Here is a 144,179-nt window from a genome sequence, read left to right on the forward strand (position 1 = left end):
GAATGACACTTTAGTGGGACAGGAAAAATTCCAAACATAAGGTGGAGGTGAAAGAACATCATTCCTCGAACACATTACACCACTTAAAGATAAGGAAAGGGTTCTGCCCCCAGCTTGGCACACTATGTAGCCATGTCCTGCAGTAAATAAAATTGGGCAGATGATCTGGAGCAGGCAATTTGGCTTACTTACTGGGACTATTTCTGTGGGTAAATATGTAACATTTATGTTTGTTGCACTCATTATGTATTAGCACATGGTCTTTGACTTATTATGAAGAATTCAATGTCTCAATAATAAAATACACATTCAAGATATCTTTGCTATTGGTGTTCTTTTTCTTTCTTTCTTCGCTAGCCTTCTTAAAATTCAGGTTAAGTTCTTGTCTTGCAGTAGTAGATTTTTAGAAATAAAACGCTTGTCCCAAGAAGGAGCATGGAAAAGACATGAATTCTTTATATTGTGCAGCATTTGGGCTATGACTGTTCATCTCCTTCCTGGATCCAACTGGAGTGGTGAAGGATTTTTCTACTTCCAGCTGTTTGTTACTGGCCCTCTGCCAGAATCACTATCCCACAGCCGGGTGTGAGCAGAGAGTAATTTTGCAAACAGCAGCCAATATCCCCATCTAAAGCTATTACCTCGAGCCTGTGAATTGTTTTGCTGAGAACTTCCTCAACCGCTTCAGGCAGAATCCAGTCGATCACTTTAAAAGGGAAAGCCCATCAGTGAATGCTTACATGACCGCAGAGGTGAAAGGCAACCTCTTTTCCTTCTGAGTGGAAGGCCATAGCAAGCAGCTGGAGGCAAGATCGCCTTAAATCACCACAGAAGCTTGCTAAACAAACATCTATCAACTAGACATCTGGAAACTATGTAGTAACTGGGCAGTAGCCATCTGTGAAGTTTCCATGGTGGAAAGCAAATTAGCAGGTTTCACACACGAGAGAGGTGAGCCACTAGAGCTCAGTGGAGAAACAGCTCTGTAGACACACACCAAATGAGATGGGATTAAGGGTCTGTCCTCATGCATCCTGGTGAAGATACTGCTAAACAAGCTCACCTGTTTATGGGAGCAAATCTAGCTATGGCAACATAATCTGATTATGCTAAGAATATCCTACCACGGAATGTAGATCTTACCTTAGTTCCCCATCTCCAGTGCAATGCTACTTTGAGCTGCAATTTCAGTATTGCCTGGACTGTATTCTGCACAGTGTTTCTGTATCTTGGGAAATAATGCCTTTCTTGCAAAGAAAAATGCATTGTAAATAAAGCCTGCTTACCAAAGGCATGCATTGCATAGTACTCTTCAGACATTAGAACCTACTGGATGGTATTTGGCCATTTCAGTGTTGTTCTGCAAAACTGTTCCTGAGGGTTGCCCCAGTAAAGCTGTTTAAAGGACCACGCCAAGGTCACTTTTCAGGACATCTGGACATGCCTGAAACACTCCATGAATAGCTACGCTTTATGTCATGTCTACTCCTGTGTGCAATATCTATCCTAAAGCACCTGGAACATAGCTGTTATGGCCTTTTGGCATGTACCACCCATGCCAAGGCTTGCTAATGGCTGCTTTAGGACTCAGCATCTCAGCAGTAATATGGATGGATACTATTCCTATCATACTTGCAAACTGGTGGAATCATAAGCATCCTTCAGATGTGGGGTGACCAACAGCAGGCTTCTAATTTCTGGTTGTGAAAAGACATTTTTCATAGTCTCACATCAGGAGCTAGAACAAGCCATCAATAAAGACAAACTCATTTCCAAGACATAGCCTGCTTCAAGAGTGGGTGTAAGCTCAAGAAGGTGGCCACATACTGTCCCTACAGATCTGTAGGACTGTAGTTCAGTGAGGGAAATTCCTCTAAAGAAATTTGGCATCAGTGTTCTGGAGCTGGTTTAACTACCTGCATCCCCAAAATAACTGCTGCATTTCAGAGATAGAGCATACCTAATTGTGCTGATGCCACAAAAATTCCCATCAAAATACAACTTTTCATTTTAGAGGTCCCACAACGATTCATCCCCAAATCAGCAACAAGGCATCCATAGGATCACATCGTAAGTATTTGCTTAAATAACTCAAAACTCCATTAAGATTCAGAAAAGCGCCAATTTGGAGCATTCCAGTGGTTTTACTTGACAGTGGATACCTCCCCCAGTATGACTGTTCCAGGAAAAGCTAGTCTGCTGGCCCTTCGTCACAGCAGTACAGTCAGTAGCGTGGATGGATAGGTGCACCTTGCTGCTTGATGGAGGAGTCCTACAGCACAGACAATTTTGAACCATGCCTAGAAAGTGCAATTATCAGAGGCAAACTGTACACCAATATGTTGCTGCCACTAGATGGCAAAAAGCACACATGGAAAGCAGCAACACATTTCTGAAAGGACAACTCTTCACTCTCGGGAGTTCGTTCCTTCCTCTGGTGGCACAGGCAGGAAGGCAAGGGAGCAAAAAAGCCCTGTCCAAGCATGCACTGTGCCTTTGGAAAAGCTACATTGGGTCTCAATGCTGCCTAATTATCCATCTCCCCCTGCATTGTGTTGTAAAGCTAGCTACCAAAAAAAAAAAAAAAAAAAACTTAAAAAGACTGCAGCTGGACTCCCCACAAGGGGGCATGGGGGAGCTTTGAGGACAAGGTTCAATGGAGTTCAAGGGTCTGGCTGCAAGAGACTGAAGCACAAAAGAAGGGGGTGGGGGGAATCCTTAGCCATTCAGAAGGATTTACTCTGCAAGACTCCTTGTTGTCTTGTGGAGTGATTATGAGACACACCATGAGATGTGGACAGAGACTTAACTAACACAAAATCACCTCACCCACCCTAGGCCTGGGGGCAGACTGCACTTGAGGGGTCACCTGGGACAACACTGGCATCAAACAGTAACTACTGCAGCGATGGTGTTGTAAGATTTCCCAAAAATACTGGGGAGCAAATTCCCCAACCTATCTCCCCCATCTATATGGCACCATCTTCTCTGAACACTAGGCTGGGCAGTGATTCCTACTGCCATTGCATCCCTGAACAGAAAATGAGCTGTCCTTGGAGGCTGAATGACTGCAAGGCTCGCAAGTTACGTGGCAGTGTGGACTTGTGCTATACACCCCAGCAGGTGTGCTACAAAGGACCATGTTATCGGTAAGCTTAATTTCATCTGGCACAGTGCTACAGACAGAGCATATTTGTCCTTTTTTTGCACCTACTAACTTTCTTCACAATAAAATACCCTTTCCATACTTCTTACGTTTAACAGCCTTTGCAACACCTTGCAAAGCGCAATGAAACAAGAAAAAGCAGATTGAAGGGGCCCCGACTATCAGCTGCACTAGGGCCATGCTAGGGCAATTACAGGCACGTCAAAGGAAAGACAGCTTACATGAATCTAGTTGCTGATTAATACAGTTTTGTCCTCCACAGCACACAAGGGCTAAATGGCACTTTCCTTGTGCTGACACTTGTACCAACACAAAAGCTCAGTCCTCAGCTTCCCACTGTGTGGCTGAGAAGGAATTACTGGCACAGGAGCTGCTGGAGGTAGCAGCCCCTTATAGTATCCCTTCACAAACACCAGCTGAATCATAATCCTTTACTGTCAGTTAGGGAGCTGTTCTAGTCTCTCGCTATTTTCTCCACTCATAGCTGTACTCATCCACTTACAGTTAGACTCATTCAGCACGATGTAGATTCACATGCTGTTGCATTCTCATACTTTGGCGCCTTCTGTGTCCCACTGTGCATTTGAACACCTGGGAGTAGAGAGGATTGGTCATGTTCCAGGTCTGGCCAGGTAGCATTAGCAGCAGCCAACTGCCAAGGTCCACCTAAGCAGTCCCCATCTCTTCAAACAAAAGGAGATACATAAGCATTACAACTTTGACACATCTACTGAAGCACTCATTGAAAGAAGCATGTGAAAACAACACAGTGTCTTCTTCCCTTCTTCATGGGGAATGGTTTCAATTAAAGAAAACATTCTAAATGAGAGAAGAACGATCAGGAAGGCAAGAGAGATGAGAGAGACACTCTCCTCCCTCACGGCACAGGGGACTGGGAAAGCAACAAGCTGTCCTGGCTCTGCTCCCGCAACCTCATTCTCTGCAGATATGCCAGTTTCTCAAGGAAGAGATACTGCCAAGGGAAACCTGGACAGTATCAAAAGTGACTACAGAGCTCTGGGAGCTCTAGTCAAGGGCATGAGGGCCCAGGTGTTGTTCTCCTCAATCCTGCTGGTGAGGACAAGTCAATAACTGGCTGTGGAACCAGTATGGGCAACAGTGTGTTGGGTTCTGTGACTGTAGGACCCTGTTTGCAGATCAGCAACTGCTTGAGAGAGATTAGCTACACCTCACAAAGCAGGGCAAAGCTATTTTCACCAGTAAGATGGTCGACCTCATAAAGAAGGCTTTAAACTAAGAATGATGAGGGAGGGAGAGTGTAAATAGCAGTCCTGTGGGGGAGGGATGGACAGGATCACTAAGCAAAGGGCATGGGGTGATGTGACAGGAAGAGACTACAAAATTAACAAAATGGGGCTTAAGCAAGGACACCTCCAGCACTGGCATGTACGCAAGGAAGCACCTATAAGGCACTTACGTTATGGAGAAACCCCCTAAACCCTCTCAGGTACTCAACATGCTGCAGTGCCTCTCTGAAGTGCCTGCATGCTACTGCACACAGTCTGGGGGGAATAAACATGATGAGTTAGAGAAATGTGTGCTGTTTCAGGGCTATGATCTTGTTGGGATCACAGAGACATGGTGGTATGGCTCCCATGACTGGAGTGTTGCAATGGAGGGATGAAGGTTCTTTAGGAAGGACAGGATAAGTAAGCAAGGAGGGGAAGCTGCCCCTCACAAAGAGAAGAGCTGGAGTGCATGGCCCTTCATAAAGAGAAGAGTTGGAGTGCAAGGAGTGAGCAGCTGGAGTGCATGGCACTCTGCCCGGGGATGGATGAGGAGCCAACTGAGACCTTATGGATTAGGATTAAAGAGAGGACTGGTAAAGGTGACATTATAATGGCTGCCTACTATAGGCCACCTGACCAGGAAGAACAAGCGAATCACGCCCTCTACAGGCAGATAGGAGCAGCCTCATGTTCGCAGGCCCTGGTCCTCATGGGAGACTTCAAACACCCCAATATCTGTTGGAGGGACAACACAGCAAGACATAAGCAATCCAGGAGGTTCCTGGAGTGCACTAATGATAACTTCCTCCTCAAAGTGACAGAGCAGCCAACAAGGAGAGGTGCTCTGCTGGACCTCACACTCACTAACAACAAGGGGCTCATCGAGGTTGTGAAAATCAAAGGCAGCTTTCCCTGCATTGACCATGAGATGGGGGACTTCAGGATCTTGAGGGTACAGAGGAGACCAAAAAGCAAGCTCACAATCATGGACTTCAGGAGAGCATACTTTGGTCTCTTCAAAGAACTACCTCAAAGAGTTCCATGGGATAAAGACCTAGAGGGAAGAGGGGCCCAGGAAAGCTGGTTAATACTCAACAATCACTTCCACCAAGTTCAAGAGAGTTCCATCCCAACAAGCTGGAAGTCAGGCAAAAATGCCAGGAGGCTTGCTTGGATGGCTTGGACAAGCTCCTTGTTCAAACACAAAAAGGAAGCATCCAGAGGGTGGGAGGCAGGATGGGTAACCTGGGAGGAATACAGAAACATTGTCCGAGCATCCAGGAATTAAGTTAGGAAAGTTAAAGCCCAAATGGAATTGAATCAGGCCTGAAATGTCAAAGACAATAAGAACAACTTCTTTAGGCCCGTAGATGACAAAAGGAAGACCAGGGAAAATGTGGGCCCATTGCTCAACAAGATGGGGGACCTCGTTACACAGGTCATGGAAAAGACAGAAGTACTGAATGCCGCCTTTGCCTCCATCTTCACAAGCAAGGCCAGCCTTCAGGAATCCAAGGTCACAGAGACCAGGGGAAAATCTGGAGCAAGGAAGACGTATTCTTGGTGGAAGAGGATCAGGTCAGAGAATACTTAAGCAGACTGGACATACATAAGTCAATGGGCCCTGACAAGATGCATTCAGGAGTGCAGAGGGAGGTGGCTGATGTCCTTGTGAAGCCACTCTCGATAACCGTTGATCAATCATGGTGACTTGTAAAAGTACCCAAAGACTGGAGGAAAGAAAAGTTCACTTCTATCTTCAAGAAGGGCAAGAAGGAGGACCCAGGGAACTACAAGCCGATCAGCCTCATCTCCACCCCTGGGAATGTGATGGAGCAGGTAATCCTGGAAACCATTTCCAGGCACATGACAGACAACAAAATCATCAGGAGTAGCCAGAATGGCTTCAACAAGGGGACGACACATTTGACCAACTTGATAAACTTCTACAATGAAAAGACTGGCCTCATAAGCAAGGGAAGAGCAGTGGATATTGTCTACCTGGACTTCAGTAAGGCCTTTGACACTGTCACGAATAAGATCCCCATAGACAAGGCGTTCATGTGTACACAGGCTGGATGAGCAGACAGCAGGGTGGACTGAAAACTGGCTGAACAGCCAGACCCAGAGACTGTTGATCAGTGGTACAATGTCTAGCCAGAGGCCAGTGACTAGCGGTGTACCCCAGGGGTCAATACTGGGTCCAGTCCTGTTCAAAGTCTTCATTAATGATCTGCATGACAGGACAGAGTGTATCATCAAGTTTGCTGATGACACAGAACTGGGAAGAATGGCTGATACAGCAGAGGGTTGTGCTGCTATCCAGAGGGTCCTCGAGAATCTAGAGAAATGGGCTGACTGGAACATCACACAGTTCAACAAGGGACAGTACAATGTCCTACACCTGAGAAGGAACAAGCTCAGGCACCAGAAACTGGTGAGGGCTACCCACCTGGAAAGCAGCTTTGCATAAAAGGATCTAAGTGTCCTGCTGGACACAAAGTTGACTGAACCAGCAATGAGTCCTTGCAGCAAAGATGGAATATGGTATTCTGGGCCATAAAAGTATTGCCAGCAAGTCAACACCAGTGATACTTCCACTCTACTCAGCTCTGGTGAGGAAAGTATTGTATCCAGTTCTGGGCTTCTTAGTACAAGACAGACATAGACATAGTGGAAAAAGTCCAACAAAGGACCACTAAGTTGATTAAGGGACTAGAGGATGAAGTCCTCACATGAGGAAAACTGAGAAAGCTGGGACTGTTGAGCATGGAGAAAGCTCAGGGGGGATCTTATCAATGAATATAAATACCTGGGGGGATCTTATCAATGAATATAAATACCTGAAGGGAGGGTCCAAAGCTCTTTTCAGTGGTGTGCAGTGACAGAACAAGAAGGCACAATCTGAAACACAGGAGGCTCCCACTGAACATCAGGAAACATTTTTACTGTGACGGTGACAGAGCACTGGCACAGGTTGCCCGGGGACATTGTGGAGTCTCCATGCTTGGAGATATTCAAAGGCCAGCTCGACAGAGTCCTGCCTGGACAACCGGCCCTAGGGGAACCTGCTCAAGCAGACAACTTGGACCAGGTGACCTTAGCCATTCTGTGACTGTGCAGGCAGTAGCCACCAGCACAGCGAGATGGGGCCCTTCATTTTCGCCACACTGCAGGAAGTTCAGGCCACCTTTTTGTTGGAGGAACACACATCGTCCTGAAGCTCTGGCAGGGCTGGTTTGGGATGTTCAGTGGGCATCTATAAGAGAGCTCCCATGGCCCTTGACTGCCCAAGCTAGGCTCTGACACCACCTCTAGCCCCATTTCAGGAATGTATGTCCTGAGGCATCCTGGCCATATGCTGAGGGAAAAAACAGGACCAGGTGAGGGAAGACCTGCTTCAGCATCTGCTGGTGCCTTCAGCCAGGCAGGAGAAGCCCAGGCCCCTGCCTCAGGACAACCTGCCACGGGGGCAGAGCCCCCTCTCACGGGGGCCCCTGGGACCCCTCACAGGCCCTATGCCACACTCCTGGCCGCTCACGCCCTCCCGCCAGGCCTCTGCAGGCAGGCACCCGCCCCCGCACGGGCCGCACGGCGGCGTTATGCCGCCTTCTATGACGCCCCCGAGCTATGACGCCCACTTGTGACGCCACCGAGCGTGCTCGCCGCCGTTGCGCAGCATGGGGCTGGCGCGCCCTCTGCTGGCGGACGGAGCAGGCACTCGGTGCTGTCGCCGCCGGTATGGGAGCAGAAGCATCTCCGGGGCATGGAGCGTCCATGAGGCAATCTTGCTCCTCAACTTCAGAGCAGAAGCTCTTGTTCAGGCTCTGGGGTAGTATTGCAGCAATATCCTTTCTCTCCCTTTCTTCCTCCACTGGTGATAAACACATCTGGCCCTTTGGGGTGCTCCTCGCAAGCTGGAGGGGCAAGGCAGTGCGTTAGGAGCAAGCCTTCTGGGTGCTAGGTACAAACAGAGCAGTTCTCTCTCAAAACCCACCTCTGCTCTGAGGCACTGTTTTCCCCTTTAGGATATTGCACTCTTTCTTTATATTCTTCTGTTTGCATACAACAGATGTTCCTTATGTGTAGCTTGCTAAATATGTGTGAAGGTCATTGTTTTGGGTGCACAGTATGTGAAACAATGTGAACCTTCTTCATGTTTGAAGGAACTTTTAAAGAGTTGTCATGATTTGGGACTTTTTTAATAGTACAGGTGTCAGAACCGTGTGGATTGAACTAAGCAAGCAGCAGAGCTTGTCTGTAGGTGGGGTATTTACACTATATGTGCAACGCAGCATCTCAGTATCTTTCCCCACCCCCCCACCCCCACCCCCCTTCTTGGCCCAGCTGTAATTTGCCATCCTTAAGTGGCCTTCTAGCAAGTAACGCTACTTTCTGACGTGGGGACCACCTTTTGCAGTGTTCCTATGAAAACTGAATCATAGAATCTTTGGGCTGGAAGGGACCTTTTAAAGTCACCTAGTCCAACCCCCCTGCAGTGAGAAGGGACATCCGCAACTACATCAGGTTTCTCAGAGGCCCATCCAACCTGACCTTGAAAGTTTCCAGGGATGGGGCATCTACCACCTTTCCAGGCAACCTGTGCCAGAGTTTCACCATCCTCACTGTGAAACATTTCTTCCTTAGATCCAGTCTACATCTACCCTCTTTTAGTTTAAAACCATTAACCCTCATCCTATTGCAACAGGCCCTGCTAAAAAGTCTGTCCCCATCTTTCTTACAAGCCCCCTTTAAGTGCTGGAAAGCTGCAATAAGGTCTCCCCAGAGCCTTCTCTTCCCCAGGCTGAACAACCCCAACTCTCTCAGCCTGTCCTCAAAGAAGAGGTGTTCCTTCCCTCTGGTCATTTTGGTGGCCCTCCTCTGGACCCGCTCCAACAGGTCCATGTCTTTCCTGTGCTGAGGGTTCCAGAGCTGGACATAGTACTCTAGGTAAGGTCTCACTAGATCAGAGTAGAGGGACAGAATCATCTCCCTTGACCTGCTGGCCACACCTCTTCGGATGCAGCCCAGGATATGGTTGGCCTTCTGGGCTGCGAGCACACATTGCTGGCTCATGTCCAGCTTTTCATCCACCAGTACCCTCAAGTCCTTCTTGGCAGGGCTGCTCTCAAGCCCTTCATCCCCCAGCTGGTACTGATACTGGGGGTTGCCCCAACCCAGGTGCAGGACCCAGCACTCGGCCTTGTTGAACCTCATGAGGTTCACATGGGCCCATTCCTCAAGCTTGTCCAGGTCCCTCTGGATGGCATCCCATCCCTCAGGCGTGTCAGCTGCACCACTCAGCTTGGTGTCGTCTGGAGATTGCTGAGGTTGCCCTCAATCCCACTGTCTATGTCACTGATGAAGTATAGAGGCCTCGGAGTTCTGAAATAGAAATCATCTTAGATGTCATATCAGGGAGTTGTGAAGTCTTTACTTTAGGAGAAGGATGAACTTTTCAATTCATATTTTCAATGGAGGAACAAACAAGTGGACACTAAGAGTGTCATGAGTTGTTGAAAGGCTGGGAGGGGCAGTGTCAGTGCTTAGGACCATGCTCTAGGAAATCAGTGTAGGGATGGGAGAGGCCAGTATAAAAGATGATGAAGTAACACAGTTTGTGTTCATTTGCTAGTAGAAGTGAAGGTTTGAAGGTACTTGAAATCACAGAATCAGTTAGGTTGGAAAGGACCTCTCAGATCATCAAGTCCAACCATCAACACAACACCACCATGCCCACTAAACCATGTCCTGAAGTGCCACATCCACACGTTTTTTGAATACTTCCAGAGATGGTGACTCCACCACCTCCCTGGGCTGCCTGTTCCAATGCTTGACCACTCTCTCCGTAAAGAAATTTTCCCTAATATCCAATCTAAACCTCCCCTGGCACAACTTGAGGCCATTTCCTCTCGTTCTATCACTAGTTACTTGGGAGAAGAGACCAACACCCACCTCACCACAACCCCCTTTCAGGTAGCTGTAGAGAGAGATAAGGTCTTCCCTCAGCCTCCTCTTCTCCAAATTGTAAAACCCCAGTTCCCTCAGCTGCTCCTAGTAAGACTTGTCTCCAGACCACTCACCAGCTTTGTTGCCCTTCTTTGGACATGCTCCAGCACCTCCATGTCCTTCTTGTAGTGAGGGGCCCAACATGGAACACAGTATTCGAGATGCATCCTCACCAGTGCCTCTGTACAGAGGTACAATCACCTCCCTAGTCCTGCTGGCCACACTATTGCTGATACAGGCCAGGATGCTGTTGGCCTTCTTGGCCACCTGGGCATACCGCAGGCTCATATTCAGCCAGCTGTCAACCAGCACCCACAACGGGCAGCTCCCCAGCCACTCCTCCCCAAGTCTGTAGTGTTGCATAGGGTTGTTGTGACCGAAATGCAGGACCCAGCACTTGGTCTATCTCAGCCCATCAATCCAGCCTGTCCAGATCCCTCTGCAGAGCCTTCCTATCCTCCAGCAGACCAACGCTCCCACCCAACTTGGTGTCATCTGCAAACTTACTGAGGGAGCACTCGATCCTCTCATCCAGGTCATCAATAAAGATATTGAACAGGACCTGCCCCAGAACCGAGCCCCGGGGAACACCACTTGTGACCAGCCGCCAGCTGGATTTAATGCCATTCACGACGACTTTCTGAGCTCAGCCATCCAGCCAGTTATTTACCCAGCAAAGAGTAAACCTCTCTAAGCCAGGAGCCACCAGTTTCTCCAGGAAAATGCTGTGGGAGACGCTGTCAAAGCCTTTACTAAAGTCCAGATTAGACAACATCCACAGCCTTTCCCTCATCCACTAGGCGGGTCACCTGGTCATAGAAGGAGATCAGGTTGGTCAAGCAGGACCTGCCTTTCATGAACCTGTGCTGGCTGGGCCTGATCCCTTGGTTGTCCTGCACATGCCCTGTGAGCACCCTTAAGATGAATCGCTCCATGATCTTCCCCACTACCAAGGTCAGGCTGACAGGCCTGTAGTTCCCAGGATCCTCCTTCCGGCCTTTCTTGTAGATGGGCGTCACATTGGCAAGCCTCCAGCCATCTGGGACCTCCCCTGTTAACCAGGACTGCTGATAAATGATGGACAGTGGCTTGGCAAGCTCCTCCACCAGCTCTCTCAGTACTCTTGGATGGATCACATCAGGCCCCAATAGACTTGTGGGTATCCAGGTGACAGAGCAAGTTCTTAACATAGAAGGTTCTTAAGCCTTCTTGCTGGATTATGGGGAGTTTATTCTGGTCTCCATCCCTGTCTTCCAGCTCAGGCGGCTGAAAACCCTGAGAATACCTGGTCTGGCTATTAAAGACTGAGGCAAAGAAGGCATTAAGTACCTCAGCCTTTTCCTCATCCTTGGTGGCAATGTTCCCCCCATATCCAATAAGGGATGGAGATTCTCCTTTTCTCTCTTTTTGTTAATATATTTGTAGAAGCATTTTTGTTATCCTTTATGACCATGGCCAGATTGAGCTCTAGCTGGGCTTTTGCCTTTCTAATTTTGTCTCTGCTTGACCTAACAAGATCCTTGTACTCTTCTTGAGTTGCTTTCCCCTTCTTCCAAAGGTGATAAACTCTCCTTTTCTTCCCAAGTCCCAGCAAAATCTCCCTGTTCAGCAGGCCGGTCGTCTTCCCCACCAGCTCATCTTGCAGCACATGGGGACCGCCTGTTCCTGCACCTTTAAGATCTTCTTGAAGACTGTCCAGCCTTCCTGGACCCCTCTACCTTTCAGGACTGCCTCCGAACGGACTCTCAACCAGTGACCTGAACAGGCTGAAGTCTGCCCTCTGAAAGTCCATGGTAGCAGTTTTGCTGAACCCCCTCCTTATACTTCACCAAGAATCGAGAATTCTATCATGTAGTCACTAAGCCCAAGACGGCCTCCAACCACCACATCTCTCACCAGTCCTTCTCTGTTTGTAAACAGCAGTTTACAAACTAATTACAGTACTTTGAGTAGAGGATATGTGCACATATATGCAGTACTTGAATTCTTCAGCAACAGTTGACTCCTCTGTATAAAAGCTCACCTGACTACTGTGGACCCTTACTGTGATTTTACAGTTGCGGGAGTTGGAAGAATAGCATCTTCAGTCTGAGCATTGTGTTCATGACTTGAAGACTGCCTTGGATAATAAGGAAAGAGAAGTCAGAGCTTCTTCCCAAAAACTGCAGGTCCTCCTGTTGGCATCTTCTGGGACCAATACTACTATAAAACAACTGGAAGAACATGTGCAACGGTAAGAGAATAACACAGGGAAGCAAGGTGTCTGTCGCTTTCTGGGCTTGTGTGAAGAAACAGGATAGCCTTGTTGCATCACAGCAAGTTAATACACAATGTTGAAGGATGCTTTTGTTTTAGATTATGTTATTTCACACTGTTCTTTCAGAATTTGTGCTCTGGTGGATTTCCGTAATAAGACCTGTATTTCTTTTTAAGCCTTGAAATTGAAAATGCCAGATTGGAAGCCACAGTCCAGCAACAAAGCAATAGGACTGAAGCCCTTCAGAGAGACCTACAAGCCTCTGCCTCAGTAAGAAGCTGATCATAAACTTCCCTTTTTGTGAGCTCCTGAGCTGGGATGATTTAATTATTGCTGAACAGCACTTGCACAGTGTCAAGGCCTTTTCTGTTTCTCATAGTGCCCCACCAGCGAGTAGTCTGGAGGTGCACACAAAGCTGTCGTGGTGTGGCATAGCCAGGAGAGTCAAGTCCAAATGAACAAAGGGATACTCCATCCGTTATGATGTCATGCTCGGCAATAAAAGCTGCAGGGAAGGGAGGAACATTTCAAGATACGGCATTTGTCTTTCCAAGTAACCATTATACATGATGAAGCCCTGCTTTCCTGGAAATGGCTGAAAAACTGCCTGTCGATGTGAGGCAGTGAATGAATTCCATATTTTGCTTTGCTCGTGCATGCAGAATTAGCTTTACGTATGAAACTGTCTTTATCTCAATGCACAAGTTTTCTCACTCCTACCCTGCCGATGCTGTCCCCCACCCCACCGGCAGGGAGAGTGAGCAAGTGGCAGGAAGTAGCTACCTACTAGGGTTAAACCATGACAGATGGTGGATAGGATGGATGTTGTGGGCAGGAGGGAGATCTATGGTTGAAAGCTGAGAGAGGAGACTGGACTTGGGAGATCCAGGTCACCTTTACAGCTTTGTCACAACTTGCCCTTGAGACCATGTTAGCCTCCTTTCCCACCTATGAATAGGTGCTTGTTCTGTCCTGCCATGCAGGACTCTGAGGTAAAGAATAAATACGTGAGGTGATGCTGTACAGTAGCAGGCAGAGCACCTTCTTGCTCTCAGATGTACAGCTGTTACAGAAGCAGTGAGGGTAGGGTATTTTCTGTGGTGGGCACTAGAGGAATTGTTATGTTATAGAGTACATATCATTATGAACTCCGGAGGACCTATGGAAGAAAGTTGTAGGGTGATTTTGTGTGTGTGTGTCATCTTATGCCCCAAAGATGTAACGTCACCTTGTCACTTCTAGAGTGTTCATTCTTTCCACCAGCTTCAATTGCTCTTCTTGGTTGTTTCCTGAGGTGTGTTTTACATTCTGCATTAACCTTGACTGTAGATCTTGGATGGGGAGAGGAGACCTTAGACCTGTTTCCAGTTAAGTTACTGCTTTCTATTGCAGTTGTCTTTCCAGTCACCTTACTTTTTTCTTTTGCCACAGTTGCTTTCACAGCTGCAAAAGCAGAATGTGCTGGCTCTGATATCAAAGGACTCACACAGCATGTTGGAGGAGGTACTGAAATCAAGATCCCACCTTGAAGAGCGTGTTGCTCAGCTTGACAGGGAAAAGGCTGAACTCTCAGAACAGGTAAGCCCAGAAAATTCTCCAGACACCTCAGCCAATACCCAGGAGAACTGTGTTCACCTTTTTGTCGAGTTCTTATTCAGTTGGCTTTTTCTGTTAGCCCTGCTGTTCAGGCAGTGAGCATCTTGTCATTTGGGGGTCATGCAGGAAGTAACAGAGAGAGATGTACTGCAGCTTCTCTGTGGAGGATGCTACATGCATATACTGCACATAGATACTGTTCCTATGCTCTGTGTGTCATGTATCTTTTCTATTTAGAAAGAGCGACAGTAAAGGATGGCAAATGAAGAAGCTGTTAGAGGGGATATGCAGAGACAAAGTACACCTTTGTGAAGAACTGAGAATAAATTTTGAACTGCAGAAAGACTATGAGAGGTATGCCTTTTTAGTATGGCAAAGAGGTACCCCTGAGTAGACATCAAGCTTTATCGAACTTTAACATAAAAATAGGTGTACATAACTGTGAGAAAACTGCCTCATGTTAGTTCTTGCAAGGTGCTTCTGCACATGAGCCTATAGTTTTCAATACTTTCCAAAAGAACTGCAAATGCAGGTTGCCCTGTGGTTTTCCTGGTGTGAAGGAAGTCTCTTATTCCTCTTTTCAAGTGAAATTCAGACTCTCCAAGTGATTTGTGGCATGGGAATGCAGTTTTTTCTCAGTAATTCTTGGTGTGTCAAGCACATTAAAGACAAAGCAAGCCATGTCTGCACTGCTTACGTGATAGCATGTGAAAAAGGCCAGTTGTTCCTTTGTTTCATTGTTTTCTTGACTAATTTGCTGTGTAGGTTGAACAGGCTTCTGAGCAGAGCTATGAAGAAACTAAGGGTGTATGAGGAGAGCAAGACGGAGTCCCAGCATAGTTTACAGGGAGAAATGAAGAACAGGTATTCTGAAATGGTCAGTGAAGGTGGTAGATTAAGATCAAAGGTAAGCTCTGGTTTGTTTGGGGTTTTCTTGGTGATTTTCTTTTCGGGTTTTTTGTTTGTTTGTTTGTTTTCTTTTGATACCCATATTACCCTTTTCCTATACATTTTTTGTATCGTTAATTATCTTTTCTTGATGTTCCTTCTGTTGTTGTAGCAGTAGATGATGATAAACACTGATATAGTTGTCACCATGGGTAAAACTGAATGTACAGAGCAGTATCTGCAAAGGCACATCAAGGTTGAGCTGAGAGTCTCCACAAAGCTGGCAGGGTCCATGACATCACGGACCAGGGAGCAGTCTCACAGGCCCTCACCAAGAAGAGCAGAACAGGTCCGGTGACAGTAAATGGAGTCAGTCAAGAGTGCAGATCGCCACGCTAGGGATGGGCAGGTCTGCAGTCCTACGAGGACATCAAGTCCACAGTTGAGGGTCAGGGCTGAGAGCAGTGAGGCCCAGCACAGGCCTGGCTGCAGCTTGAGGCTGTGACAGCATCTTCTAGGTCTGACAGATTAATCCCTTCTCAGAAGAGAGGGAAGTAACACCGCCATAGCTCAGAACTGTATGAAATTAGCTTTGCCCAAGATCACCCCTTGAGCCCCATCTTAGGCACAAGTTGAGTATGAGGCAGTTCAGGTTTTGCTTTTCTTTTGCTTCCCAGGTCACGATTTGGTGAGGTGGTACAGAAAAGATTCTGTAACATTGCTCGCTAGTAGCTGTCTCAGCCCATCTTTCCCTCATCATGTACCCAAGAGTACAGTTCCTAGACGTGCTCTTGAGGTTGCTCTGGCTGTTCAGTAGCCTGTAACCTTTTATCTACTTCTCTGCTCATTACTCAGTTCTGTTGCTAAAGCAGCCATGCTTCAGAGCTATGTTCATTTTTAGAAGGTATTATTGTAGAGTGAGTCAACTGCCTTTCCCTATTTTCAGAGCTGATGAGACGATGTCATTACCGATCATAAGATGCTGGAGCAGAGAAGTCCCAATTCCAGAAAACAAGGAGTGGTTATGCTGAGATGAAACACTTGCCTTCCACCTACTAATTCAGGGACTGGAGTTGCCAGGCAGTGAATAAGAGCAGCCATGTTCACCACGTTGGCAGGAAGATGACAGTTTTGTGCTGCTAACAGCTTGCGTTTAATTCCAAGCATTTTGTTCCAACTTGGTATTTACCAAATTGTGTAATCTAGTATGTGTCTTTGTTTTCTTTTGTTCCCCCTGCTGGCTTTTCTTCTCCTCTCCCCTGTTCACATGGCTGTACCCTCCTATTCCCTCTGCTTGCCTCTGGTACAGTCAAGGACCTGTCTGATTGCTGCAAAATGGTGATGGCTGCTAGAACTGTCATGACATTTTAGAATTGCTGCATTTTGTCACAGAATTTGAGTTCTTTGGACCTAGCTGGCATGGATAAAGAGAGTCATATTTTTGAAGGCTTATTCAGGCTTTCTTCCTAGGCAGGCCATGAAGACTTCTCTCTCTGCCTTGGTCTGAGTGAAAATAAGTCATGCAGATGTCTCAGAGGGAGAGAGAGAAGCAAGGCCGTAAGACCAAACAAGAGCTCTCCTCTCCTCACTTCAGCTCTGTTCACAGCTGCATCTTCAATTTGTCCTTGAGGCCAGGCAAAACGCCAGCATGCATCTGTGTCCTCTTCTTCTGGACAGGCTTGAAGCACAATTGTGTCAAGATCGTGGACTAGAGTTGGGGTTCCCAAACTCTTCCTGTATTTTAGAGCAATCCTTCTTGTGGTCTGGGCAGAAGGTAGTGGGTGAGCTTCTGGTAGCCATGAAAGGCTGGCAAATCCCACAGGTTTTGATCCCATGGGGAGCTGACCAGTTCATAGCCCACAAAGGGCAATGGTGTTAAGAAATTTCTCTGTCCTGAACCAGAGCGAAGAGAAGTTCAGCTTTTGGTACTTTCTAGCATCTCTCTAGAGAGAAAGCAGGTCTTGGCCTTCACTTTGTGTTGTCATTGTGGTGATAAACTTGGACATGACCTGTTTTCAAGTTTGTTCCTAACTTGCTGTGTGCCACCTGTTGTCAGTGAGAGGGGAAAGTTCTTGGCTGATGGAGCAGCAGAATGGAAATTCAGAATTGGCATCTGGAGTCGAGGAGGAGAGGAGTTGATAGCATTTACAGTGGGATGGGGGGTGAGGAGGTAAAGCGAAGTCCAGTCAATTCCTTCATGTGAAAGTCTATCTCCAGTGTCACTGTGGGGCTACTCTTGATGATCTTGGAGTGGCCATGGTACTCAGAGGAGGCTTCTGAGGCCTGGAAGACAGGATATGTGCAGCACTGATGCAGGGATCTTCACAGCATAGAGCACTGTGCACATGAGACCTGCCCACACACAGCACCTCTTGTAACAGCAGAGCTGTGTCCAATGTACCACCCTAAGACTGGCCAGACAAATTTGGATAAAATCCTATTGTTAGCAACTTTTTTCTCTTACAGACAAAATAAAACAGGGGAAATGTCTCCAGTGATCCTAAACTTTCAAGCTGCAGGCTGATTTTATTCAGGTAGACCTCCCACCCAAAGTAATGAGCCTTTTGGCTGAGTCTGGCCTAATCTTAGCTTTAATTGTAGTCTTCATCTGAGTACATGCTACAAACAAATGACCTGCAAAATGTATTCAACATCTGCAAGCACAAAGGCACAAAGATGAGAACAACCTTCTTGGATACAAAGTCATGTTGTGAGGCATGATGCCACCACTGAAGAATGGCCACAGATTTAGCCAAGGAAATCTTGATTTCTAACTTCAAGTCATGAGGAAAGAGCCTTTTGGAACTTTCCACTTCTCCAACCACACCTCTTCATCTCATCTGTGCACCTTCTGAGCTGTTGAGATAGTGCCTCAGAAGCACTGGTCAGTGAGCAACCTCTGGGTGGCAGTGCCAAAGTATGTGTCTTCATGCTAATTCCCTTGCCACCATCAGTTTATGACTTCTCTGCTGTGGACCAGTACAGGTACCTGTGCTGCTACATGCCAAACCAGGACTGCTCCAGCAGAAAGATGTAAGTATCTCTCAGTCAAATCAGTTTTCCACCATGCTTTTGTCAGCCCAATGCAGAAGGCAGCATGAGGGAAGCAGAAAACAGCTAGGAGTGGCAATTTCTCAAACTACTGCCAAAAATCATGCCACAGCCACAGACAGAGTGGACCCCAATGGACACTGGATGCTCACCAAGCAACAGCAGCCACATTATAAACCTTGAGTGTCAATTAGGTGGAGTTGTTCTATTCTATCACAGTGTTTTCTGTTAACAGCTGCTGTGATCTGCTTTCAGTTAGATTCATTCAGCTTGCCACAATCTGACATGCAGATGCATTTTTATACTTTTTGGACTTCTGTTTTCTACAACGCTGTTTGAGACCTGGAAATAGAGAAGAACCACCACATTCCAGGCTTGGCTGGGAAGCAGTCACAGAACCACAGAATCACAGAATGGTAGGGGTTGGAAAGGACCTCTGAAGATCATCTGGTCCAACCCCCCTACCAAGGCAGGATCACCTAGGGCAGGTTGCACAGGAACGTGTCCAGTCGGGTTTTGAAGGTCTCCAGGGAAGGAGACTCCACAACCTCTCTGGGCAGCCTGTTCCAGTGCTCCGTTACCCTCACAGTAAAGAAGTTTTTCCTCACGTTGAGGTGGAACTTCCTGTGCTGCAGTTTATGCCCATTGCCCCTCGTCCTAAATGGAAGTCCTAATGTCAGCTAATGGAATTCCACCTAGCCAGTCCTCATCTCCTCAAATGCATGAAAATATGCATTACAACTTTGACAAATCACTGTTCACACGTACACCAAAGCACATGTGGCAAAACCACACTGAAATAATGTTCCACCACCTTTCCATGTTATCACCCTTCACAGTTATGTATATTAGCAAATGTCTCAGCTGTAAAAGCAAAATGGCCTTTGGAAGATAACAAATTTACTCAAACAATAAATTGCACCTGTTCTTCACATAACTGAGAATGACAGCTCTGCTAAGGAGCAACAGTATTGTAAACTCCCGAGGAAGGCAAATGACATAAGAAGCAGCAGTAAGCTCCATGACGACACGTAAGCTGATGAAATCTGGCTGCTTAGCAGTCTAGCAAAGACTATGCAATACCTGAGCAAATTGCTTGCATTTGTAATTTGATTTGGCATTGGTTTCTTTTTGTCTGATGCTGGTTTCATTTTAAACAAGTGTGCAAAATTATTTCAGGAAGTCTCAGCCTTTCAAGAAATGTAAGCTAGCTTGAACTTTAAAAAGAAAGCTAGCGATCAGTACGTGAGGCTCACAGAAAAACCATTAACTAGATGAAGTTTTCAGGGCACTTTACTGGGAACAGTCATGGTTCTCTCCCTCAATACCAATTGAAAATGATGTCTAAGCCTGTTCCAAACTCAAGCTACAGCGAATCACGTAGAAGGAAAGGTGTACTTTTAGGAGACTAACTTAAATACCAAGGCTTATGCAATGCTTAAGCTACATTTAATCCCTATTTGGAAATCTTCCTGTGGTACATGGGTCTTATGCAGGGTATCAGAACAGGAATTAAACATTTCATGTAGACAGGAATAGAAACAACAATAACTAGATGATACTAAGAGAAAGCTAGAGATAAGCTACATAGAACACATTGAAAGGATAAAGCAACACATTAGGAAATACCAACACCTTAGAAAAATCAACAAAACAAACAAAAAAAGGAACTATTAGAAAATTAAAAATAGGAATGGATTAAAACTAAACCCAAAAATTTCAGTATGTTCAACATCACCCATGGGCCAAAGAGATTAAAGAAATAGTATGAATAAAGATCAAAAAGCTGGCAAAAATCCATACAAACAGCTGATAATTGGTTTAGTGATAGATTCTAGCTATTCATTTTGCATCTTTTTTGGCTAATAATGAATGAACAGCTCCTGTTGTGCCCATATGACTATATCCACAGGCCCCATCAGCACCCCCTTATCTTCAAAGCATGAAACTAAATTTCATCACAACCAGCTACCAAAGTCCCTACGAACTAAAGCTGACTCTCTAATCGCAGGGTTTTTTATTGATACCATTCTGAAATGTTTGACATTTAACAGGGATTATAGGGTCTCCTGGTTTTGGTTTGGGAGTGACCTGTAAAAGCCAAAAGTTTTTGTGGCTGAGCATGTGTCCACTTGAAAAAGGACTTGAGAATAAATACTTCCTCCTGGAAAGAGCATAGAGATGGACGGTGTTTACTCTATATTGCCATCTTGTAAGTAAAATCCTGCCTTTCTCCTAAGATGACTGGAAGAAAACAAACATAATCAATGAAAATAATGCATTTTGCTCTCCATTTCTCCATTAAGTGGTCAGAGTGATTACAGAGATACTCTCAAAATGGCTACTCATAGCCAATTCCCAATACCCACAGAATTTAGGTTTTGCAGGCTGAATTTACTTAGCCGTGGTTTCAGCAAAAGGTTTTTTTCTGTCTTTTTTTAAATTATTATTATTTTAGCTCTTCCTTTTAGAGATCAGGTTTGAAACAACAGAACACTTCTAATACACTGAGAATCAACTAATGAAAGTGACTGTACATCAGCCACTTTGGTACAAGAGAACATTGCCAGAAGCAAACACATTTGATAAAGCTGTGAAGACTCAGTTCGGAAAGCGAAACAAAGGTTTTAATAGCTGTACTGTTATTAGTGATGAAGGAGAAGAAAATATTTCAAAGGGCTGAATCTCCCCCCTAGGAAGTGGCACTATATCCCTGTTCTTGTTGTAATAAATATTTTCATTGCTAATCATAGTGAAATGTGTCCCTCTGTTTTAATTAGGTTTTGTTTGCCATCTCTCCATTTTTCACAAATTGATATGCAAGAAGCAGTTCCTAATGATAGAAAAAAAAGCGTTCTGGCAAGGTGTTCCATTAGCCAAATAATCTAGGGTATACACTATACTATGACATTACCCCAAAAATCATATGGCATGTGTCCTGGTTTCAGCCAGGATAGAGCTGGTTTTCTTCACAGAAGCTAGTGTGAGACTCTGTTTTGGATTTGGCATGAGAAACTGTTGATAATGTGCTGATGTTTTGGGTTGTTGCTAAGTAGTCAAGGACAGTCCAGCTTCTCATGCTGGCCTGCTAGCAAGAAGGCTGGGGGTGCAACGGGAGCTGGGAGGGTACACAGCCAGGACAGCTGACCCAGGCTGGCCAAAGAGATATTCCCAACGTCATGCCCAGTACATAAACTGGAGTTGGCCGGGGTGGGGGGAAATCACTGCTCGGGGATGGGCTATCGATCACTGGGTGGTGAGCAATTGCTGTATTGGGCATCACTTGTTCTTGTACATTCCTTTGTTGGTGTTATCATTGTTGTCTCCCTCTGTCTTTCTGTCCTATTAGTTAAATTGTGTTTATCTCAACCCACGAGGTTTTTTTCCTAATTCTCTCCCCCGTCCCACTGCGGGAGGGGGAGTGAGTGAGCAGCTGCGTGGTGCTTAGTTGCCGGCTGGGGCTAAACCACAACATGTTACAGTGAGGTTTCACCACTCTGAACTACCTAGCAGCATCACTGTAGCAGGATAATATTGAGAATTATTCCCAGCTTATCTATGCCAAAGGTGTGACCTATCTTTTGATTCCTGTACCATGTCTCCATACAACCAGTGTGTATGCATGTTTGTATTCTTTTGTGGCAGTGCCAGCTCAGCCTTATTGGCTGGAGAGTAACTTTCTGACTCTGTCATGGGTAAAGCGTGTAACTAGATGATGTCTGAAGTCCCCCTCCATCATATTTTCTACTGTATCAACCCCTGCTGTTTGTTCCTTTGGCATCCATTCACCAAAGCCTGCTAATGGCACTCGAGCAGTACTGCTCAATAAACTCGGATATGAATTCTCCTGGAGAATTATTTTGTCGGTAATCCCTATGCGGGATTTTCTTGTTCTGCACTAAATGCGCTTTCCCAGTTTGCAACATTTGCTTTTAAAGCGACCTAGGCCCAGCCGCGCCGCTGCTGCCAGGTCCACCAACAACCCCACGAGCTTCACAGCAGCGCGCCCCGCACACTCTGCGCGGCGCACAACCCCCCGGCTCCCAACGCCAGGCCTCTCGCCGCCGCCGGGCCACACCAGGCCGCTCCCTGCCGCAGCCGCGCTCGGCAGAGCGCCAGCCAGGCGCCTCCATCCGCCGCACCCGTGGTCACAGCCTGGCGCCTGAAGGGGACGAAGCGACCTCGCCCACCCACTGACACACCTGATGAACACCTCACGCGGGCAAGCCAGGAACTGGCCTTAAAGATACGCGTGCCCTCAATCCCCTCAGTAGCTACGCGCCCCGCTAACAGCCCCGACCCTCACCAGGCCGCGCATGCGCGGACCCGCCCGCGCGCCCGCGGCGTGGGCGGAGCGGACGTTTACTCTCCCGTTGCCGTCTAACGGCGCCTGCGCGGGGCTTGTCGTTGTGTGGGAGGCGGTGGTCCTGGGGGCTGCTGCTGTTACGGGGGAGCGCGACCCTCCCCTCGGCTTCCCGAGGCGGTTCGCTCCGCAGCAGCCGTACCGGGCGGAGGCCGCTGCTGGGAGCACCACGCCCCTGCCCAGGGCCCGACACAGCCCGCCGGGTCCCTCCCGCCGTCGCTCCCCTTCAGGCGGGACCGTGGCCCGCGTCCTCGCTGCGGGATGAAGAGGATCTTCGGGTTCGGCAGGAAGAGGAAGGGGCAGCCGCCGTCCGGCAGCGCCTCCCTGCCCTGCCCCGCTGGTGCCTACGAGCTCCGGCAGAAGGACCTGGGCAAGCTGCACCGCGCGGCCGCCGGCGGCGACCTGGCCCAGGTGCGGCAGGGACTGAAGAAGTACGGCATCGACGGGCGAGACAAGGCGGAGCGGTAAGGGGGCGGCACGCCGGGCGGGCGCTGAGGCGCGGTGGGGGGATCCCGGCAGCGCCAGGAGCCCCGGGCCGCAGCTGCAGCCCCCGGCGGCTCAGCGGCGCTGGGGGCGAGCGGCCGCGTCGCTGGGATGAGCGGGAGGGCTGGCTCCGCAGCCGACCTCAGCCCTCGGCTGGGGGTGGGAATCGGGCTTGTGCTGCCAGAAACCCTTGAATTCGGCCTAGCATCAAACTGTCGCCTTTCCCTTTCTGCTCCGGCCGCCTCCGTGCCCTCATTCCCGGAGTCGTATTTCCTTGCCTAGGGGCGCAGGAGTGGAGGGGAGCTGGCAGAGGTGGGTTGCAGAAGAAGCCTCACGGCTCTTCTCCAGCCAGGCTTTAAGTCAGAGTGCAATCGCATGCATCTCTGTGCATCTTTGAGGGCTCAGCCTGCAGGTCTAGTACTTGAGCCGAGAAAGCTGCACTGCCTTAACAGGGAGTAACTTAAGGAGAGGTAAGCACTGCAGTTAGGAAGAGTTGCAGCACAGCCTAAACGTGTTGTATATTGATGCTGCATGCACAGTTACCTCATGTGCCTTTTGTGACTGCGATGTGGCAGCCAAAGCAACAGTCTGAGTTTAGGTGGCAGTTACTTGTTTGCTCTGTAGCTTTGGTACAGATGATCAGTACCTTGGATTGGAATAGCTGGGCAGACTTGCAAGAGAAGCTGCTGCTTCTGGCAGGTGTTATTGTGTGGGGTTTTTAATCAAGCACAGCAAGTACTTGGCAATTATATCTTAAGGAGAAGCCCTGGGCTGCAACATAGCTCCTAGTGATCCATCATAAGCATAAGAAAATCAGACTTCTTGGGTCTTGTATGTGTCAACCCTTTAGTGCCTTTTTGAAAAGACTAGGAGTCAAAACCTCCATGGTATTCTGTAGACATGCTGGTTTTATCAGAATAGCTCAGCTTTCTAGGCTGTCTATCCTGAAGACTGGACTTTCGCTAACCAGCTAGCTTATCGCCCTGAAAACACCTAAAACCACCTAGATTCATAGGAGAAGTAAGGAAGAGCACAATAAGCATGCACTTGAGTAATGTGGGTTGTGTGCCTGAGTGATTCAGTAAGTATTTGTTTATGCAGATGGAGATGGGGGATGCAGTTCAAGGTGGACTGAGTGTGTTTTGTGCATACTCCAGCTGCCTGAGTCAAGGTGACCAATGATGCTTATGGAAATAGCTGCTGAATGTTTCTCTTTTGTCTTCTTTTTACCTTATCTTTCACTGTAGCTGATTCAGTCATGACTGAACCTGGTATTAAGCATTAGCAGACCCTCATATGAAATTTGGCTAGTTTTTGCATTTTAAGTTCATCTTGTCTAGGAAGCTTTCTTTCTTCTGGAAAGCTTTCCTTCTGTGTGTCATGCTATTATCAGTGTTATAGCTGGGCAAATAAAGTAACACACTGGCGGGGTGGAGGGAAAGCCAAGAGACAAGGCAGTATATATATGATAGAGCACTGCGATGGTTTTGGCATGACAGTGCCCAGTGCTGAAAAGCTGCTGAAAAGCGTACCTGAGAGGAATTCAGTGGACACAGTTTCCTGCTTGCTGCAGCCCCTGTATACTATACCAGCCATGAGGGTTGCCAGCCCACCTATGCTCTTTTAGTGCTTGTGGGTGTGATACAAGTCATGAGTGACCACCACATGCAGCTGTGTTTCAGAGCTTCATCGTGTCCTCCAGGTAGTGGAAGAGTTGACCTCATTGAAAATAGAGGTGAAGAATAGGAAATGTGAATAATAATGGCTAAAATGTGTGCCTTGTTCATAGGAATATCTCAGTTCTGTTCCTCAGGATTTCCAAAAGCAAAATCTTGCACCAGGAACATGGCAAGTATCACGTCTACGTGTTCCTTCCATAAAGTGTGTCCTGTAGCCCACAGAGCCTCACAAAAAATGTGCTTGGAACAGGCAGCTTTTCAGAGGTGGTATAGCAAAGCCTTCAGCCTTGCTGAAAGTGATGGGCAAAACTCAGCATAGTTGGAAGCACTGTAGGAACAATGCCAACTAGCTATGAATCCTGGGTTAGAGCTAATCACTAAGAGAGATTTACCCTGTCAGCTGCTTGTCAGAGTGAACTCTAGAGCTTTTCATTGCTTAGCTTGTAGCTGCTGGGTCATTGTCTCAAGTGCTGTTGGAAGTGCATGCTGCCAACCTGCTGTTTCCCTGTGGTCTCCTGGTGGGGTTGTTTGGCAGCTGCTCAGGCATCAGCCATTCTCTTCTACCCCATGGGTGTTCAGCATAAGGTTGCAGCAGCAGGAGACGCAGAGTCTGGGCAGGGTCCCCAGGGCTGGGTGGCAGAACAGCTTTGGTGTTACTGGACGCCTCTTGTGAGTACAAGCAACTGCGAACACTCTGATGTTCTCTGCCAGCCTGTTCCCTGAAGTGGATTTTCTGTGCAGCTCAGCAGACCTTGCTCCAAGCAGAGCCATCTCCTTTCCTCTTGGCAGACTGAGAGGCTTGGTTGAGGTGGGCAGCAACAAGTCCATGGGTTTTCTAAAGGCTTTTCCATTTGCAAAGCTGATAGTGACTTCTTCAGGTTTGTCATGTTTCCTAGTGCTTGGTAATAGCTGCTTTTACATGATTGTGGACTCTTTCATAACCAATTCTGGTTAGCTGTCAGAATATCTTAGTAATGTCTTCAGAGATGAAGGATCCTGCATACTTACATGGGAATTTCTCAAAAAGTGGTGGTAGTCTCTTGAGGGATTCTTCTGTTGATGCTTCAGTCGGTTCCCTGTCTGTAGCAAGACATTACAAGTTCTTTGAAATTTTGTGTGTTTTTTTCTTGTCCTCTTTTTTGTTGCCATGGAGGAGGCTCATCAGGTGCCCTGTAACAAGAAGTATCTGCATTACAAATTGCTCTGTTTCTGCATCACATGCCACTGCATGTGTACCTCTTCCTTTCTGTTCCCGCCTAGCCAGTGAGCTGTTGTGCTCCTGTTGCTCAGCAAGGCACCAAAACAATTGCAAGGTTAGAGTCTTCCTGAGTACAGAGAAAGGCCTACCGATGGTGATGCAGTTCAAAACTAGTGCTGGCATCCCCCTCAGTTCTTGAGGAAATGCAGGATTTTTATTGCATCACCTTCAAGGGAGGAAGGTCCTGGCTCCTTTCTAGCTTGTCTCCTGCTCAGGACAGATGTCCTGCAGAGCAGTAGGCACTTTGCTTTCTGCACAGAGCAAATCTTGTGCTGCTTTGTGCCTGTGATTTAGGGGGGAACACGTGCAAGGACTTCCTAGGTGATTGTGTACTGGGGTACAAGTATACTGGTTAATTGATATCAGACCTAAGATGTTCTGTGGTTTGAAGGAGCCCTTTTTTTTCTGGCAAGGCTTTAACTTGAAGAAAAAAGTTTCATTTTCTTATGCTGGTCATGTATTGTGGAAACACAGTGTTCCCTCCTTGGAGAGGACTTCCTCTGCAGTAGGCTTTTTATGACTACGATAGTGATACATGTCAGGAAGGTCAAATATTACTTTCATGTAGTCAGGATTACAGTGTTCTGTTGTCCAGTTTGCTACATGTTGCACTTTGGTGCAAGTATGTTCTGGTATTTGCTGAAAAAAGCAGAAATTCTCAAAGTGCAGGGAAACACTAGTAATCTTGCTATAAAACCCTTCTCCTACATCTCTGATACACTTCTGGCACATGAACGATCATAGAAGAACTTAGAGGTTTACTTGCCATATTCCTCAGATGCCCAAGCTTTGGTCTCTGATGCTGTGGCATTTGTGTAGTCCTGCTGGAAGCAGTGACCAATGCCAGGGTACAGGAATCAGTTTCTGCATATTCAGTCTACAGTGAAGGAAACGTCACCTTACTAAGCAGACGTTGTGGAGGATTTTTGCTAGCCAGCTTCAGGCATTTGGTGTACAACTGCTGTTACTGGTAATGGAAGAAGAAATATTTTCTTAAGCTTACTTTTTGCAAAGTAAAACTTGTGGCCATATCCATTTATCTCAGCTTGAAACAATTTCTTTAGTTGTCTGTCTGTGCTAATGTAATATATTTAATTTTTAGGACACCTCTGCATCTCGCTTGTGCAAACGGCCATGGGGATGTCGTTACATATCTAGTAGAAAACAAGTGTAAGCTAAATCTTCTTGACAATGATAACAAATCGCCACTGATGAAGGTATGTGGAATATGTTAAGTTCTTGCAAGTGGGGCTTACTGATTATGCACTAAACGATATGTATTTTGCAGGATTCTTTACACAGACCTGTGTAGAAACGTGCATATTTTAATTAGAGTGGAATAGGCATATGTTAGCTAATCTTTGAAGGTGCTCTTATTTTGCAGCGTTGGGAAGCTGGGGGAACTGTAACAGTGTGAAATGTAAATGCTGGAAGTTTTTCCTTTTTTGTATGTTATTCCCAGGCAGTACAGTGCCAGCAAGAAAAATGTGTGGCTATTCTTCTAGAGCATGGTGCTGACCCAAATCTGGCAGATGCTGATGGCAACACTGCCCTTCACTTTGCTGTCATATCTCCTAATACATCTGTAGCAGAGCTGTTACTTGAGCATAATGCCAATATTGATGCCCAGAATAAGGTAAATTTTTATATCTGTTAAGGAAGTTCTTTCAAAAACTTGCATTAGTATTTCTCTTGAAGGGTTTTTTTACTTTGATTTTTAACTTGACTCATTTATCTGTCCTTTCAGGAAGGATATAGCCCACTCATTCTTGCTGTCTCTGAACATCATGAAGAGATGGTAGAATTTCTCCTTAAAAAAGGAGCTGACGTGCATGCTCGAGATCAGTGTGAAAGGTGAAGGGTTTGTCAAATTCTGCATGGGTGTCTCAGTATTCTTTAGGTTGGACTGATGAGAGGCACGGGAATGAGCGCTGGGAAAAAAAAAGCAGGGAGCCACACAGAAGGAGTTATTTCTGTGTGACTTGTGAAAGCAGGTCTGCACTTGGATGCTTTTTGCATTGAGGATTGCAAGAAGGCATTGTCTGTGGTGCCTTTCTGGCAGAAAATGTGCCATTAGCTCAGTAGCATTGCCTAAACTCGGGGAAAAAACCTCCTCCTGCATAGCAGCGTAGTTTGCATTTTAGTGTTGTCTATGTGGAAGCTTTGTCTGAAGGTTGAACATTTAATTGTTTTGACTCCATGTCCCATTTTATTGTTGCTTTTAATGCTTAATGAAAACTGCTTTTTCTTTCATTAATTTCAAAATAATGAGGAAAATTCTCTTTTGGAGAGCAAACAGGAATGAAAATAATTACAGTGTGTGTGTAAAAATTATCTATTTTGTATCATATTTTGGATGTTTCAGAACCCCACTTATGACTGCTGCTTCTGGTGGGGATCTTAATTTCATAAAAGTTCTTCTTCGGTATGGTGCTGATGTTTCCCATAAAGATACTAATGGATGGACAGCTGAGGATTATGCTGTTATTCATGGATATTCTAGGTAAAATTCTAAGTTTATCATTACAGTAAGTTGTCAGTTATCAGTGAGGCTTTTGAATATTTTTGGTAATAGCACCAAAGTTTGGTGGTGTGTTGAGACCTCTCTTGAAGCTGTGCTCAGTTAGGTCTTCTGATATGTATCATTCCTATGTCTAGTGTTAATTTGGAAGTTGAGGAAAATTTCCACCCAAAATTCTCTGTTAGATTTCAAGTTTTGTTGCTAAGCTCACATCTGCCCCACATAAACTCTGAAAAGTGTCTGTAGCATACAGTTAGCCAGAGGTGGAACTTGTCAAACTGAAACCCTCTCCCCAGACCAGCACTGTTGTCCTTACTAACTTCCACTACGATGACTAGGAGCTACCAGCCTTTTCCTTCATAGCAGATCTAACCGCTTAAAATCTTATGCAGTTTTACTCCTCTTATGCATAACTTTGTACCTTTGGGTGTTCTTTCTCTAAGGTGGTTATGCGTGCTTAAAAGCTAGGTTGAAAGAAATGTACCAAGCAGGAGTTAATTGCTTTGTGAGTATGAATACGCATCTATAGAATGAACATGACTATAGTGAATATTGAAGTATGTAATAGCCATGCAGTAAGTGCTGTGTGTATTACCCTTAGTGAATACATAAAAGTATATGAATTCATACGGCTATGATGGATAATAAGTGGCTGTTAACTATTCTATTAAATGGTATATGAAAGTATGTGGGTATTTTTACCAAATATATTTCCTCTCTTTCTATATATAGTCTTAGTAAACAACTGGCGGAATACGCAGACTTGGAAAACACTGGAGAAGCTTCTGCAGGTGGTGCACAAGGCATCACGGTACTTAGCACTCCTCACCGAGCAGGAGATGCTGGCTTTATGTTGGGTGCACCTGCTGTGGACAGAGGAGGTAGGATCCTTAACCATGGAGGAGCTCATGAAGAAAATCACTATGGCCTTTTCTTTAGGTGGTTTGTATTGTTAAAGCTTTTTGTGTTCACCATTGACTTCAGCAGAGGCATCAGGTGGAGTAGTGAAATAAGTTGAATGTGCTTATTTGTTGCTAGTTGGAGGTGCTTCCTGTCAGGCTGTGAAGGCAGTTGTGATTTGTGCGCTACATGTTCACTTACAGGGTTGTTGCCTTCTGCCTGTAAGATTGCACATCTAGAGGGGTTTTCCTAGAGAGAGAGAAGGGGGACAGAGAAGGAACTAGATCAGAGTGTATTTGTTTTTCAGGTGTATACTTTACCTATAGTTGGCCATTCAGACTGAAAATCCAGTTGCAAAAGCAGTAGCTTCATCCTGAATAGTTGTTTATCTTTCTGTAGTTGGGAAGCAACATATGAGTTAGCAGGAAGATAAATGTCTTGTTGATTTCCATTGAGTTTGTATGTTTTTGTTTTTAATATTAATAGTTTCACCTGCACTAAGCTCCTTTTAGTGAGTCATCTCATGTCTCAGCATCAGTTACAGTTGTTTCTGTGTAGGTGCTGTAGAGACATACTTAGTTACTTTTCCAAGACAATTTTTCCTTTGTCAGCAATAACAATGCAGTGTCTGTGTATACTGTATCTTCTTGGATATAGTTTGATTTACAATAAAATAACACTTTTCTTCCACTTTCAGTAATTTCATGACATAAACTTTAAAAAAATCCATATTACCTTGTGATCCATTAAATTACCTTGTGATCAAAAATTTAGCTACTTCAGTGAGTTTGTAAAATCCAGTCGATGCTTATCAGCATCATATAGTCCTAAAGGAATCTTAGAAAATTAGTATTTTAATATAAATGAAATTGTTTGTCTTGTACTTTACATCTTAGGCCCTACAGTGGGAGGTTTTATTCTTTCTGGTTGTCTAAGGGTGTTATATCAGAATGATGTGGCAAATGGGCAGCATTCAGTGTTCAAACACAGTTCATTACTCCTTTTTTAAGTATCTCAAGAAATATGAGCAAAACATGGGATCATTTTCCTCATTGACTTTTCACAGATGCATGAATTTTAATTTAGAGCCGAACTTTGTTCCTTTGACTTGGGAACAGTTGCTTTGATTTAGTCAGAGATCTGTAAAGTTCTTGATAGATTGAAGGAAAGGCCTGTGTTATTTTAAAATATGTGACTTAAAGAATAATACTGTTGTGTGATTCCAAAATTGACAAACTCTCAGGGAAACATGGGTTCTCGAACCAAGTAATTTGCCCTATTCCTTGAAAATTATAGTACTGCTAACAAAAGTTCCCAGTATTATGGGAAATCTTTACTTCTCTTCGTTTGAAGAGGCATAATAAGTGTGGAGGAGAAAGACTATGCTCTGTTCTCAGGCTGTTTCTAGTAGGGCTTGTTTTTCTTCTGAGTAGTATGAATCCTTTTCTCCTTGTGCTCAGTCTCTTAAAAGATGACCCCAGCATGTTGAGTGAGAGGGATTAGTAGCATATAGTGAACATTTATTGTCATTAATTCTGCAGTCTCTGTACCCACAAAGCACAGGTCCTGTATCATGACTGTCCCTTTGATAATGCTGCAGTAACAGGCTTTGAAGCCTGTGTTAAACGAGAAGCTGGGATGATCCAGAGGGACCAGAGAAGCACACACTTTGGAATTCTTTTCTTTTGCTCTTCAGTACTATGTTTCTGGGATCTTCAATACTTTTCTTATTCCTCTTGCTGCTTTTGCAGTTGTGGAACATTCTTCAAAATACTCTCCTCTAATGAGCAAGTCAGCATATTTAAGAAGTTGGTTCATGCTTATTTGAGTGTTTACTTTTTGTCAGAACATGAACCTTTTTATTAATCACAGACAGGTTTGCAAAAACCTCCAAATGAATGGCTTCCAGCCCTAGCATATTGAATGGCAGACTTTTTAGATGTGAAGTTGGAATTTCTTTGGCAAATAATAATAATTAGGCAATTTTTCTAAAGGCAAGGATTCAGATTTCTAGTATGTCTGCACTGGCAGCTTTTTTTTAGCTACTGTACTGCATATTAGCGTATTGTTCCTTCAGTGTTTCCCTGAGTCCCTACAAAAACTGTTGGTTTTTCATCGTAGATGTCTTGGAAAAGAAATGAGCGCTTCAGTGTGATTTACATCTTCTGAGGTCAGAAAGAGTTGTCCTGTATCACTTTTTAAGAAAACTGAGAAATGGAGAAGGGATGAGAAACCATCTTGAGATAGTTTCTTAACATTTTGAGTGTATGTTTTTGATAGGAGTCCTTTTGCCACATACATTCTGTGTATTTGTGGTAAAATCAATGTAAGCAGGACACCCTTCCACTCAGAGACAAATGTTATGGCCTTGTCATGAAGAAAATCGGTGTTGGGTAGCTGCAATAACAGAACAACACCATTCGTTGACTTAAAATATAAAATTTTACTGAGTAGGGTGGATAGAGCAGGTGGATAGCGATTTATATTCTGAAGCTTCTGTTCCACAACAGACAGACAAGCATATGCACACAAACACACTTGCGTGATACTCACACCAGTCGATGTACCCGTTTTGGTCCAGTTGTGGCCTACGGTGCTGGGGGAACAGGGTATTCATTCTGACTGCTTGTCATGTCTGCATTCTGGCTGGTGGCATAGCTTCTGTATGTGAACAGTTCAGCATGGTCAAGTCAGTATAAACAGGACTGTCATCTTCAGATTGAGGTAGGAGAGGCCTATGTTTGCATCAGGTGCCAACTGACACAACTTTTAAGGTGAGCTGGCTTAAGGCAATAAGTATATGGGTTATCTTTTTAGTGAGGAGAACAAACATGCTGAAACTGTAACGTAAGATGAGTGAGTGTAAATAACATAATGGCTAGAAGTCGCGTGGTGGTGGAGCCAAGATTTCCTTCAAAATTTCTGGATAGTGTATCTCCAAAGTTTAGTTGTTAGTACCTAAGGATTTTTGGGATGCTTAGACTGGGGGTTTTTAAGTGTGCTCTATGTATAAAGCCCTCTACAAATATGAAGGAATTGTATTTGCAGTCTGTGCTATATGAGGACTAGTCAAGTTGGTGATATAAAGTTGTCAGTAGAGTAAATTTCTCATAATCCGTTGCAGGATTTCAAAATATTGGTATATGGGTATTTTACACGCAGCAAGTAAATTAAGTTACACTGTTTGACATTGTCCCTTGAGAGCAGAGTTCTGTAGACGATGATTGCTTTTGTTTCTAGCATTTACAACTGTAGAGTAGACTGATAGTCACAGTACATTTTCCCATTGCTGTAGCTTTGTTGCTGTGCTGCTCATATTTTCCAAACTTCTGGGAACTCAAATTTATTCTGATGTCGTTGTTTCATCTGTCCTTTCCATGCCTTTTCCTAAATGGATATAGGAATGCAACAATCTCCTAACCAGACATCAAGAACAGGAAAATCAAGGAAAGGTATTCTGTACAGTAGCATTTCAAATATGAAACATGTTTGTGTGATATACAAATAAATCTATGATGTTGTTTTAGCCTTGAGGACCCTATTCTGATGGGTTTGGTTTTATAAATTAGATTTGAGAGCAGGCTTTGGGTGCTTTTTATTTGTTTGCATGTTTTGCATGAGTCATTATTGAATTGAGTGTTTGCTTTGTGTCATTAGTGATGGTAAATATATATATTATTGTTTTAAAATATGTTCTTCTGTTGCTCCAAAATGGAAGTGGACTTCAATTAAAGTGGAAACAAGCAATCCCCAGAGACTGTTTTTAGATTCCATTTCTATGGTAGGGCATCAAGGTCTGTCTGAACGCTAGCTCATGAACTTCCTCTGTTGCTTTCTAAAGGACAATGTGACCTGGTTTGGATCATTGCTTAAAGTTACTGTACATTGAAAGCAAAAGTTCAGATAACTTACTCATCTGGTTTGAGTAATTAGAACCATACTAATTGAGAATATAACTGAAGTCACCTATCAAGAGTTTATAACAGAGTGCTTAACCCTACCCTCACAGTTCTAAGAGACAAGTTTTCATTCAGCTTTGAAGGTTAGCAGGTAGATTAGACTGTGGGTACTGAGTGAGTTAACAGAAAACTTTTGGTACTTAAAACTAATTAATATTTTTAAATATTATGTGTTTGCAATAGGAAACATTGAAAATCAGAGATTGTGTTGGTCTGTTTTGACTGTTTTAGCTTGTCCTCACACTGGGAGTTTCATCCTCTAGGTTTTGTCTGCATGGCATGTCTACACTGAACATGTATACTGTATTTCATTGTTTGAAAGCCCTGTTCAGATCAGGAGATGTACTCATCAAAGGTCCCACATAAACCCTGTCTTTAGGACAGACAAAATTTCCATGCTTATTAGTGGTTTACTGGTAGTAGAAGAGATGTCTTCAGGCATGGTATGCCTTTGTTTTCCTTTTAATGATTTTGCTAAGACCTTGGTTAGGTTGTCATCATGTGACTTTATGGAAGGTCATCTATCTCCTGTTTATAAGCAACTTCATTTTGTTGTGATAGCTAGCAAGAATTATTGATCGAGAATTTGAGGAATGCTGAAATAGCTATTATGTGGAGGTTACATTTGTTTGTGTTTTCCCTTCTGTCTTAGGAACTGAAGAACCCTTTCATTTCATCTTAGTTGTTGATAGTTGAGAAGTTTTAGCACTCTTCAGGCTGGATGCCTAGAGTTCAGATTTCATCAGTATGTCAGTGATGTGCTAGAGTGCACTCTCATCAAGTTTGCAAATGGCCCCAAGCTGGGGGGATTAGTAGATACGGCTCAGGGCAGCGCTGCCATTCAGAGGGACCTTGACAAGCTGTGGAAATGGACTGTCCGTCCTGTCTTATGAAATTCAGCAAGGGCAAACACCAGCTATTTCAGCATAATGTTATACATAATGTTACCTGAAATAGTAAAATCTCTGCGTGTGATGTGTACTCCTGTGTGTAATATGAGTACTTCAGAGGTTCATTTATCTACTGTGTTGCTAAACTACGACCATTTTGTTAACTGTTTACTAGCATAGCCTAGTCATGCTATGCTTCTTTGGGGGGGGATGTTTCTTAAACTTTTAGGTATAAGAGTCCGAAGGAGATATAACTTTGGTCTCTTTTGGTTTTGTTTTTTTTTTAAATTCAGTATGATTTGAAAAAGCAGCTGTTTTGGAAACATATTCATTCATACTGTCTTGTGTTGAATTGACTACCCAAGAGTTTCATTCTGTTACGACCTGTAAAGTTGTCCATGTTAAATGTTTATATGTGCTGGTTAATTTTTAGCATGCCAAATCTAATTTCACCATGTCAATTAATATTTGAACAGGAATAGATGACTTTTCCCAAGGAGACTCAATAAGGTGAGACTTTAAAAATACCTAACACTTACCTGAGGAATGATTTGAGAGACACAGTACTCATCTTGCTTTGCTTTTTAAGAAGCTCTGAGAAAGAGGGGAGTGATGACAGTTGGCATACTTCTGAGGAAGAAGAACTCGATTTTACCCCCAAGGTATGAAGCCTTTCCAGAAAAAATGTGCTGTAAAAATAAGTGATTTGAAGGCAACCTTTCCCTGAGACTGAACGAAACTGCAGTTCCAGCCAATATTGTTTTCTCCTTAGAAGCAGTCTGGCCTGCCAGCCTTTCTTCTGCTGTGAGTTTTTCCTAAAAGACCTGTAGCTGTGGCAAAGCATGCAGTAGACTTGTGGTTTGGGGCAAAAGAGCAATAGGTGACGAGATAAACCACCACATTGTTTCATTTGTTCTTGTTCATTGGAGTCAGATTTGCAGACCCTAAAAGTTTGTCAGTTACTATTATAACCTATTCTGTTCTTCTCCAAACATTGTTATTGTTTCCTGTAAATTTGGTGATAGAATCCTGATAAATACAAAGGGCATTTATTTATCAAGACCTACTGAAATCCTTCATCACCTAGTTCTCCTTTCCTCCTCGTCAGGTTCCTCAAGAGCACACAATGGATAAATTACTCAAATGGGTCATCTTTTTTCTTTTAGGAGATGGCATTCCATGCTTGCACGTAATCTCACACGGCATGTTTTCCCTCTTTTTTGAATGCCAGTAGTATTCTTTTTGTCAGCTGTAAACTCTCATGCCTACTGTTTTTACTAATGTTCTGAAGGGTTATCAACTTCTTTAGGGATGTCTGAAGCATGTATTCTGTTGCACTGGGAATCTACAGTGATGAGGAACCTGAGTGTGGTAGTTAAACCCACTCTGTAATGCTGCAGATGCAAGCATGTTTATTTTTAACATGATTTCATTTTCTTGCATTGATTTAAATAGAAATGATGCATTTTTCTGGCATGATTTTGAAAGTCAGGGATATTTGGGTAAATGTACTTGCAGGGATTAATTCGTGCATTAAGTCTAGGGATCTTAACGGTTGCTTGCGTTGTACGCACTTGCAAGTAAGCATCCTGAAACTGCAGTCTTAAATATACCTGAATCTTACTTAATTATTACAAATATTAAAAACAGATTTTTCGAACTGATATGCATGTAAACCTAGTTTTGGAAACAGTTTGCAGAAGGGTGCTTGCACAGTGTTTTGGGGTGAAATACTCACTGAATTGCATATGTGAGGAGTGTTTGTATAGTTGGAACTATAGGATGGAGCCAGCACCTGAGCACTATCAAAAGGACAGCCTGATTATGTTTACTGTTCAAGATTTGATGTGGACAAAGGATTTGTTGTTGTTACTGTTTAAAAAAAAAAAAGTTTTTGCTTAAATAAATCTTTATTTACAGAAGCTGCAGAAACCAAACTTGACACAGTTAATGAATGCTTCCCAGCAGTTCAGGAAAAACAGTAAGTTATTTGGAAAAGATTACATGATATACTGATATATAAAAGCAGACTTGCTAAGTAGTTTGGTGGGTTTTGTTTGTTTTTTTTTTCCCAAACGCTACTTTTCTCATTTTGAAAATATAGCAAGTACCTACTTTTTTCTGAAATGACTAATATTGTTAAAATGAAGATATTCATCTCTTCCTAAGCCTTTGTCTCTGGTCAAGTCCTTCCTCCATCCTGCACCCCTCCCTACCTGGCTCCTTTTGCAGACAGTTCCAGATGACTCTCTTCCTGTTCATTAATCCGGTAACATGCCTATTGCTATTTACATCAATCCTTTTGTTCACATGCATTTTTCCTTTTCTTGTGCTTTAAGATGATGGTGATGGTTCTAGAATTGAAAATCCTAAGTCACCAAAGAAAAGCCTCAAAGAAAGAACTCCATCAGATGCAAACCTGAACAAAGGAGAACGTGGAGAACTGTTGAATCAAAATGTCTCAGATGCAAGCAATCTGGAGGAAGAAGAATTGGAGGAGGAGGAGGAGGAAGATGAAAATGACAATGGAGATGATGATGAAGATTATGAGGAGGAGGAAGAGGAGGAGGAGGAAGATCTGGAAGATGAAGAAACTCAGTGTCATGACATACTGGAGGAGGAGCAGGGGGAAAAAACAAAACCTAGAGGGGAAATTAATCAGAAATTGGAGTATTTTGGTAACACTAAGTATGAAGGGGAGGCTCAGTGTGGAACTGGAGATGTCTGTGATGATTATCATAAACTAAGTAAAGAACTTGATGGAAATGTGGAGGAATCTGTTGATACTCCTGTGTCTTTTATTGCTGGGTGTTATGAAAGGTTGCAAGAAAATATAACTGCCCTGTCTCCAAAGATAATGAATAATGAAGTATCTTGCAAGTCAGTACCAAAACAAGCCGTCTTTCAAAATCTAAATAGTTTGCAAGATACACAGGAAAGCTGGAACAAGAAAACCATGGTTCAGGAGAAGTTTCACAGAAATGCTGACTCCTGTTTTGCAGACTCTGAAATGACAAACTGGAAAAAAGAGACACCTCCACCTCTTTCAGATAGTTGTCTTAAGGAGAAAAAGTCAAGTTTCGGTGATGGCTTTGAAAGTGGTAATAATTCTCGGTCAGCAGCAAAAAACCCAAAGCTTGAAAGTCAAAGACCAAACTCTGTCATTCTTGAACATGTGCATGATGATGATACTGAAGAGCAATATGAAGAAGCAAATGATAAAGTCTGTGAAACACTGAAACAAAAAAGTGAAAACTTGTGCTTAAATAGGCATGAAGAAGATTTAAGAGCAGCATTTCACTCAAGCATCAAAGCAAGTATATAGGGATGATTCAATAACAAGGGTATTTTCTAAGGGTAATACAAGTAAGAAACAAATGGTAAACTGGATTTCTGTTAATACTTATTCTTTACATATATCCATCTTTTGATCATCCTTTTTTGGTATTAGAAAATGTCTTACTCTTAGCCAAAGCAGTTTCTTAGGTATAAGAATAGTATCAGGCAGTATATTCAATATTTTTTTTTTCCTATTGGTTACAGTGGTTTTGCAGAAAAAAGAATAGGCAGTAATGTTTTTCTGGAGTCAATTAATTTTTTCTCAGTTGTTATGTACAGTTTTATCTGTGAAGATTTACTGCTATTTAGTAAAATTCATGGTGTGATGGCTGAAAGTGAGGAAACAAAAAGAAGTTTGGATAAAATTGAGAGCAGGAAGCTAGTGATTTTCCTTGGAGCAAAGCAGGGGAAAAGAATGTGTTCCAGATTGATGTATCTTAAATGAAGCTAGAGTTAGACTGATATGAGGAAGTACTTCTTGGAGGCTTTGCAGAATGCGGGACAAGACAATGCCATTAGACATTGCTCTCTATTCATAGCGATTCCCATGGTAACACTGAAGGCCTTGTAAAACAAGGCTCAACAAAGTTTCCCTTCTCTGTTACACGAGAAAAGTATTTTTCAAATTGTCGATGAATGCCGAAGAAGATGCTTGTTTCTGTTCTTTCCAGCTGTTTTGGTCAATCTCTTTTAGGAAGAATCACCTGAACAGGAAGAGGAGGAGCAGGAGAAGGAAGACACTGGTGAGCAGCTACGAACTGCAGTTGTTGAGGGTGTGAAAAATTCTGTTTGTAATGATAGCCATCAGGTCAACAATGCTTCAAAAGACAATGCTGGTGAGAGGAATGAGTTAGTAAATACTGATCCCAATTCTTCCTCACAGTAAATGAACTAAAATGGTGATTGACTTCTGAGATAGCAAATTTTTCCTTTGCCTGTGAATCCTAATGGGCATTGGCAGAGAAGGAAAGCAGCTTTTGTTCCTTTTCATTCATTCTTCAAGAACTGAAATTGTGGTATTGGATTCCAAATGATGCTATATAAAGTGCCATTCTTGCTTTTGTTGTTGCGTTCTCCCTGAAACAGTCTGAACAAAATGCACAGATGAAAAAGAGAAGGAGGACTAGAGTATCTTGGGTGTGACAGTAGTATTCCTCTTTCAGGCCTGTACTGTCAGAGTGAAAAGCTGTGATTTGCTTTTCTCTGAAGCCTGGGAAAGATTTGAGTCAAGTTGAGAGAAAACTGTTCTGTTCCAGTGCCTCACCCTGTCCAGTTTTAAAATGTAGAAAGTATCTCCAATGCACACACACTTCACAGAATCACTAAGGTTGGAAAGGACCTTCAAGATCATCAAGTCCAACCATTAATCCAGCACCACCATGTTCCCTAAACCATGTCCTGAAGCACCACATCCATACGTTTTTGAACGCTTCCAGAGATGGCGACTCCACCACCTCCCTGGGCAGCCTGTTCCAATGCTTGACCACCCTCTCGGTGAAGAAATTTTTCCTAATATCCAATCTAAACCTCCCCTGGCGCAACTTGAGGCCATTTCCTCTCGTCCTATCGCTGGTTACTTGGGAGAAGAGACCAACACCCTTGTGTGTGCTTGAAAGCATTACCAGCTTGGTCAGAGTTGCGCACTTCGGCATGCACCTCAAGTCTCAGAGCAGGAGGAGAAGGCACCATTTCCATTGTTTGTCTCCAGAGGGTAGCTTGGTGTGGTAGCTGTTACCAGAGCATGTGTAGTTGCTGATCAAATGCTACACAGAGGGCCTGGCAGAACCTGCTGTATTCAAGTGTTGTCCATATACATGTTCTTCTGTCTCTGCATTTTACCGTAAGCATGCGTTTGGCATAGCCTAAGTAGTCAGACCGAAGGCTAGAACCAGTAGTTGCCCTCTTCTGGGGTGGGTGCCCCCACTGCTCTCCAGCTCCTTCCCACTTCTTTCTGTGCATGTCTCCACATGAGTGAATCCTGAAACAGTTTTACCTAATGGTGTAGCTTAAAACAGAAATGAAGGTAGTCTGATCTGTCCAGGAACACACTGAGACTGAGCCTTACGTTTGGTAGAGAAGAGATTTGGATGCTAACCCCTTGAGAAGGAAACAGCTTTTGTGTTTGGGGTGAGTGAGCTGTGAGCCTCTATTGTTAAATGGCAATGCTTAGGTGTCTAGCTTCTGGGAAGGTGCAGGTTAACAACTCTCTATCAAGGAAGATCTTTCCTGGTAGTACTACAAAAGCAGCATTGTTTCTTGGTGGTTTTAGTGATGTTACTCTGAGAATGTTTTCAATAATGTTTCTATGGTACCTCCTGTACAGTGGAAAGTGGGTAGCAAATGCAAACTTCTGGAGCTGTAGGCTGGAGAGCAGTTGACCTAAACTCTGTATACCACAAGACCGCAACGTGCTGAAGTCTCTTCCTGACCATTACCTAAACATGTTGAGTGTTGCTTGTAGCTGTGTCTGCTGTTCTCCATAGCCATCTTACGCTAGAAAGGAGGTGAGAAGAGGTATGATGCAAAGGAATACCATGAGGTGGCTGGGCACAAAGAAACCCTTGAATAACCCTTGAAAGTCATCTTTCAATACTAGCTAGAGAACAGGCAGAGTAAAAGGTGGGGGATTTACATCTTCTGTATGCGTAGGGATTTCTGTGTATTTTTATGTTGCGCATGAAGCCAGATTCATCTAACCCCACTGCAGGTATCCATTAATAAAAATACATGCTAGTAATAAATAGCTGGCAAAAATAATGGAATTTCATTTAATCTGCAAATTTTTGATATACGTTTTTTTAAATGACAAGCTCTTTCAGAAGCTTCAGACTAGGGTTCTACCAGTGTTTTAACTAAAAATTACTCCTGTGCTAAAAGTGAAAAAGTCATGACAATGAGGAGTCATCCCTCTTTCACAGTTCTAACAGAAGACAATAATACAGAAAACAGATTCATTAATTACTGTTCCAAGAAGAGAAGAAATTCTACTTGCAACAGCTAATGGGAGAAATCTTTTCTTTGGTGTATTTTTTTTTTTTTTTTTTGTAGTTTATGGTTTTGGATTATTTTTCTAGTGGCTTAGAGTTACTGACACCATGACAACTGTAATTTTGCAGCTGGAAGAACATCGTAGCCTTTCGTCTTTCCTGCTTTTTTTCCTCGTTCTGGGCTCATCGTGCAGACATTTCAAGATTGATTAAACCCTATGGAAGAAAAATCTTACGGGCTCCGAAGATCCCGAAATCTTACCTATAGCTGAGACTTCAGACTCAGATAGCTGCTGCTGAAAACTTTACTGTTGACCATGATGGGCATGACTGAATAGGAGTTCGGGTTGCTTTATGGCACCTAATTTTCAAGTGTCTGGACTCTGAAACAAAATCCAAAACATTGAGACACCTACATACTCTGAAAAGAGAATGTGAATTGCATGTTTAGAAGGCCAGTACAAAACTCTGGGTCCTGGTGGGTCTGTTTTTATTCAGCTTTCAGGCAGATACAGTCAACCAGAAAAGCTTGTTAAGTCTGTGTTGTGCAGTATTCTTCAGGAAAGGTGTCACAGCTCTCCTGCATCCACAAAACACTTAGTCTATCTTTTAAGCAAAATTGTGGTGCCCATGTTTAGATCTGGGAGTGATCACATACCAGTTTGTATGGTAGGAAGCTGCATGCATGTTGCAGTTTGTGACCTGAAGGGACACTGATAGTGTGACAGCAGAAATCTGGTAAGCGTACCTTTATGGAAACAGTGTCTGAGCAGTCCCATCTGTCTGAGAGGTTGACCACCCCCTGCTGTGCTTGGACTAGAGGGGCTTCTAGGAGCAGCAGAAACTTTGAGCACACTGGTGTGTCCAGACTCTTCTCTTTCTAGGAGGTGGTGTTACCATCCAAGAAGTGCAAATTAGCAGCATCCTGGGTGCCTGCCTGTGCCCAGTTCTGCTCTCTTGAGTTATTTTCCTTTTTGTTTTCTGAAAGGATGTTATAAATCAGTGTGGTATCTGTGCAGATACTTCTGTCGTGGTTTGGCCCCAGCTGGCAACTAAGCACCATGCAGCCGCTCGCTCACTCCCCCTCCCGCAGTGGGACGGGGGAGAGAATTAGGAAAAAAAACCTCGTGCGTTGAGATGAACACGGTTTAATAGGACAGAAAGAAAGAAGGAGACAACAATGATAATACCAACAAAGGAACGTGCAAGAACAAGTGATGCCCAATACAGCGATTGCTCACCACCCAGTGATCGACAGCCCGTCCCCGAGCAGCGATTTCCGCCCCCCGGCCAACTCCAGTTTATGTATGGTAGGGCATGACGTCGTATGGTAGGGAATATCTCTTTGGCCAGTCTGGGTCAGGTGTCCTGGCTGTGTCCCCTCCCAGCTTCCCGTGCATCCCCAGCCTGCTCGCTGGCAGGCCAGCACAAGAAGCTGGACTGTCCTTGACTGCTCAGCAACAACCCAAAACATCAGCACATTATCAACAGTTTCTCATGCCAAATCCAAAACAGAGTCTCACACTAGCTTCTGTGAAGAAAACCAGCTCTATCCTGGCTGAAACCAGAAGAACTTCTCTTGGATTTCATCAGGCTCCAGTGCTTCTGGCCAGCCCTTCCAGTTGTCACTCCCAGAACTGTATGCTCAGTGACGGAGGGACTTGCTGGTTCAAATTATCCAGCCATATTACAATTCTAGTAAGAATCTATGTCTGCTGTTCTCCGTAGCCATCTTACGCTAGAAAGGAGGTGAGAAGAGGTATGATGCAAACGAATACCATGAGGTGGCTGGGCGTGAAGAAACCCTCGAATAACACTCACTTCTTAGTTTGTCCTCAGCAATAGAACCACTGCACATCTTTTGGATGCAGGGCTTGACTGATGGGGGGAAAAGCAGAGTGAAATATAAACACTCAGTATCTTATCACTCCTTGCCTCATTTGTAGGTGCCTTGCCAGCAGAGGGAGGAGAGGAAGATGAAGATTCTGAATCGCCCTGGGATTCTGAGGTAATTCCTGGGAAGGACATGAAGTGTTCCCACCAGAGAGGGGCAGGGAGGAGTAAGATTCAGAAGCACTTGAGGTCTTGCTTTTGACTTGGGCCCTACCATTGATGAGGCTTATTTCCTCTTTTCCTGCTTCTGCCGTACGTTTGTAACTGGGGGGCCCTGAACTACTTCCGCTTTAGGCCAGCTATTCAGTTACAGCTGGGATAAAGTTAGGTCAAGCTAACGACTTGCGTCTCATAGCAACTGACCTTTGAGTTTGGTTTCTAGTATTGAAGCAGTGAAGCTTGTTGCTGCGTAAAATACTCTTGAGATTTTTGCAGGGGCTGGCAGGATTGTTGCTTTCTCACCATACAGCTCTGTTCTGCTGACCTGGTCAGTGGTTGCCCTTATTAGGGTCTGCAGCCTAGATGGTTAGATCCTTCTGAATAGATCCTCTCCACTTTTTGTAGGTGTACTTCAGCCCTTTTTGAAAGTCACATTCAACAGACATGCCACACATACTCTCTGTGTTTCATGGAATCATTAAGGTTGGAAAAAACCTTTAAGATCATCAAGTCCAACCATCCACCCAACACCACCATGCCCGCTAAACCATGTCCTGAAGTGCCACATCCACTAATTTTTTTTAATACCTCCAGTGATGGTGACTCCATCGCCTCCCTGGGCAGCCTGTTCCAATGCTTGACCACTCTCTCGGTGAAGAAATTTTTCCTAATATCCAATCTAAACCTCCTCTGGAACAACTCGAGGCCATTTCCTCTCATTCTATCGCTAGTTACTTTGGAGAAGAGACCAACACCCACCTCACCACAACCCCCTTTCAGGTAGTTGTAGAGAGCGACAAGGTCTCCCCTCAGCCTCCTCTTCTCCAGACTGAACAACCCCCATTCCCTCAGCTGCTCCTTCGAAGACTTGTGCTCCAGACCCCTCACCGGCTTCATTGCCCTTCTCTGGACACGCTCCAGCACCTACAACGTCCTTCTTGTAGTGAGGGGCCCAAAACTGAACACAGTATTCAAGGTATGGCCTCACCAGTGCCGAGTACAGGGGCACGATCACTTCCCTGCTCCTGCTGGCCACACTATTTCTGATACAGGCCAGGATGCTGTTGGCCCTCTTGGCCACCTGGGCACACGGCTGGCTGATGTTCAGCCAGCTGTCAGCCAGTACCCCCAGCTCGTTTTCCACCAGACAGCTCCCCAGCCACTCTTCCCCAAGCCTGTAGTGTTACATGGGATTGTTAAGGGGGTTTGCCCCTTTAGTTCTGTCTGTGGTAATGGGCTAGAAGAAAACGAGCAGGGTCTGTAGCTAACCCCCTCTGGCTTCTCTTGTGAGGAAAAACGCATTCTTCCCCACTCCCTTCTTAAAAATACAAGACTAAAATTATGTATCTTTTTTTTTAGGTAGCTTTAGTTTCTGTAAGCTTTGCCTTGCTAGTCTTTGTTCAACCCACATAGGTCTTGTGACTGGGAATAGTGATGTGTTCACTCACCCATACAGGATACATGCCTGGGGAACATAAGGACAAACTTGAATGCCAGGTACAAGTTCAGTACAAATGTTAGATCACTGCAGACCTGCTGTTATTGGTTCACAACCCACATCCTGAGTTACCCTACTAATTCTCTTTTGTGGCTGTCCAGTTTGTCAAGGTTTATCAACATGATGGAATAGTTTAGATGAGTTGTGAGGTTTTTGCCCAAGATCTGAAAACACACACAACTGCTGTCATTTTCCAATATACTATGTCTTGATGTGTCCTTTCCAAGGGTCTTATCCAAGTTTTTTGTGTCTCTAATATATTTGATACCATGCTATGCAAGTTGGCTTAGCTGCAGCTTTTTGCATAAAAATGAGTTGAAAATGCATTTGTACCAATTCTCATGCATGTGTTTTACATTATACAGACAGATTCTGAAAGTCTGAGAAAAGTATCATCCACTGTGGTGCTCCCAGCTGCAGGCAGACATGGAGCATGCTCACAGATTGTTTCAGGGGAACACGACAACGGTAACTTCGTGGTGGACTAAATGTTTGTCTGTAGGCATTTCTAGGCTAAAGTGAACTTTTATTAGTGTCTGTCTTAGGAATGCTGTTCTGATGTGGGTGTGCGCTATAGCAATGAAGTGCTTAGTATTCGTTAATTAATGCTAGTTAACCACAGCGCTTGCTGGCCAATTTGTAAAGAAAGTTGTCTTGTTTGCATTATGAGTGTTCTTGGGACATGTTTGTATTTTCTTGGATTCAGGTTCTTGTTGCATAGTGCTGAAAGTGTATGTGGTTTAGGACTGACATGTCTGAACCTTTAAACATTCTTGGATGATAATTGAGCAGAAGAAAGCTATGATCTGGCTAAGCATTTTTTTTTCCCCTAGCTTAATTTTTTCATAGCTTTCTGTTGTGCTTTGCCTAGGAGCTAAAGTGCCTAGGAACTACCCTGCCTGTAGTTCGTGACACTGTCTCTTGAGTGTACAATGGCAGGGTAGAACTCTTTTCTGAAGGATTTCTCCTTTAAGAAACGGTTTGTCAATCCTGCTTGTAGTATAAGTACAATAGAACAGCTGAAGAATCTAATTCTATTTTAGTTTAGTAAGCTGGAAGCAAAACTTTACAAGCTCCTAGGAGCTTGTAAATCTGCTTGTTGAGTCATGGAAGTCTGCTTTGCATGATTCTACTAAGATAAGCTTGAAATCAGTGAGAAAAGGGGGTAAAAGGTGATTATGGTAATCTTTCTAACATGTTTCCATACTGCTAGACCACCAAGTTTAGTGTAATAAAAATCATTAAAAAACCAAACAGTATTTGATTTTTAAATAAAAATTTTGCTGTGGAGCTGTTCTTAATAACATACCATGTACTTCTTTCATGAGGGAACTCAAACTGTAAGACGACTGAAGCAGAGAATTTGAGAAATATAGGTGGGCCAGTAGGTTGTGTGGATTTGGAAATTATTTAATGTTGGTCAAAAACTTAAAAAAAAAAGAGTGTTTGGAACTATGCTATAAATGGTGATTAGAACCAAACAACATTTGCTTCTTTTGTTTCCTTGCAAGATAAACCAGAACAATCTGAGAACTTACCTCGTTGAATGACACATGTATGAGGTTTCTGTGTCTGCACCCATGCTTTCCCTGTCCCATCAATGCAAAGTAAAATACTCCTCAACATTAAACACTTGTAGGATAATCACAGTCATAGTGCTGTTGGACTGTTTTGTGATCACTCATTACAGCAGACAAGCTTTGGCTTTTGAAATAATCCCTTTAGAAAGTAGGATTCAGCTCCTCAAAAAAACTAAATATTTTCATCTTGTTCTGTTAACGAGCATGGCCTTATTGCTTCACATGAATTGTCCAATTTCTGTGATGATTATTTTTTTAAATCCAAGGTGCATGATGGTAAATATGCCTCATCCGTTTCTTGTATACTAATACAGATGCTGTCTGATGAGGTAAACTGAATGTTAGATATGATACTCTTGATGAAATAATGCTTGCAACTAACACTTAGTTGTAGAAACTACTGATGTTGAATGGCATAAAAGATACCTTCAATTAAATAAAATAACACTTCCCAAAACATTTTTCACCTCCAGGCTTTTCGGAGAAACCCAGCAGTTCCCAGGTAAGTATTTGTTCATGTCAGACTGACTACTTGTTCTGCTCATTAAACAGTATGTAGTTATTTTGAATTTGTTTTTTTTATCATTGGATTATATCTTTGATAGCTGAAGCCTCCTGAACCTGTTGTGGAAACGAATGAAACCTCTCCTAAAAGAAGGCAGCAGAAATCAGGTAATGTTCACTTCATGTGGTTCTGGGTTTAGCTTCATATTCTTCCTGAATAGGAGTATTTAATGAAGCATATGACTTGCTTGTTTTGCAGATCTATTGGAGGAATTTGGTTTAGGAGATGCAGAGGAAATTGAAGGTATTCATAACAGTCTTTTCGTAGTGTTCTTTTATGGACAGACACATTGTACTTCCAAGTTTTTTCCTACTATTAAATTAATGTTTCTAGCAAGGTGCTCGTAGCATACTGAAATATGCCTCGGCATGTGTGTGCTCCCTCCTCTAGTCTGCCATTCAACACTGTAAATACCCTTCCTACCTGCTGTCATCTCCCATTTTCAGGCAGTCCTCAAGTTTGCTTTTCTTCCAATTCCTAAAAAAAACCAAACCAAAAACAAAACAACAACAACAAAAAAAACCCCAAAAAACACCCTTCCTGCTATTCCTGGATCTCTGAGCATGTGCTATGGCTGATTCCAGGCTAGGGATCTGGAAACTAAGCTGTCTAGGAGATGCAGGAGAGACAGAAAGGGTAATTCTTGGGCTAATGTTGTAGCTGCACTTACCAGGAATTACTATTTGCCTGGCTTGTCTCTGTCTGTCTGGCAGTTGTTTTGAAACATGTAGCAAATACATTCTTCTGAGGCCTGCCCTTCTTGTTTCATGGAAACTGCCCAGCAGGTTCAGAGGTAGGGGAAGGAAGTGGGGAAGAGAGACAAGGTGGGAGGAGATGACAGTGTCAGCATGTTCTCAGGGATCCTCTTTTCTTTGGAAACAAGGCTAAAAGTGAAGCAGCTAGCTGGTCTGCTCTATATTGGAGAGACAATATATGACCTTAATGGTTTTTTTGTTCTAACATTTATTTATTTGCATATTTGTGAATGAGATGAGAAACAGTTTCCCATTCAGGTTTTAGAGTTTCTACAATCAGCTATTGAAAATATAAAACAGTGAGGTGAACAGATATGTAGGCAAGTAAGTGAAGTAGGTAATTGGAAATAATTTTCTTAATTATTGTAACTTTTAAGTATGGAATACAAAGAGTTCCAAGTTCTTTGGCATCCTTGTTTTAAGGGGGGGAAAAAAAGTACCATTGTTATTTTGACAATAATAGAGGTTAAACTTCTCTCTAGGAAAAATATCTCTCTCCTCCTCCTCTCGCCCTTCTCTCTCTCCTGTATTCACAATGGGTAAGCAACAACAGGTCCTCTTTTGCCCTTTATTTTACAGTGAGAGTGTTTTTGTGAGATGCGTGGAGGATTGTTAAAAGTTGTTCAGTTAAAACATTAGTTTTGGTTTTGTCCATATTACACAATAATGTGAAATGTAGCCCCACAGTGGACCAGTATGTCATAAAATTACAAACACAGAAAGGAAAGACTGCCTCTTCGTAAGTCATTTCATGTCAGTTATTTTTCCTGTGTGTCTTTATTCATTTATGTCAAGTTGTTTTTTACCTATGTGTTATCTTGAAGATCAGGTGTTAAGAAGTACATGTGAAAATTTCTTTCAAACTTTTATGTTTCAGTTTGGGTTTAAGCAATTTAAGTTGCTTCAGCAAAGCATCATGATCCCTGTGGCACAAATGTTTCTAACTCTAAAAGGGTTGAATGCCACCGCTCACAAATTTGTTTCATAAATCTGGAAAATGGGTACAGTATCTTGCACAATTAAATGTTGACTGAGATATTAAATATCCCATTCTATTTACTTTGTTATTGACTCATAGTAATAACTTCTTAAAATCTATTTTTGGGTCAAAATTAAGTTGTGGTGTTTTCATGTTTTCTGTATAGAAGTGTAGCTGCTTTGTGCTGTAATCGGGGAAAAAACTCATTATGTAAGACTATTTATGAGGAGGGAAATCTGAGGAGGGAGAGGAGAGGTAAAGGCTAACTGGAAAGAACACTGAAAGTCATCTTTCAATACTAGCTGGAGAACAGGCAGAGTAAAAGGTGGGGGATTTACATCTTCTGTATGCGTAGGGATTTCTGTGTATTTTTATGTTGCGCATGAAGCCAGATTCATCTAACCCCACTGCAGGTATCCATTAATAAAAATACATGCTAGTAATAAATAGCTGGCAAAAATAATGGAATTTCATTTAATCTGCAAATTTTTGATATACGTTTTTTTAAATGACAAGCTCTTTCAGAAGCTTCAGACTAGGGTTCTACCAGTGTTTTAACTAAAAATTACTCCTGTGCTAAAAGTGAAAAAGTCATGACAATGAGGAGTCATCCCTCTTTCACAGTGCTAACAGAAGACAATAATACAGAAAACAGATTCATTAATTACTGTTCCAAGAAGAGAAGAAATTCTACTTGCAACAGCTAATGGGAGAAATCTTTTCTTTGGTGTTTTGTTTTTTTTTTTTTTTTGTAGTTTATGGTTTTGGATTATTTTTCTAGTGGCTTAGAGTTACTGACACCATGACAACTGTAATTTTGCAGCTGGAAGAACATCGTAGCCTTTCGTCTTTCCTGCTTTTTTTCCTCGTTCTGGGCTCATCGTGCAGACATTTCAAGATTGATTAAACCCTGTGGAAGAAAAATCTTACGGGCTCCGAAGATCCCGAAATCTTACCTATAGCTGAGACTTCAGACTCAGATAGCTGCTGCTGAAAACTTTACTGTTGACCATGATGGGCATGACTGAATAGGAGTTCGGGTTGCTTTATGGCACCTAATTTTCAAGTGTCTGGACTCTGAAACAAAATCCAAAACATTGAGACACCTACATACTCTGAAAAGAGAATGTGAATTGCATGTTTAGAAGGCCAGTACAAAACTCTGGGTCCTGGTGGGTCTGTTTTTATTCAGCTTTCAGGCAGATACAGTCAACCAGAAAAGCTTGTTAAGTCTGTGTTGTGCAGTATTCTTCAGGAAAGGTGTCACAGCTCTCCTGCATCCACAAAACACTTAGTCTATCTTTTAAGCAAAATTGTGGTGCCCATGTTTAGATCTGGGAGTGATCACATACCAGTTTGTATGGTAGGAAGCTGCATGCATGTTGCAGTTTGTGACCTGAAGGGACACTGATAGTGTGACAGCAGAAATCTGGTAAGCGTACCTTTATGGAAGCAGTGTCTGAGCAGTCCCATCTGTCTGAGAGGTTGACCACCCCCTGCTGTGCTTGGACTAGAGGGGCTTCTAGGAGCAGCAGAAACTTTGAGCACACTGGTGTGTCCAGACTCTTCTCTTTCTAGGAGGTGGTGTTACCATCCAAGAAGTGCAAATTAGCAGCATCCTGGGTGCCTGCCTGTGCCCAGTTCTGCTCTCTTGAGTTATTTTCCTTTTTGTTTTCTGAAAGGATGTTATAAATCAGTGTGGTGTCTGTGCAGATACTTCTGTCGTGGTTTGGCCCCAGCTGGCAACTAAGCACCATGCAGCCGCTCGCTCACTCCCCCTCCCGCAGTGGGACGGGGGAGAGAATTAGGAAAAAAAACCTCGTGCGTTGAGATGAACACGGTTTAATAGGACAGAAAGAAAGAAGGAGACAACAATGATAATACCAACAAAGGAACGTGCAAGAACAAGTGATGCCCAATACAGCGATTGCTCACCACCCAGTGATCGACAGCCCGTCCCCGAGCAGCGATTTCCGCCCCCCGGCCAACTCCAGTTTATGTATGGTAGGGCATGACGTCGTATGGTAGGGAATATCTCTTTGGCCAGTCTGGGTCAGGTGTCCTGGCTGTGTCCCCTCCCAGCTTCCCGTGCATCCCCAGCCTGCTCGCTGGCAGGCCAGCACAAGAAGCTGGACTGTCCTTGACTGCTCAGCAACAACCCAAAACATCAGCACATTATCAACAGTTTCTCATGCCAAATCCAAAACAGAGTCTCACACTAGCTTCTGTGAAGAAAACCAGCTCTATCCTGGCTGAAACCAGAAGAACTTCTCTTGGATTTCATCAGGCTCCAGTGCTTCTGGCCAGCCCTTCCAGTTGTCACTCCCAGAACTGTATGCTCAGTGACGGAGGGACTTGCTGGTTCAAATTATCCAGCCATATTACAATTCTAGTAAGAATCTATGTCTGCTGTTCTCCGTAGCCATCTTACGCTAGAAAGGAGGTGAGAAGAGGTATGATGCAAACGAATACCATGAGGTGGCTGGGCGCGAAGAAACCCTCGAATAACACTCACTTCTTAGTTTGTCCTCAGCAATAGAACCACTGCACATCTTTTGGATGCAGGGCTTGACTGATGGGGGGAAAAGCAGAGTGAAATATAAACACTCAGTATCTTATCACTCCTTGCCTCATTTGTAGGTGCCTTGCCAGCAGAGGGAGGAGAGGAAGATGAAGATTCTGAATCGCCCTGGGATTCTGAGGTAATTCCTGGGAAGGACATGAAGTGTTCCCACCAGAGAGGGGCAGGGAGGAGTAAGATTCAGAAGCACTTGAGGTCTTGCTTTTGACTTGGGCCCTACCATTGATGAGGCTTATTTCCTCTTTTCCTGCTTCTGCCGTACGTTTGTAACTGGGGGGCCCTGAACTACTTCCGCTTTAGGCCAGCTATTCAGTTACAGCTGGGATAAAGTTAGGTCAAGCTAACGACTTGCGTCTCATAGCAACTGACCTTTGAGTTTGGTTTCTAGTATTGAAGCAGTGAAGCTTGTTGCTGCGTAAAATACTCTTGAGATTTTTGCAGGGGCTGGCAGGATTGTTGCTTTCTCACCATACAGCTCTGTTCTGCTGACCTGGTCAGTGGTTGCCCTTAGGGTCTGCAGCCTAGATGGTTAGATCCTTCTGAATAGATCCTCTCCACTTTTTGTAGGTGTACTTCAGCCCTTTTTGAAAGTCACATTCAACAGACATGCCACACATACTCTCTGTGTTTCATGGAATCATTAAGGTTGGAAAAGACCTTTAAGATCATCAAGTCCAACCATCCACCCAACACCACCATGCCCGCTAAACCATGTCCTGAAGTGCCACATCCACTAATTTTTTTTAATACCTCCAGTGATGGTGACTCCATCGCCTCCCTGGGCAGCCTGTTCCAATGCTTGACCACTCTCTCGGTGAAGAAATTTTTCCTAATATCCAATCTAAACCTCCTCTGGAACAACTCGAGGCCATTTCCTCTCATTCTATCGCTAGTTACTTTGGAGAAGAGACCAACACCCACCTCACCACAACCCCCTTTCAGGTAGTTGTAGAGAGCGACAAGGTCTCCCCTCAGCCTCCTCTTCTCCAGACTGAACAACCCCCATTCCCTCAGCTGCTCCTTCGAAGACTTGTGCTCCAGACCCCTCACCGGCTTCATTGCCCTTCTCTGGACACGCTCCAGCACCTACAACGTCCTTCTTGTAGTGAGGGGCCCAAAACTGAACACAGTATTCAAGGTATGGCCTCACCAGTGCCGAGTACAGGGGCACGATCACTTCCCTGCTCCTGCTGGCCACACTATTTCTGATACAGGCCAGGATGCTGTTGGCCCTCTTGGCCACCTGGGCACACGGCTGGCTGATGTTCAGCCAGCTGTCAGCCAGTACCCCCAGCTCGTTTTCCACCAGACAGCTCCCCAGCCACTCTTCCCCAAGCCTGTAGTGTTACATGGGATTGTTAAGGGGGTTTGCCCCTTTAGTTCTGTCTGTGGTAATGGGCTAGAAGAAAACGAGCAGGGTCTGTAGCTAACCCCCTCTGGCTTCTCTTGTGAGGAAAAACGCATTCTTCCCCACTCCCTTCTTAAAAATACAAGACTAAAATTATGTATCTTTTTTTTTAGGTAGCTTTAGTTTCTGTAAGCTTTGCCTTGCTAGTCTTTGTTCAACCCGCATAGGTCTTGTGACTGGGAATAGTGATGTGTTCACTCACCCATACAGGATACATGCCTGGGGAACATAAGGACAAACTTGAATGCCAGGTACAAGTTCAGTACAAATGTTAGATCACTGCAGACCTGCTGTTATTGGTTCACAACCCACATCCTGAGTTACCCTACTAATTCTCTTTTGTGGCTGTCCAGTTTGTCAAGGTTTATCAACATGATGGAATAGTTTAGATGAGTTGTGAGGTTTTTGCCCAAGATCTGAAAACACACACAACTGCTGTCATTTTCCAATATACTATGTCTTGATGTGTCCTTTCCAAGGGTCTTATCCAAGTTTTTTGTGTCTCTAATATATTTGATACCATGCTATGCAAGTTGGCTTAGCTGCAGCTTTTTGCATAAAAATGAGTTGAAAATGCATTTGTACCAATTCTCATGCATGTGTTTTACATTATACAGACAGATTCTGAAAGTCTGAGAAAAGTATCATCCACTGTGGTGCTCCCAGCTGCAGGCAGACATGGAGCATGCTCACAGATTGTTTCAGGGGAACACGACAACGGTAACTTCGTGGTGGACTAAATGTTTGTCTGTAGGCATTTCTAGGCTAAAGTGAACTTTTATTAGTGTCTGTCTTAGGAATGCTGTTCTGATGTGGGTGTGCGCTATAGCAATGAAGTGCTTAGTATTCGTTAATTAATGCTAGTTAACCACAGCGCTTGCTGGCCAATTTGTAAAGAAAGTTGTCTTGTTTGCATTATGAGTGTTCTTGGGACATGTTTGTATTTTCTTGGATTCAGGTTCTTGTTGCATAGTGCTGAAAGTGTATGTGGTTTAGGACTGACATGTCTGAACCTTTAAACATTCTTGGATGATAATTGAGCAGAAGAAAGCTATGATCTGGCTAAGCATTTTTTTTTCCCCTAGCTTAATTTTTTCATAGCTTTCTGTTGTGCTTTGCCTAGGAGCTAAAGTGCCTAGGAACTACCCTGCCTGTAGTTCGTGACACTGTCTCTTGAGTGTACAATGGCAGGGTAGAACTCTTTTCTGAAGGATTTCTCCTTTAAGAAACGGTTTGTCAATCCTGCTTGTAGTATAAGTACAATAGAACAGCTGAAGAATCTAATTCTATTTTAGTTTAGTAAGCTGGAAGCAAAACTTTACAAGCTCCTAGGAGCTTGTAAATCTGCTTGTTGAGTCATGGAAGTCTGCTTTGCATGATTCTACTAAGATAAGCTTGAAATCAGTGAGAAAAGGGGGTAAAAGGTGATTATGGTAATCTTTCTAACATGTTTCCATACTGCTAGACCACCAAGTTTAGTGTAATAAAAATCATTAAAAAACCAAACAGTATTTGATTTTTAAATAAAAATTTTGCTGTGGAGCTGTTCTTAATAACATACCATGTACTTCTTTCATGAGGGAACTCAAACTGTAAGACGACTGAAGCAGAGAATTTGAGAAATATAGGTGGGCCAGTAGGTTGTGTGGATTTGGAAATTATTTAATGTTGGTCAAAAACTTAAAAAAAAAAGAGTGTTTGGAACTATGCTATAAATGGTGATTAGAACCAAACAACATTTGCTTCTTTTGTTTCCTTGCAAGATAAACCAGAACAATCTGAGAACTTACCTCGTTGAATGACACATGTATGAGGTTTCTGTGTCTGCACCCATGCTTTCCCTGTCCCATCAATGCAAAGTAAAATACTCCTCAACATTAAACACTTGTAGGATAATCACAGTCATAGTGCTGTTGGACTGTTTTGTGATCACTCATTACAGCAGACAAGCTTTGGCTTTTGAAATAATCCCTTTAGAAAGTAGGATTCAGCTCCTCAAAAAAACTAAATATTTTCATCTTGTTCTGTTAACGAGCATGGCCTTATTGCTTCACATGAATTGTCCAATTTCTGTGATGATTATTTTTTTAAATCCAAGGTGCATGATGGTAAGTATGCCTCATCCGTTTCTTGTATACTAATACAGATGCTGTCTGATGAGGTAAACTGAATGTTAGATATGATACTCTTGATGAAATAATGCTTGCAACTAACACTTAGTTGTAGAAACTACTGATGTTGAATGGCATAAAAGATACCTTCAATTAAATAAAATAACACTTCCCAAAACATTTTTCACCTCCAGGCTTTTCGGAGAAACCCAGCAGTTCCCAGGTAAGTATTTGTTCATGTCAGACTGACTACTTGTTCTGCTCATTAAACAGTATGTAGTTATTTTGAATTTGTTTTTTTTATCATTGGATTATATCTTTGATAGCTGAAGCCTCCTGAACCTGTTGTGGAAACGAATGAAACCTCTCCTAAAAGAAGGCAGCAGAAATCAGGTAATGTTCACTTCATGTGGTTCTGGGTTTAGCTTCATATTCTTCCTGAATAGGAGTATTTAATGAAGCATATGACTTGCTTGTTTTGCAGATCCATTGGAGGAATTTGGTTTAGGAGATGCAGAGGAAATTGAAGGTATTCATAACAGTCTTTTCGTAGTGTTCTTTTATGGACAGACACATTGTACTTCCAAGTTTTTTCCTACTATTAAATTAATGTTTCTAGCAAGGTGCTCGTAGCATACTGAAATATGCCTCGGCATGTGTGTGCTCCCTCCTCTAGTCTGCCATTCAACACATTACAATTCTAGTAAGAGGGCCAAGGACCCATCTACAAAAATTGGGCATAACTGTTGGAGGAAAGGAAGATGTTGATCTCCAAATTATGAAGGCTATTTTTATAGGAGATACGCGTTTACTTATTCCAAGTGTCTTGGTAGTCATAATTTATGACACCCCCTGCAGTAGCTTCTATGATGCTATATACAAATGTTCCCTGACCACCAGCCCATCTGTCCTCTATTTCTAATGCTGGTTGGAGCCTTTACCTGCACCAGCAAACAGCTTGCAACTAGGATATCTACAAGCATCAGTAAAGGTTAAATCCACTCTGTGATCTTGAAAAACAAGAAAAAAGGAAAAATGCCTGTTTTCTTTTTAGAACACTATCCTTAGGATAATCATTAATTATTGTTGTTATCTTTAGTACTCATCAGACTGCCTGAAAGGCATTGTAGTCATCAATTGATCATCATAAAAACCCTGTGAAATAAGTGCTGTCAACCAGCTAATGACTAATGTGTGTTTGGAAATGCCTTGTGCTAAAATACCCCCCAAAAAAACTTCTACAAAAAATCTATGAAATTGCACCCACCGGTGATTGAGGTGGGAGGAGAAGGTTGTTGTTTCACACTGTGTAGCTTGAGGTTAAAATTGGTACCTGGAGACCTGTATGACAGACTGAGAAGCTTAGGTTCCCAATTCAGTTGTAATTCTAAGCTTGTATCTAATGCAATCCCCTTCAGGAAATGAAAGCTTGCAAAAGGAGACACCTAAAGCAGAAAATGCCAGAAGTGAGGTCGGCCATGTGACTTGTTAATACTGGGCCCTTTTGTATGTTTATGATGATACCTATTTTCTCCCTGTCTTGCTCACATTTCTTGTACGAAGAATAGAATATTGTGTCCCTCTTTATCAGTGAAGCTTGGAGTTTAGAAAGACTGTTGCACAGAAACCATAGAATCATGGAGCAGGAAAGGAGATGCAGAGTGATTAAGGTCAAAAACCTCCATCTCTGCTTTTAGATGCCACACTTGAGCTGCTGGGACTTGTTTCTTTCCGAGTACTTGATACTTCAAAGTGTTCAGTGTGCTTTCCCCACAAACAATGACAATCAGTTGCTGCTTGTAAGTTGTATCTGGGACTACTTGGGAGTCCAGTTCTCAGGTGTAACAGAGATTCAAGGTAGGCACCCCATAACGGGGAACCCAGACAGTGACTGCTTCTGAGGAGTTTGTGACCTGTCCAATATTACTTTGAAATACTGAGAGGGGAATGGGTGGAATCCAGTTCTCAACGGTACAGGTGAAACGTCCAGATCATGGGTTGTTTCTCAACATTTCACAAGCCTACCTTTCTTCAGTGTTCCATCCATGCCTTCTGCAACAGATGAGGCAGCAGTTTGAAATACTCAGTACAGAGCCATGTCTAGAGACAGATTAGAGACAGATTTGTTTCATGCATGGAGTAAAGCTGGGGCCTGAAAGATTTCAAGCTTGTGATTTTGTTGTTTGTGTTTTTCTGTGCACAACACATAGGGAAATTAAAATTGCTGGAGGAATGTAGCTAGTTACTGCATGGCACACAATGCATCATATCTCTCTCCCCATCCCTCCATGCCTCCCTCTCCCCCCTGCCCCCCCCCCCCCCGCACCTTTAAGAAACAGGAATGGCTTATTTGTGACCATTTATACTGATTTTCAGCAAATTTCCTTTATACATTAAAAAGTAAAATGCCCTGAAAGAAAGGAATTCACACAGATTCATTATCTGTATTATGAAAATTTTCTCGCTAAGAGTTCACAAATTTGAGGGGATATGTTATTCTGTGTTAAGATTTTTCTCACAAATATGATTCAAGATGCACTCTAGATGTAAATAAGTACTATGAAGTCATGCTGGTTATAAAAATATGTGTTTTTCACTGTAGGTGAGTGCTCAGGAACTACCTTTCATATGTCGTCATCAGCTGAAAAAGAAGACATCAAGGATGCCATTGAAAACTATGAGGTGCAGGTATGTAAAACCAAATATTTTGCATTAGAATAATTTCAGAGGGCGTTCTAATGTGGAATAAGGCAGGCATCTTGTTTGCATTGTGAATACAGGACAGGGCTGGAAAGAGGGATCTGGATTCTTCTGTAATACCTCAAGGGACAGTGGAGCAAATTATTTCCACCCCGCACCAAGGCACCATGAAAGACGGACATGTTTAATTTTAACACGCAGAGCACAAACCATAAGCCTATTGGAAGGTGGTAGTAGTTGGGCAATAAACTTCGGAATGGAGAGGCTGAGACAAATGGTGGCTGGCTGAGGTGCTCCCTCCCTGTTCTGAAAGGAGCAGTTTTTGCAGAGGGAGAAAAAGGCCTGGCTAACAAGAAAAGAGAGTGAGAAGTTGGATGGTCTTAGCCCGTTGGGACACCAAGGCTGCAGGCCCTATTTAGAAGAGACACCACAAGCTAAGGAGGCAGGTGGAGAGGGAGCGTATTGGGAGGAGTGTAACACATAACAGGAGCAGTCAGAACTGTTGAAGAACAGAGCATGGGCTCAGGCATATGAGGAGACTGGGTGGGGTTGAGACATGGTATGATTTTCATACAAGTTTGGGTTCCTGATTTTCAGGAGAAGGGAAGGAATGGACAGGTTTCCCTAATAAATGCTTTTCTCTGGAGCTTGGGATGGAATTTAATATTTCTGAGTCTTGGGTGAAGGAATCATCTTAACTTAGCCAGTTCTTCTTGTGGTGGACAGTAAAAACTTGTCATGTTCGTTCACATTGTATTAACTCATCTGGCAAAGGGCCGTAAACTGCCAGACAGTAGAGAATGATGGAGGAAGGAGAGTGGGAAAATGTAGAGAGTTGTAATGAAAAATGCTATTAAAGCAATGAAATGTGAAAAAATAAATTGCTTTGTGACAAATGCCACTAGTTACAGAAAGCAGCTAGGCTAAAAGGTAAAAGCAACCCTAATGTCCAGACAAATCAAATCCAAGAAAAACTGTTGCGTCTCAAGTAAATCCTTCCATTTTTAAGAAAATGATGATTCAGTGAACCTTTAATTTAGTATCCCTTGATTTTTATTAAAAACAACTGCTTTCAAAATGTCTTATTTCTGTTATGATAGGATGAGTTTGCAACAGAAATTACCTAGATTAACTGTGACTTCCTTTTTCTTGGTAATCTTTCTGTCTGTACCTGTTTACTCAAGGATAAATATGTTTTAGAAACTACCAACTTGATAGAAAAAACAGCACACGAAAATCAGACTGACAAAGCAGAAATTTCACATCAGGAAGCCCTAGCAGAAAATGGGGAATCGCACAGTGCTGACAAGCAGTTAAGCCCAAAACCTTGGGAAGAAAGATATGAAAGAATGTGGGTTGAAAATGAGAAAAGGGAATTGAAAACAAATTTTAAAAACATTACAGCAGAACTGAAGCAGCTGTTTGGGGAAATTAATGAAACTGGGAAAACTACCTCCCTTGTGGAAGAAATGTCAGAAGATGGCTTCAGAGAAGAATTAAAGAGTTCTCGTGTTGTTTCATCTTGTGCAACAGAATCAAGTAGTAAGCTAGAAAGTAAAGCTGAATTTGGAGATATTAAACCTATGCTAGGTGGAAAAGAACCCAAAATGAAAATTGTAATTCCGAGTCTTCGTGTTCTTCCTCATCAAAATAACTTAAATGCAAATGCAGAAGATACCTGGAGTACAGCTGAAGATGACAGCACAAACAATACAGATAATACAAAGGTGCCTTTAGCCAATGGAGGGGAAAAGAAAATGTCTACTATGGAAATGGAAAAGAATGAAAATGGAAGTAGTAGAAAAGTAGAGGGAAGTCCTGAATGCTCCCTGAGACATAGCTTAAAAACAAGTATTTTGAATGAAGTTTCTAATATTTTTCCTAAAATAAGACCTGTTTCTACAAGTGATGAAAATGCACTTTTTCTAACAGAAAGGAAACTTGGAAAAGACTCTCGATTTAATGATGATGTTCCCAGAGACTACCTTGACAATAATAAAATAGGAGGAACAGATATTGACAGTCTTTTCACAAATGCTCAGCAATCATGTGGCATGCTGAGAAGGAATCTTGATGAAGAACTCAAACAAGATATGGAAAGATTTAAGAGTAAGGTAGGAATGCTGCAAATAGTATTCCTGGCTTTGGAGAAAGAGAAGGTACAGCTGCAAAAAGAGGTAGAAGTTCACCTGCTACTCCTTATTCTTTAATCTTTCTCCATATCAATGGTCCTGTTCATGTTAGCTATTCATCATTAAGGGAAGATGCTTTGTGCAAATTGGTTTTTATTTTAATGGAAATACATTACTTTTGAATAGAGAGAGCAGTGGAGAGTTGTCCTTTTCCTCATTAAGTGATTAGAAGGTTTTTGGAAAACATAGAATGCATTATTGCTCCAGTTTAACAATAGGTGGCACTCAGTTCCAGTGTAAGTGGTTATCACTTCATTGCCATAAAAAGAAACGCACACAATTACATAAGTTCTGACACTGAATCAAAGAATGAAAATAGCTTCTGAACAGGGTCTTGACTAATCTATCAATTTGCTGTGATTTCTGCATGGTATGTCTTCATTGCCCTTCACTAAAATTCCGGTTTGCTGTGAAACCATTTCTGCTTGTGGTTTGGGATCACCTCCATTAAGAAAGCAGTAGTCCAGCACACTTCCATTGATCCATTGATTTTTTTTTTCTGTGTTTTTTACAACTAACATTGTGGAGTCCTTCTAACTCTTTGTCTATCGGTAACACTTTCACTTTTTTGTTGATGTTTTAAGATACACTATCGTTTTCTTTGTAAGGGCTATGCTTTTGTAATATCTTTAATCGTGACTGAATTCAAAGTACTTTCTATGACTTGATATGCTTTGTAGTGTAATTTTGTGAAAATGCTTCTCTAAGAACTAATTTTTTTTTTTATTTTACATTATTTCAGAGGTAAACCCTGAATTGTTCTATCTTGGATATGATGTTTCTCTCTTCTAGAAATACTGAGAAATATATAAAGCTTAACTTTCTTTTTATAGGTTGAGAAGGAAAAAAACAAAGATAGATGTTTCAAAACACAGGCCATGGCAAAACAGGAAGAACTTGATAAATTAAATACACCAGCAGGCAACGTTACTAATCAGCAAATGAAACAAAAGCTTACTGTAAGGAAGAATGATTGTTTGAAAATGGAGAATGAAAGCACTATAGAAGAAAAAGACAAAAAGAATTTCTCATCTGAGGAGAGATCAAAATTGATTCAAATACCAATGAAAGGGTAAACTAAGGAAATAATCTCTAATTCTTATTTGTAGTACTCCTTAAGTATCTTCTATGTTTTCTAATATTGTAGTAGTTGAAGTAGTTTTCTCAATGCTGAAAGCCATACTGAGTAGTCTACTGCTTCTCAAATGTTTAAGAAATTTTTTTTTCCCAAAAAAACCTAAGCTCATAATGGAGGTTCAGTTATTGCCTTCTTTAAAAAAAAAAAAGTGATAAACCAAATTCCTGTGGCTTTCCTTGTCAAATACTGAGGCAAAAACATCTTCAAAACAGGAGTTGAAGACTGAAACAAACAGTTATTTTTGTAGGAAATGGACATCCAGAAAAGTAGGAACTTGCAGTTTGCTTTCTCCCTTTTCTAGATGATTTTAGTGATCTCCATGCAGTTGGTGTTTACCTTTTTATTAAGTTCAGATGCTCTTTGTCAGGAAAAGGTGATATTACCAAACCAACCTCAAAAGTTTGAAGAAGGCACAGATATTTTTATGTAACCCTAAGCAGGAGTTTTTTCCTGTCTGTCCTTCAAAGGAATCTCTGCTCTAGATACTTCCTCTAATGGGGATATTAGATATGTTCCAGCTTACCTGAATCTAGCTTGGGTTCCATGTTTCCCCCCCCCCCATTCCTAGGGGAAGGATACTTGGGTATCTTCCATGATCTTTGGAGTCAAATCTGTATTCTATCATAGATATTTTTCATCTCACTTGTTTCTGGACATCATCTTAAGTCTGTCTGTTTCACAGAAATATTTTATGTAAAGCTACTCAGGTAGTGATTTTTTTTTTTCTTTCTGTTTAATGTAGTAAATTTGCCCTGAATGCCAAAGTTGCAAAGAAAAATAAAAGACAGACTTCAAAGCAGAAAGTTAATCAGCAGATGAGCTCTTCCAGTGGGAATAAGTTTCAAGGACTGGATGATAGCACTTTCAGTGAAACATCTCAAGATGAAGGAAGGTACTGAATATAAGGAGTTATAAATAAAATTTACTTAATGGTAAAAGCTGACCTGAAAGCTAAAGGTAAGTCTTGTAAATCTGATGTGTACAGTGATTCTTGTTCTCTCATGTGACAACACTACCTGATGGCCTTTGTGATCAAAAACACTTCCTTTTTGCTTAGAGTGCTTTGAACGTACTAGCCAAGTTAATTATAAGGTCATATGTGCACAAATTCTGAATTACCTGAGTGTGTGCATGTGCATAAATATATGTATTTCATATTTTTAAAAAGGGAGAGGAGAGACTTATAAAAGAGCAAAATTACTCTTTCACTGCAGGCATCTCAGTTTTTTCTGCTCCTTTTTTTTTCTCCCCAGCTGTGTCCCCTCCCAGCTTCTTGCCCACCCCAAACTTAATTATGTGGGAGGCAAAGTGAGAAACAGAAGGTGTTGACACTGTACAAGCACTGTTCAGCAATAGCTAAAACATTGGTGTGTTATCAACACTATTTTGGTCAGAAATCTAACACTGTGTGGGCTGCTATGAAGACAATTAATTCCATTCCAGCCAGACCCAGTATTGTAGAGAATGCAAAATTATGTTTCTTTTGACCTGTAAGAGAAGGATTCTTAATACTGGAGAGAGCTAAACCTCTAGTATTAAACTGGGAATGCACATAACTGTACATCTACATATCTGTAGCTGTAAGTTTCCTATAATTTTCAGTGAAATGCAGAGAACAGTTATTTCAACTATTTGCTTAATCTTTTGTGGAAAAAGTAGCCTTCCGATAGACATAATAGTACACAGGGGTTTTTTTCAGTCTTCAACTACATCTAACAAAATTCTTATATTAAATTTTATTTTAATTCACTTCTGAAATTAAGTTCTCAGAGCAACTTTAGATATTGTTCATAAAGCAATATAAGCATTCTGGTACTGAAATATATTTGTGTTTTCCAGACCTGCAGCAAAAACAGGGATTGAAAAGAGCAAGGTACTGTAAAGTTAGTTTCTTGATAAGTAGTTTGTATCAACTTTTTATCACTTAAACGAGAACAGCATTTATGTAGTGATCAACCATATGCACAAATTGCTGCTAGTATGCAATTTTATCACATTTGAGCAAAATCTGTGGACTGTGAGTGGGGGAGTAAACCATTTAAGCATTTGTAATCATCTGTAACACTGTGTAGTTGTATACAGAAAATATTGTATTGTTTGTAGGTCAGTGTACAAATGGATGTAACCGATGACCTTGATTTAACTCACTCATCTGACACAACTTCAGAGGATGTCAAATTACCAACTTCATCCTACAAAGAGGCTATGTTGCTGTTAGAACAACTTAATGTGGATCATACGGGTATGTTTTCAAGTCACTTCGTCTTCAGCTGTTAAAAGTTACTCTTCTAAAACTTGATTTCTTTATATGTACTCCTAGGTACTTCAGTTTTATATTTCAATATTTCAATCTAATATTTATTTATGATTAGAAATCCCCCTCAAAAGATGTGAAATTATCTCACCTAACCTTAGATGTCTGCTTGTATTGTCAGCAAACATGCCTTACTTTGTCATTGGTTCTCTGTCTAGTCAGAGCTGGAGAAGCAGGTTCTTGCAAAGTACAGTTCAGCTTCTTCTAATGCAGTCATCAAAAGTTAGCAAGATCTTCTTTTTCCTCTTTCTCCTCTTTATATCCCTCCAATAACTAATGACAATTAGTGCAGCAAAATAACAGCTTTGCTTAAATATGTATATATTTTATATGTATGTGTGTATATATATAAAAATCAGTTGTCATAAGATGCTTGCATATATACACATAGCATTACATAAACATAAGGGTCACTTACTAAGTGTTAAACTATGCTAAAGTTTCATTAGGCAAGGGTTAACCTTGGGTTAACCCACCCAGCTGCTCTCTCACTGCCCTTCCTCAACAGGACAAAATAGGATGAAAAATCTTGAGGATCAGTATAAAAGCAGGGCTATCACTTAACAGTTACTGTGACAGGCAAAACAGACTCTGCTTTGGGAAACATAAGTTTATTTTTTACCAATTAAAATAGAGCTGGATAGTGAGAAGCAAAGACAAAAAAAATTAAAGAACACCTTCCCACCACCCCCTTCTCAAGCTCAACTTCACTCCTTTACTCCCGACTCCCTTACCCCTTCCTAAGCAGCACAGGGAGGCTCGGGTCTGCAGTCAGGACACAGCAGTCTCCCTCTGCCGTTCCTCCTTCCTCACACTTTTCCCCTGCTCCAGTGTGAGTCGTTCCATGGGCTGCAGTCCTTCAGGGAAAATGTGCACTAGCCTGGGCTTTCCATGGACTGCAGGTCCTTCAAGAAATATCCACAAGCTCTGGCCTGGCTTCCTCCACAACTCTGCATTGTGGATATCTGCTCCAGCATGGTTCTCTCCAGGGGCTGCAGGGATATACCTGTTTTACCACGCTGTCTCCATGGTCTGCAGGGGAACTTCTGCACTGGCACCTGGAGCACCTCCTCCCCCTCCTTTACTGACTTAGGAGTTCACAGGGCTGTTTTTCACATTCTTTTCCCCTTCTCTGCCTGCGTGGTGTTTTTCCCCTTTCCTAAATACATTTTCCCTGAGGTGCCACCAGCACGGCTGAGAGACTCAGCTGTGCCCTGCAGTGGGTCCATTGGAACTGGCTGTGTCCAGCACAGGGCAACCCTTGGCCTCTTCTCAGAGACCTCCCCACTACCTGCTGTCTTCCCACTACCCAAACCTTGCCACCTACAACCAATACAGCAAAGCATTAAATAATTTATACATTGGAAAGTATTTGTGCATATGTGCAGCTTTGTGTCTTTTCTATCTCAAAATAGATTCTGCTATTCTGTTGAAAATTCGAAACATACTTCGTGAATATGAACAGATAACAGAACGTAAAAAAAATCGGTATACAGCTGTCTGGAGAGAAGTAAGGAAATTGGAAAGTGAAAAGGAGGAGTCACAATTAATAGCAGAAGAGACTCATGATTTGAAATCCATATTGGCTCACCAAGAAGTGGAATGGAAAAGTGATATACAAAACCTTAAGTATGTAACCTTGCATTCCAATATTGTGTTATCCTGTCAGTGTCACCTCCCAGAAGATGCTGATGGTACAAGTGATAGGATGAGAAGTTTCTAATCTTCTGGGCTTGGGTTTTTTGAATCCCCGTGGGCAAGTTATGTTATAAAGGACATAATGTCGGGGGAAAGAAATGCCTGGATATTAGCTCCATGTAAAATCTTCTGGATGTTGTTTTTTTAATAGCAAGAGAAGAGAACAAGAGAGTACGTATGGGAAGATGAGATCGTATAGGAGAGATTTATATGCCATACGTATTGTTTTATTTTGTCTTTGCAGCTTCTGTTGGTGTATAATATTAGGAATTCTGATAACTCCACAGAATGCAACTCTGAACAGAGCTTAGAGCATTTGCTTGCTTGCTTGTTTATTTGAAAGGTTAAATTTGGGATTGCCCCTTTCCCCATACTCCTGAGCTAGACCTGGATGGTGTGAGGTTTTTAATCACTGCTCACATCACTTCAGACAGGAGTGGCCAGTAGGCACCATATGAAATTCAGCAAGGACAAATGCAAAGCCTTGCACCTGGGAAGGAAGATCCCCTTGTGATGATGTACCATGGTCTGGGGAGCTGTTGAGAGGGTCCTAGTGGTCTTGGCAGAGAGCAAGCTCAACATGAGCCAGCATGAGCTGGCAGCTGAGAAGGCCAGCAGCATTCTGGACTATATTAAGTGCAGCAGAACCAGGAGATTGAGGAGAGTGATTGTCCACCCCTATTCAGCACTTGCTGCACTGCATCTAGAGCACTGGGTCCAATTTTTGGCCTCCCAGTACAAGAAAGACCTTGATCAATATGTGTGAGTTCAGCAGAGAGCTACCAAGCCAGTCAGGGAGCAGGAGCACCAGCCCTGTAAGAAGATGCTGGGGGAACTGAGCTTCAAGGAGTCGTACTTCCCAGTGTGTGGAAGAGAATTATGTGGAAAACAAAGCCAGTCCCAACGTGTCCTGGATTTGTCTGCAACTGTTTTTCAAAATTTTCAAGTATCTATCAATTACAAAGAATTAATACTTTATTTCTAAATAAATTCTCAAAGTAGTGTTACCTTTACACTTATAAAAGGTATATTTTTTAGTGTAATTTCACAAGAAGTATATGTAAAGCTTTTTCCTTGCAATATACACCGTTCAAATACAAATGTTTCTGTCAGTCTTTGGAGTAATTAGTGGTCGCTGATACCTGTTTTGCAGAATTTCTAAAGCAGATTTTCAGTTGGCAGCTCTCCTTATGTTAATACTTGACTTTTTTCTTGACTGTTGCAAGGATATCAGAAAAAATATTAAAAATAATTATCAGACATAAAACTGCTTTCTTGTTTGGGTACCACGAACGCACCATGGACCATTTTTTACCGTGTTGTTGGTTATTGCTGACTGTTTCAGATAGTAAAGAAGTTGACATTTCCTAAGGCTTTCATTATAAATTAACTTCAAAATTAAATTGCTGTTGTTTCTCCCAGGTGTAGATCCATTGAGGTTTAAAACTATTTTTAATCATATTAAGCTTAAACCCTACGCATTTCTAAATCTATTTTTGAATACTGACCTCATTCTTGAGTAAATAGAAACTGCTTGCTCTTTGTATGGGCAGCAGTTGTTTTAGACTTATAGAAGGCTTGCTAAAAAATCATAGGTCTGTCATAGGTAAGTGATGTGCTGCTTCATCAGTATTATTTGCCATCACTGAATCACTAATATGTAGGCAATGCTCAGCATATTAAGAAAATGTATATTAATCATAGTAAAAGTTTACGATGCTTTGATCTGATAAGCTAACTCCTTTTGAATGAAGTGTCTGTAATATGAAGATGATTTTTTTTAAGAATTATAGAAATGTGCATACTAGACTATATTTACCTATGTAAACTTACTTACAAATAAATGATAAATAACTCAACGGTTTATTTCTGTATGTTGTACAACTGATACCATGGATAATGGAATGAAGTTAGAGGGTTTTTAAAAGTTAAAAATGACACTAAAAATACGAAATCTGAAACGATTTAACATTTTTATGGTTTAAGTTGTTTCTGCAAGTTCAGAATGTAGAATATCTACTTTTTATATCAGTACTTTAGTTTCTCAAATACTCTGTTAAATCCCAGATTTACTTTGCAACAAGAAGAGAAAAAGAGGCTCAGAGTAGAAACACTATATGAGAAAACAAAAGAAAAACTCAGAAGGAAAGAAGATCAATATTGTAAAGAGATGGAGGAGAAACAGCAACTTGAGTTACATTCAAGGAATTTAGAAATGGAGTTAATAACACTGAGAAAGCTCTTGAAACAGGTATACTAAATAATGACTTAAACACTTTTCTTATTTTTTGCTGCTTCTTAATTGGCATTGAATTCCCATACGCCTAAAGAAGGAGGTACTTTCTTCATGGAAGAGGCATTGGATAGCTATTGCAAAATTTTGAGGACAGTTGAGAACAGTTCATTCACAAGTGGACTGTTCTTTTTTCCTTTGCAAGTTCATTATTCCTTTTCTCCTTTTTCAAAATTTAGGTTTCATTTGTATTTTGAGCAAAGCCTGACTTTGACTTATTTTTCTAAATTCCTACAAAACATTCTGTATTTCTTCTGAATTTTTCAGAAGAAAATTGAAATTTTTTCTGTATAGATGAATTACCGTAACTGTGGCGAAGCAAAAATATTTGAATGGGAAGATATTGCTCGCTCTGATTTTTCTCAAGATGCAAGTTGTTTATTTATATTACTGTAGGTTGAAGAAGAGCGTGATGAAACGCAGAAGCAGCTCTCTCAGGAAAAGAGTGCCAGAGCCCTGCAAGAAGGAATTTTGAACAATCACCTTTGGAGAGAGAAGGAACTAGAAGAAGAGACAAGAAGAACTATAGGAAAAAATTCAGAGGTAAGCAGATATTTTTCTAATTAACTACATTTCACCATGTTAGTTCTAAAGTTATAATAAATCTTATATTTTTTTTCTGCTTCTTGATGGATTATTTACAGCTTACTAATGTAATTTAACTGTTTTTCCTTATGTCTTTAAAAATTCTGGAAAGCGGCATCAGTCCTGTATGTACCTGAATTGCATGTGCATGTAGGAAGCTAATAGAAGACACTATTTACCCTGTTGCTTAAGCTATCTGTTATTTTTCATTTCATAGACATTTTATCATCACTTTTTAAGGTTTCTAGTAGTGAAACACCTAGCTACCTATGTCAAGGTTGACAGGAAGAAAGTTGTTTGACACTCACTCTTCTGTTCCCATTACTTGGGGTTTTTTTAATTACTTATTCCCTTATCAAATTTGCTTACTTCAAGTATGTCTGTCTTTTCCACCTCCACATATTAAAATTCTATGAAAGAGTTTCAGCAATGAATTAAATTCTGTGTAGGAGTTAGAATAATAGGAGAAGAAAAAGCAATCATAAACATTTTATTAAAAAAGAAAAATCTTGAAAAGTGTTTACTGAATTTACTAAGAATGTGCAGTGCTTGGAAGAATTACTTGTTCTTGTCTGTGCTGCCCAATAAATGTAGGGTGAATATGTTTATGTGGAAAAAAGGGGTTTTTTTGTGGGTTTTTTTTTCACATATGTATAAAAATAAATAGGAAATAAGACAACTAATGCATTCCAGGGATGACTGAGTTGTATAGATAACTTTCAGTGGCACAAAAGATAAGTGTTATGAAGACATTTGACAACTGAAACAAGATGAAATGTAGCATTTATATTTGTTGCAATTTTTCTAAATGTCCTAGAAGGAAAATACCCTTTTTAGCCTTGTTTTTACTAGATTTGTAACACAGCTACGTTAATAAAAGGGAATGTTTTAAAGGCATGTACACTGAAGAAAGCACTGTCACTTTGAAAGCTTTATACTTGAGAAGTTTTCAATAATTTTATTATTTGGTTGTTGTTTTAAGAAAAAAAAAAAAAGGGCATTGTATATTTGCGATATTCATTTACGTTTTAAGGGTATGTTACACTTCCAGTGTGTACATACATTGTACATGTGCATGGGTTCATAGACTAGCTTATGAATTACCTGAAATTTCACTCTCATCTTTGAAGTCATGCTTCTGTATTAGAAATTTCTAAAATGCAGCTTGATGCTGAAGTGGTTTTGTGGATTCATTTCCCAACTGACTATTTATTCATGTTTCTTGTCATTCAGGAATCTGACACTGAGAGAGAAAAGGATCTATTGTTCAAAAATCAGTTACTACAAGATGAGATTGCTATGCTGAGACTAGAACTTGATCAAGTAAGACTTAGGCACCAGGAGGAAGAAGGAAAATATTTAGAGGAAAATGAGACCTTGAAAGAAAAAAATGAAGACCTCAGAAAGGAACTTAAACTGAACGAGGAAGCCTTAACGCAAACAGTTTTTCAGTACAATGGACAGCTGAACTTATTAAAGACAGAATCTGCAGTGCTAACTTCCAAACTTGAGCAGACAAAAGAAAGCAAAGACAGACTGGAGACAGAAATTGAATCATTTCGTTCCCGCCTGAACACTACTGTTCAAGAACTTGAACGTCATCAGTCATCAAAAAGTGATGTCGAACGAACATTTCAGAGAGAACGTGATGAGTGGCTTCGCTTGCAAGACAAGCTCCATCATGACCTCTCTGATGTGCGAGAAACCAACAAAATCTTGTCTCAGCAGCTGAGCAAAGCTGAAAGCAAAGCTAATAGTCTAGAAAATGAGCTTCACCAGTTGAAACAAATGCTCAGAGAAAAAACATTGCTTTTAGAAATGACACAAAAAGAACTAAGTCAAGCCCAGTGTCAGGCAAAGGAATGTGATCATGCTCGACAACTTGAGAAAGATCAAGTAAGCAAATTTATAATAAAGCAGGAATCCATGCAGGAACGATTGGCCCAGCTCCAGAGTGAAAACCTTTTGCTCCGTCAGCAACTGGAAGACGTGCAGAACAAGGGGATCATTAAAGAAAAAGTAGTGAATGATGTGCAGGACCGGTTTAATGATATTTTCAACAAACTCAGAGCTGATACCGAAAAGCAAGTTTACCTAGTGGAAGAGAGAAACAAGGAATTAAATGCCAAATGTACTGATTTAAGAGAACAAGTCTTTAAATACGAGACTGACAAAGTAGAAAGAGAGGTAAAGTATACACTTAGAAAGAATACTTTAAAGTTTGTCAGTTCTTGAAATTATTTTTGTTTCTAAAATGTACCATGTATAAGTTATACACGTGGGACCAAATAATGCTGAGTTGTTCTGATCTGTCGTGTTTATGAAAGGTTTTGGCAAGTGGGCTGTTACTGCTTAGATCTGAGCAGAGAACAGAAAAAGATATCCAAGTCTAAGCTTTGACCAAGAAAGATGATTCTTCTCTACAACTTTTTTCATCTCTTTTCCTTTGTCTGTTTTATGCCCTATAGAATGGTTTTATGTATTTGATGGGTTTTATATGTATTGCACTGATGACACAAATAAGAGTGGTAGAAAAGGAAGAACCATCCAATGTGCAAGGGTTGAGAAGTTAAGATGCAGGCAGTGAAGTGATGGGGGATTAACTTATATTAAGCTCCTACAGAGAAAAAAAATTGCTTCTCCATAAGTTGCTATCAAAATTGAAGAGTATTAGTAGTGTCCAGGTGTTAATGTATGTATTTGTTTTGGGGGTTCTAAGGGGCCTGCCTGTTCCTCAAAGTTTATTTCAGACACAGACCTAAGCTTTTTCTTCTCTGTTTTATGATGTGTAGCCATATTTAAATGTGTTTGTTCTTTGTGGCTTTGAAAGATTAACTGGATGGAAGACTAATTAGGAAATCAGTTAAATTGTCTTTCTGCAAATTGACACGGTACATGAGTATGAGACATGCTCCTTTGCAGAGCACTAGCATAATTTTATGTCGCTCAAACACGCATGAACAAAGTGTTGCTCCCATTTCTGCATGTAGATAGTTTTTGTCAAGGAAAAAGGGTGGAAGAAAATAAAGGCGGGGGTAGGAATGACGAATAGCTGTATGTAATGGGAGAATGCATTACTGTATATGTTCTTAGCAGTAGCTAGGGTCTTCTCAGTTGATAGACTATTCTACCAATTCCAGGTAGAGCAATGATTTACAAGTTGCCTTACCCATTTTGTTTAATCCTTCTTTGCTTTCTGAAAATAGGAACTAATTCAATTCAGTATTTAGACACTGGTGTAAGGTTTGTCTCCCCTAATGATTTAAATCATGATTGGAAATTATGTTTCCTTCTTCATAACATATGCAGAATCTTTGAGTGAGGTAAATATCTGCATGTGTTAGATAACCACCTTATTCTTCATTTAAGGGGAGGGGTGGGGGGGAAGGAGATGCAGAGGGAAGAACTCCAGCAGTGCTGTCACTCATTTTAATCTGTGAATTGCTTTGTATTCTTACTACCAAAGTAACAAGTTCCTTTTGAAGGTACTAGATAAATATATGAACTGTCCATATTTTTCTAAACCTCATCCGTCAGTATAAAGGCGGTGGTGGTTCTAAAATGAACTTGGTAAGAAGAGTGCAAGAGGAGGATGTGATTCAGCATACACTTAAAGTGTACCTCAAAAGAGCTTTCAGATATATGTATTCATTCAATTATATTTGCATAATGGAGGACTAGAACAAAGAACAATCTAATACAAATTCCTGCCTTTGGTAGTCAGTAATACCTGCAGTCAAACTATAGCTCTTATATTGCAACAGATTTCTTTGGGTTTTGTTAGAAAAAAATACATGACTGCAGTATGTGCTTGTGTTTTGTTCAGCAAAGAGTAATACTTGAGCATTTTTATGTATTGGGAAATGGAAATCTGCATGAACAGCTGCTGACAGTCTGCTGCACATTTCTCAGCTGAGAAGGATGAAGATAGGTCATAATCTGTGCAGATGCCTGCTGGTGGCAGGCAAAATTTCATTCTTTTGAGTTCAGTCCAAAGACAGGTCTAATTGTATAATCAGATAAGTTAAAGTAAAGGCATATTTCATGTTCTTACAATTTTCTTCACACTCATTTAACTGTTTCATTAGGGCATGGTCAGACAGCTGCAGCAGGAGCTTGCCGATGCGCTTAAAAAGCAATCTATGTCAGAAGCTTCACTTGAAGTTACTACACGCTACCGCAGTGACCTGGAGGAAGAAAAATTGCACTTGCAAAAAGAATTGGAAAAGGTTAAAACCAAGGTATATAATGTTTGTAATTATATGAATAAATCTGAGGGTGACTGTTGAAAATAGGAAAGAATGTTGTCCTAAAACCTAGAAGAAACTTCAGCATAGGTTTAATGATGTGTGAATGAATTGCACTGTTTTATAGACTTGGTGTCAATGATCGGAAGGTCTTTGACATGAGGACACAATGTCCTTACTTGGACAAAGGTTTGTATTTGCTAAGGTGCTTTGCAAAGTAAACTGATGTGTCTATAGCTTATTGCATTTGGCTTGGCCAAGCAGGTTGTCTGATTTCCGAAGAACAGTAGAAACAGTGCGTTGCTGCATTTGGGCCTTTTTAAGCTGTCTATGCTTCCCTCCTGCCCCCACCACCAAGTAACATGTTGTCAATTCTGAATGCTTTTGTAACTTATTCTGCATATATCTTTTCCACTACCCCAACCCCCCAGCTTCTTTGGCCCTGATGTAATTTGCCATCGCTAAGGCCTTCTTGCAAGTGAATTGTAAGCTACTTTCTGAGGTGGGGACCACCTTTTGCAGTGTTCTTATTAAAACTGAAGTATAGAGGGCCTTGGAGTTCTGAAATAGAAATCATCTTAAATCTCCTATCAGGGAGTTGTGAAGTCTTTAGGAGAAGGATGAACTTTTCAATTCATGTTTTCAATGGAGGAGCAAACAAATGGATACAAAGAGTGTCGCAAGTCTTTGAAAGGCTGGGAGGGACAGTGTCGGTGCTTAGAACCATGCTCTAGGAAATCAATGTAGGGATGGGAGAGGCCAGTACAAAAGATGAAGAAGTGTAACACAGTTTGTGTTCATTTGCTAGTAGAAGTTCAGGTTTGAATGTACTTGAAATGATTATGGTTTTTTGAGTAGAGGATATGTGCAGATATATGCAGTACTTAAATTCTTCAGCAACAGTTGACTCCTCTGTATAAAAGCTCACCTGACTACTGTGGACCCTTACTGTGATTTTACAGTTGCGGGAGTTGGAAGAACAGCATCTTCAGTCTGAGCATTGTGTTCATGACTTGAAGACTGCCTTGGATAATAAGGAAAGAGAAGTCATAACTTCTTCCCAAAAACTGCAGGACCTCCTGTTGGCATCTTCTGGGACCAATACTACTATAAAACAACTGGAAGAACATGTGCAACGGTAAGAGAATAACACAGGGAAGCAAGGTGTCTGTCGCTTTCTGGGCTTGTGTGAAACAACAGGATAGCCTTGTTGCATCACAGCAAGTTAATACGCGATGTTGAAGGATGCTTTTGTTTTAGATTATGTTATTTCACACTGTTCTTTCAGAATTTGTGCTCTAGTGGATTTCTGTAATAAGACCTGTATTTCTTTTTAAGCCTTGAAATTGAAAATGCCAGATTGGAAGCCACAGTCCAGCAACAAAGCAATAGGATTGAAGCCCTTCAGAAGGACCTGCAAGCCTCTGCCTCAGTAAGAAGCTGATCATAAACTTCCCTTTTTGTGAGCTCCTGAACCTAGTTACTGATTTCTGTGGGGAGATTTTAAGATGAGGTTTTCCCACATTGCCTAGGGGAACTCAGTTCCTGCGTTCTACTGAATATAGGTTGCTCAGAAAGCAGCCTGGTCCATTCCCCAGCTTTCTGGTTATGAGAGTTTTCCCATGCTACTATAGCAAGTCCTACTTAACACTCTAAAAGGTAAGGATTTGACACTAATATGCTGGTGTAACTATTGCCTGCTTTAGACCTGTCATGCCACCAGGTGCTGCTTCAGACACTTGTTGCAATGTGTATCATTAAAGGTATTCATCAAGTTAACTCGTGGAAATCCACAGGGGATATTGATGCCAAGTGCTTCATGCCAGTGGCTTGACTGTCATCATCAGACTGGAACAAAAATTATATTCCCCAGAGCTTTTGCTGTGCAGAAGTACTTTTTCTTTGGCCACTTGGTGTGTGTTTGTTTTCATGAAACAGTGAAGAGGAATGCCTGTGGTATCATTTGCAGAACTCAGTGCAAGCCTTCGAATTTCCCAGTGCCCCTATGCAGTGGTTAATTTTAGCTCAGAAAAGGTGCTTTCATCTGTGACCTGTATGAAGCAAATTATTTTTGTATTGTAACTAGTGAACTAGGGTTCTTGTTATGACTGTAGTTGTTAATTAGTGCTGAAGAGATTTTGAAAATAACTACATGTGAAAGCTGAACTTTGTGATATACTGATACTGACGAGAAGAGGGAAAGCAGTCGCGATTAATAGGGCATGGTTTTCAAATGTACTGTGGATGAGAAAAGCTACTCATGCTTTTTTTCACTGAAGATTCTTTGTATCCTGCATGGTGTTCTCTCTCCCTGAAGCAAATAGCAGAGGCGACGATTGCTAACAACTTTATAGTGGCATCAAACTAAGGCCATTTTGATCATTGGTGTAAATACTGTAGGAATGAAGAGGTGTATGTAACTTTTATTTTTGGAAATGAGGTGTAAACTTCAGTCTCGAAAGTCATAATGTTTCTTCTTGCTTCTTTTAATGCTTCTGTAGGTTCATAACCGCCTGGAAGACTTGATAACTGGTTTACAGACAGCACAGGCGGCTGCAGAGGACCACCACCATCAGCAGGTACGTGACTGGCTTCTGTGAATGACTGTTTTAGTCTTTGAATTTTTTGTGTGCAGGTAATTGATGAAAAAATTGGGTGGGCTGTGTAGTCACAGTTCCTCTGACAAATACCCTTTTCATTTTAGGGCAAGACACCCTCAAGGGAAGAGGCTGTAAATTTCCTCATTCCCTTGCTGCTGTGTTTTGTATCTGTGTGGTGGTGTGCAAGATACTTTTGTTTATCAGTGTGATTCGTTTGATGAATTCTCTCCCCAATCCCACCGGGGGGAGTGAGCAAGTGGCCGTGTGGTGCTTAGCTGCCTACTGGAGTTAAACCATGGCAGTTGATGGACAGGATGGATGTGGGCAGGGGCAAGATCTCTGGCTGAAAGCTGAGAGAGGAAACTGGACTTGGGAGAACCACGTTATCTTTGCAGCTTAGTCAGAGCTTGCCCTTGAGACCATGTTAGTATCTGTCATAAGACCCAGCATTTCACCTGCCCTGTAAGGACACTTGAGAAAGTTGTACACCCTGAGAATTTTTTATCTAAGCCCTTATGCTTTGGTTTTCATGACTTTCTATAGCTCAGTAGGCATCTTGGTTTTTGGTTGGGCTTTTTTTTTTCCTTCTTACAGAATGCCACTAAAAGCATCTAGTCAACTTGCATTCTTTATGCTTGAACTAAACTGGCAAATTCTGTTCCACTCAAATGCATCTGTTAGGCAAATCTTTGTCCCTTTGGGTAGAAGCATAAATAGCATTGCTGATTTGAAAACATTTTCTTGCTCTTGGGAGATATACAGCTGTTACAGAAGCAGTGAGGGTAGGGTATTTTCTCTGGTGGGCACTAGAGGAATTGTTATATTATAAAGTACGTATCATTATGAACTCCGGAGGACCTATGGAAGAAAGTTTAGGGTGATTTTATGTGTGCGTATGTCTTAGCCCCTAAAGTTGCAGCCTCACCTTGTCACTTCCTTCCACCAGCTTCAATTGCTGTTCTTGTTCTTTAGCGTTTCCTGAGGTGTGTTTTACATTCTGCATTAACCTTAACTGTAGATCTTGGATGGGAAGAGGAGACCTTAGACCTGTTTCCAGTTAAGTTACTGCTTTCTATTGCAGTGTTGTCTTTCCAGTCACCTTAGTTTTTTCTTTTGCCACAGTTGCTTTCACAGCTGCAAAAGCAGAATATGCTGGCTCTGACATCAAAGGACTCACACAGCATGTGGGAAGAGCAACTGAAGTCAAGATCCCACCTTGAAGAGCGTGTTGCTCAACTTGACAGGGAAAAGGCTGAACTCTCGGAACAGGTGAGCCCAGAAAATTCTCCAGACACCTCAGCCAATACCCAGGAGAACTGTGTTCACCTTTTTGTCAAGTTCTTACACACTTGTTTTTTTCTGTTACCCTGCAGTTCAGGTGCTGAGTACCTTGTCATTTGGGGGTCATGCAGGAAGCAAATGAAAGCTAGCTGGATATCTTTGTGTAAATATTGGAGTGGTTCTATTGGGAAAAGTTTCCATTGTGGTTTGCTATCAGTTGAGCACATGGAGCAAGTGAGAACTGCAGTTCCCCGGTTCTTTCCTTGGTTTCCTTCTGGTCATCTTCTGACCCTGTGGTTTCTGGGCAGGATTAAAATGCTTCACGTTTCCAGTGCAATGCATGGAGGAGCTGCTGCGTGTTTTCATGGTAGCAGGAGATAAAAGCCTTGCAGAAAAATGTGCTGAAGGAATTCTGGCCAAATGAACTAGTGCTTAGGAAACAGGAAACAGATGCCAGTTTCCAAGGGGCAGTTTTTCCCTTTTCTCCTTTTCCATCGAGGAAAAATGGATGTACAAAGTCAAAACAGCTGCCTGTTTTGGCCAGCTGCTAGCTCTCCTTTGGTTTGGCTGAGAAAACACCAAGAGGAAGAACAACATGTGAATAAGTAAATAGCCACAGAGACGTGAAGGTAATGGCAGAGGGGAATAAAATATTAAAGAATTTCAAAAGATCAAATTCCTCCACAAGCCTCTGCCTGCTGGTTGTTGAAGATCCCATGAAAGCTTCAGATTTGGTTTTACACTCTCCCATGATGTGCATACCTACATAATCCCTGCTATGAGCAGAGGAACTGCCAAAAGTGTTCTCCAGCATCTTTTCCACCATTTTGCCTTGAAGCAGTAGAAGAGGGTGGCCTTTGCTCCAGTGGGGGCATCTGTTTCTGTTGTTAGGTATTGGCCTGTTTGATTTGAAACTTGAAGTGATTAAATGTTCTCGGGAATTCTGTCCCTTGGTGTTCTGTGGAACTCGGCTAACAGCTAGAGATGTACTGCAGCTTCTCTGTGGAGAATGCTAGATGTACATACTGCATGTAGATACTGTTCCTATGCTCTGTGTGTCATGTATCTTTTCTATTTTGAAAGTGTGAGAATGAAAGAAAGAAAGTGAAGAAGCTGGTAGAGTTGAAACGCTCAGCTGAACTGCATCTGGACCAAGAAATGAAAAGAAATATCAAACTGCAGAAAGACTGTAAGAGGTATGGCTTTTTAGTATGGCAAGGAGGTCAAGCTTTACTGAACTTTAACATAAAAATAGGTGTATGTAACTGTGAGCAAATTCAAGCCTCAAGTTAGTTCTTGCAAGGTGCTTCTGTGCATGGGCCTATAGTTTTCAGTAGTTCCCAAAAGAACTGCAAATGCAGGTTGCCCTGTGGTTTTCCTGGGAGGGAAGGAACTACCATTCTTCTTTTCAGGTGAAATTTGGATCCTCTGAATGATTTGTGGCACAGGAGTCCTGCCTTTTATTCCTCAGTAATTCATGGTGTGTCAAGCATGTTAGAGATGAAGCAAGCAAGCTATGTTTGTGCTCTTTACGTGAAAGTATGTGGAAAAGGCCAGTTGTTCCTTTGTTTCATTGTTTTCTTGAATAATTTTCTGTGCAGGTTGAAGAGGCTTCTAAACAGAGCTATGAAGAAACTAAGGGTGTATGAGAAGAGAGAGGGAGAGTCCCAGCTTAATTTGCAGGGAGAAATGAAGAACAGATATTCTGAAATGATCAGTGAAATTGGTAGATTAAGAACAAAGGTGAGCACTGGTTTGTTTGGGGTTTTTGGTGGTGGTGTGTTTTCTTTTGAAACCTGTGTTATCCTTTCCCTATACTTCTTTTCATGTTGTTGATTTTTGTTTTCCTGACTGTCTTTTGGAATTGATTGACTTTTCTTGATGCTCTTTCTACTGTTACAGTAGTAGATGACTATAACTTATACTGATGTAGTTGTTATTACAGGTACAGATGAAAATGTTATATGCAAGGCAGTATCTGCAAGGGCACATCAAGGGCAAGCTATCCTGTAGAGGAAAGGTGAGCCGAAAGTCACAGCAAAGCCGGCAGGTTCTGTGACCTTACGAGCCAGGGAACAGTCCCACAGGCCCTCACTAAGATGAGCAGAACAGGTCCAGTGACAGTAAGTGGGATCAGCCAAGAGTGCAGATCACGAGGCCAGTCCACAGGGACATGCAGGTCTGCAGTCCAACCAGGACATCAAGTCCACGGTTGAGGGTCAGGGCTGAGAGCTGTGAGGGCCAGCACAGGCCTGGCTGCAGCTTGAGGCCATAGCAGTATCTTAGGTCTGACAAATGAATCCCTTCTCTGGAAGAGAGGGGAGCAACACCACCATAACTCAAACAACTGCATGAAGTTAGCTTTGCCCAGGATTACCTGTTGAGCCCTGTCCTAGGCATGAGTTGAGCATGAGGCAGTTGAGGTTTTGTTTTTCTAAACAGTGTCATTGCTTCCCAGGACACGATGCAGTAAGGTGCTGCAGAAAAAGTTGTGTAACTTATTGCTCTCTAGACTATTTGTCTCAGCCCATCTTTCCCTTGTCATGGGGACCCAGAAGTAGAGTTTCCAGGAGTGCTTTTCAGGTTGCTCTGGCTGTTCAGTAGCCTGTAACCTTTTATCTACTTCTCTGCTCCTTACTCAGATTTATTGCTAAAGCACCTGTGTTTCAGAGCTATGTTTGTGTTTAGAAGGTATTGTAGAACGAGTCAACTGCCTTTGCGGTGGCTCATGTTCAGTCCAAAAGTTAGCAGCATTTTTGTGTTTCTGTTGGAAGAGTTATTTTAAATGACAGGGAAGGACATTACATTTAGGCAGTTTTAAATAAGTCTGAAGTTTCTACTTTCTGCTAGAAACTCTTTCAAGTGCTTACTATGCTAGTTTCCCCCACTTTTTTTTAATAAAAACAAGACATCTTGTTTTATGTTCAATAGGTATAGAAAAGGTATGTTTCCAGAGGGGGGAAGAAGAGGATGATGCTGTAGTTGACCATTGGGACCTATTGAAAGTCTGATATTTCCTGCAAATTTTTGAAAATAAACTGCAGCTTTGACCTAGAGAGAGTATGTCTTCCTTCGTGACTGCTGTAAAAGCTATGCTCTGAACCACTATTTACAAATCTTTCAGTGTAGTGGAAAAACAGAATATCTGTTTCTCATCTCGTCAGTTCTGTAATGAAGCTTTGACTGTGTTCACAGCATGTAACAATTCCTCTAAAGCATGATACATCTTGTTTCTGATGAAACCAGAAGGTGGCTAGGTATGGGTGTGTTTGATTTCCCATGAGCATATGAGCATCTCACGGAAGAATAGCCCTAGTGCTTTTCAACCTAGCCCTATGGGTGAAATGCTACTAGTTTGGTACCCCTTGATCTGTGACCTACTGCAGAAGAACTGAGAAGGGATGGGAACTTGAGGGATCCTATCACAAATTATGTGAAAGCTATTCTGGTTTTAAAAGAAGAGCCTGGTTTCACTTTGGTTTTAATACCGAGTTAGAAGATGACAAATACAGTTTTGATGGCCAACCCCTTCACAGATTTTCACAGATTTCACTAATTTTAGACGCCTCTGAGTTCCTTTTTTTTTTGTGTGTGTGTGTGTGTATGCTGTCTACAGGTTGGTGAACTTTCCCAGCAGCTGGAGATAGAGTCTAAAAAATGCATGCAGCTAGAAGCACAAAATCAGGATTTGCGAGAAGAGTTGTCCACCATGCGTGGGAACCATGAAAAACTGGAGAAGAGCAAATGCCAGCTGAAAGAAGAGGTGGCTAACCTCAAACATCGCTTGGAGACTAACATGGTGGATCACAATCAAATAGAACAATATAAAAGAGAGATGGAAGAACGAGCCGGACAAGAAATAAGACAAAAGCTACAAGAAGTTAATCTATTTTTGCAGGTAGGTGAATTTCTCACTTGTGTCTGTAGTCTCTCTTACATACTTTTGTTGTTGTTGTCACTTTTTAGTATTCTATTTTTGGTGCCTGATTCTGTGTGTTAGTGCTGTACTTCTGTCTTTTCTGAAGGGCAGTGGGAGAAGGGAATGTGGTTGGGCAAGAATGCTTTCATGCGTGTGTAATGTGTCTGCAGGTCCCTGAATTAAAAGCTTGCCCAAGGTAGATTTCCACTTTGCAGTTCTTGGGGGGGGGGGGGGAGGGGGCGGGCATATCGCTGTCCACTCATCATCTTCTTGCTGTTCATCCTTGAATGGATATTGCAACTTACAGTTGTCATGGCCAGAAATACAGGTCCCGCTTTGTCATTGAACAGTGGAAAGTGCTTAGAAAAGAAGTCACCGAAGTTGCGAAGTTGGGGGGTGGGGTGGAGGTGAGGGATCCTCATAATTCCTTTGAGGAATCCTTTTCTATATGCACTGTCCTACAGAGGTAGTGTTCTTTCATTAGTGGCTTTGATGAATAATAGTGTTAAGAGGGGGCTTCTTTCTGAATAAAAAGAATTACTTAACATGGTAGTTCCAGGCTTCTGCCTTGATTGCTGATGGTAGTGAGGAGGCACAGCTGCCTCACTGAGTAAAGCTGGGCCCTTGAAATTGGGTACATGCAAATAACTGCTGGGGAGAGTTCTCTTTTTTCTTTGCGGTGGTTGAAAGTGTGTTATCTGCTTCAGACACAGGCAGCCTCCCAGGACAGATTAGAACAAATCAGAGCCAGTCATCATGCTTCACTGAGAAACCAGCTAAAACACAGAATTAGAGATCTGGAATGTGAATTGGGCAGGATAAAAAATACTCAACAGGACAGTATTTTTCAAAAAGAATCCACTCGGGCAGAAGTGGAAAGGTACAAAGAGCTGTATCTGGAGGAAGTAAAAATTAGAAGATGCTTAGCAAATAAACTGGAAAGGTAAGTCCATACTTTTTTGGAATGGTAATAAGATACTGCTTTTTCCTCCTAAAATCCCTCTTCTATATCTGATCAGCATTATGTATATAAACATAAGATGGCATATTTGTGAGGAAAGTACCTTAAGATCCTTCCCCTTCATTAGAACTGTCTTCATTTCTCTTTAGTATTCCAGCAGTAACACCACTGATCATGGCATTAATAGTGAATGTATTTTTTAACTTGATTGTGTTTTAACAGGCAGCCTTTTTGCCAGTCTCTAATAATCTACTTCATGTATTTTATGGCTTGAATAAGGATAGGCCCTTCAGAGAACAGAATTTGATTGTGAAGCAAAAAAAATACATCATTTTTTGCCTTACATTTTAGCAGTGTGTCTGAGGTTTGAGCTTTCCTTGGGAAAGGGAGGGTAGGCCAGAGTTCTTAGGCAGGTGATGTGCCTTTCAGAAGAAGCTGTATAAACACATGGCATTCACAGATTGCATTGAAGTCCTAATGCTGAGATATCCTAAGTGTTGGTAAATCTTCCTGTTCCTTGCAGGTAGTGTGACGACTTAGAAATAGGTTCTCCAAAAAACCTCAGATCGAATGATGTTCTCATTTTGGATGCTCTTAATCGCTTCCACTTTCAGAATTCAAATAATAGTCAAAGACCCGGAGGGTAACTTAGCCAAAGTGTTACTACTAAAGATAATTCTTTGTATGCTTTTGAATGTTTCAGAGCTAATGAGAGACTAGCAGAAGCCAACGCTAAGCTCCTTCAGGAGCGCCATAGAAGCAAATCTTTAATCGCAAGCAGCATTGTCAGTGGAGGTCTGGCTGCAAGTCCAGTTCTGTATTCAACTGAACTGGGACATCTTGGCAACAATTTGGCACTGAACAGAAGTCTAAGTCTTGGAGGAAGCTTCCTAAGCCCAGCCGGGAGCGCATTATCATCAAGAAGCAGGGTTGAAGCCTATGTGGCTAAGGTAAGCATTTTTAAATACTTTTCTCAACTACTGCCAAAAAGTATCCATAAGCAAGTTTATGCTTTTTTATCCTAAGGTAGAATCCATTTATAGTTCCAAACCATTTGGTCTAATATGCCAAAACAACTGCTAATTGCCAAAACAGTACACAAGTGTATGTGATAGGGGTGAAGACTTTTGGTCATTAGGGTTGTACAAATTTCCAAGAGTACTGAAAGACCAAAAAATACTGACTTCTAAATAATGGACTGTGTAACTACATTCTTTTACAAGAGAAACCGTGGTAAAGAATACTGTGGCATAGGAAGTTCCCGGCTAAGCTCTTCATTAAAATTTAATGTATAGTATGATGACCTATGTAAAACTGCTAACTTTATGATAAGTGCGAAATACCATTAGACATCTTTGTTTCAGACACCTTTTCCTCCTTCACTGATCTTCATTCTAGCAGTTTCTTCACTGGAACTTGTTTTTAGTACATTAATACCAACAAAGGGATGCTTCGAAAATAAGATCATATGAACAGGATCACGTGACTTCTCATGTTATACTTCCATGCGGGATGTATACTATGCATAGGAGGCATTCGTTTTTGCAGTTCCTGCTGTGTGTTATTACATGAAAAGGCGAAGTTAACAACTCCTCAGGAAGTCTTCATAGCTTTCTCATTTTGCAGCAATGCTGCAACCTCTGCAATACCTCTGGTCAAAGTATGCCCTGTAATTAGCAGTCAGTGTGATAGCACATCCCTCACAGAATGGTGAACATTGTATCATGAGATTTGGAAACCAGATGTCAATAGTTGCAACCAGTTTCCCACCTAGCACAGCACTGAATCATGGACAAGCTTCTCTATTCAGTCAGTGTTCTATCCCTTGCATATTCTGTTGCTGAACGAATGTGAGAACTATTCATTAACGTGTAAGTCCAGTGGTCCCACCCACATTGGAAAGAATCCATTTAAACAATGTGTCTGCATACTGTACGTGGTTTAAAAAAAACAAACAAATGGACAGAGCAGTGTCGATGATGTGTAGCAGTGACAGTTACAGAGATGAACTTATCTGTATTGCTATGAACGTGTTTTTCAGGTCAGAGGGGTGGATATACGTTACAGCAAAAACTCAGGAGGCAATTAGTACTGTACCATCTGCAGGGCTGTTCTGCATGCCAGCAGTGAAAAGGAGGCAAAATTCAGGGACCCACTGCAAAACTGAAATAAGGAGAAGGCCAGGACAAGGAAACAAGAGGAGTAAGGAGCAGGGAACAAGTGAGGAAAAGAAAGGACAGAGACATGGGAGCGCGATGTTAAAAGAAGAAAAAGGCAAAGGAGGAAACCATCCCACTCCTAGGAAAAAAGCAGCTCTATTTTAAAAGAAAAGGGTTAACAGTTGTGCCTTTTTTGAAGAAGAAACAAGAAAAAAAGACAGAGGAAAGAAAGTGGGAGTACTCAGTGCTTCTTAGAGCCATGTTCTTCAGGTAGTCCTTTCCACTTTAATTTTCCAGAGAAATTGGAACTCTCTGGGCATCACAAAAGTTTTGTCAATATCAAGCTAGATACCTTTACTGGTTTACTAGCTTTCCTTAAGTATATTACAGAAATTAAATATTTTTAAAGGCTATTTCATAGCTCGTTGTTTTTATCCAGTTGCTAATATATGCAGATACATACATTATCATCATACATTATATAATACTATGTATTATAGTTACATGGGCTGCTTCAGTGTTTTGCAAAAAACTGTTCCCAAATCTACTTGTAAAAAACATTTGAGCTGATTGCAAGAAAAGTGTGCATTAGATCTCAGAATGGTGATACTGTTCTAATTCAGTGTCCCAACTTCAACAGCAACCGTAAAGTTTCTTTTCAGAGCGTATGTGTCTCACATTTTGTGATGGATTGCCATGCTGGGGAATGCTTCACTTGATGCTTCACTTTGAAGGTTTAAAAAAGAGAACCAACAAAATCCCCATCAGCTTTGAGCAGACTCTCAAAGAAGTTGAAAAATTGTGTATGACATTTCCCCGGTCTCCAATTACTGATGTCAGTGGAGTTTTCTGTTTATCACCTATATTTCTCCTTCCTAGTGCAGTTTTGTTAGTAGGACTTAGTCCCCTGAAGTACTCTCTGATGTTGCTTACAACCTGCAGAGACGTTTACTTTGTTCTCAACAGAGGAGCTAAGGATAATTGGCTCTTACTATATACAGTTTGTCTTCTTGGGATTAGGTTTTAATTCTAACATAGTATTAAATTCTAAAGTTTTCTTCCCTGAATGAAGGTGAGTAAAACTATTGCTAAATCCTCAGAGTACTTACCCATTCCTTACCATTTCTGCCAGGTTCTCTTAAGAAAAAGCTGGAAATCTCAGCATGCCCGTTTTGTCTCAATCAAGGCAGAGGGCTGGTCTCTGGGACTCAGTTACTGGTGTGAACGTATCCTCCCTGTTACTAAATCCAACTGCACATCCTTTAGTGCTATTCCTTCCCGTAATCACCAGTTAGGGAACAACTGAGACTAATGGCACTGTCTTTAGCCTCAAGTCACTCAATGTTCAATGTATTCAGGAAAGTCTTAAGACCTGATTTTTCTCTTTCAGAATCCTTCAGAAAAAAGGAACAGGGTCCTCAGAGTAGTTGCTAGTGGGTATTTCACTTAGAACTGCTGGCTTAAGTTTCCTCAGCTGGGTGCACTATCTCATTAACAGTGTTTGGAGCCATAGTGTATCTCTGAAGAACTGAAAGTACAGGATTCCTGACATGTGCGTCTAAAAAAGAGGATGGAATTGGAAAATAAGGCTTTAAGTCAGGAAGTAACAAAATGGAAAAACTGCATGTATCCCTTTGTATACAATAACGGGTGCTGAATCTCGGTCGGTTTCCAAATGTAAAATTACCAGATGCACAGTCTGTGCTGTCATTGCTGCCGTAGTACTGTGTCGTTCAGTAGACAAGTTGGAGCATGAGGAAAGAATTCAGACATGACAGTTTTAGTCTATTTTGAAGTACTTTGCCAGTTGTGCTGCTTAATACTCTGCCTGTTCACCAGATTATTTAAAGATAGAAGAGTTTCTCTAAGTCTGTTCTTCATTTCACTGTTTGCTTCAATTATGCCTTGGATTTTTTTCAGTAACCTGATTCCCTTCTACAGAATTTGTCTTGCCTTTAAATTCAAGCTGAGCATTGCCTTGGCTGGAGATTACAAGTGCTTCAGCTGCTAAAGCTCATCATGACAGGGATTTAAGGGGCTTAAACTGCAGTGTGCCTCAGGTAGTTGTCTTGCACTTCTTTTTGTAGTCAAAGCTCTTTGTGCAGTTTCAGTGTTTCTCCAGTTGCTTCCTCAAGGTGAGAGAGGCTATTTGAAATAGAGGACATGCCATTCTTAAGAGGAGGATGTTTATGTAAATCTGGTTTGTGAAAAAGCTTTTAAATAGCTTCAGGGGCAAGGAGATGAAAATATTTCACACTGCTATTATTCAAAATGCTGGTATTAATTCTTTGTCCATGCAACTGCTGGAAAAAAACGTTGGGAAATGGTGCGGATGGCAAACAAGAGGAAGAAGTGCTACTCTGGCAAGTGGACACAGTTACCTCTTTTAGACATAACTAAGACATTTGGAGTTTAAAGGTTTGACAGAGTTCACAGTTTTCCTACACCACTACTTAACATGAGAGGCGAATGTCAGTGTTTATGCATATAACCTTATATTTTGAAGATGGTCATGTTGCAACTTCAGCAAAAAATGAGCATTTTATTCTTGAAAAAAGCATAAAGAAATGTGTTCCATTACAGTATAGCCGTTTCCCCTTATCAAATATATATGCTACAGAAATTAATAACCTTGAAATGAAAGTGCAAAATTATCTTGAAAAATATAAAAAAGTTCATACCGACACTAGTAATGAACCAGTAAAATACCAATCACATGCAAAGTTCTTTGGGTTTTTTTGGTTGTTTTTATGAGAACTCCAGTAATGAGGAATATGTTACAAATACTTCAAAAATTCTGTGCATGTAATTACAAACAGTGACTGTAGCGACTAGCAGTTCATTATGTTCTAGAAGGAGGTTGGCTGAAATTTGTTTCATAGGAGAACTTGTGTCGTAAGAAGGATGTGCGTGTGCATTGCCTGCCCTTTACAGGGATACAGATATCTTTGACGGGGTCTTTTTTGTCTTTTTATGATCTGGTCTCCTGACTCCCAAACTGCTTATGAATTGGCATGTCACCATCCAGAACTAAATTGAATCAAGCAGATGAAACACAAATATGAGGTACTGCTAGTGGTCTGTGTACCATAATTTGGGAACTTAGTCCATAGACTAGGGCAAAGAATGTCTGCTGCAAGGAGTTTTTGGGACCGGAGTCCTGTTTTTATGTTTAACAAATGTCAAGCTTAAATCCTAACAGCAGTGCGAAAGGCTGTTGAAAATGAATGTGGGTGTCTTGACACAGAAAGTAATGGTGAAGTCTGGTAGCAGCAACCAGTGTGAATTGGTGGATTTATGAAACCAGTTTTCCTACATAATATGAGAAAGGGAATGTCTGCTTTCTACTCTGTCTCTTAATTTCTGTTCCTTTTCTGATTTCATTTTCCATCTGCACTCTTGTATTGTAGCAGTCTTTGTGTTGTTAGCTTTTTTAACTTGCTTTATTTACATGTAGGCCATGTTCTTTTTTCTCAGTGAAGACCTTTGAACTTAAGGCAGTTTATCTTTCTTCTTCAGCTCCTTAATCAAAAATCTGTTCTCTCTCTTCTCTGCAGCCAGATACCTGACAAGGTTTGTAGCCAGTATTGTTTAATGTTGGGTGGTATTTCATATGGGAAATGTCTATTTATGCTGTCAGGTTTTGATTGAAACTTACTGATGTGTTCAGATTTCCATATACTGCAAATATTTTGAACTTGCTAGCTTGTCCAAGTGAAGGAATGACTGCTGCAGAGTACTTTCATGCTTTATGTATTTGTAATGTTATGGCTTCTGTGGTAGTTAACCATCTGTAAGATGGCAGTGTATGGATTTCATCTGTTATAGAACTTATTTAAACTATAGGAGTAGACTGGTTTACCAGTTTTGAACTTAAAGTTCTTGGTAGTAACAGCGGTTGTGTCTGGAGTACCAGTACTGTTCTGAAGTTGAGTTCCTAGACTCTGAGTATCAGCTTGTATCAGGGTCTTACGGGATGCAACTTACTCTGTGCTCAAGCAACCCATGTGGGTAAGTAGTAAGTCAATACCGCTTTCTGAAAAAGAATTATTGAGAAGGTGACTGCTGCAAGGGAACCCACTATGTTACTGCCTGAAGAGATGTGCAGTGAGATGACAAGTACCTCAGCAAAGAACTTAGTGCAGAGAGATAGCAATCACTGTTCTGCTTTCCAGTGCTGTGACTCTAATCTTGCAGAAGCTTGAATTCTGAATCAATGAATTCGGACTTGAATCTGAAATTGTCATCCTTACTGCTCAGGAGGTTTGGGATAGTCAGCTGTGATGCCTTTTCCAGGGGACTGGAGGGAAGGAGAACAGTGGAGGCAAGTTATAGTCCTCAAGGGTATATTTTGCCTGGCTCTTCATTCCCTTTTCAGAAATCAGTGTGTTGGCTTTATTTCCACCTATTCCTCTTTCCACAGGAGAGAGATGGGAATCACAAAGGTGTTAATGGAATGAATAAGAGGAAAGAAAAGATCTTTTTCTTCTCTGGATTCATCTGCACATTCCACAGGGTCCTGTGGACCTTCTGGTCATTGTGAAGGCTCCAGAAACCAGGGAAAGTGGTTTCTTCTAACACCTCAACTATTACTGCTTTGCTTAGGATTGGTTGTGGTTTTGGGTCATCTTTTGATCTAGGCATTAATTTTCCTGCTTTTTTTCTGTTACCTATGTCTCACTTCATTTGTTAGGGTGTGCCTTCTATCCAGGCTTTTGCTGCTGCATATACCTGCTTGAAAACAGAGATTTGAGGATTTGAGGGATCATTTTGCATTGTTCTTTCAGCTCCGTGCTCCCCTCTTCTAGGTGTGAAGACGCAGACTATTTCAACGAAGTAGCACTGAGTGATTCTTCCCCTGGAGAAGCTGGTGAATTCAGTGGCAGCTATCCCTGTAGTCCTGGAGAAGAGGGCCTTTCCCTCCACTTTGCCCCTTTGGAGTTACTGCCTGTTACAGCTCCTTTTGCAGAGTGCTTCCCTTACTGGGGCTTTTGCTCTCTATGGACTGTGTAGTACATTGTACAGTGTTTCAGTTCTTCTCTTTGTTGGTATGTTGCTACGTGAGCCTGCCCATTTCATAAAATAAATACTTATTCCCTCAGGGATTCAGTACTAAAATCAGAGTTGCAGAATGGGTGAGGATGGAAGGGGCCTCTGAAGATCATCTAGTCCAACCCCACCCCTGCTCAAAGCAGTCAGCCATAGTAGGTTGCTCAGGGTTATGTCCCGCCAGATTTTTTTACATCTCCAAGGATGGACACTCCACAACTTTTTCTGGGAAACTTGTTCCAGTGTTTGACCATGCTTACAATTTAAAAAAAAAAAAAAATTCCTTATATTAAACAGAAGTTTCCTCTATTTCAATTTGTGCCCATTCCTCTTGATCTTTTACTTGGCACCACTAAGAAAGTCTGGTTCCATCTTTATTCGCCACACAGGGTATTCACAGACAGAGATAAGGTCCTCCTGAGCTTTTTCTACTCCAGTAAAGAAACAGTCACAGCTTTTTCAGCCTCTCCACATAGCTCACGTGGCCCAAGCCCTTGATCATCTTCGTGGCTATCATAGGCCTGGAAGCTATGTGGTATCTGTTTTGAAAATCACTTCTGTGTGTCACAGACTTGATGGAAAAAATCTAGGAGTCACAAGTATCATCAAATGTAAATAACAGCATATAGTGCTTGGACTATGACTCTTCAAAACATCTGATTTCTTATGAAGACGTTGAAGTCAGAATCATAAGTGAGCATAACTTAATTGGTAGCAATAACTACCTTCTAAGGGAGAAAGGCATAAGTGCTCATTTCTAGTGATCCAAGCTGATCTGGGTTACGTAATAAAACGCACAGCACTTGCTGTGTAGATGCTGTAGCTGTTGCTCTTTTCTTAGGACAAAGTTTGCAAGAAAAAATTGTGTGTGTTTTTATATTTGTATATATGTGTATTATATATGGTATTTGCCATAACAAAGAAAAATCTTGGCATGATCTGTAGGAGCTTTTTCAATTATTTTCATCTTAAGGTGGAGAAAAAAAGAATATTGGTGCATGCTTTTTTCTATACAATGGAATATGTCAATCCTGCAGCATCTGCTGTCGCACCTCTTCTCTTACGAAGTTGCAGAAGCCAGCCTCAGCTGAATTTGTCCCTATGGATGGCATTTGTGCGTATCTCAGCATTTAGCTGACATTCTGCTCATGTATTTGATGATAGACTTTAGCCATACCTTCGCTGTAATAACTCCACTGCACTTTTTTCTTGTATATCTTTTAAATGCCCAGTTATCATCCAGCTGGTGAGCTACAGATTGTCTTGTGCTACACTTAATGTTGCTCAGCAATAAGAAAGATTCAGCCTGGCTGACCAAGAGTTTCTCTTCATTAAAAATCAAACCCCAACCCAAGATGTTTCTATTTGGGATGATATTTTTAGGTTTTATCACATGCTATACATGGGTTTTAAGAATGTTTTAGAAGTTTAATATTGCAAAAATATAACTGTTAAAATATTAACTGTATATTTTCTATGTAATTCTAGGTACGGCAGGAACTGGATGAAAAAATCACTAAAGAACTTGAACTGGGTAATGTGTCATTATGTTAGGAGTGTTTTTAAGGAGGATGACTGTTCCTAACTATTGAACATAATGGCTTGAAAGCTGTGAAGTTCCTGTTCTAAGCACAGGTTTTCTTGTGCTAGTTTTCCAGTTTAGACTTGTGTGTGAAAACTTCCTGCTTGCCAAAATATTGTAAAAAATGGTATGTAGCTGCCTGGGAGAAAAAAAAAAAAAATGCAAAGAAAACTAACCCATTTCTGCCACACAGGTACACTTGGCTTAAGCTGAAGTCACCTTTCGCAACAGTTAATTCTCAAGCACAAATCAAACATAAAACAAGCTCTGAGATAAGATTTTTATAGACTTCAGCCATCACTTCTCCTTTCATGTATATCACTTGCATTCAGCACTAAGCCATACCATACACATTCTCTGCTGTTAGTTCTTGATTTTTGCTATGTCTCTTATTCGTTGCTTGTATTTGTAGCAGTCTTTTTTTTGAATAAGCAAGAAGGATATAATGAGTGACAAAAGATATCCTTTCTTTAGGAAAAGATCATTCAGTAGTGTTTAGGCAAACATAGGATGAGTTGAATGCTTGTAATGTATAGCATAAAACATGCTTTATAATATGAGGCCAGGTGTCCAAAGAGGAATTCTGCCTATTTCATGATATTTATTCCTCCAGTGACTGGTGCTATTTTCAAAGCAGGTAGCCCCTGAGAGCATTTCCTTCTGTTCCCATATGCTTTTAATCATATAGGGAGTGTTCAGCTGTTGCTTCATAGCTCTTTCTATGTGTCTAAATGGACACAAAACCATTGGCTTGCATCCATGTGCATTTTGAACATAATTGCACATTTGCTACGTGTCAGAGTGTGTTTGGTTTGGGGACCTTGTCTGAAAAAGGTGGCTGGAGAAAGATGGCAAAGGTGGTGTCATGGTTAAACCCCATCCAGCAACTAAGCACCACCCAGCCACTCGCCCACTCCCCCCACAGCAGGATGGGGGAGAGAAAAACAGTTTAACAGGTAAAGCAAAAGCCGTGCACGCAAGCAAAGCAAGGAATTCATTCACTACTTCCCATCAGCACGCAGGTGTTCAGCCATCTCCAGGAAAGCAGGGCTCCATCACACATAACGGTTACTTGGGAAGACAAATGCCATGACTCCAAATGTCCCCCTTCTCTACCTCCTTTTTCTTCCCCCCAGCTTTCTCCCTGGCAGCCCAGCACGAGAAGCTGAACTGAAAACATCAGTATGTAATCAACATTATTTTCATCACACACCCAAAATACAGCCTCATACTAGCTTGTATGAGGAAAATTAAGTCTATCCCAGCTGAAACCAGGACAGGTGGGTTTGCTTTCATGAGTATGTGTTTTCATGGAGAAAAGAGGGCTTTGCCAGGGTGGGTTGCAAAGATGCCCCTCAGAGAAGGTACCAGGCCAGCAAACTTGTCCTGGCCTGACTGCAGTGCAAAGGTGCCTGCGTTTTCACAGGTCAGTTCTGTTAAAGTTTGTCATGGAGAATGCAGAAGCTGGTTTTTAGGAGTAATGTTCCAATAAATCACTGATTTCGTTTAAGGAGAACAGACATTTGAGGTTTTGAAGAGCTCTGCAGGGGCCTAAATGTAGCACTGGTGTCAGCAGGAGTTGTCTGTGGTTTCCATGAAGATGTTCAGTGTGTAGCCTCTGGAATTTCTTTCACTAGCTTTAGAAATACTCTTGACTGATAAGCAAATGTGGAAAAAATGTGCTTCTTCCTTTGTGCCTAGCCCTTTCATTGTTATGTTCCCTTGGAAGTTTTTTAAATATCTTTCTGGACTGTAGTCTCTCCAGTTACCCGTAATGTTTTTACAGTGACTTATTTGGCCCTGTCTACTGTAAAAGTAACACCAGGAATCTTGTCTCTTTTCTCCCTAGCCACTGCTGAACTTGAAACTGGATCTGCTGGAGCTTCTCCCATGGTATCTACTGATGGATCTTCAAAAAATTTCCATGTTGACCAGGATCCCCTTTGCAGGGCAATACAGGAATACCGTGATGTTTTAACCAAAAATTATCTAATTTGAACAAAATGGTAGGGAAAGGCTCTGGAAATTATTTTGTTTACATAGTGCATCTATGGTTTCTCATCCCATGGTTCAGATGTGAAAACATGTTTATTACAGTCTGAATATAAATTATAAGTCCATTAAATGGATGTCTACCACATTGCACTCAGCTGTTCGTTTATTGATGCATAGTTGTTCTATTTTTCACTCACAGTAAGAACCATATCTATTTTTTCTGAGTAGCAGATTGACTAATCTTGATTCTTGAGCTTGACAGAACTGTCAAAATGTTTATTATTAAGGTAGATGCATTATCTTGCTCCACTTATGTTCTGTGTACTCCCTTTGTTCTGTTTAATCCTTTCACTCTATGTGTTTCTAATGTTTCCAGTGTTATTTTAATGCTTAGGACATTATTTGATGTGCTTTGAGCCTGTTGCTTTAGTCCTGATGAAGTGAATATTTCTGCTGATAAAGCAAAAGTTTTACCAGTGTTCAAGCTGGAGAATAGGGCACTTTACATTGCTGTCACTTTATGCGCCTTAGGTTTAAAATTACTTTGAGTTTATAGTAGTGCCAAGAAAGTTGTTCTGTGGTCTTTTTGGTATCTTTGTTTTGTATCGCAGAACCACAGAATGGGTGAGTTTGGAAGGGACCTCCAGAGGTCATCTGGTCTAGCCCCCCTGCTCAAGCAGGACCACCTAGAGCCAGTTGCCCAAGATTACGTTGGCTTTTGAATACCTTCAAGGATGGAGTCTCCACAGCCTCCATGGGCAACCTGTGCTAGTGCTCAGTCACCCTCACAGTAAAGAAGTGTTTCCTGATGTTCAGATGGAACCTTCTGTGTTTCAGTTTCTGTCCACTGCCTCTCATGGTGTTCATGTTGATTTTTGTATTAAAAATTGTTGCGGCGTTGAACATTCACAGTTCCTACATCAGCACCTGTGGTGCACCCGAAACACTTCATGGGGGGGAGCGGGAAGGAAGGAATGTTAATATATCAACCTTCAGCCTCCTCGGTACTTTCCAAAACTTGTGTGATAGGATAGCCAATCTTTTTGTTGCTGCTAGCTGATGATGATATGGTGGCTGTAGCCCAAGTGTTGGCCAGTATTGTAGGACATTTGTGTCAATAAAACAAGCAGCTTTACTTATTTCAGGGCGTCACCTGTTGTTACTGAAGATCTGCAGTTGTCATTTCGTGTCCGCAAAACTCCATAGTGGTCAGAAGATTATAGAACAAAGTCCCAATTCTGGAAAAGTAAGAATGGTTGTACTGAGATGGATGAAGACAGGAAAAATTTGGGGGTTTTACCTGCTAATTCAAGGACTTGAGTTAACAGGCAATGAGGAAAGCAATGAATGCTGCTATGAAAATGTTCTTTTTTTATATGAATACATTTTTGTGAAGCTAATACACTGTATTTAATCCCAGATAATCCATTCCAACTTGATATTTAATAAACTTTATAATCTAGTACATGTCTTCGTTTTATAGTTCTCTTTCTTGACTTTGCTTTCCACCCCCTTCCCTGCCCCTAGAACTCTCCAGATCTCTCCTGCTCACTCCAGCTCTGTTCATGGTTGCATTTTCAGCTTGTTCTCGAGGCCAGGCAAAAGGCCAGCATGCATCTGTGCCTTTTTCCTCTGGGCAAGCCTGAAGCACAATTGTGTTAAGATCATGGACTAGAGTTGAGGTTCCGAAACTTCCTGTATTTTAGAGCAATCCTTCTTGTAGTCTGGGCAGAAGGTAGTAGGTGAGGTTCCGGTAGCCATGAAAGGCTGGCAAATCCCACAGGTTTTGATCCCATGGGGAGCTGACCAGTTCGTAGCCCGCAAAGGGAAAGGGTGTTAAGAAATTTCTCCAGCCTGCACCAGAGCAGTCAAAGAGAAGTTCAGCTTTTGGTACTTTCTAGCAACTCTCCACAGAGAAGGCAGGTGCAGAAAGTCTTGGCCTTCACTTTGTGTTGTCATTGTGATGAACTCGGACATGGTTGAGTTTTCAAGTTTGTCCCTATCCTATCCTCTCATAGGGGATAGTTCTTGGCTGGTGGAGCAGCAGAATGGAAATTCAGCATTGGCATCTGGCATAACAGGAGTTGATAGCAGTTAGTATGCGGGGTAAAGAGAAGTCCAGTCAATACCTGCATGTGATAGTCCATCTCCAGTGTCACTGTGGGGCTACTCTTGATGATCTTGGAGAAGCCATGGCACTTGGGGGAGGCTTCTGATGCCTGGAAGATAGGAAATGTCCATCCCATTTTCAGCCTCATCTCGCTGCCTGGGAAGGTGATGGAGTGCATCCTCCTGGAAGCCATACCTGAAGATGTTTAGAGATGACAAAGTGACAGGGAGGAGTCAGCATGTGTTTGCAAAGGGGGAAATCATGCCATGCTAATCTGGTAGCCACCTATGATGACATGAGTAATTCAGTGGACAGAGGGAGAGCAGTACATGTTGGCTTACCTTGACTTTAGCAGCGCTTTCTCTGGATTCCACCATAAAAGTAAAGTTCAGCTTTTGGAACTTCCTGATCTCTTTCCAAAGAGAAAGCAAGTGTGTTTCTTAATTTTTTTGCTAAGCTATGTTAGAAACCATTTCAGGCCAATAACTAAGAGAATTGCTAGATTTTTAAAATCGGTTGTACAGAGTATGCAATTCTGTTTCAGAGAATATCATTATGCCAGTTGCTTTTTTTTCCTCAAGAGGAAATGGTCTACAAGTTGTCCAGGTTTTGCTGTCTTCAAAATGATGTGTTGAATTGTAGCCACAAACATGATTAGTTTTTCAGTTATTCACTGGTAGAGTAGTGGCTTGAAAGATCAGTTAAAGGCTGTTTGAGTAGCGCTGCTGTAGCATTAATGTGTCTGCCTGATGAGTCTTGGCTTCTGAGACGTCCAGGCACCTGCTTATAATTCATTGCTGACCTCTGCAGCTCTAACTGCTTCACTGGTGCTTTGCAGAGGGAGTATAAATCTAGTCTACTATAAGCATACTGACCAACTTTGTCGTGTTTTCACCATCCCCTTACCCTAGAGACACCTCTCACCACCCTTACCTTCTACAGTAATAAACCACCTGTTACTAAAAGCAAACAAACTGCACATTCTATTTGCCTATAAAAGCCAATGGTAAATGCTTCTTTACTGCTGGCTCTTAATGAGAAGTGAAGGTTATTGGCTGCTGGACAAACCAAACTGAAAGCCAGGGTTAACATCTAGCATAGCAATTGTTCGTAAGTTTACCATGAGGGTAAGTGCATAAAGGAAAGTCTAATCAATTCATTAACTTCAAAGTTCATGTGTTTGCTTTCTTGTTCAGTAGTGAAAACCCTATTCTCAGAAGTGGGTGGCTGGTTCTTGCTGCTTGTTGGAAACGGCACCAGCTACCCTGAAAGTGGTGCTGCTACCACATTACATGACAATACACAAGGTCACTATTTATCCTGAAACAGAGCTGTATTCTGTTCTATAAAACAGGGAGCTGATCTTCTGTATAGGTATCTACCTTTCACTGTTTTTGTCTAAGCGTGTGGACCAGTTCCCTGGTGTCTTAGCGCCTGACGACATACTACTGGCACATAGTGGGTGCCTGTTGAGGGTTTTGTGGTGGGGTTTTTTTTCATTTTGTTTGTACAATGCAAGCAATGCAGGCAAATTACATGTGAACAAGGGAATTTCAGCTTGTTCCTGCACCCCACTGCCATTGTTCTTTGCACTCCAGAACCAGGGGCTCTTGGCTCTGCATCACACAAAAATTGCCTTTCTTAAGCAAGGCTGAAATTGTTCAAAGCAAGACTTTTGATGAAGAGATGTTTTCCACTACCAAACTACATGTCTTCAACTATGCCTATTTACGGAGGTCTTTAACACAAGCTTCAGTTTTTTCCCTATCCATCACACCTTCAGCTCCAGAGCATAGTGTCAGGCAGTCCTCTTCCAGAAGAGCTGCAGCTTCATTTTCCACACTTTGGGAAATAACATCCAGCTACTTGTTTATGGTATGCCAGTTTACCTGTTCATTGGCAGTGTCTTTTCCTTTCAGCATTCTCCTTTGTAATGCAACACATGGCCTCCAGTCTCTCCTCTCTAGCCCTTTCAGCTCCAGCCATTGTCTGCTTTTCAGCATATTCTATAATTTTACTCATATTGTGGTTCCTGTGTCCCTATCCTAAATTTAGCAATTTCTTTCACATGCCTGATGTCTTACATGGGATTAGTAAGAAGATGAGATTAATGATCTTGTGTCAGTACTGAAAGGTCAAATTAGATTGTTGGAGAAATTGGAGTCTGAGGTCATTCCAGACACACAGGGCACAAAACCTTTCCTTTCTGAGTCCACCACCAGAGAAAGCCTCAACACTGAACAGTTATGGCTTACATACTGGAATTGCAGCATGAGGTTTCATAACAGGAACGAATCCTGGTTCTGTAGTTTTTACCACTCCAGCTGCTCTGGAGCATCACAGCTCCAAAGAAGGGGAAGACCATGTGAGAAGTCCATTCTGTAAAGCCCTGAATGCCCCAATACATGTCTACATGTAGCCTTCAGTGCCCCCCGATGACATTAAAACTAGAGATCTTGTTTCGGTAACAGGTAATATGGTCTAATTTTTTATAGCAAGTTATTTTTCATGACATGTTCTTCAGTTTATACAGAGGCATAAAGATATTCATATGTCTTGCAGCCAGACAGCCACTGGTAGAGTCTCAACAGTGTCCACGATACTTGAAACCAGAGTGGAGATGTGTGATTTTAATGGGCATGCTGAACTGCTCACTGGTCTTCAGTGGTGATACACTATCAATAGGAAGCCAAGGGCAACGTCTCCATTGAAAACCTAGCCACACATGGGGATCTTTGGGGTACTTTTCTACAGAAGGCTGGCTGTCACTCCATGAGGCAACCTCACGTCCGCTGAAAGGGTCTGTGCAGATATAATCAGTTTTGCACACAAAGCCAAAATGAAGGTCTGCATATCTGTCTCCTTGGCATAGATGGCAATTCCTTCAAACGTTCAGTTGTGCACCTGGTGTTGATCTTGCAAAGCAAAGGAAACCCTGCTGAGACCATGCCTTTAGCTCCTGGGGCCTTGAAGAGGCTATATCTGACAGCAGCTGCTGGGACTGGGGCCAGCCGGGTCTGGCCTGGAGATATCTCCTATGCTGCAGCTGCACCCATGAGCAGTGATGGAGCAGGGGCATTGCCAGGCAAAGCCTAGTCCCACCACGCCAGAGCAAGGCAAGCAGGGTGGACCTGAAGACTGTGGCCAGTTCCAACCAGGACTGCAGCTTACTAGGCAAGTTCCTGGTAACAAGACAATTGGGAAGTCTGTCCCCAGGTCAGAGTCAGCATGAGGATGAGGCCTTGTGAGGGTGACCACAGTCAGACACAGCCCCAGGATGGCTGAGCAGGGCCATGGGAATGGGCCGGGCTGGTACATCAGCCCACAGGTCTTCAGTGTTCATGCGGGACAGGCTTGATACAATGCTGAACCAACAGTGAGTCAATCAGCTTTTCTCCTCAGTGGCACCAACTCATACAGATGCTCAGGACTCCTGTCACAAACCTCATTTCTTATTGCCTTGAACTCTCTGATTTGTGTATGCTATCCTACAAGAGGATCTTCAGCCCTGTTAGGGGCGCTTCTTTTGTCTGGAAGACCATTTATGTGTTTATAGTGCATCCTAACAGGGCAATCCAGCTACTCAGTACTTACTGTGAGCAAGCTGCGAAATCCAGTAGCCTGATGGGAATGGTACAAACACATGTATAGCTATAGATACAAAGATAGGTATATGCATATAGATATGTCTGTAGACATAGATATGTAGATATAGGTACGTACAATGTGTATCCCTACAGCAGCCAAGCACAGCCACTCAGTGTGCCCTGTAACTGAGCTCTTCCCTCATCTTTGATGGTTTCACACCTGGACCATGCAGCTGAGGCTCTCCCGGGAGCAGCCAGACAGCAAGTACCTTCCTCTGAGTCCCTAATTTGGGTTCCTGCCCACCCTTGGGCTTCTCTGCTCCCCTGGACTGGAGTAGATGGGCCTTTGATGGGCTGATGGCTCCTGTGATGAGCCTGGGTGCAGCTGGAGCTGGGTTTTATTCCAGTGTCCCTTCCTCTCCACCATCCCCATCCTCAAGCAGAGGAGCTTTTATCAGAGAGAATCATAGAATAGTTTGGGTTGGAAGGGTCATTTAAAGGTCATCTAGTCCAACCTGCCTGCAGCGAGCAGGGACATCTTTAACTAGATCATATTGCTCAGAGCCCCCTCCAACCTGACCTTGAACATAACCCAACATGTAACTAACTCCAACACTTAACTCCTCAGTGCCTCAAGGCCTTCCAGCCTGCATAGGGGTGAGGTTTCTCGCCGCTGTGTCACTTGTACCCGTTATTTACCCATAAACCCACAAACAATTGGCAAGAAGACCTTTGGCCAGTGTTAATTTACACACTTTGTGGCTGTCCCAATCTTTCCTCACCCCAGTGTGTGTTAACCTAATGTTGCTGTTTGCTCACAGACTTCTTTTAACTTCTGAAACAGATTAACAACGCAGAATGCTTAAAAAATAGCAGTGTGAAAGACTGCTTCTTAATCTGCTTAGAATTATAATGTCTTTTCCTAGCACAGCTAGTTGGAGAAGACTACGAAGATCATCATTACAATAGACCTCTTCTAAATGACAGCCAGAAGCACACCAGCACAATCTGCAGGTGCTGGGAGGTATTGCGTGATATCTAGAAACGGCCCCTAAGGCAAGGGCTGGCAATCAGTTGCTCAGCCTTCACTGTGCCACCAGATTGACTTATGCCTCCTCTCAGCCCTTGGTTACAGATTGCCAGTAGCAGATGGTGTTCACTGTGTGCACCTGCAAATCACAAGCTGATGCAAGCATAAGCGCTACTTTAGCTGAGGTTACTATAATAGCCGACCATTCTACTACCTATTAACTACGATGAATTATTAATCTTTAATTATTACTATTAATTTAATCACTGCTATAAGCACAACAAGGACAGTGACTATTACACAGGCAAGCAGCACAGTCCATGTTTTATTCAAGATAATTTGGACCACATACCAGCTAGGTCCTATGAGCACAGCTGTGTATCGCAAATGACAAGGACAATTTTCTCTTTTTGTCTTCTCTTGCCGTTTCTGTTTTAACTGTAGAAATGGAGTACAGTAGAAATTCTTCTCCCTCCTCATAGGCCCATCCTCAAACATCTATAGCAGTGTCTCTATGTAGAACGGAGCTCTAGGCATCTTTGTAAACAAAAAAACCAACCTCCTTCACATTTATAAACACTCGCAGCTTCTACATGGACACTACTGCCAGTAGTAGATGAACTGCCAATTTCCATAGCCTTACAGAAAAGTCACTTTTTATCTCCAATTGTATTATCAAAATCCTGAGCATACAACTGCATTCCCTGTTGCAAGAATGGACAGTTATTATCCAACTCACATGCTCCTTTTTAATGGCTTTTCATGAAACAGTGTCATGCTTACATATTTCTACAGCATCAAGGCAAAAATAACCCAGTACAAAGCTAACAGTCCTTTCACAGCAGCTAGGTAGCCAGAGCAGAAATTATTTACCAAGAAATCCTGAATCACACAAGCCCATTCCAGCTTCCTTTTCCACACAATTATTGGGACCAACCTAATCATCAACGTGTCTTTGTATTGACTGTTAATAAACTCAAACTGGTTTATGCCATCCTCTGTGTGGTGGGTTGGCCCTGGCTGGACACCAGGTGCCCACCAAGGGCATTCTATCACTCCCCTCCTCAGCTGGACAGGGGAGAGAAAATGTGAAAGGCTCCTGGGTTGAGATAAGCACGGGGAGAGATCATTCAGCAATTACCATCACAGGCAAAACAGATTCGTCTTGGGAAAAATTAATTTAATTTATTACCAATCAGAGTAATAGGGTATTGCGAAGTAAACCCAAATCTTAAAATACCTTCTGCCCACCCCTCCCTTCTTCCCAGTCTCAACTTCACTCCCAGTTTTACCTACCTCGTCCACCCCGAGCGGCGCAGGGGGTCAGGGAATGGAGGTTGTGGTCAGTTCATCACACACTGTCTCTGCTGCTCCTTCCTCCTCAGGGACAGGACTCCTCACACTCTGCCCTGCTCCAGCCTGGGGTCCCTCCCACGGGAGACAGTCCTCCACCAACTTCTCCAGCATGAGTCCTTCCCACAGGCTGCAGTTCTTCACGAGCTGCTCCAGCCTGGGTCCCCCCACGGGTGCCGTCCTTCAGGAACAGGCTGCTCCAGCCTGGGTCCCCCACGGGGTCACAAGTCCTGCCAGCAACCCTGCTCCAGCCTGGGCTCCTCTCCCCACGGGGCCACAGGCCCTGCCAGGAGCCTGCTCCAGCGTGGGCTTCCCACGGGGTCACGGCCTCCTTCGGGCATCCCCCTGCTCCGGCGTGGGGCCCTCTCCAGGTGCAGGTGGAGATCTGCTCCCCCGTGGAGCTCCATGGCCGCAGGGGCACAGCCGGCCTCCCCATGGGCTTCCCCAGGGGCTGCCGGGGAACCTCTGCTCCGGCGCCTGGAGCCCCTCCTGCCCCTCCTGCTGCTCTGGCCTGGGGTCTGCAGGGCTGTTCCTCTCACATCTTCTCACTCCTCTCTCTGCTGCTGTTCCACATTTTTATTTTCCCCCTTCTTAACTCTGCTCTCCCAGAGGCGCTGCCACCATCACTGATGGGCTCAGCCTTGGCCAGCGGTGGGTCCATCTTGTAGCCGGCTGCATTGGCTCTGTCGGACGCAGGGGAAGCTTCTGGCAGCTTCTCACAGAAGCCACCCCTGCAGCCCCCCTGCTACCGAAACCTTGCTATGCAAACCCAATCCACTTATCCACAAATAAAATGGTATGACTCCCAGATTGAAGTTTGTCTGTCTTACTTTCTGCACTGGCTGGACTCCTGAAAAATGATTGAATCAGAACTTAGAGCATAAAAGTTAAAACTACTTGAATATTATAAACCATGCAAGGTGTTAAACTAGTCTCTAGATAAAACAGGAAGCTGTCCCCTTCACCCACATAACAATCATCACTTAAATTATAACAACAGCTAACTCTACCAAGTATTTGAATTCTGTTCCATTTCTCATCAGAGACTGTTTCCACTCAGATCCCGACATTTTTAATTTAATGTGAGCTGATGACTTTTCAGGGAAGCAGTCTTGAAAATCAGAAGCACAATTCCACAGAGCAATCCTACCCCAGTATAGTTACAGAAAAGAATCCGGAGCCTGCCTTTTCAAAGACCTTGAGCATTTGCACTTCCTAGATCTAAGCTGCACTTAACACCTGACTCTTGTATCCAGGATGAGTCAGAACAAGCAGTAGAAGAAACACAGCAAAAAGCAAGAAGGCTGTTTCCGTTCGGCGTTGATGAGCATGCACTTTCACGCGTTTTGCACTTGCAGTTTAATCATGGAAATCGTTCTGCACGCTCCGGCTGCTAATGATCCGATTGTTAGGAGAAAGGCGGGCCCCACTCCTATTGACTGTTTACATCTTAATGTGCCCTGTTTTTGAAATCTGTTTCCAAACTAACTGAGGTTCTATTGTGTGACATTTCCTCTGCAGCATCACACGTTTTCAATCAGTATCAGCTCCTTAGCCATAATCACTTCCTGCCTTGGCTCCTGTTCAGAACCGCAATTCTCTGCAAAACAGAGCTCCCGTAAATCCGGTCTGTACAGATGAAATGGTATAGATGAAGTGGTATTTAGGTGGCACTTGGCAAGAACTGTTTTTATTCATTGGAATAAATGGAAATGCTATAAACCGAGTTTTATATGGTTGTAAATAGCTAGGGTTTTTATTGCTGCATGTTTTTTCCCAGTCTTTTGCATGCATGTTGCTTTGAATACAGTTTTGACAATCCGTCCCTTGTATCTGAGGATGCTACATCACTTGCATGTTCCATCAGTGCTAATACTGCAGATCCTTGCCATACACCACCAGCAACTCTGGTTGGAGAGTCTGCAGAATCACAGAATCATAGAATCATTAAGGCTGGAAAAGACCTTTAAGATCATCAAGTCCAACCATCAACCCAACACCACCATGCCCACTAAACCATGTCCTGAAGTGCCATGTCTACACATTTTTTGAAAGCCTCCAGTGATGGTGACTCCACCACTTCCCTGGGCAGCCTGTTCCAGTGTTTGACAACTCTCTCAGTAAAGAAATTCTTCTTAATATCCAGTCTAAACCTTCCTTGCCGCAACTTGAGGCCATTTCCTCTTGTTCTGTAACTAGTTACTTGGGAGAAAAGACCAACACCCACCTCACCACAACCCCCTTTCAGGTAGTTGTAGAGAGCGACGAGGTCTCCCGTCAGCCTCCTCTTCTCCAGACTGAACAACCCCAGTTCCCTCAGCCGCTCCTCATAAGACTTGTGCTCTAGCCCCCTCACCAGCTTCGTTGCCCTTCTCTGGACACGCTCCAGCACCTCAGCATCCTTCTTGTAGTGAGGGGCCCAAAACTGAACACAGGATTCGAGGTGCGGCCTCACCAGTGCCGAGTACAGGGGCACAAGCACTTCCCTACTCCTGCTGGCCACACTATTTCTGATACAGGCCAGGATGCCGTTGGCCTTCTTGGCCACCTGGGCACACGGCTGGCTCATGTTCAGCCGGCTGTCAACCAGCAGCCCCAGGTCCTTTTCCACCAGGCAGCTCTCCAGCCACTCCTCCCCAAGCCTGTAGCGTTGCATGGGGTTGTTGTGACCCAAGTGCAGGACCCAGCACTTGGCCTTATTAAACCTCACACAATTGACCTCCGCCCATCGATCCAGCCTGTCCAGATCCCTCTGCAGAGCCCTCCTACCCTCCAGCAGATCAACACTCCCGCCCAACATGGTATTGTCTGCAAACTTACTGAGGGAGCACTCGATCCCTTCATCCAGATCATGACATAACAGTGTTCATCTGCGTACAGGTTTTCATCTGCATCATAAGCAGAGTTGAAATCTGAAATTATACAAGTGAGAATTCCCAGAGATTTAAACACAAAAATCCAAAGCAAGAACCATAATTAAAAAATAATATTTTAGGATTGGAATCTTCCACATGTAATTCTAGTGCCTTAAAATATTTCCGAGAATGTTTTCTTACAATTTCTCAGTATTTCTTATAATATGACATGCACAACAATTGTATGTGCTAAAGAGAACTTGACTATAATGAGCACTGCTGTAAAGTCTAACTTTGTTCACATTCATAGCGTTCTATCCTGCTTACTTCTATTTTTTATGGATTTCACTGCTTCAAATCCAGCTTATTTGATTTCTCCACCTGTGCAATTTTCACTCCAGTTTCTATGCAGAGCCCTGCAATCATCACCGCTGGGAAAATCGACAGTGAAACAAAGATAAGATAAATCTAGAGTATAAAACAAAAAGAAGATGGCAGGACAACCATTAAAGATGTTTTAGTGGACGCAACCAGTTCATGCACATGTCCTTGTACTCCCTCGCATAGGAAACACCTTTTATCTAAAAGTGCAAGTAGCAGGCAAGAAGTTCAGCACGGAGTGAAATTTCTTGGCATTTGTTGGCACCGACACTGATGTAAGGCTGAGCGGCAGCAGCATGTTGTTCGACACAAGTTCCATGGTTCCTGGAACGTGCTGCAAGGCTCCAGGAAGGAAGATATTACTGCCTAGATAAGGTCAGGCTTTTAGTGCGAGTAAGTAGTTCTTGGCAAAAGTCTGAATGCTATTTTGTTTTCAGCTTTCATTTCCACCTTCATCAGTGTGGCTTTTATTTTTTTCAGGGAAAATGCTGCTACTGGAAGAAATGTCAGCATTTCTGCCATTACTGTAAAAATTACTGTAAAGAAAAGGCCCCTGGAAAGGACCCCAAGACAGAATATAGCACATTGGAAGATGCTATCAGGAACAGGACTTCCAAGACAAATGCCTGGCTCTTTACTATCTTCTGTCGTGTTTTTAACCTAAGCGTGGTACAAGTTTTCCCTCCCTCACCTCAAGGCTCAGTCTGTACGGATACCCTCTTCTGGCACACCTGGGTTTCATGATTTTTTGTCTGTGAATACCTGACACATGAAGTATGCCCTACTATTTAAACAACAGGGAAGCTAAGACTGATTGATATGACACAACTTTTCCGGATCTGTACTGCGACTGAAGAACTTTCTTCCACTAAAAAAAAAAAATCCACATACTTATTTCCATGATTCTAATCAATAAACTACTACTGTAGTTTATTAAAGCAACTATTATTAAAGCAACTCTTAGTTGCTTTATTTATAAAATGGATTGAAGGACAAACACTAACTCCAGGGACTAAGGATAACAGGCTATAGTTGATAGCAAAGGTTGAGTCACACAGAAATTCTCCACTGTCAGAATAAGAACTCAAAACACATTCCATGTGTTTTCAATCCAGTAACCTGCCTGTATTTGAAGGACTTAGATGGCAAACATGTGAAGTGAACATGGAGGCACTTCTCGTGGATTGCAATTAGGGAAGTTGCCCGTGGACCATAGAAGAATGGCTTCTGTGTTGCTGCATGTACACCAAATGAATTTAATTAATCTCTATAAGCCAGCTCAGTCATTTCACTGGAGATATCCTTTTCCAGTACTAGTCAAGACTTGTCCTTTCACTCCAAGATCTCTATTAAACAAACAAAAGGAGGAAGTGACCAACCTAGGGCAATGCAGGAAACAATGGAATATGACGATTACCTCCAATTCGGCATTACTTCCTTTTGTCCTGAGCGTCAACTTTCTCTGCCCTGCTCATTTTTGTAAAATTGGTTTATTACTCTGCAAGGACACATTGGATTTTACTCAACATCACCTGTTATTTATTGGGTCTTTAATCTAGGCTCTTTGCAGGAAAAGACAGTTTCAAGAACATTATGGACTACGACACCTTTTTCCTACCTCAGCAGGGCTCTTTATGTACCCTGAGGAACCAGATGACAGTCATATGGCCACAGTGGTCAGAACTCACTGGGACCACCTTCAAGTCTGAAAAGGAGTTACTCTTTTTTTTGTTGAGAGTATTTTTCCCTCCAGCAAAAAAAAAGCAAAGGCTTTTTGCAGACAATACTGCCTCTCATCTCCTAGGAGACATTTGCTTTGCTACATCTGTATGATGAGCGGGAAATGGCAAGGAGAACCTTCACCCCAGCCAGCTGGCACATACCCCTGCTCAACACAATAATCATCTGTGGTACTCTTTTTCCATTCCAGTCCTCTTTCATACCTCCTCAGCATCTGAGGAGATAACTTTCCTTCTCAAAAATTCAGCTCTACTTCTTAATTTCCTCTATGTTTTACCTCTTTACTACTTTAAACACTTGCTACACTAGCTGCAGTGTAGGTTCACCTAGAGTCAAGACACATACATAGCCTTCACACTTGCTGAGCTTCCACCCTAGCCAGCTTCTCCTCTGGGGACTAATAATCCTAGCTTTCTTTTTTAGAAAGACTAATACAAGGCCATCACTCTATGTCCACTTTCTGGTTTCAGTCCCATTTTCTTACCTTGATTCATTTTATGAAAGTAAATTAATGATATAAAACATTATTAACTTTCATTGGTGACCTAATTTTAGCTGCACTGCACAGCATACTTGGACTGCACAACAGGTTTGAGTCAATAAAAATACTGTTTCAGATCGGTTTTAATTCAACTTCCTGCATCAAATACCATTTTCCTGAGTGCTTCCTCTCCACCATACACTTAGAGGGACCTAGTTATCCACTATAGATTAGAGCTCCTATAAGTTCACAAGGCTGTAATTTCATCTTATGGTTTTTAAAAGCATATCAGGCCCTAGATTAGATTTCAAGAAACCCCTTCTGACTGTGTCTCCTGGCTTTTATCCCTTCACTAGTACATCTAGAAGAGGCTTTTGGTCAAATCCACACCAAAACCAATGGCACAAATTGAAGCAAAACTTGGGGCAGGAATTGAAACAAAATTTGAGTGCAGGCCAAAAAAGAAATCACAACTCTTTATGTTGCGATGTCTTTACATTGCGATGTCTTTACGTTGCTGCTGTCTAAGCATGAAGGTAAGCAAATTCCACAGCTGCCAGTTTTAAGGCTTTAGACAGTACTTTGTTTCCGAGCAGGCTCCATCTTGGCAGGGCTGAGTTACTGCCCACAGTCCCCGTCAGACCTATGAGCTGGCCATCCTTTGCCTATCTCATTCCAGAAGAATCGATTTGACAATGCACTGCATAACAAGCTATTTGGGCTACGTGCCAGTTTTTGTTAGGATCCTTTTCTGAATGAAAGATCAAACTTATCTTTTTCAATCCCTTGGAGAACACCCTAATTTTAGATCAGCCTGTGAGTGGAAATACTTCTTTAAGCTGTAACCCCACCCCTACCCTGCACACACAATTTCACGGGTCCAGAAAGAGTGCATGCAAGAGCTGAGGTCACTCACCTGAAGGGAAGAAAACAGGGTTTGCAATCTGTGTTTTAAACACCTAACTGTGTGAAACTATTATTACCCAGATCATGGTTTTCCTGCTTCAGAATTTCTGAACTTCTCAGAATTCTCATCTGGCCACTCTCGGTATTTTACTGATCAGCTTCACCACCTTGGTTCCACAGCTTTGCAGCTGAAATCATCACTTTAAGGATAGAGAAAATAGTTTCAACTATCAGCAGCAGCTGATCATATTTTAAGTCCTCAACCAAACACAGGACCAAGGAATTGCATTGCAAATGATGTGCTCAAAGCAGATGGTCTCCATACGCATTAACATTCCATCACTCAGCTTCAAACACAATTCCTCAGCTGTAAAGCAAGTTTTCCTTAGTCATTCCAGTACTTCTACAAGTATTCAACCTATGTATTTCAACTTATAACTCTCCTAATATATCCAAGGCTAAGTGGTATATTTAAAATCAGCTCATCCTGATTCTACTCTTTGCCTCTTTTTTTTTTTCGCTAAGCCCTGAAGTAGCTAATGTACATAATCTGCTTTATTTGTCCTTTACCAATACAATTCAGTTTATATACTTTCTTTTCTCTTGTGCCGATATCAGTGTTTCAGTAGCAAAAGGGCTTTTCATTATACATGATTTTCTTGACTACTTAATGAAACTGGTCAATTTGTTTAACATAATGAATTATAGCCAGACTTTACTGACTTTCAGTAATCATAGAAAAACCCCCAATTTGCTTTATTCGATGTCTGCTCAGCAATTCTCTGCAGAAATGTGGACAGAAAACTACAAAACATTACTTTACTAGGTCACAAGATGGGATAAAAGAGAAAAAGGTTTGCTGGGCTTCACATACTCCACCACAAAAAAAATCTCAGAAAACAAGGTGGAAGCTACAAGAATTGAGATAGATTTAATGGAGAAAAATATATTCAGTTCAATGTATTTGGTTTCCAAACAGTGAACTTGCAATGAAAAGTACCAAATCCCACTTACTACTAAAATCAATATAAAAAACAAATACGCATTTTAAGATACCTCCTCCCCCGCCCCCAACAGCACATTTATATCTGAGGTGGGGGGAAATACTGGATCTGTTGGCACACTACAGGACAAGGAAGACAACTTTGTCCAACAGTACCAACTTCCTCTCGCTGCCACCATACCAGTATTTCTGCTGGGTAGTGAATAGGATGTGGCCTAATATACTGCACAGAGCTTGTCCCACTTAACTTGGCTGTTGCTGATGTGTAAGAGGTCTATTACGGTCACATGTGATCCTTACATTCAGTATTATGGCAAATTATTTCTTTTGACTTAAATTTATCTATCTAAAGTACTCCTGTGTCTTCTAAGCTACACTCTAGCAAGACAATGGTTACATATTAGCAAACACAATTCTCTTTCTATAGGTCTTACCCAAATTTTGAGCAACACTACAGCTGCTGACACAAGATAGAGAATGAGCTGGTCTGGAATTTAATAGGCTTCAAATCAAGGTGTATATTTGATTTAGGTTCTGTGTTCCTGCTCAGAAGTCTGTCTTTCTTCAGTTTAACTTGTCTGCAAGCATTAAGACACTAAGAAGTCCTGCACCTCTAGTATAGTCTTGGGGACTAGAGAACAACATTTGATAAACAACAAAAAACCCTATTACATGCATAAGTCATTAATTTGACTGTGAAAGCTTTTAACACCCTTGCTTTCTACACTACAAAAAAAAAAAAAAAAATTGCAAAAAACAGTTTTCTACTTACAGCCAGAACTACATTTAGAGATGGTTAAACTGACTGTTATACAATCTACCTCCAAAATATCCTGAGTTAACACAAAAAGCCTTGGTTTACCTTTAGAAATGAGATCCTATTTTAAGAATGAGGTATGTATACACAATATCAGGACTATCACTGATATTGCTTGCATTTTCCGGTACGTATTTTACAGTGAAATTATGCAGCATGAAAACCAAAAGGAAATTCAATGAAAACGTCTTTAGTAAAATGTAGAAACTTTAATTTACATGCAAAACTACAACATATTCATAATAAAAAACCAGTGACTAAACAAATTAAACACAATTTGTAAAAATCATCCACATTGTTAAATAGGTCTGTACAACCAAAGATTTACAAAGTCCCTGTGCATTTTCATCTTTTCAATGCACAACTGAGTTTAAAGGTTCTGCTCGAATATTCCCCAAGTCAAGAGCTGAATCTGTCTCTTCATCAATTTCACCAATGACAGCACTGCAATAAAAAAAACAGGTTATCATTTGTTGAAATCCCCTGGTGCAAATCTGAAAAGCCACAAAATTAACTTCCTAGTAAAGACTACTTGTTTATTTTTTTTTAAATTGTAGAGCTCTATCCTCTGAACTTCAAATTTTGATGACTATAAGTAGAGGCTAAAGAATTCTTCCCCCAAAGATAAAGGTTGTAAGAACAGAATACTACTGGTCTGTTTTAGGCAGTAGGTTAGCCTCTGAAACAAGAACTAGAAATCTTTTAGGGAGAGAATAGCTTTTCAAGAGTAATGTCTAACTACAGCAATTTGCAAGTCAGATACATAGAGTCATACAGCATCAGATAAACAAGACAATTTCCTTCAACACAGCCCAGTGAAATGTTATTAATTTATTCAAGAGAGCATAGTATTTCACCTATGCTATGTTGACTTACCTGGACTCAGTAAAACTGCCTTAAGGAAAAGAGAAGGTGCAGGTAACAGCACATTCTAGCTCAGGATGAGAACTAACCCAGAAGGAACATAAGAACCAGAGTCTAATCTTTCTGGCATATCCTGTCCACCACATCAGAGACTTATGAGCTAGTGGTTGTATCCACAAAATGACTTTAACAGCCACCAGAAACTATGGTATACTAATCCATATGATAGCTTTCTGAACAAATTTATATTTTTGGTCTTTGCCACATCCTGCAGCAATGAGTTCCACAATTAAGTTTTACAGTGTGGAAAGAAATATGTTTATAAATAACTTGCTGTTGGATTATCTTCCTTTTTCAAGAACAGAAAAAGCGAGATGAAATTAAATGAAGCAATTATCTCCCCATCTCCTTATACCACTCCTGACTTTACAGCACCAAATTACCTCTATAGCTGTGCTCAAAACATTATTTTATAGAACGTATTCTATTTTTTGTAAACTTGACAAACTTGGAGGCATATTCATTAGAAGAAATAATTCTGTATTCATGCTACTCTTAACATACTGAAATTCAGCATCTGTCTTTTTATACCTGTTTGTACTATTTGAATGAAAAGTTACTGCTGGAGTAGCACACTTAGCCTTACCTTTTCATATTTGTCAATTTATTTATTTTTGATTAAAAACGTAAGTCAAGTGATGAAAGCCTTCCAAAATGATCTGCTTTCTCTATGATGTTAGATGAACACATCTAGCTAAAAATCTAAGCCTGACATTTCTTTGTACAGAAATATCCATTAAAATTAGAAGATTAAAATTCCTATCCAGACTCACAGGTTCAGCACTATGACATGCTCTTTTTCCAGTTGTGCTAAAAAATAATCTAATTTTTTGCCATCAGTTTCAGAATGCTGCTGCAAAAATCATCTTCGTAGCAGGCCCACTTATGAGGCCTTCTTTCTACTTATCCTGTAACCCTCCCATCGTTTGGCACATCAGCTACTTTTCTCTGCATTTAATGAGCTTTTACTATCATTTTGTCATGGAATTTTACATCAAATATCAACTGACACCTTTGACCTGTCACTACATTGGCTTTCACTGTCCAGCAGTTACACTGTTCAGCCAGAACCTTCAAGCATTTTCCAGATTATAAAGTGTTCTCTGTGAAAATCTCATCTAAAAAAAATCCTTTTAGAAGTTAACTTTGTATACCAGATTTCTGACTTGTTGCACAAAAGTCCTATCTCATCTTTTGTTCATTCTTCTATCTTTTCCTCCATCGACAGATCCTGCCATTCACAGACTGGAATAAAGAACATCTATGCAATGCCTAGACTCAAGAAAGGAAAATGCTGAGCTTCATACTGACCCTTCCTAGACTGTTATCAGTACATGCATTGGTTAAATTACAGCTCAGTAAATCTAGACCAACAGTATCTTAACATTACAATGTCATCACTTCTGTAACAGAAGCATAGATATTTGCCTTTTAATATGCCTCAGCTTTGACAGCACAATCAGTCCTATCCACAGATACAAATACGTAAGATGTCTGGGGCTATCAAGATGTATACAGATGTGAGATATATATTCACACTAATTGGTTTAAACAAGAATATTCTCTACTTACACATTATCACCTCTTACAATGTATAATCCCAGCACTACTTGCTCAACTCCTTGTGAAGAACTGAACACTCGTTCATGGCTTTCATCCAAAATCAAGTTAATGGTCTGATCAAAACCTTTGAGGGTTCCCTGAAAAAATGCACAAAAGTAAAAGCACTCCAATTACCTTTTAAATTTATCATCTTTGATCTCAAGGATATCTTAAACAAGGTGGCAATACTAAGGCAGTAGAGTTTTATTTTTAGGCTTAAACACAAACAGCTGGAGAATGAAACTTTAGAAGCAATTAATTGATTTAAGTATCTATATTTACTACCAAGTATTCATGCTAACAGCTACAGTAATCTTTAGCATTAAAAGAAGTAAAGTTTCCCTTGTACCAATGATGGCCCTCTGGACAACTCATTTTACTATTTCTACACTATTTTAATCTTCCTTGTATGGAAGTCTCCAGAAATCAAATAATTAAATAAATCAAAGAACAGAAAAATTGGATACTTTTGGTCAATAGTATTGAAACCAGTCCTAACGTGATTTTATGTGGTACCTCTTTGAAGGAGATTAACCTGGTTCCACAAAATTACCCAAAAACACCCCCAAAACACATAAAAGGAAGAATTTATGTGACACTTCAATTATAATACAATTTTTCCAAATCCATGTTGATTTGTGTAATTTAGCACCAGTAATTGATTAAGAAATTTAAACTCCTGTAAGACACCATCATTCATGGTAATAATACCCATTTATACCATCAAAACATGTAACAATGAGTCACATATACCAATTTCATTAAAATCTTTTTTGGTAGAAAGTATCTTGTAACGAAACAAAATTTACGAGACTGAAGATTTGGTGAAGCCAGTATTTTTCTGGTAAAAGTACAGTTTTCTCTTTCCAGAGGCCCGCACAAAGCTTAGTACAGACAGACAGGAAGATATAATTCTCATGCAAATATCACACTATTAAGTTAAACTCAAAACACAAGAGAATAAAAGTCAGAGGTGGAAAAAAAGAAAAATGAATACAAGGAAAAATAAAAAAACAGAAACAGTAAATCCAAAATACAGCATAATATAGCCAGCTGCCAGCTTTTCAGGCTTAAACAGAATCCCATAAAAATTCTTCAGAAAAACATCATCTGATAATTACTATGATCATACAGAAGAGAGCTTACTGAAGAAAGAGCACATTTTAGATGGAAATTGCTAAACAGAAAAAGAATGCATTTTCTTGTGCACTCCTATAGAAAAGGCCACTTGACAAAAAGTCAAAGCACTTGCACACACATGTTTATCAAAGGACAAAGCTGACAGGCAACAACGAGTAACTGTTTAAATCATATAATATAAAATAATGGCCATAAGGCTTTAAAAAGACCCAATTGTAAACGTGTGAACATATAAGTGGTAATATCCTAGCATGAGTTCTTTGTTGCCATGATGGAAAGTCTTTATGGGGGCAAAATAAGATATGAAAAAATACAAGTCTCACCACAATCATTCTTCCATCAGAAGTAATTACTGCAACAGTACCTAATAGTTCATTAAGGAAATGTTTAGGGATATCTGAAATAGAACCATTAACATTTTCTAAAACACTCATACATGATGTAAGCTTTAAGAGCCATTAACAGCCTACCAGCATTTCAATTTTGTAAAAAAGCAGTGTGGTCGATAGTAACGTTGACAACACAGTATTTTTATGATAATATGTTTTAAAGTTTCAATTTACCCGTGCATCGAGAGTCATACACAAACACTATTAAAGGCAGACTAAAGATTTGAGTTCACCTCTCTTCCCATTACTTGCTGTACTACCCCAAAATTGAAACACTTTTACAAACACTTCATGCTAAGTCCTTAAAAACAGCTTAGCAGTGGGGATCCTAAGTCTGGCACTGTACATCCACTCACTCTGAAGGTGTGACTATATCAATTTGATGATGGCATATCCACCACCCTGAATGATTTTGGTTAGTACCTTACTGTTTGTGAATAAAACTGAAAATGCCTCTAGGTTATTAGAAGTACAAAAAAAGTTGCAAGAAAAGGGTTCCAAGAACACCAACTCACAGCCTTAGAGCAAATGACATAAAGCTGGTAACACGTTTTAAACACATGGCCTTTAAGGGGCCAATCCCAATGTGACTCTCGTTCCTCATCAAAGACCAGGTTTTCAGCACTAGAGGCTACAGGGGACCCTATTCCCTGTCTTCTGTAACGTCCATTCTATCTGCGAAGACAGTCTCACGTAAAGAGAAGCCGAGAGAGCCAACCAGGAAGGACCAAAGCAACGCAACGACCCGCGGGGCGCAGGAGCCCAAAAGCCCCGGCCGATATGCATTTCGCAGGCCGTTCAGCAGCCTGCCTAGGGCTGGGGGTCTCCTCGCAGCTCACACCTCAACTGGCCCGGAGGTGCCCCATGCCCGCAGTAGCTCTGGCACCCAACCCCGCGCCATGCTGCAGCCCCCAGCCGCCCGGCCCTCAGCAGCACCGAGCCGCCGGGCTCCCCGCACCCGGCCTCTCGTCATCCCCGCGGGCGAGAAGGACAGAGAAAGCCCGTTGCCACCGCCCCTAGGGCTGCCCCGGGGCATTTCCGCCCGCTGGAAGGATACGGTTGATGTAATTCTCCAAGGCAGAGGTCATGGCGACGGCTCCCGCGCTTCACCTCACACCGACAACGGCGGCGGTCAATGAGACTCCCGACGACACCTCCGGCGCGCGCCGCTGACGCGCGGCCCGCCGCGCAAGCGCACAACCCCGCGAAGAGGCGGGGGAAGTGCCACTCTACCCGCTGCGCACGCGCGGAGCCGCGGCGGGACCAGGGTTCAAAACGGCGCGAGATGGGCAGGGCGAGGGTCTTACCGGCGCGCGTGCGCGGGGGGCAGGCAGTGGCAAAGCGATGCGAGCGGGCTGTACCAAGTAGCGCTCGCCGAGTGTCGGACGGGGGGGATTACACTGCCCCCTCCGCGGTACATGGCACAATCCGTAGGGAAGCTTGTTGGGTGGGCGAGGGCAGGGGGCGCAGGCGCAGTATGACTTGTCGTCGTCTTTCGGACGGTCGCAGTGGCTGTTCAGGGGCTTGGCTGGGGGCGGGGAGCGTTTGGCGGGGAGGGGTGTCCCCGTGCCCCGGGGTGACCCGCAGGGCTTCGTTGCCTCGATGTAGCGTTTCCTTCGCTAACACGGGAGCCACATCTCCCTCCCTCGGTTTCCTGTGGGCTGCCGCTGTGAGGTGGGCAGGAAGGAGGCCTGGCTGCTGCCCCTCCGCACTGACTCGCAGAGGCTCGCGGCAAGGCTGTGGGTCGGGTTCCCCGGGGCCAGCCTTGCAGTGCTGTTTGTTGAAGTCCCGTGCAGAGGTGCTTTCTGTAGGAAACGCTGGATGCCTGGGTGTGGTTAAGACATGAGAATTTGGGGAAGTGGTTTTGTTGTGCCCAGAACCCGCGCTGAAATGCGCATGGCGCCCAGCCACTGGCTTGGGCCCAGGCTGCGGTCTACAAGTGGAGGGTTGTGCTGCTGCTTTAAAGAGAAATGGTCACGCTCTCTGCAATCCAAGCAAAACTATGCATCTTTTTAAAAAGATGTGCAGTGTCAAGTAAGTGGAGATTCTTACAGAGAAGTTTGGATTTTGTGTTTACAGGAATCTTCTTTTGCCAGAATCTGTAAATGTGGGAATGACAAATAGGGATGTCCTGAAGACCTCGTGCTTTTTCGTTTTTGTATGACTTTACCTGTCACTAGCGTTCTTCCCTTTCCTTTCTGGTGGCCCATTATTTCTTCTGATGCATCACTGATGATTGCTGCCTTCCATACTTTCTGGTCAGTCTACATGATGCACACAGTGTTTCCTCAGTCTCTTCAGAGTCCTGTGGGAGGAGCGTATGAAATCTGGATTCAGTAGTGGCAGTGGAAGACAATTTTCAGGAACGTAGGGAACCAGACTGGTACTTCACACAAGAAGAAATATTGCTAAGGAAATTAAGTTCGGACATTCAGTAATAGAACAAGTTAAGCTACAAAACTAATCCCGGTGCTTTAGCCATCTTCGTGGGAGATAACATAATCAGCATGCAACAGGCTTTCAGAAGGATACTGCAATACGTTGTACATAGAGACATCCTCTGCACATCCTCCGCACTGCAACATATTCAAAGAATGCGTCTTTCTAATGGTATTTAATAATACAGCAGTCTATTGGTGATACCTAAAGTCTTATGCAGGTATGACCTCTTACAATAGTCTATCTGCTAAGCTTCTCAAAGCATGAGGTCAGTGCTGTTGTTTCAGCACCACTGCTCGAATGGTCTTCATGGAGTCATGTTAAACTAAATTTTCTTCCACCTGTTTTTTTTTTACAGTATTGGCTATGTATTGCACTGGATGCTAATGTTTTCAGATGTAACACTGCATGGGAAATATTCTTTCAAAGTATAAAAAAACAAACAGTGGGACATCTCCAGTCCAGCATATTGTGAAATGAAATGTTAAATAAATTCTGGATTGAAAAAATATTTATTGTAAGTTCATGACCTTCAGTAGACAGAAAATTAGCTTGGGATTTAAAATATGGAATTCCCCTGTTTGTCAGCTTCTGGATGACACTGAGAAAATTTAATCTCTGGAAAGTTTTCCATTCTGTCAGTGTAAAAAGCGATTGTGATGAACTTCATAAAGTGGTCTAAAATAACATTAGATCTGTGTATAACCAGGAGATTAGATTTGCTGAAGCACTGAGTAGACACTCATAGGAGAAACCTCTCACAAATAATACTTTAAAAGAAATGTGAGGAAATTAACTTTCAGATTTTTTTTATATTATCTTAATTTCCAGGGCTTTAATCTGTAAACTTCATAAATCATCAGACACTGAAATACTGAGAATGCATTTTTTAATAACTAGAAGGTACAACCAGGTGTTTAAGATAAACTGAAAATTCAAAGTTGTCTACTTCCAATTTAGTGGACAAAACATTGAATAACTCAACACGGATGAAGTACCAGCCTTTGTTCTCTTTAACTGATGGAATCCTACAAAAAGAACTCTCAGATCATGTAGCAAAAGATGCAGAGGCAAATGAGGCCAAACTGATGTTGCTTAAAAGGTCTCAGTTCTGAATTCCCTGTCTTCCACATGTCTGCTTTTCAACTGTAAAAGTATTTTGTGGTCTTTTTTTAATTTTGCTATATAGATGCAACTTTATGAGTTTAGATCATCCCTGTCAGTACTAGTCCAACTTCCTTTATTTCAATAAAGCCTCCAGGGAGACAAATTGGCAAGAGGTGCAAACTGGAACTCAGTGTCCAGCCCATGGTTTAATTCCCACGGGGAATACTATTTCTGGACAGCTGAATGCTATTGTTTCACCCCGTTCTAGTATGCCAGTTTCCTTTGACGTTGTAGCCATCACAACTACAAAGAAAGCAAAATGAAGTGTTTTAAGGCAAATTAGACAGAAAAAAATTGATAGACATTTCCTGGCACCTCTGAAGGTAACTACACCAAAGTAGTCTCTCAGGAATTTGTCTAATGGCTCAGCTTTTATCAAAAACATGACAAGAGATGTCAGAGAACGTAAAATACTTTTGGAACTGCGCATTACATAATGCCCATCCTCTTAAGCTCTTGCTATAAAAAGCTTAACAACTGCCACTAAACCTTATGCCAAGATTGGAAGTAATTATTGTATATTCCATGTAAGAGGCTGACGATTTTGTGTGTGTGTGTGGTTTGACATTTTCCTTTTCATACTTTTCCTTCTCCCTATAAAGATAGACATTTTCAAAGGTCAAGAGTATGAGATCATTAGGGTACAAGTATGTAGGATAAAATCTTAAAATACTTGCACAGCGACATTATATCAATATCTGATCCCCTGAGAATCTCTGATCTACTTGTTTATTTTAACAGTATCCCTGAAAAGCAGCGAAGGAATATGACCCAAAGAGTAAGGCCTAGGTCTGGGCTCCTGAAATTAGGTACTCAGGCTTTGCTAAACTAGGTGCTTAACAGCAGTTAGCATTCAGTATAAAGGAACTTTGAAAAGAGAATTCCTGGCTTCATCTATGCAGGCTCTCTCTCTCTGCCTTTTCCTGAATGCAAGCAGCTGTGCCCTTCTTCTCACAGTCGAAACTGAGGTTCAGCCTTCTGTTTGAAGCCACCACTACTATTATTCTTCTCTTATGTAATAAACTTCCACACAACAGTCTTTTTTTTTATTTTTGAAAAAAAAATCAGATATTGCCTGCTTCTTCCCCCTCAGTAGCAAGGTGTGTTAGACTAAGTTATAACCTGGGGCCATAATTTGCCCTTTAGTTGAAGCTGTGCTACATGCAGAGAAAACGTTGATTCATTAGGCTAGAGAGTGAGCACCAAGAAAATCTAAAACTGTGGTTAATCTACTTGTCCAGTAGAGGGAAATCTTAGCTTCTGGTTCCTATTACAAGCTCTCTCACTACAGAAATCCAGTGGCATTTTAGATTAAATGAATAAGCAGCCTTGAGCATCGGTTCTCTGTAGCTGGTCAAGATCACTTGAGTCCTAACTCTAGCTGTAGATATTCAGTATCTTAAGTCTAAGCATGTCACTGGTCTTCTTTACAGAGAAAAATAATTCATTTTCTACCATAGGATGAGATGCATTTTCCTCTAAAGAGGTCTGTGTTTCTCCAATACTTATAAGTGAGCCTAGGATGACTAACTCAGACGTGGACATTTCACAGGTTCACACTTAACATTAGGCCAAAGAACTTTTATTCCTGGTGACCATAGTTGCCAATATAACATTGATTTTAGGATCAGAACCCTGCAGGTAAGTACCCTTTTGCCTGTTTCTTCCCTTCAGTTACTGCAGAGCTGCTCATGAGGACACCCTAAGTAACAGTATGAGTATACACTAAATAACTGAATATAAGCATAAAGCCCACTAAGCGCTCAATTAATTGAAGAAACAATTTTGTAAAAAGGCTTTCCCCTTCTCCTACATTGTCTAGATACAGCTTATTTGCTAATTACATTTACTCCTGTAATTAAAATCAGTTTATTTCTGCAATTGATTCTCCATACATTAAGGTTGCTGTGGCAAGTGATTGCTGTATTTTATGCTTTCTGCAGAATATATAACCAACTAATCATGCCCTGGAGCGTCTCTCACACTTTCCTGCTTCCTTATAGTCTGCCAGAGCAGGAAGGAAACCCTGTAATGGTAGTTGTAGGCTGAATGTGCAAGCAGTTACTGTGTGTAAACTTGTTATCTAACCCAGGACTGGTGGAATGGATGGGTGAATGATCTGTTGCTGCTGTCCCTGTATATTGCTTATCAGTTTTACATCTCCCAAAACACTCTAGCTTCTGGTGGCTTTGCTTTCGTTAGTTATTAAGAAGTAGCCAGGTTTTATAGACCCAGCCATGCTAACCAGTACTGCTGTGGCATGGCACGTCAAGCCATGTCCCTGTCAGATCAGATGGAGAAAGGTGCAAGACCTACTCTTCAGGCTTCCTTGAAAGCTGAAACTAATATAATCACCTGACTGTTGGAACAGGAGCTTTAAGAAATTTCTTGTAACAAAACCCCCAAAATTGGTAACGTCTGTCAGCCTGCTCAACAAGAATTGCATCCCCTGATTGCTGCTCAAGAAAAAATAGCGCCTGAGGTGGGGAATAATGGAGTGATACGTACTGAAGAAGAATCAGACAGTACATACTCCAGAGGAGAACTAAGCACCCACAAATCCCACACATCTAATTTACTTAATCCTTCGAACAACCTTTCCCATGCTTTCTGTGACTGAAGGATTTACATCGCTCTGATTTTTACCTACATGCCCAGAATGTCACTCCATAAAAAGAGCCTAGACCTTTAGCTAGTGCTTTAGTTTATACACACACCCAAGCTGGCTAAACATGATTGATTTCTGTTTATGATGTGTTCAGGAAAAACAGAAACATCCCTTCACCTCTTCTTTGTTCCTCTGAGTCTGTAGAGACTCTAGGGATCCATTACCAGCAATGCAAGGACACAGATTTTATTTGGTAGCTGGAGAAAAGTCGAAAGATCTTGCTCATCTCATGCATGACTACCTGCAGACTAAGTTGATATGTGTCTCATGTAGTCTATTGTTAGATCAAATGACAGGGATTTGCAATGAAACAACTGGAAAATATTATAAAAGGTTAACAGTCTGAAAACTTCTGGTAGACTCTGAATATGTGTTACAATGCAACAGAAAGAGATATTTAGCATAAGTAGTCGCAAATAGCTTTTTATTTACCTTTAGAAACTCAGTGTTAACAAACAGAATCACAGAATCGTTAGGGTTGGAAAAGACCTTTAAGATCATCAAGTCCAACCATCAACCCAACACCACCATGCCCCCTAAACCATGTCCTGAAGTGCCACATCCACATGTTTTTTGAACACTTCCACTGATGCTGACTCCACCATCTCCCTGGGCAGCCTGTTCCAATGCTTGACCACTCTCTCCATAAAGAAATTTTCCCTAATATCCAATCTAAACCTCCGCTGGTCCAACTTGAGGCCATTTCCTCTCATCCTATCGCTAGTTACTTGGGAGAAGAGACCAACACCCACCTCACCACAACCCCCTTTCAGGTAGTTGTAGAGAGGGACAAGGTCTCCCCTCAGCCTCCTCTTCTCCAGACTGAACAACCCCAGTTCCCTCAGCCGCTCCTGATAAGACTTGTGCTCCAGTCCCCTCACCAGCTTCGTTGCCCTTCTCTGGACACGCTCCAGCACCTCAACGTCCTTCTTGTACTGAGGGGCCCAAAACTGAACACAGGATTCGAGGTGCGGCCTCACCAGTGCCGAGTACAGGGGCACAATCACTTCCCTACTCCTGCTGGCCACACTATTTCTCATACAGGCCAGGAGGCTGTTGGCTGCCTTGGCCACCTGGGCACACTGCTGGCTCATGTTGAGCCGGCTGTCAACCAGCACCCCCAGGTCCTTTTCCACCAGGCAGCCCCCCTGCCACTCCTCCCCAAGCCTGTAGTGTTGCATGGGGTTGTTGTGACCCAAGTGCAGGACCCAGCACTTGGCCTTATTAAACCTCATACAGTTGTCCTCGGCCCATCGATCCAGCCTGTCCAGATCCCTCTGCAGAGCCCTCCTACCCTTCAGCAGATCAACGCTCCCACCCAACTTGGTGTCATCTGCAAACTTACTGAGGGAGCACTCGATCCCCTCATCCAGGTCATCAATAAAGATATTGAACAAGACCGGCCCCAAAACTGAGCCCTGGGGAACACCGCTTGTGACCAGCCACCAACTGCATTTAACTGATCTAAATTTTTTGTTATGATAGCAACTGCTGCTATCATGGGAAACATTACAAAAAACTAATTTTACTCAAAGAGCTCCTTTATATGAGACTATATAGTTTTTCCAGCAATTTTTGTGAAAATATGCAAAATACAAGAGCAATCTTAGTGACTACATCCCTACTTAATGTGTTAGCATAAAAAATAACTTTGCATGTGTCTGTTTGCAGGAAAACAAACTGTTTTCCATTTTTCTCTTTTTTTTTTTTTTACCAGAAGAAACTGAAAACAGCTGTAGAATTTCAGTACCATTATCCTTTTAGATAATGATTTCAGGGGATGTTATGAACTATTGGTAGGAAAAATGCCATTGCTAATGGGTCATGTACCTACAACTACAAAATTACAAAGCAAATGGTTTCTTTTTTTCAGCTGCTCTAAGCAGAGTATTAAGACAATTCTGTTGTACATGAAACGAATAATAAGCTTTAAGTAACTGACATTTACTAGCATGTGAGGTTCACCATTTTTTACATAGCTGAAATTGCATTTGCTAAATTGCTCTCATGAAGCAGGCTTTTCATTCTGATAGATTCCCTACTTCTCAAAGTATAATTCATCTTCCTGTAAAAGCACTGATCCTTATCTTTAGCCTGTGTTAAGATGACTGGATCTTCCAGTTTTAAATATAAGGTCCTTTATTTTAATACTCTCTGCAGGGATTCCCATTTGACCCCATTCCACTTCTCGGTTCATTTGCTCTGCGGCACATGATCACCGTGTAAAAGGAATAGCACATTGTCAAAGGGCTCTGTTCAGAGGTGACTTACACACTGCCCGCTGCCAGATATAATGTAGATTGCACTAAAAAAATCAATATAATTTTGCTTTGTAACTTACATGGCATCATTATTTTGCGAAGTAGGTTATTCATTGTACCACAGAGCAGTCTTTGGGCACCAGGACCTTTAAACCAATTACAGAAGTGAAGAAAGAACGTACTGTGTGGGGATTTGCTCCTGCCCAAAAGAGGTGCCGAAACCCTTCTTGTTAGAAACATGTCAATAAAAAATGATCAACAGGAAAGGAAGATAAAGAGGAGAATCTGCAAATAGGAGAATCTGCCTTTCCTTTAACAGGCACTGAACTGTGTTTTGTCTAATAAAATGCATAAGACCAAAGGGCAGGGAGGAGGACATTTTTTAATCGGTAGGCTGTGCTGTGAAAGGCAAAACTTGAAGCACAAGCAAACAGAATTGCATCAACAGTAGTGAAGAGAGGGAGCACAAGAAGATGGTAGATGCTATGCTTTCTTCACAGCCTTGAAGAGGACTGTCTGATTTGTCATTATTTCCAGCCTAGGATTTTGCAAGCTACTGCTCCAACTGTATATTTCTCCTACAACCCCCAGAATTGCCTTGGTAATTACAGTTGGCACTTGTTGACGAGCAAGCTGACACTTATTCACCACCAGAGTATGTGCTAGCTCTTTCACTTGGTACTTTTAGGTACTCTCTTCACAACCTCTGGTTAGTGTTTCTGCTGGAACTTGAGATTTCTTCTAGTGATGAGTCTTTGTAGCTGTTAGTGTTCAGATACTGAGGTCGGTCAACTTTTGGGGAGAAGAAAGATGCAGATGACACCAAGCTGTGTGGGAGTATTGATCTGCTGGAGGGTAGGAGGGCTCTGCAGAGGGATCTGGACAGGCTGGATCGATGGGCAGAGGTCAACTGTATGAGGTTTAATAAGGCCAAGTGCGGGATCCTGCACTTGAGTCACAACAACCCCATGCAACACTACAGGCTTGGGGAGGAGTGGCTGGAGAGCTGCCCAGCGGAAAGGGACCTGGGTGTGCTGGTTGAGAGGCAACTGAACATGAGCCAGCAGTGTGCCCAGGTGGCCAAGAAGGCCAACAGCGTTCTGGCCTGTATCAGAAATAGTGTGGCCAGCAGGAGTAGGGAAGTGATTGTGCTCCTGTACTCGGCACTGGTGAGGCCACACCTTGAATCCTGTGTTCAGTTTTGGGCCCCTCAGTACAAGAAGGACGTTGAGGTGCTGGAGTGTGTCCAGAGAAGGGCAACGAAGCTGGTGAGGGGTCTGGAGCACAAGTCTTACGAGGATCGGCTGAGGGAACTGGGGTGGTTTAGTCTGGAGAAGAGGAGGCTGAGGGGAGACCTTGTTGCTCTCTACAACTACCTGAAAGGGGATTGTGATGAGGTGGGTGTTGGTCTCTTCTCCCAAGTAACTAGTGATAGGATGAGAGGAAGTGGCCTCAAGTTGCGCCAGCGGAGGTTTAGATTGGATATTAGGGAAAATTTCTTTACGGAGAGAGTGGTCAAGCATTGGAACAGGTTGCCCAGGGAGATGGTGGAGTCAGCATCAGTGGAAGTGTTCAAAAAACGTGTGGATGTGGCACTTCAGGACATGGTTTAGTGGGCATGGTGGTGTTGGATTAACAGTTGGACTTGATGATCTTAAAGGTCTTTTCCAACCTTAATGTTTCTGTGATTCTGTGAAATAGCTTCAATGAGCTTGCTTGTCCCAGCTGTGGTAGTTCATGATTCACTCAGGCAGGCAGCTGGCACCAATGCTAGGCTCAATGTTGAGGTCTTTGGTGTGAAGAAGGCAATAGTGTATGCTGCACCCTGGAATCTGGGCTGCAGCCAGCACAAGGGTATCTGGAAGGGAAGGAGGGATCACGATTACAGAGATTAATAGGGGTAAGAGTGATTGGCAGCAGAAGGAAGTCTTTCTGTTGGCTTACTGTTTGCACTGTTGGTTTAAATTGGGGAACATCTTTGTAAACAAAAAAACCCAGGGCTTTGGGTCATGACAAGATGTATTCCTTGTTTAAAGAGGTATTCTCATGGGTAAAGCTTTTCCTTTGAGGCCAATGTACTTCACAGCAAGAAGTTGCATAGCGCTCATAGGTTTTTTTCCCCTTTAATTGCAGAGAAAATTTGTTCTCCTTAGATTAACAAGATCATGTGTCCAAGGTCTAATTGCCACTCTGAAGTGATGAATGGCACGGATAAACTCATGCCCTGAAATTTCTGGGCTATTTGGATGGGTGCATCTAATGCCTGAAAGTGCAAGTTAGTTTGGTAACTCTAGTGCTCTAGTAGTGGGGAGGGAAATGATAAAAGGCCTTGAGAAATGTCCTTCTACTGGAGTGCATGCTTACCTGGCTGTGGTGTAAAAGGGTTACCATCACTCCACAATATCTTACATGAGAGGAGAGCAGTGTCTGAGAGAGCACAGTGCTAACCATTAGTAACTGCTGCCTTTTCATTATCAACCACTGTGCTAGTGCATTATTGATTAATGCTGTTGAAAGCCATTCCTGCTGGTCCCTTATGTTCTTACTGAAAACCACTTAACATATCAGCCACGTCTAATTGAATAACAAGAGGAATGAGTGTCATTCATAAGCACTCCTTCCCTTTACAGTCATTGGCAAAAGTATGTATGTCACTGAATATTGAAACCATCCTGAAGGCATCAAATTTCCAAATATAATGCTTTTTTTTTTTTTTATTTTACTCAAATTGTGCTAGATATGCTGCTACTACTAATAATAATGTTCTGTAGACTTGCATGCTCCACTTATTGTAGGGACTAAAAGACTTAGTTAAGCATTACTATATCTCAGAATGATTGGTAAATATTATTCTAATTATTTTCTAAACTTGTAAGTTGAATCATATAGCATTTACTGAAATAGCAGAATCCTTTTGAAGTTGGTGATGGAACTATAAATAGAAGTTAGCTAATTTTTAAATATTGGTATTGCAATGACACCAGAAGGCATCAGTCAATATTGAGGCCTGATTATGCTAAACTCTCTACATAAGCATGTGAAGAGAGACAAAAAGTCTTGGCTACAAGGCATTTACACAGTGACTAGCCAAGAGAAAGTGCAGAAGGAAAGAGGTATTAATGTCCTCATTTTACAAACAAGATGCAAAGAAAATTGATTTGCCTAAGGCTGCTGTGTACCACCAGTAGATGCAACATTCAGATTTCTGGACTATATTCTAGACAATTTCTCATAGTTTATTTTACAACACCCTTTTGATCCTTGAGGAAGGCTCCCCTGCTTCCCACCTCAGCATGTAATTTGATACAGAGTATGTATGAGCATTCCCCATCTTGCCCCTTCTCTTTCCCTTTCCAGAGACTCCAGTACTTTGCTAATCACCTTCATTCTCTTTCAGCCTCAGGAGGAGAAGTTCCAGAGTGGGCTATGGGCCACAGTATGCCACATGTGAGGTAAAGCACTATTATCATCTGCCTCACCTGCTTGTCTGTCTTTTAATTAAAAAAAAAAAAAAAGTAAAAAAAAAAAAAATTAAATACATCTGAAAGAAAATCATTAGAATGGAAATAATATTCATTGCCATTCCTGATGACACTGACATGACATATTAGGGTGTTTATATATCTTTTAAAAAATGGTCTGTCTTCTTTCATGTCAGATAAGTGATGAGGCAGGTGTGTCTCCTAGGCAAAACAGGCCACTGCAAATTGAAGCACAATATCAAGATAAGACTGTCATTGTGCAAGTCTCTGCTGCCCCGAAGCTAATGTGCACAATCTGTTTTCGCAAGTGCTTTCATATTTTTGTCCTTTATTATGAACATATAGAGAACATAAGTGTTTCTAGTATTGGCTGATTCTGGTATTTTGTAGTCACGACTGTGGTATTTAAACAGGAGGTGATCTGTTCTGCACATGGAAAAGGGGCTGTGTTGTGGAGGAAATAATTTTTAAAAGTGTTGCTATTTTTTGGCAAGAGAGAGGTATGATTATTTTTCAAGAATATACCCAGTGTTCGTTCTGCTCACGTACAAACCCATGGTGATTTAAGTCTGATTTTCTAGTCTGTACCTAGGGAGCATTATCATTGTTTTAGAAATGCAAGTATGATATTAAATTGGAAAGCTCTTACATATATATAGTCTCATCTATTTTTTTTAGCTGTTATATAATATTGCTCCCCAATTTCAGGCTAAAAGCTGTGATTACTTAGGTGAAATGAGTGATGTTACCTGAATAGCAACTATTGTAAATAATGGAGAACTTTTTATAAAAATTCATCGAATTTTTAATATTCAAAATGCATTTGGTATGATAAAGCAGTATGTTGCCCTTGGTTAAGAAAATTCCTTTCAAAAAGTTTGCCTGGCAGTGATTTTTGAAACACACTTCAAGACTTTTTGAAAATCTTGAAATACAAGCATGACATGGTTGTATTATGAAAATGTTTTTGGTGAGGGACACATAACTATCTTCAGTTTCCAGATGAAGCAGAACTGGTAACTTATCTTCAGTCACTGCTAGCAAATCTGTTTAGACACTTATTGAATGCAGGATTTTTTTATCTGATGCACCACTCTTGTACAGAGAGAAGTTATTTTTACAGGAGGCATTGTGTCCAAGATATACATATCTAGCTGAAAGTTGTCTCAAAGTAGGAAAACTCCTGAAACATGCATCCCTCACATCTCAGGGGTATAATCTTCCCAGGAGAATGCTCAGCTTTAGAAAATGGTACGTCACAGCAACATACGTGTATATATTGGAACACACAATGCCAAGTATAATGCCAAGTTTTCTGAAGCAGGTCTGGTTTTCAGTTTAAAGCGTTGTTGTGCCAAATTGGTGATTGATCAGTAATGTTCCAGCTGAACGAGTTCTCAGTTCAGAAGGTTACAATCGCTGCTCTGGGTTTAGACATTGTCCAGCAAGGGCTCTCTGTGCAGTGCAGAGATTCCAAAGGCAAACTTTTAAACATAGAAATAAAAAGAGCATGGAGGAAGCTGGCAACAAGTTTATGCCAGCTAATGCTCTAATAAACAGTTTTTGACCAATGCTAGTGCATTGGATTTAGGGAATGGGTGGGTTAAAACCCTGTTGTATTGTTTCATATTGGGTATTTTTTTCTGATGCAGGTCTTTACCTTTTTTCCCTCCACATAGTTACCAAGGAGTGCAAAGCAAGCTATCACTGTGTGCCAGATGCAAGCAAGATCCAAGAGCTCTCGAGAAGCTGAGAACATGGATACAGCATCTTGGGTGTCAGGATGACACTATACTGGCAGAAGAATCTGTAAGGGGCAGAGACTTCCATTTCCTGCTGAGTTTTGTCAGGATCCAGGTCTGCTGTGTTCTGCAAGAGAGAAAGTGTTGTCTGGAAGGTGTGAGTGTGCCTCTGTAGCACCTCACAGAATGAGGGGGGTCACTGCCTGGGCATACAGTAACCTGCCATTACGGGTTGCAGGGGAAGACCATTTTGGGATTGTGCAAAACTTACCATAGGATGTTTAGGGGAGGAACCCCAAGCAGGGAAAGGGAGGGTAGAGGTGATTTGGGCAGGAAAAATCTTAGGAAGGGACAAGGGACTGAAAGGGAGCGGTCGCATGGAAACAGGTGGCTGGTCAGTAGGCTTGTCTGGCCATGCCCTGCACTTGATCAGCACAGTTTGTCCTGTCTTCTCATTAAACTCCATTTTTATTTTCCTGGGTGCAGGGCTGTGTCTGTGTGCATGGAGATCTGAGAGGCCAGCGACTGGAGTGCGAGCGCGGGATCACAGGGGCCCATGTCTGTGGTGTTAGCGACTGAGTGAGCGAGGGTATGTGAGTCGGTGTGTGATCGCTCCTGAACGTCAGGCTGGGCTTGCAAAGTAGTTGAAGTGACCTGGGAGCCAGCTGCGCGCATGTGTCTCTGAGAGTGAGACAACTGAAGGAGTGGGCTGTGGGAGTGGGGGTCCCAGCCATATGGCAGAGAGACTGTGGGGTCTGGGGTTGACCGAGCGATCAGACCCCTGTATATGTGTGTGGGGGGGTGTCTCTATGCAGGAGGCAACTGAAGACCCAGGATCAACTACTGGAGAGACTGAGTGTCTAAGCCCAGGTACTGGAGGCAGCTAAAGCAAATTCTTCACATTTTTCTTGGCAGTTTACATCTATGCAGGGTAGACCTTTTCTGATTCTATAAAATCAGAGTGTTTCAATTTCCTCCTTTCTTCTCAGCCTCCATAGTGACATGTTGCCATGCTCTATATTTTTAGCGACGGTGTAGAGAGCAAGATGCAGAGATTGCACATGAAGTGCAACTAGATAGAGAATTTTGATCTTCCTGCTTTTTATAGCCTTTTGTTCTCACTCTACACAGGTACAGAGTTCTGGAAAACCAGACCTTTTGTGTCTGGAATGCTTAGCACGCCTTTTCTGTATCTCTTCTATGAAATAGACCTCCTTTCTGCAACCAGTTCACTTGCTGTAGTTGTTTACCCAGGAAATCTCTGGACTGAGGGTGTCTGTAACGCACTGGCTTAGGCAGACAGGCATGTGAACTCTAACTAAGCAGTCCAGATGAGGAGAGGAAGTACTCACTGTTTTTTTCCCCATGCTCCTGAGGAAAACCCCCTTCATAAAGAGTTGTATGAAATACACGCTGCCTATTGACATGTCTCACAAGTAATAAGTCTGTCACAGTGTCCCTCAAAGATTGCTTCAGGGTTCTGTCACACCAAACCTTTCCACTTCCACATGATTAATTACTGCCAAATTCAGTCTCCAGCAAGAGCCAGTAATGCATGGATATATTTGTGTGTGGCAAAGCATATAGGCATATGTATATGCTTGTATGTAATACAAGTTTCAGTATGTGGTAAGGCTTCATGGTGAGATTTGAACAGTCCCTTACCAAGTGAGAGAGAACATTTTGCCTTTGTGTAGACTAATGAATTTTTTTAACATTTAGTGAAGTCCGGGGAGTGGCCCTTATTAGCAGGCACTGCTTACAGGAAGGAGAGGGATGCCTGCACCTGGCCTCAACAGGCATACTGGGTGTTTGAGGAGGTGAAAGTAGTGAAGATTTTGGGGGAGTGAGTATTGACATTGTCTCCTGCATAAATTAAGAATCAGTAAGTCTCTTGAGGGGGGAGCAGGAGTCTGGGTGGAAATGAGAAGAACAAAGCAAGAGAGTCTGTAGAGTTGAGAATTAATACAAACAGATGCTAATGGAGAGGTGAAGCATGCATTCCCTGTCTGAGGTCTTCTTTAGGTTTGCTTCCACAGGATGTGATGAGCTTCATAAGGACCGCATTGTGAGCTCCCTGGCCAAAGCATTGGTTTGACATAATGTGAGTATAGGAAGCTTTCTTCATGTGATCTAAAGATAGGTAAATACAAACATAGTGATCTTTTATTTCTGTTCAGCCATTTTGCTAACTTCTGTGTCTATTCGGGAACTTTAAGTAAGAATACAGTGCCATAGGCACCATTTCCTACCAGCAGATGTGTTGTACCAGGGGGTGGTATGGATCTTAGGAGCAGTGAAAAATTAGGTGGGATGATTGGACCCTGAAGGAATCTAACACTCCCCCTCACTCCCCCCATCCCCACCAACTTCAATAAATCAGTGCACAAAAGCTCTTTGGAAAACAACCAATTCAAAACAAAACTTCATTTGTGGTGTTGTAATTATATGAATGCTAAGCAACACCTACAAAGAAGCAAACTGTGTGGTGGTGGAGCTGTTGTGTCCTTTCAGAAAGCATTTAATAAAGTTCCATTTTAAAAAGAGAATAAAAGTCTTTGATAACAAGTCTAGTGTAGAAACTTTCCACAGCAGCTTTCCATGATGGTTTCATTTATGATGACAAATTCTGCATTATCACCAGAAAAAGTTCCTGCTGTAGGTCTGAAGTTACTCAGTGTTATACCATGGTGAAAAACCACACAGGAAATTCAGTTACACTCATATGGGTAGGTGTACAGAACCAAAAACCCACTGAACTTTGAAGACATGATTCTGTCATAGGTATTAACCCATTTGCCCTGAGGTGATGACATAAAATTGTGTATTGTCTTTTGATTTAGTGTGTCTTTGACAGTTTATCCTTTCTGAAACTGTGTGCCAACCAAAATATCACCATCTTTCAGTTCGTTTAAGTGGGAGTCGGGTATGATCCATCAACCTTCCCATGTATTCTGGCCCAAGCTTGTCCCAGAGAAGACAGTGAAGTGTGTGCACATTGGCTAGCATGTCACCCCAGCAGTCACAGCTCCAGTGCTAGACTCTTATCACGTGTACATCGGTAATTCCTTTCTCTTCAGTGGAGTTTCACTGCCGCTGTGAGGAACATCACAGCTACAATTCCTAAGTGTTGGAAAGCAACCAGCACTTTGGTTTTTATAGATGAAACAATACTTTTAAACAGCAGTGGTCTATCTCAGATTCACTAAGTCTTTGAATATCAACAGGAAGCTTGATATATAAACCTAAGTTTCATTGCTTTAATCTTCATAATTTTAATATAGCCTTATTTATAAAATGGATTTCATTCATGTAACCACTGTGTATGAATGTTTTACAGGCACTGTTAATTCCTTATCCATGATTACAAATATGCCTAAGAATAAAGAGGTAGATATTATGGTATTAATTTATGCACTTTTGGAAAACATCAAAGTCACATAACCTTATGTCTAATGATTTCATTTAATTACATGGTTCTACATTTTCATCTTCAAAGAAATCTACAAACAATGACTAATCCTTGCAGCAGCCCTTTGAAATAGGTAGACAGCCATAATTAATCCCGTCTAACCAATTCCTTGCCCAAGGCAATACATGGAATCAATATTTAAGCCAAGATTAGAGCTCAGTCTTACTAGCTGTTCCCAAGTTTCCTTAGGTTGGGCTCGCTCTGACCTTGCTGTGATAGTTTAGACGGACATATGCATTGGCCTGCACCAAGCCTTCATTCTCTATCTTCCATTGCTCTGTGAAAATGCTTCCTCTCCCTCTTCCCCACAAAAATTACGTCCACTCCAGTCAATCCAGGTGTGGAAGGTCTAACTTTTCCTCTCCAAAATCCTGTACGTAGCTTTCACTTGCTTATGCCTGTCACTGCCTGACCAACTCTTTGCACCCGCAGTCCTCCTCCCACAAGTTCCCTGTCCTCCATTGCCATTGCCCCCGCTGCGGAGCCCTGCTTCTCTGCTTGGTGTGCACATTGACATCCCCCAGAGGAATCGCCTCTCTCTTCCCCTGCTCCTGGCTCTCCCAGCTCGTTACTGGGCAGCCGGGAGGAGGCTGTACTGGTGGGGCTTGTGTAAGCTGCTTTGTATCTTCTAATTGGCTCACTCCTCTTGTACAGTGAGCAAGGAGAAAGTTAAAGGTAAGCTTGGCACCATTAAATAGCAGAAACTGTTGTCATAGACCATGGCCCATACTGAGGTGCAGCCTACTGTCCACATGCCTGTTGCTGTAGGTGGAGATTCATTAAAGCTTGCAGCATCATTGTGAGTTACAAAAGCACTTTATAGGATCAAGGGCAGGCATTGTTGTTCAGCTAATACTGAAGGCTAAGGAAGTTTGTGAGTGTGGAAACAAAGAGAAACTGATGTTGTAACACAGAATATTAGTTTCCTTGAAAATGGTCTAGTGGTAGTATAGGCTGGAGTGAGGCAGTTCTGAACACCACAGCGAGCAGCAGGGATTGCAAAGTGACAATTGTCTGTGGCAGACTGTGGTCAAGTCCTGGTTTGACAGAAAAGACTCCATGCATAGCATGGAGTGTTGGATTGGGTAAAGAAAAGAGAGGAAAAAAATGATGGAAAAGGAGGTTCCCACCTCATGCCATCAAAGAACAGCACCAGAACCTGAGAAATGGGGCCAGAACCTAGTCTTTCCGCCATGGTGGTGTTTAAGACCTGGTCAAACCTTACTTGGCTATAGTTTTTCTTATCTGGTAGGAAAGAGAGTTAATGTGATGTATCCTGTAGTTGTTGATAACAAGGTCACATTTGTATTTGCACTTTGATGTAATATGTCAAACCAGGAAAGGTATTCGCCCTAACTATAGGGATTCTGCTCCCCAACAAATTAGTGAATGGACCACTTGCAGGCAGCTGATCTGACTGCCCTCGGTTGATATGCCACACTAGTTGATGTGCCACACTTTCTTGTATGCATAATTTCCCTTGCTTTGTAGAAAATGTTATATCTTCATGTGACTGCAGGAGAGAGAAAAGAAAAGGATACACAGAGGACATGACATTCCCCAGCAGTGTTGCACAGTATCTAAGGATATGCTGTAAACCCAGTGTACCACTGCAAAAACTCTGATTTATTTCACCATTCCCAAAAATGTCATTTTCTATTGGTGAGATTGCATAACTATGTCTGCTGCTGGTTTCCATTTTCTTTAGAAAAATATTTGATGCTCTGCCCCATACTTCCAGGCTCTCTGCAGCTAACTAAAACAGTGGATATCGTCCTAAAATAGATAGCCTGCTTCAATGACAAATTGATCGGGCTTGACTTGGTTGAATTATATGTGGTGCAGAAGGTCAGATGGATGATCGTAATTGTTCTGCTTGGCTTTAGATAATGGGATTTACCTGAGTACTAAGTCTCTCCATTCAGCATGATTCAAGAGAGTAAAATCCAGAGCTCTATAAAATAGGAATTGTACATTCAACCAAATGGAGAATGGCTGAGTATAGACATATGGCAGATTCATTTTTTAAGGCTGTTGATAATCTCAAAGAACATGTAGTAACAGAACAAATCAGCATGTTGGTGGAGATTCCCCCGCCACCCACAGCAAATGATATTTTGGGGCGTATAAATAGGAGTCAGTTACAATAACACATCCCTTTCAATCTGAGTAATTTCTACTGAAATCCAAGATGACTACTGTCAAAAGGAGATGTACAAAGGCATAGCATTCTTTCTGCTTTAAAATAATTTTATACTGCAAATACATGCAAGAGAAGGCAAATCAGTTGAGGACTTTCTTGGAAGAAGTAACTTAATGGAAATATGAATGCCTGTCAGTTTCCTCTTTAAATGTTAAATGACAGATAACCTAGGATCACCCAAACTAGATGGCAAAGCTTTGTTGTATGATACTGTCTGACAATGTAATCCTGCATCTTGACAACTGAATTAAAACATTTCTTTCACAGCCACGTTGAAGGTCTCTGTTCTGATATTTTCTCTTGCACTTACATGACTCTACAAATGTTTAACATATGTAGAGCCAATGTAGCAGTGAAGATTTGCTGCATAAAATATTGAAGGAAGTTTTCTTGTAGTCTACGAATATATTTTTTGATCCCTGGAATTAAGAGCCCAAGGGCAGCTGATGAGCACAAGGCAAAAGCCTAGCCCCGCTGAAGTGTTACCAGGTACTTCCCCTATAGTGAACAGAATCTTCTTAAGATGATGACTGCTGAGATATATGCAGTGGTGTTTGTCTCTCTCAAGCAGAGAGGAAAAAATGAAATGCCTTCTTTCCACTATGCAAATTTTTCAGGCAGTTTACTGTGTTTAATGAACTGTTACAGCATATGCAGATGAACACTTCCCACCTGCTCTCCACACATCTGGCACACAGTAATCACTCGTCCTATATTTCTGTGCTATATAGTGGCTTCCTCTGCTCATAGAAACACAGCCCACAAAATTGAAACAAAGGTCCCTAAAGGCTTCAGTTTGCCAAAGGTTAAATTGGTCACCTGCTCTCAGGCCAGGACATGAGAGACTGGCTGGTGGTGTCTTATCAGCTTTAAACAAAACTGAAGACTAGGTGTTAAGCAAGAAAGTCTGCTGCCCTTTCTGTCCTACATCTCAGACCAAGCAAGACCATTACTTGCTTTTTCTGTAGGCTTTCACCTTTAAAGCCATGGAGCTCACCATGGAGCTTTGAGCACCATCTAACCCCAGTGACTTTGTCAGGGTCATACTGGAACTAAGGCAGCTGTGAAGAACCAGTGCAGGTAAAAGGAAACATGTTGAAGTGCTTTCAGTGAAATTCAGCTCACTGCAGAACCTTTAGAAGACACATCCATCACTAAGCACTGTCCATCATTTATCAACAGTCCTGGTTAACAGGGGAGGTCCCAGACGACTGGAGGCTTGTCCATGTGACATCCATCTACAAGAAAGGCCAGAAGGAGGATCCTGGGAACTACAGGCCTGTCAGCCTGACCTCTGTGCCCGGGTGATCATGGAGCAACTCATCTTGAGAGTGCTCACAGGGCATGTGAAGGACAACCAAGGGATCAGGTCCAGCCAGCATGGGTTCATGAAAGGCAGGTCCTGCTTGACCAACCTGATCTCCTTCTATGACCAGGTGACCCACGTAGTGGATAAGGGAAAGGCTGTGGATGTTGTCTGCCTGGACTTTAGTAAAGCCTTTGACAGCGTCTCCCACAGCATTCTCCTGGAGAAACTGGCGGCTTGTGGCTTAGACAGGTGTGCTCTTCGCTGAGTAAAGAACTGGCTGGACGGCTGAGCCCAGAGACTTGTAGTGAATGGCATTAAATCCAGCTGGTCACAAGCGGTGTTCCCCAGGGCTCGGTTCTGGGGCGGGTCTTGTTCAATATCTTTATTGATGATCGAGTGCTCCCTCAGTAAGTTGTTTGCAGATGACACCAAGTTGGGTGGGAGTGTTGATCTGCTGGAGGGTAGGAGGGCTCTGCAGAGGGATCTGGACAGGCTGGATCAATGGGTGGAGGTCAACTGTATGAGGTTTAATAAGGCCAAGTGCAGGGTCCTGCACTTGGGTCACAACAACCCCATGCAACGCTACAGGCTTAGGGAGGAGTGGCTGGAGAGCTGCCTGGTGGAAAAGGACCTGGGGGTGCTGGTTGACAGCCGGCTCAACATGAGCCAGCAGTGTGCCCAGGTGGCCAAGAAGGCCAATGGCATCCTGGCCTGTATCAGAAATAGTGTGGCCAGCAGGAGTAGGGAAGTGATTGTGCCCCTGTACTCACAGAACCACAGAATCACAGAATCACTAGGTTGGAAAGGACCTTTAAGATCATCAAGTCCAACCATTAATCCAGCACCACCATGTCCCCTAAACCACTCGGCACTGGTGAGGCCACACCTCGAATCCTGTGTTCAGTTTTGGGCCCCTCAGTACAAGAAGGACGTTGAGGTGCTGGAGTGTGTCCAAAGAAGGGCAACGAAGCTGGTGAGGGGACTGGAGCACAAGTCTTATGAGGAGCGGCTGAGGGAATGGGGGTTGTTCAGTCTGGAGAAGAGGAGGCTGAGGGGAGACCTTGTCACTCTCTACAACTACCTGAAAGGGGGTTGTGGTGAGGTGGGTGTTGGTCTCTTCTCCCAAGTAACTAGTGATAGGAGAAGAGGAAGTGGCCTCAAGTTGCGCCAGGGGAGGTTTAGATTGGATATTAGGGAAAATTTCTTTACGGAGAGAGTGGTCAAGCATTGGAACAGACTGCCCAGGGAGATGGTGGAGTCAGCATCAGTGGAAGTGTTCAAAAAACGTGTGGATGTGGCACTTCAGGACATGGTTTAGTGGGTATGGTGGTGTTGGGTTAACGGTTAGACTTGATGATCTCAAAGGTCCTTTCCAACCTTAATGATTCTGTGATTCTTTAAGGTACCTCTGGAGGTCAATTATGCATAACGACAGCCTTTTGTAGATCTCCTTTTGCCCTCCCCCATGTTAGGCATAGCATTCCCATTCCTTTCTTTTCTCTCTGTCTTTGTTAATCTAAAGTTATGTCCACACTTGTTTGTCTAAGAATATTTCTTATCCAGAGCCTGTGGATAACTGCATGATAGGTTCCTGACTCTTTGTGTAATTAGTACTGGTACTGTATATACTCCGATAACATACTACATATGTTATATCAGAGAACGAGCAAGAAACCTTGTGATCAAGTCAATGGCTAGAGTGCTAGGGGTCAAATGCTTATGCTGGGGACTGTTTTTCTCCATTTATACTACTAGTCCAAACTTCACTGCAGGAGTGATGCAGGTCTTTGAAAATGTTCTGACTATCCTATCATTACTTGGAAACAAAAGGTGGACCTGAACCTTCTCATAATCTATTAGTCTTTCACCTGTAGAAGTTGTTCATTTATATATAAAAAGATCATATATAATATGTACATATATACCTTATATATAAAGTAACTATATACACACATGTATTAACTGCATACACTGGCGTTGTCTGCAACAGAAATGTTGCCAGTTGTGGCCCAGGCAAAATGTTAAAAAGATTTTAAGTGATTTGTGATTTAAGTTGCCAGCTCTTAGACGTGTTATGCATGTTTAGTACACTGTAAAGATCAAACTGTTTAATTATCTTGAGTTCAGTCTGTAAAAGTGGAAATATGCTAAGTCACTAGACACTTTTGCATGTTTTGGTCTCATAGTTTTTAATTCTGAAAGTGTAAGCTATTTAAATTTGTATTCTGAAATGAACATCTGTTAAATTAGGTAGGACATAGAAAGTTCATTGGAAATTATAAGAATATTATCTGTTTGATCAAATTTTATATCAAAGTTTTATTTGCTCAATCAGGGACAAAAATGCGGTGGTTAAGTTTCACATTCAATGAATCATCTACCAGTTTAGTAGCTTAACTTATTCCTGTCTTATGGAGTAAACTGCTTTTGTTAATCTTTTAACAACTTAACTAAGCAAATAACTTATTTCTTACTTAAAGGTATTTTTTTTTCTCCAGTCTGCACTGCATGTAAATGTCCAGCATCAGTGGGAATTTTTTTAGTAGGGTCAGGGCAGAATAGATATTCCAATACCAGAATTATCTGAATGCCTCTCTCTAGATTCATACATTATCTTTACGAGAATAATCACAATAATGATTCAGGCTGAAAATGCAGTCACTGATGTATTTCACCTGGCTTTTAAAGACAATTAGGGAAATTAAAGTACTGACCAATGCCTTGTGGGTGTTTGTATTCAGCATCTCTACCTTTAGAGAAATTGCTTGGTAGAAAGAGCATCTGATTAAAGTGCTTTATGAGAAGGCTTACCTTTCTGAGCTTCATCTATAGCTTGTAGAGCAATAGGATTTCACAAGTTTGAGTCCAGGTCACAGTCAAAAGTACTTGACCCAATGTCCTGGTTTCAGCTGGACTAGAGTTAATTTTCTTCACAGAAGCTAGTGTGAGGCTGTGTTTTGGATTGGGATGAGAAAATGTTGATAACGTGCTGATGTCTTCAGTAGTTGCTAAGTAGTCAAGGACAGTCCAGCTTCTCGTGCTGGCCTGCCAGCAAGAAGGCTGGGGGTGCACAGGGAGCTGGGAGGGGACACAGCCAGGACAGCTGACCCAGGCTGGCCAAAGGGATGTTCCATACCATATGACATCATGCTTAGTATATAAAGGTGGGACAATGAAGAAGAAAGGGGTGGAGGGACGTTCAGACTGGTTGCGTTTGTCTTCCCAAGAAACCATTACGCGTGATGGATCCCTGCTTCCCTGGAGATGGCTGAACACCCGCCTGCCCATGGGGAGTGGTGAATGAATTCCTTGTTTTGCTTTGCTTGTGTGCACGGCTTTTGCTTTACCTGTTAAACTGTCTTTATCTCAACCCATGAGTTTCCTCACTTTTACTCTTCCAATTCTCTCCCCTGTCCCTCCGTGGGGGAGTGAGCGAGCGGCTGTGTGGTGCTTAGTTGCCAGCTGGGGCTGAACTACAACAGTCCTTTTAATCCCTTCATGCCCCATGTTGGGTGCCAAAAATTTAGTCTTGTGCTGTGTTGGGTTTCAGCTAGATCAGCTCCCCAAAACTCTGCCTGATGGTGTTAGTCCAGTGTAAAATTAGGTAGAAACATGTGGTAAGGCTCAAGAAAGAGATTTAAGTTTCAGGTTGCTATAGCATTTTACCCTTAGTTTTCAGTCTTTTCTGCTAGTGCCTAAGAAGAACAACTTGTATTTTTCTTGACTTGCCCCCAGCCTCTTTTGTTTTGACCCAGAGAACAGTGCAAGTAGACACAAAAATACTTTGCAAGACAAGAAGCAAGTGACACATTGTGGAAGCTCCATACAAAATAGATGAGATCAATGCAGCATCCATTTACTCTGCTGTGAATCAGCTTCAGCACAACCTGCCTGGAAGTGCTTTGGCAGATATCTGGCCTTCTTTCCCCTGTGATCCTGGGAAGACCTGTGTCACCTTTACTCCACTGGAAGTTTTGAATCTCAGCATCATCTCTCTGCATCCTATAAACAAGCCAGAGAGGGAGACACCTGCAGAAAATCACAGGCAGAAATTCCTGCAGTCATGATTTTTTTAACCTTTGCTTCCAGTCCTTGCAGAACTGGGCGATATTTAGTCATCAAACAAGTCTGCCGTCATAGCCCTTGTATGGGAAATAAGATGTCAAAACATTAGTAGATTCTTATCAGGGATGAAGGACATTGAAATGGTGGAGAAGTTGAAAAAAATTGGGGTATTATTTACTAACAAAATAAATCAAGCCACCTGAGTTGCCAGACCTTCAGTTGCAAACCTTCCTGTGGAGTTTTCAGAGCTTTTGTTACAGCCTTATCTTGCCTGCTGTGCTAGGGGAAATTAGAATAGTTGGGCATTTTTTATACCTATTTGCTTCTCCAGCTGCAACATAAGTAAATTTATAGTTTTTCATAAATTTAAAATACTCTAGTCCATCTGGATTTTATTCACTGGTGGCTTTAAAGAGATACCACTAGAGGGCAAAATGACAGCTGTAAGCCATTTGAATTTTAAGCTTCTGTCCTGCAGATGTTGAGGTTGATGAGAAATATTGACTCCAGTGATGCTGAAACAAGCCTTAAAAAACCATTATCTTCCACAAATACTTAAAAATTCCCCCAAAGTCCTTAAATATGAAAAAGAAGCTATTTAATTTAAGCTAACATGCTATCATTAACTGTTAAATGTAATCAATTTTATAAAACAAGAAGATACAAGTATGTCATCACATGTCCCTCTGAAAGTGTCTGGAGTTCCCCAATATAAATAGCAGATCTTACCTATTCCGTAATAATGAAATAAAATATTTCAACATATATATGCACACATGCCCATGACTACACATACACACAAATTTACCTCTACATTAACAAGATAGATGGAGTGCTGAGCAAATGTGGAAGGGCTGAATTTGATTTCTTATAGTGTTTTATTTTTCCTTAGAGCTTCAAAAACTGATTTAAAAGATACCTAATGCAGTCCTACAGCCAGAGGCTTTGAGATTGTCAGATGCCATAAACAAAGCTACAGTGGTCCTGGTCAGTACTTGAATGAGAGGCCTCAGAGACAAGAAAGGAGCCTGTGGGATGCATGTATTTATTGCTTTTAATCCTGCTGCTATTTCAGTCTCCCACAGAAGTTCTTGTATTTCCGTTTGTTCTCATTGTGAAACATTTGTTTCCTTTTCTCCTTATATTTTAAAAAGAAAATTGTATAACAGTGGGGAAAATTCTAAATTACCAGCTCATTTTTTTATTCTAAACATTGCTTGCATAAGGCTTCAAAGGAAATAATAGCATTGTTTGAAATAAGGTCTTTAGCATTTGGCTCGTTGTTTAAAGGATGCTGTGGTTAACATTTCAATTACCAAGTTACTGTGGCCTCAACCTGGAACCGTTTCCCTTTAATTTTGTCCCACAAGTGCACATAGCTGTGATAGCACTTTTTGTTGCATTTATACGGTATTCTTTGCTTTACAATTTCCTAAACACATTTCATCAGGCATACAGCATGTTGATACATTGAAGGGGGTTCCTCCTGAAAGAAGTGGGCACTAATCCTGGCAAAAATAGGGCTCTGTTAGCAGAGTGAAAGGGAAAGGCCTCGGTATGTTGGCTGTTGAAATCAATCTGAACTTCTTCAGCCAAATTTGCCATGTCTTCACATGATTGCCCCTCAGGGTTGACCCGCGAACGAGAGTGAGGGGGAGCCAACTCTTGGGCTTGGAGGAAAAACTCAGCTCAACCTGCACCTTGGAGCAAGTTCAAGCATGTACTTTCCCAGAGTGACTAGGTCCTGGTGTACTCTCCCAGACCAGATAAATCTTAAAGATATTACTAAAGATCCATGGAGAGGAAATACGAGTTTCAACAAAAGTTTTGGAGGCTCCATCCCAATGAAACGTCCTAAAGCTTTACACTCTTCTTGCATGGCAGGACAGGCCTCTAAGTCATGCCTGTCCCTACACCAACACCCTATAAATCCCCAGCCTGGTGTGTCAGGCCCAAAAGCTGTAGATTTGTGGTTGACAGGTCTTTGGGGGTAGATCCTGTTGGCCACAAACCCAGCTGAGAGGGCTGTCCCTCCTCAGCACGACTCAGTCTCAGAGCACCGAGCTTTCAGGGCCAGGCAGCTCACACACAGCACAGAAGCAGAGACACTCCACCTCCCAGGGAGGCTGCATGAGGCCCCGTTCACATCGACGTGATGTCCCTGGGACTTGGGAGAATGAAATGATGGGCTGTTTAAGGGGGGGTGAAAAGTTAGAGAATTTTTTAGGAAAAGGTGGGCTGTGGAGTTGTTATTTGTCCTGTTTGTCTTTTCTCTTGGTGTCTGTCCCTGAGCTAATCCCACTGCTGGTAATGATGGAACCATCAGAGGCACAGGCAAGGGATTCATCATGCTTGTGACCCCAGAGGAGGAAGACCTACTCAAGAGAATCCTGTCTGTGAAATTCTGAAAGCCCGTCAGTTACTGAAACCCTGCATGTGGCAATTGCAGTGCCTCATGCGGTCATACTAGCTTTTGGGACCAGACAGCTCTTATAAGCTAGCACAAACCACAGGTGAGCCCATTGTTTTTGGTAGGCTTCTGCAGGACTGAGTCATTTATTTGATGGGCAGTTGCACAGCTCATATTTTTCTAAGGATCTAGGTCTGTAATGGGCAGGATGTGGCACCGTTATATGGCTTTACTCTGTAGCAGATGAAATTTCCCAAGTGATTTGGGGAAAAGTGTTGCTTTAGTTTCTGTGATTTTGAAGTATTCTGTATAAAAGTTTCCATCACCATTGTTAATCATGCATATTTTCATAGCTATGTGCCCAGCACATTAGGTGGCTACATAGGATAGTAGTAACTAAAGGTGATTATTATAGCTAGTTGGGTAAAATATAGCTAGTTGCATTTTTCAAAAAAAGTTGAAGATCAATACTTGTACACAGATGTACAAAGATGTACTTTTCAGTGACTTTATCATATTTTACAAGTAATAGTTAATTCTCTTTTTGGTCCATTTTCTCCATTTATCTGGTACCTGATGATCTACCTTTGCAAAATAGGAGCATCAGTGGGGTTCCTGACAACAGTGCACCAGGGGACGTATACTCAGGAGAGCAACCCAAGAAGATGATGGAGATGGAGGGAACAATGAAACTCACAGGACATCTGCTTGCATTTCCAAACATAACATTTTGAGATTCAGAGAAAATGTTTTGTCTTTCAGGTTTTCATGTTTCATAGAAAAATCAAATGGAGCATGAAAAGCAGACCTTGGAAAATTAACCAAAGCACTGATTATCTGCAAAAAGACTGCTTCAGTACGAATATTTCCATCAAGCTGTTAAAAGCGTAAAACCCCCTGGCTGATTAAATATAGTGCTCTGCTCTGAATTGTAAAAACGAGTACGGATTCTTAGACATTTGCATATATACTAAAGATACAAGTGAGTTTCCAGCAGACATTTGTCTTTATGCAAGATGTCAGTCCCTTGAACTCCACTGAAAGCTCTTCCTCCCAGGCAATGCCTGGGAGATCTGCTTCCAGCTCTTAATTTTCCTTTTGGCTAATCTCTCAGTTTGGTAATAAGAAGCTATTTGTACTTCATTACCAAGATACTACTGTCAATATTAAAATATAATTGATCCTCAAATTCACCATTTACATCTGCTACAAAGTAAAGTGTACATTATCTTTTTGTAACACTTGCTTCAATTGAGGAGTGTGTGTTTTGCATGATGTTCTTTACATTTTCTTATGCTAATTATATTCTTGCAATTCCCTTTGTAATATAAAATAGTTAATTATCAATCATGACAGTCCCGCTATGGGTTTGGATAGGGTATTTCATGCCTCCATTTATTAACCCTGTTGTCAAACAGTGAAAGAAAACCATGACTGGTTTCTCTTAGTTACTGTTGCTTTGGAAACTGGTTACATGTCCTGATTTTAAAATGACTTCTTTCAAAAAAGAGAGTTAAAAGAATCTGGGGCTTCTCTTTCTCTCTCTTCCTCCCTCCCTCCCTCCCTCCCTCCCTCCCTTCCTTCCTTCCTTCCTTCCTTCCTTCCTTCCTCTATTACAATTAATATGCTATGTCTAAGAGCTCTATTTCAAATTGGTGGGCTACAGCTTCTGAGCCTTCTGAGTCAGCCTTCTGAAAGCTAATTAACACATAATTCAATTTAGAGCGGGCATTTATCAGCAAAAGCTTATAATCAGGGAGGAAGGATACTGGAACAACTAATGAAGTCTTGTTCCCAGGTCTTTACCAGCCTTCCTCAGTGACCTTAGCAAACCTCTGTGCAAATACTGTTATTCCCTTTTCCGGTGTCTGGTTTATCTAGAGGGGAAGTATTTTGAGCAAGGACTATTTCTGTACATGAGAATGACTTTGAAGTGCTGCTGTCCTGACAGCATTCTTCAAAGATGCTCCTTCTTGCCTTTGAGTCAGTAACGGGTCTCCACAATATATTTGTGATTATTTAATTGTAGATTTTAAGTGGTGTTTTTGTTTCTTTATTTGTTTTAAGATGTATCTGTCTAATTCATGAAAGTGAGAAGGAACTCACATAGATATCAGTTAGGTCCATGTAATTTTTAAAAATAGATGTTGTGAAACAGAAAATGTAGAACAGATACACATCCATCCCATGACTTACCCTTTAAATACACTGTTAGAAACACATCTTTGTCTAGCATCCAGTAATTGCCTCATTAACTCTAAAAAACTGTTAGGGTGCTTTGTCTTCGGTCGTTTACTCAGAAGTACTGAGTTATTTTTACATTGGAAGGCAGCAGGGAGCCTGATTTTAGTACTTAGCTGTTCACCACAATGCAAGATTTCTGGCATTAACCTAAAGAATGCTGTTTTATTGGAAATTTTGTCAGGGATTGAAATCCTTTTGAAAGTTACTAAACTGACAACTCTGGAGACGGTCTTCCTGTATTTGTCTATTGGATGGGTACAATACTGGCAGGGACTGCTCAAGCTGCCCTGTGTTGTTCCTTTGCCGTTTACGCCAGGCAGATGTGGAAGGTCCACCCTTAAAAAGGAGAGAGGCAGCCTTCATGACTTTATACTGGAAAGCAGTAACAATTCTGCAGTGCTTCTGAATGGTAAAACCCTCTATTGGAATGGCACTCAAATCACCGTGTTTATTTTCATCTCAGTCTTGACTGGTATAAGTTGAACTGGTAACAGTCCACTAAAATAAATCTTTCTCTTCTAGACAATAGACAGAGGTCAGTTCTGCCAGAGGAAAATATGGAGCAGAAGCCTCAAGTTAGGTGCTGCAAACCTCTAATGTCACCCCACTCACCATCAAATTGCCAAAGGTTGAGTATCCCTACAACAAACTTGCAGCTCATCCCACCAGTCTCCCTACAAGTCCTGGAAGTGCATTACTTTTTGTCATTCTCCAAAACTACCTGAGAGGAGGCTGTAACAAGGTGGGTGTCGGTCTCTTTTCCCAAGTAACAAGCAATAGGATGAGAGGGAACAGCCTCAAGTTGCACCAGGGGAAGTTTAGATTGGATATTAGGAAAAATTCCTTCACCAAAAGGCTGTCAAGCACTGGAACAGGCTGCCCAGGGAGGTGGTTGAGTCACCATCCCTGGAGGTATTTAAAAGGAGCGTAGATGTGGTGCTTAGGGACATGGTTTAGTGGTGGACTTGGCAGTGTTAGGTTTATGGCTGGACTCGATGATCTTAAAGGCCTTTTCCAACCTGAATGATTCTGTGATTCTATGATTCTAAACCTGCAAGGCTCCACTTCTATCCCCAGGAAACTTCTGTACAAGAGAAAAGTTATATGGATAATGCTGGTCTTGAGAATACACTTTTGCATTTCCAGCTCCCAAAACACCTCAGCAGATTAATGCATTGGTACTTTTTTAATATTCTGGAGCAAAGTATTTCCATTTCTCTGAGTATTGCCCAGGACACTGATACTAATGAGTATCCTTACAGGATTGGTATATTTTAATTTTACCCAGCTATTCTGAATCTGTAATACAAGAGAGATTAAATTTAAAGCAAATAAAAGTACTCATTTAACAAATGCCCAGTAAGCACTATTGTAAATATTTAATAACAGCTTGCCAACAGAAGTTAAAGAAAACCATCGATTGATCCTAAGTTTATATCTGAAAGTCATTTCGCTAACAAGCCGTAGACACTCAGTTACCTAGTCCATATGATCAAGGATGCAGAATTTGTACACTATATCTACAAACAGGTTGTATTCATGGGAGATGTGATATTAATGATGGACTGGGGAAGACTTAATTTATTTCTGTTTGATCCCTTCCTTGAGGTCCCCTGGAAGGGAGCAGGAACGGACTGGAACTGGGGTTTCTACAGACATTTCTACCCCCTTTGCGACTACTGATCCCAAATTTATTCAAGACAGAGGCTGGTCCTCATAAGATGCTTTCCCTTGTATGGAAATGTTAATACCCCTTTTACAGTCATCTCCTCTCTCAGTGGTAAACATGGCTTGTTCATCATGGCTTACCTAAACTACTAGCAAATCTTTACTGTAGCGAGAGGTAAAATGCTCTTTCTACCCTGGCAATTTGTAGAATTCATTCTGAAGCCATTCTATACAGGGCATCTTATGGTTACTGCAAAAGTGTACGAACATGGGAGCAGAGCTGCCTCTCATTACTAGCTCTCTCTTGGGACTAGAGGGTTTGATAATCAGTTTGGGATGACTAATTCCCAAACCTTGTCCTTAAACGGTACAGTGATACTACTACATTTGTATACACATGCTCCCCAGCAAATAGCCATTCACTGCCAAACACACTTCTTTGGTAATTAGCCTCAACTTTCTTAAGGACCCCTTTCAGAAGTCTGGCTCTTAAACTGCAGCATGTGACATATAAGCGTCAAACACTGAAGACAAGAGCTTAAAGTCGTAACAATCATAATTACTGTTCCTTTCTCAATAATTCTTAATTTCTGTTTAAGATCTATATACCCACATATTTCACATTTTCGCAGTTCTGTTAGTCTTTGAACTGCAAACTCATCAGGTCTCCAGAGGAACATACATCAAAGGATGAAACTAGATGTTCTTGTGAAAGCTGAAGTCTGCAGTATTTTAAAGGTTTCCTTTCCTAAAAATATGCTTCTTGATCTATTGTGAATCAGATATCTCAGTCTATCCACTCTCCACTTACTGCAGTAATAAAAAATAAAAATAAAAAATAAAAAATACATTGCAAATGCATTAGAGACTTCTTCAACAGCACAACAGAGTAGTCAGTATTAAGTTATTATTTTATAAGCATTAACTTTGAAATTAAGCAAAAAAGTGACCTTCAGCTTAATATTGCCAGCAAAGGTAATGAACAGCATCCTGGGGATAAGAATGTATTGACCTCATCCACATTTAAGGCCCCTTTTCACCTCAATCAGCTTGGAGAATAGTCAAGATTTTTTTGTATAAATGACGTCTTTTTGTTCCTCTTTCAAGGACTGGGACTTAGTGTTCTGGGCCTAAATTCTGACTTCCTCAGAAGATAGGCAATTATAAAGTGTGTGGAAAGTATTTAGCGCATTATGCTTGTTGCCACAAATGAAAAACGTGCCTGGGTACACCTGATCAGGTGAAACATGCGGTTACACACAAAACGGTTTTGGGTGCTGGTGTTGAGGGAGCTCTAACACGTTGAATGTCAGACAAAATGAAATAAAAAAAAAGTGCTGCCCCAGAATAATTTTCATCAAGTGGCAGGGAACAAAGTATGTGTCTCAGATTTTCTCTTTTGGCTTGTGTTTGACCAGAAGTCACTTGGGTAGCAAAAGATGCTGAGTGACACAGAATCTTAAGGGAAAAGTCCAAATGCTGAGAAGAGGAAGCAGAGAAGCTTTCACTTCCAGCACGTTCTGGAGCTTGTAAAAAAATGCAGTCAGAGCCTTTTTTTGCTTTGGATAAAAAGGTCTTTGAGAAACGTCTACTCTGTTTATATTTTGCCTCTTAACAGTGCACCAGGACTACTTAATTACACCAGCTGCCTAAAAACATTCTGCCTCCCCTGCACAGCGTAAATATCGTACTGCTCTCCCTAAAACAAAAGGCCTAACAGTTTTACAAAATATTAACTTTTCAGGTATCTTTTGTTTGTTTCTAGCTAGAGGTGAAACAAAACCAAAACACATCTGTGGAAAGAGCTCTGATCTCTCTCAAGATCCCTATCAAGAAGTTGTGTACTTATTTAGTGCCTGAAGTCAGCTGCTATCTCACAAGATCATTATAAGA

The 144,179-nt window shown here is 42.0% G+C and overlaps 2 protein-coding genes across 2 annotated transcripts; one reads left to right on the forward strand and one right to left on the reverse strand.

Moving 5' to 3' along the window:
- Positions 1-22,283: 22,283 nt before the first annotated feature.
- ANKRD26 (ankyrin repeat domain containing 26) lies at positions 22,284-90,841 on the forward strand (the record flags this gene model as incomplete). Its single annotated transcript, XM_082014271.1, has 39 exons — positions 22,284-23,044; positions 27,103-27,217; positions 27,463-27,636; positions 27,748-27,854; positions 28,366-28,503; positions 29,254-29,402; positions 32,823-32,873; positions 34,747-34,780; positions 34,860-34,932; positions 36,191-36,251; positions 36,610-37,587; positions 38,308-38,454; positions 42,543-42,604; positions 44,512-44,614; positions 46,200-46,228; positions 46,332-46,398; positions 46,490-46,534; positions 56,728-56,813; positions 58,010-59,002; positions 59,851-60,089; positions 60,898-61,047; positions 61,995-62,028; positions 62,259-62,397; positions 63,885-64,098; positions 66,235-66,418; positions 66,857-67,003; positions 68,279-69,232; positions 71,134-71,286; positions 72,255-72,430; positions 72,631-72,724; positions 73,794-73,871; positions 75,027-75,161; positions 76,257-76,369; positions 76,775-76,916; positions 78,790-79,071; positions 79,800-80,035; positions 80,757-81,003; positions 88,750-88,795; positions 90,693-90,841. Exons 1-39 carry the CDS (start codon positions 22,842-22,844, stop codon positions 90,839-90,841), a joined length of 7,527 nt encoding a protein of 2,508 aa, XP_081870397.1. The 5' UTR covers positions 22,284-22,841.
- A 15,721-nt stretch (positions 90,842-106,562) lies between these two features.
- Positions 106,563-112,244, reverse strand: LSM8 (LSM8 homolog, U6 small nuclear RNA associated; the record flags this gene model as incomplete). Its single annotated transcript, XM_082004009.1, has 4 exons — positions 106,563-107,545; positions 109,598-109,725; positions 111,091-111,131; positions 112,214-112,244. 4 exons carry the CDS (start codon positions 112,242-112,244, stop codon positions 107,455-107,457), a joined length of 291 nt encoding a protein of 96 aa, XP_081860135.1. The 3' UTR covers positions 106,563-107,454.
- Positions 112,245-144,179: the final 31,935 nt, after the last annotated feature.

Source organism: Phaethon aethereus (genome assembly GCF_964289735.1).
Source record: "Phaethon aethereus genome assembly, chromosome: 1".
Taxonomy (NCBI): Eukaryota; Metazoa; Chordata; class Aves; order Phaethontiformes; family Phaethontidae; genus Phaethon; species Phaethon aethereus.